The 142,285-nt window shown below is 40.8% G+C and overlaps 17 protein-coding genes and 2 non-coding genes across 26 annotated transcripts in view; 9 read left to right on the forward strand and 10 right to left on the reverse strand.

The window, feature by feature from the left end:
* Positions 1 to 7,399: 7,399 nt before the first annotated feature.
* LOC112202023 (transcription factor RF2b) lies at positions 7,400 to 10,203 on the reverse strand. The gene is made up of 4 exons (XM_024342928.2): positions 9,345 to 10,203; positions 8,657 to 8,789; positions 8,333 to 8,417; positions 7,400 to 8,211 (listed from the first exon to the last, which is right to left on the reverse strand). Exons 1-4 carry the CDS (start codon positions 10,175 to 10,177, stop codon positions 7,835 to 7,837), a joined length of 1,428 nt encoding a protein of 475 aa, XP_024198696.2. The 5' UTR covers positions 10,178 to 10,203; the 3' UTR covers positions 7,400 to 7,834.
* Positions 10,204 to 11,872: 1,669 nt separating this feature from the next.
* On the forward strand, positions 11,873 to 15,117 carry LOC112166499. The gene is made up of 4 exons (XR_005799250.1): positions 11,873 to 12,537; positions 13,046 to 13,622; positions 14,126 to 14,324; positions 14,738 to 15,117. It is a non-coding gene; the product is annotated as an uncharacterized LOC112166499 (transcript).
* A 17,109-nt stretch (positions 15,118 to 32,226) lies between these two features.
* LOC112167387 (Werner Syndrome-like exonuclease) lies at positions 32,227 to 34,401 on the forward strand. 7 transcript variants are annotated; one of them, XM_024304403.2, is made up of 3 exons: positions 32,328 to 32,347; positions 33,137 to 33,230; positions 33,505 to 34,401. In XM_024304403.2, the coding sequence occupies exons 2-3, from the start codon at positions 33,197 to 33,199 to the stop codon at positions 34,185 to 34,187; spliced, it is 717 nt and encodes a 238-aa protein (XP_024160171.1). In that variant the 5' UTR covers positions 32,328 to 32,347; positions 33,137 to 33,196; the 3' UTR covers positions 34,188 to 34,401. The 7 variants fall into 7 exon arrangements, with proteins under 7 accessions (XP_024160173.2, XP_024160172.1, XP_040363331.1 ...); XM_040507398.1 differs by having other exon boundaries at positions 32,333 to 32,347; positions 33,560 to 34,401; XM_040507396.1 differs by lacking the exon at positions 32,328 to 32,347 and adding an exon at positions 32,614 to 33,048.
* Positions 34,402 to 34,843: 442 nt separating this feature from the next.
* LOC112167386 lies at positions 34,844 to 36,949 on the reverse strand. Of its 2 annotated transcripts, XM_024304402.2 has the most exons (4): positions 36,563 to 36,949; positions 36,210 to 36,490; positions 35,897 to 36,000; positions 34,844 to 35,286 (listed from the first exon to the last, which is right to left on the reverse strand). In XM_024304402.2, exons 1-4 carry the CDS (start codon positions 36,840 to 36,842, stop codon positions 35,004 to 35,006), a joined length of 948 nt encoding a protein of 315 aa, XP_024160170.1. In that variant the 5' UTR covers positions 36,843 to 36,949; the 3' UTR covers positions 34,844 to 35,003. The 2 variants fall into 2 exon arrangements, with proteins under 2 accessions (XP_024160170.1, XP_024160169.1); XM_024304401.2 differs by having other exon boundaries at positions 36,210 to 36,949.
* Positions 36,950 to 37,873: 924 nt separating this feature from the next.
* Positions 37,874 to 44,806, reverse strand: LOC112202780 (B3 domain-containing transcription repressor VAL2). Its single transcript, XM_024343785.2, has 13 exons — positions 44,269 to 44,806; positions 43,997 to 44,126; positions 42,851 to 42,932; positions 42,648 to 42,749; positions 41,523 to 42,265; positions 41,310 to 41,406; positions 40,969 to 41,143; positions 40,812 to 40,888; positions 40,294 to 40,701; positions 40,106 to 40,155; positions 39,728 to 39,841; positions 39,573 to 39,649; positions 37,874 to 39,026 (listed from the first exon to the last, which is right to left on the reverse strand). The coding sequence occupies exons 2-13, from the start codon at positions 44,107 to 44,109 to the stop codon at positions 38,167 to 38,169; spliced, it is 2,898 nt and encodes a 965-aa protein (XP_024199553.1). The 5' UTR covers positions 44,110 to 44,126; positions 44,269 to 44,806; the 3' UTR covers positions 37,874 to 38,166.
* A 1,872-nt stretch (positions 44,807 to 46,678) lies between these two features.
* On the reverse strand, positions 46,679 to 49,713 carry LOC112202781. Its single transcript, XM_024343786.2, has 3 exons — positions 49,457 to 49,713; positions 48,834 to 49,322; positions 46,679 to 48,193 (listed from the first exon to the last, which is right to left on the reverse strand). The coding sequence occupies exons 1-3, from the start codon at positions 49,538 to 49,540 to the stop codon at positions 47,489 to 47,491; spliced, it is 1,278 nt and encodes a 425-aa protein (XP_024199554.1). The 5' UTR covers positions 49,541 to 49,713; the 3' UTR covers positions 46,679 to 47,488.
* A 1,767-nt stretch (positions 49,714 to 51,480) lies between these two features.
* LOC112202783 (two-component response regulator ARR17) lies at positions 51,481 to 53,150 on the forward strand. Its single transcript, XM_024343788.2, has 5 exons — positions 51,481 to 51,583; positions 51,933 to 52,009; positions 52,108 to 52,185; positions 52,829 to 52,899; positions 52,988 to 53,150. The coding sequence occupies exons 1-5, from the start codon at positions 51,481 to 51,483 to the stop codon at positions 53,115 to 53,117; spliced, it is 459 nt and encodes a 152-aa protein (XP_024199556.2). The 3' UTR covers positions 53,118 to 53,150.
* LOC112164166 lies at positions 53,136 to 60,116 on the reverse strand. Its single transcript, XM_024300397.2, has 20 exons — positions 59,885 to 60,116; positions 59,675 to 59,769; positions 59,449 to 59,551; positions 59,157 to 59,179; positions 58,677 to 58,864; positions 58,092 to 58,208; positions 57,916 to 57,958; positions 57,746 to 57,834; positions 57,466 to 57,570; positions 56,825 to 56,879; positions 56,425 to 56,521; positions 55,929 to 56,142; positions 55,670 to 55,829; positions 55,549 to 55,586; positions 55,186 to 55,255; positions 55,009 to 55,110; positions 54,881 to 54,906; positions 53,884 to 54,766; positions 53,744 to 53,793; positions 53,136 to 53,659 (listed from the first exon to the last, which is right to left on the reverse strand). The coding sequence occupies exons 3-20, from the start codon at positions 59,488 to 59,490 to the stop codon at positions 53,490 to 53,492; spliced, it is 2,472 nt and encodes an 823-aa protein (XP_024156165.2). The 5' UTR covers positions 59,491 to 59,551; positions 59,675 to 59,769; positions 59,885 to 60,116; the 3' UTR covers positions 53,136 to 53,489.
* A 1,633-nt stretch (positions 60,117 to 61,749) lies between these two features.
* On the forward strand, positions 61,750 to 61,854 carry LOC112168557. The gene has a single exon (XR_002924318.1). It is a non-coding gene; the product is annotated as a small nucleolar RNA snoR100 (small nucleolar RNA).
* Positions 61,855 to 66,727: 4,873 nt separating this feature from the next.
* Positions 66,728 to 67,192, forward strand: LOC112164167. Its single transcript, XM_024300398.1, has one exon. It carries the CDS (start codon positions 66,728 to 66,730, stop codon positions 67,190 to 67,192), a length of 465 nt encoding a protein of 154 aa, XP_024156166.1.
* A 5,877-nt stretch (positions 67,193 to 73,069) lies between these two features.
* Positions 73,070 to 73,534, reverse strand: LOC112164168. Its single transcript, XM_024300399.1, has one exon. It carries the CDS (start codon positions 73,532 to 73,534, stop codon positions 73,070 to 73,072), a length of 465 nt encoding a protein of 154 aa, XP_024156167.1.
* A 10,203-nt stretch (positions 73,535 to 83,737) lies between these two features.
* LOC112164169 lies at positions 83,738 to 84,202 on the forward strand. The gene has a single exon (XM_024300400.1). The coding sequence runs from the start codon at positions 83,738 to 83,740 to the stop codon at positions 84,200 to 84,202; it is 465 nt and encodes a 154-aa protein (XP_024156168.1).
* A 7,358-nt stretch (positions 84,203 to 91,560) lies between these two features.
* On the reverse strand, positions 91,561 to 92,025 carry LOC112164170. Its single transcript, XM_024300401.1, has one exon. It carries the CDS (start codon positions 92,023 to 92,025, stop codon positions 91,561 to 91,563), a length of 465 nt encoding a protein of 154 aa, XP_024156169.1.
* Positions 92,026 to 96,807: 4,782 nt separating this feature from the next.
* Positions 96,808 to 97,272, forward strand: LOC112164171. The gene has a single exon (XM_024300402.1). It carries the CDS (start codon positions 96,808 to 96,810, stop codon positions 97,270 to 97,272), a length of 465 nt encoding a protein of 154 aa, XP_024156170.1.
* A 7,359-nt stretch (positions 97,273 to 104,631) lies between these two features.
* On the reverse strand, positions 104,632 to 105,096 carry LOC112164172. The gene has a single exon (XM_024300403.1). It carries the CDS (start codon positions 105,094 to 105,096, stop codon positions 104,632 to 104,634), a length of 465 nt encoding a protein of 154 aa, XP_024156171.1.
* Positions 105,097 to 109,881: 4,785 nt separating this feature from the next.
* Positions 109,882 to 110,346, forward strand: LOC112164173. Its single transcript, XM_024300404.1, has one exon. The coding sequence runs from the start codon at positions 109,882 to 109,884 to the stop codon at positions 110,344 to 110,346; it is 465 nt and encodes a 154-aa protein (XP_024156172.1).
* Positions 110,347 to 120,535: 10,189 nt separating this feature from the next.
* Positions 120,536 to 121,000, reverse strand: LOC112164174. Its single transcript, XM_024300405.1, has one exon. It carries the CDS (start codon positions 120,998 to 121,000, stop codon positions 120,536 to 120,538), a length of 465 nt encoding a protein of 154 aa, XP_024156173.1.
* Positions 121,001 to 131,196: 10,196 nt separating this feature from the next.
* On the forward strand, positions 131,197 to 131,661 carry LOC112164175. Its single transcript, XM_024300406.1, has one exon. It carries the CDS (start codon positions 131,197 to 131,199, stop codon positions 131,659 to 131,661), a length of 465 nt encoding a protein of 154 aa, XP_024156174.1.
* Positions 131,662 to 140,922: 9,261 nt separating this feature from the next.
* Positions 140,923 to 142,285, reverse strand: part of LOC112164584 (trans-cinnamate 4-monooxygenase) — a 3,254-nt gene continuing 1,891 nt past the window's right edge. Inside the window, exon 3 of the mRNA XM_024300823.2 lies at positions 140,923 to 141,665. Within this exon, the coding sequence (XP_024156591.1) occupies positions 141,070 to 141,665 (596 nt within the window). The 3' untranslated portion in view covers positions 140,923 to 141,069. The remainder of the gene's footprint in view (positions 141,666 to 142,285) is intronic.

Raw genomic sequence — 142,285 nt, forward strand, 5'->3', positions numbered from 1 at the left:
AGAAACTTCTTGCACTACCTATCATGATCATACTAGATCATGTTCTAGATTTTTCTGGCAACTCTTGGACTTCTCTTGATTGCACTAGACTTCTCTAGATTGGTGAAGACCATTTTAGATGTTTCAATGTGCATTAACTTTTAACACTCCTCCTTAATGCACATTGATGATACTCTGAGAAAACTCATAGTAATTCAAGTATCGATCTTGGAAGTGCCTTGGCGAAGGTGTTCTCACTCTTGCTTTCTTTTTCCATAGCCTTTCTGCGACTTTCTTCTTCCATAACTTTTCTCCGGCTTTCTTCTTCATTGCCACTTCACATCTTTTAGACTTCGAATGATTTGAACTTTCTTCTTTATTTGCTTGACGTGGTGGAGTCCTCGACTGCTTTTTCTCTAGACCAATATTTTTCTTCTTGACCTCTGCTTTCATGGCCATTTGTTGCCATTGGATTGGAAAATTTCTATTTTTCATCCTGTACTTACATAGGCATTTGCAAGCATGATTAGCCATAATGAGCCACGCTCATGCTACCACTAGCGGTACCAATTCCCGCCAAATGAGTGACCTACAGGAACAAAGCCAAGCAGTAGCCCCGGCTTGCCCCCAGATCATCGCTGACGCGCCGCCATGCGCCGCGCCAAGACAGCATCAGAAGCTCCAGAAGTTGGGGACTGAAGCATATCAGTCCCACATCAAAAACATGGAGAAGATCAGCTCTCTCCTTACCTTTAAAAGGTCATCTCCTCTCTCCTCATTGATTACGCATTTAATACTTACCTACTGTTACTTTGTCAACACAAATCCATTGACTAATTTGGGCATCAGAGAAGAGAAGACCGCCTAGCGCAGTCTCCCTTTGACGCCCTCTGTATTTCATTTGACAGGTAGCGGGACCTCTAAAGAGTATCATGGATAGCGGTCCGCCCATCGAACCAGCGTTAGTAAAGGTTTAGCTACCGCTGAACTTGAAGCATTAACATTGGCGCCGTCTGTGGGAAACTTGAACAAAAGGCCATCCCACCACATCCACCATGACTAACGACGGGGGGGGAAACGCTGAGGGACAGACGGATCAGGCCGCCAACCCCCATCCCACCAACCCAGTGATCGTCAATCCGGCAGTTAACGTTAACCGTGCACTATTCAACACCCCGGTCGGCGGGGAGCCCCAGGCCAGTTCCCAAGTCCCACCAACCCAAACTACAGCGGAGACTCAGCCGAGTGGCAGCCGCCCTCAAAGGCAGGACCTTGCCGCCATGTATGAACTGGCACTGGCGGACCTTCACAAGGCAAATCCAAAGTGCGAGCAGGAGCGCAGAGAAAAGGTCGAGGCACAAAAACGAGTGGCCACGCTGATGTCAAGATTTGATGAGCTGAAGAAGGAGCTAGAACCAAAAGCCAACCCAGCTCAAAGCCAGCAGTCGCGGAGCACTAGGCGCAGTCAGCCTACACTGGCGAATTGGTACCCTGACCAATCATACAAATGCAGGTACCATTGAACCCACCAGAGCTACGAGGAATGGGACCACCTTCGGAACCCCGGCTAATGTTGGAGCATGAGGCGGAGTCACACCCACACACCAGCCACTCAACAATCAGGGCCAGAACCGAGGGTAATGTACCTATACCCAGGCGAGAGCTGGTTCAACGGAACATCCAGGCAGGACCCGATGGAAACACAACCGCACTAATACTGGAGTGAATGCAACAATTAGAGCAAAGGTTAACTCGGACCGAGACAGGTGCCCCAGCACTAATACCAAATCCATTCTTTGAGTCCAGACTAGGACCACTCACCGCCAGGATCCTGCACGCCATCCACCGGCACACGTAAAGACACCAAAGATGTCACATTACAGCGGCATGACTGACCCCTTTGTCCATATGGACACCTTCAAAAAATTCACCAATAACAAAGGCTTCGATGACGCTACCCTTTGCCATTTGTTCAGCGAGACGTTGGATAGTGAGGCAATGAGTTGGTTTTTTGAGTGTCCGCAAGGGTCCATCGACTCGTTCAATGCACTATCAAATTCTTTCCTCTCTCGGTTCATCTTATTGGCGGCCGGACACCACAATACATCTCAACTATTCAACCTCAAGCAGGGGCGGGAGGAGACATTGAAGGCGTTCTTCACCAGGTGGTGAGCGGCAACATCCCAGTGCCGCGATCTTGATAAAACAATGGCACTTGCAGCTTTCAAGCAGGGACTCCTCAAGGGACCATTTCTCTATCACTTCAATTACAACCATCCAAATGCCGCTTACGACCATGTCATGAGCGAGGCTGTCATGAGTGTCATCCACGCACAGACAGAATTCATTACATATAGAGAAGCCCCCCTACCACCACCAACACCTACAAAGTCCACCCAACCCTCCGCTAGCCATCAGGAAACCGCTAGCAAAACCTCTGCTGCACCGCCAACTGATAAAAAGAGAGAATGGCAACAGAACACCCATATACTCAAAAACCCAGATTCGACCATCCAGCAAACCCCTAAACCCCAACTCTCTACCAAACACCAAAACCCATCCCTAAACCTCGTTTTACACCCCCAGAGCACTCCGGGGAGGAACAGAGTACCCCAAATCAGAAAAAACCCAGAAACCGACAAAAGCAAACACAAATCCAATAAAACAGGGATGGGATTCAGAATACAAACTCAAAGATGAAGACTTTGGCGCGACCAAAGACGCTTCTCTTCACTAATGGAGATCTTCATGCTTCAAGGATCGACAACTTCACGGAATCGCCGCAATCTTCTTCTCGGAACCCAGGGCAAAGTTTGAAGATGACGACACTAGATAAAAGGTACGAAGTGTCAAACCTCCAGGTTTCCCTCTCTTTTATGTCCACATCAAACTAATCCACGCCGTCCGCTGAAAAGCGACATCGCACCACAACCGTACACGTGCCCCACAAACACACTTACTCCCGGATTAACTGAGGCGACGCCTCGGTTATAAAATCAATAATTACTCGCATTAATGAAGAGGTGACAGGCGTGCTGAAGAGACGTTATCGCACACGCTAATCAAATCCAATACATGTAGGCCACGTGTCGGACCCCATCACATGAAGCGTCTCTCCAAGGTAACCATCGAGAAGGAAAATCGCCAATCATCTAAGCACTAAGCGAGATAGTCTCCGCTAAGCGCAACTCCGCTAGCGAAACTTCTCCCTTTCCATCTTGCAAGCGAGATAGTCTCTGCTAAGCGCAACTCCGCTAGCGGAACTTCTCACTTTCCATCTTCCAAGAGAACCAGTCTCCGATAAAGACAACTCCGTTACCAAGAATTCCCCCTCAACACCTGGGAAGATCGACACCCTGACCGCAACGCCATGCACCAGGCTACCGCCAGGCAGATCCTCGCGACATTTCCGGCCACTTATCATCAGCGAAGAGGCCACGCCTCACTTTGACAACGACCACAACACGACATTGCAGTCAAAACACGGTCCTCTGGAACAAGTAGGGGGATGCGTCAACAGTCTTCGACGGCCCTGATCAGGCATGATTGACCCCCGCCACTTGGGTATCAAAGATTGGGTTCGCTACCCAACACCCTCTGCTCAGCGTAGCTCCCCTCAACAAATAATACACCGGCCAAACGGAGGTCTATCTTAGCCGGGGAGTGGGGGACTCCCTAGGGGGCCTAGCTGGAGCCCACCCAGAAGGGTATACAGCGCTTGCTCAGTAAGTCCATGGTTGACAACGCACTGACGCTAATTATGCTTTTGCAAGACTGGCGGAAGCAACGCTTCGAACCGTTAGGCAACTCCCCAACCAAGATTGCCCTCCTTGACTGGGGACTTGGGGGACTTGTACTTCCATAGGCATTTGCAAGCATAATTAGCCATAATGAGCAACGCTCATGCTACCACTAGTGGTACCAACTCCCGCCAAAGGAGCGACCTACAGGAACACAGCCAAGCAGGCTACCGCCTGAGCCCCGGCTTGCCCCCAGATCACCACTGACGCGCCGCCACGCGCAGCGCCAAGACAGCATCAAAAGCTCCAGAAGCTGGGAACTGAAGCATATCAGTCCCACATCGAAAACATGGAGAAGATCAGCTCTCTCCTTACCTATAAAAGGTCATCTCCTCTCTCCGCATTAATTATGCATTTAATACTTACCTACTGTTATTTTGTCAACACAAAAACATTGACTAACTTGGGCATCAGAGAAGAGAAGACCGCCCAGCCCGGTCTCCCTTTGACACCCTTTGTATTTCATTTGACAAGTAGCGGTAGCTCTAAAGAGTATCATGGATAGCGGTCCGCCCATCGGACCAGCGTTAGTAAAGGGTTAGCTACCGCTAAACTTTAAGCATTAACACATCCTTATTTTGAATATTAGCCTTCTTTTCTTATCAAATATTTTGCAAAAGTCACCATGAAATAATATTGCATATCCATTTTCCATCATTTGTCCAACACTTAGGAGATTATGCTCCAAGCTAGGAACTAATAGAACATCATTAATATATTTAGTTCCTAAATTAGTGGGGATGGAAATCGTACATTTTCCTTTTGTCTTCATCATTTCTCCATTTCCCAATTTCACTTGAGACTTTTTCGAAGTATCAAGGTTGGAGAAAATGGATTTGTCTCTTGACACGTGGTTGCTGCCGCCACTATCCACGTACCACTTCTTGTTTTTCTCTTCCATCGTCGAGTGACATGTATAGAAGAGCTGCATGCTCATCTTGCTCATTTTCTTCTGAAAAGTCTGCTAGGTGATTTTTCTTGAGGAAACAGTTTTCCTCAATATGACCAAACTTGTTGCAGTTTCGGCATTTTGGTTTTCCTCGAAACCAACAATCTTTTTCTTGATTATTATTTTTGTGGCAGTTTCCACATGGAGAATAATTTCTTTTCTCCTTTATATCTTTTTTATTTGCCCAATATTTGGGTCTATCTCCTCCTTTAGAAAATTATTCAAACTTTTTTTCTTTTTCTTTTTTCTAAGATCGAATATTGAGTTTAGATCGGAATGCACTTTTTGTAGGACTTTCATTCCGACTACTCAATCTTTTCTCATAAGCTTCTAAAGAGCCTATCAATTCTATCACCGAAATATTCGATATGTCTTTCAAATGTTCGATGGCAGTTACTATTGGATCATATTTTTCAGTGAGCCTAATGAGTATTTTTTTCAGCTACTCTAGTCTTACTAATATTTTCACCATAAGCTCTTAATTGATTGACTATTTCCTTTTCTTTGGAATAGTAATCCTTTACGATCTCAGAATCTTTTATTTTCAAATTTTCTAAATCTCTCCTCATTGTTTGTAGTTTAATGGAACGTACCTTTGCAGTTCCTTGAAACTCCTCCTTTAGTAGATCCCAAGCTTCTTTTGATGTAGTAGCTCCCATAATTCTTGAAAAATTTGTATCATCCACTGCTTGTTGAATGGCGAAAAGAGCACTAGCATCTCTTAGTTTTTCTTTCTTTTCTTGCCTAAATTGCTCCACCGTCGGATTTTCTGGAGTTGAGAATAATTTCTCTACTATGTCCCATAGATCTTGAGACATGAAGAAGGTTCTCATCTTGATACTCCAAGAGTCAATAGTTTTCTCTCTTGAAGATGGGAAGAGGAATTGTTGTTTGGTTGGAGGTGGAGGTAGACATGGTGGAAGAGATAAATCAATGCCCCAAATAGATGATCGAACAAGCTTTGATACACTGTTAGAATTGGTGACTTTGATTCCACTGTTGGAATTTAGTGCGGAAGCTTTGGAAGTAGTGGGCTATGACAATGTGTTTAGGACGATGCATTTAGGAGCTAGAAGTTGGGAGAAGATGTTATTAATTAGGACAAATATGTTAGGAAGATATGAGTGAGGAGAAGTAGAGGAGGAAATGATAGCAATACTTTGAAACTTTCAGTTGTATTGCTTAACTTACTTCTTGTTCTTACTTCTCTTTCCTACATTCCTTAATTACAAGGGTACATCACATATTCATAGACCTTGATGGATCACTCTAGACCTTGCTAGACTTGTTAGATATTCTAGACCTTAATTACTTCCATGATTAATTTAGAACCTAACCATTGTGACATGATAGTTCTAGAGACTTCCTACACTTACAAGGTAAGTCTAGAAACTTCTTGCACTACCTATCATGATCATACTAGATCATGATCTAGATTTCTCTAGCAACTCTTGGACTTCTCTTGATTGCTATAGACTTCTCTAGATTGATGCATGTAGACTATTTTAGATGTTTCAATGTGCATTAACTTTTAACAAATACAATCCATTCAAATTTCCAAGATCCACAAAACTTTCTCGATTTAGACAAAAAATAAGTGGATCCAAACCAGTCTTGTAATGAATGCAGAATTCTTTTAGAGTTGGGGAAGAAGAGGGCGACATAGTTTATCAGTTGTAAGGGATAGGCACACGTATAAAATAACAAATTTTTATATAATAAACACGTGTCAAATGACGATGGTCAGCCCTGGCTAACCATGGCTAGTCAGCCAAGTTTTATCCCATGTGAAATCAATGGATTTTCTGTCAGATTACCATATCAGAAAGGTGCAGGCTCAAAAATCTGTGGTGAAGAAAAAGAAATTTGAAAAAAGAGTGATGGGTGTTATGTTTTGAGAGGCCAAGAAATAAAAAAATCGGCGCTTTCTCTGTGTGTTATCTTCACTGAAATGTCAGGGTCTCTCTCAGTCTCTCTCTGTTCCTTTTTACATTCATTCAAATATTCACCGATTAATTTGGAAAGTTTAAATACGTTAACACGATCAACTTAACAAGTGTAGTGTGCTTTAAAAAGATAAACTTTCCCATTCCACCTTGCAACATCTAGACAGTAGACACCGGAGGGCGGGGGATATGAGAAAGGGACCGCCAGATGGGTCATTTTAAGACACCATCATGTAAATCACCTGATTACACCCATTACAGGCGTGATTAGTGCAGAAACGTCTCAATTTTTTACTTTTCTTTGCCTAACTCTCTTGGCCTATACACACAGAGACAGATGGGGCACTAGTCTCGCTCATATCCCTAAATTTCATTCGACAAAGCACATGCACCCCACGTGACCAATTACAGAAGCCAGAGAAGGTCAACATTATGCCAAAACTGATAGGACCACAATGCCCAATCAATCTTGGAACATATAGAACATGATTCCACCAAGAAGCAGCAGTAAATAAAAGGCCCCCAATCACTCTTGGGACATATAGAGGATGACTCCGCCAAGAAGCAGGACTAAATCAAAGCACTTCACCAGAGTTCATCAATGATATACATCATACACCATCCAGTATTAATACAGAACCATCAAATGGTGTACGGCATTCCAGACTTGAAGAATTCAATCACATATTCATACGTGCTCTGAATAAATTGAATAAGTTTGAGTATGAACAAGGAAAAGTAAGATGATCTGTATTTCTAAGTTAGAGCACAGCTCAATGCAATCAACCCGTGAGATAAAAACGACCACAGTAGTGCACAAAGTTTGTACAAAGGTTTTAAATGAAATGAGATACAAAGGAAGAGAATGCTGTTATTATAGCACTCCCATATCCATGGGAATGACCTTTCGTTCCCAGATATAGCACCTAAATCAAAAACTCAGCATCGAACAAAGGAACGATGAAAAGGGTGCTTCCCCTTTCTGGGGAAGAGCCCTAAGAATAAACAATTGAGAATGAAACCTTAAAACAAAATGGAATAAATAATGAAATATATATAGAGCAGGCTCTCTAAATGATTGGATGTCAATCTATAAACAATCTACCAGATGGCGAATCATGGACGAGTCAGCAGGTCAGAAGCTTTGCGGCAAGTTTGAGTTAAAAAGTGGTACTACTCTCACTTGCAGAAAGCGAGGGGCCTTCAGACTTCACGAGATGTGGCATTTTATTACTGATGTCAAGCCCCTGTAACTGACCAACAGGGCCGTTCTGCATAATATCTGAAAGAGTATGAGAGTTTGGCTGATGAAGATGGTTACTGGGCATACTAGACTGGGAATGATTGAAAGGTGGCAACTGCATGTTCTGGTGACCAGCAGGTCCTGGTTGCTGTTGTGTAATTGGAAAATAAGCGGACAGGTTGTTGTTGTATGGCATTTGGTGCATTCCCAAGTTGAATGATTCTGAATGGCTCATCATCTCCCCTGTGGCAACCTTGAGCCTCTCAACCTCCTTCTTCAGTGCTTCGTTTAGAGCTGCATGATGAAGTCCAAACAAAAATCAGTACCCAATGCATGGACCATTTTCTTTAGAGATAATAAAGAATGAAATATTTCTGAAAAGTTTCATATATGATACAAGTCGTATGTTCCTTACAATCTCGCAACTGAGCTTGTTGTTCCATAGCTTGTAACCGAAGCTTAAGCTCTGTGTTTTCAGTGCTCAGACCTGTTGTGTCCCTCTATACGAGATAACAAATAAAAACATGGTCAACCACCCAACTAAGGTTTTATAATATTTTGAGTGATGTAAACATTTTTTTCTTTGAACACATAACATAGAGTGATTGACAGAATTGGATCACAATCCAACACGAATAGCTTCATTAGAGTTTATCATTTACCATTCTAACGCACCGATGTCAGAATGCACAGATAAAGGCACAGTTAGACAAAGCTTCTAAAATACACCAACACCAACCTGGAATAATGTGAGTTGGGCAGAAAGAGTGGTTGCTTCTGTTTGAAGGGTCTGAACTTTGCGCTCAAGTTCTTGTATATAGCGGGCCTTCCTCTCTTTTGAGCGAGCAGCAGACTGCCGATTTGCTAATATCCTACACAAAATTTAACTGTGAGAAGAAGCTCCAGAAACATACAAACTCACAGTCATTATCTAAATCATTTTCTGGTCACTGTGTGTGCTTGTGAAAGACACAGTATTCCATTCATAAATCCTCATACACAGGATAACGGTTTTTGCTGTAACATAGTATCTAAAAACGAGGGCAGGAATACTATGACGCATTTGCATGATCTCAAACTAGGGAGAACAGTGGGAATTTGATTCCGACAGATCACACCACACTAGCTTAATGTCATTACTATCCTATAATGCAGTCTAAACTCTAGTAAACACACAATCCCATTGCACATTGCATAGAAGCCACTCAATCACCACCTACCAACTATGAAATTCGTAAATTTTGCTCAAGGTTTCGGATGAGTGAATGCATACATTAGGCCAGTACATGTAACTGTTGCAATGGATTTAAGCAAAGACAAAAGCATTTCAAAACCCAGCAATCAAAATTGAAAATGATGACGTCATAAAAATTTCGAAAAGCCAACGTCAGAAATCCCATTTCGACGGCGAAGAAGAAAGTGCAGACCTTTTGGCGCGCTTTGGATCAAGATTCCAAAGCTCGGCGAGCTTATCAGGCGGCATTGCCTTCTTGGCCTCCATGACCTCTCCGAACACACCCGTCGACGTGGACGACGCATCCACCGAGCTACTGTGCCTGTGCCGCGACGGCCGCTTCTCTCCGACGCCGCCGTTGTTCTCATTGGGCCCATTGGGCCCCTTGATATCATCAGGCCCATTGTCGTCAGCGGCGCCGGCCTGGAGCTTGTCGAGGTCGATGTAGGTGGAGAAGAGATCCTCCTCGGATCCCAAGTCGTCGGTGGAGGATCCGGCGCCGTTGAAGGGATCGGGGCCGGAGAGATCCATGAGGTCCTCCGGCAACCGAAAGCTGACCTCCGAGTGGGCCCTCCTGTGGTTTATGCTCGTGCCGCTGCCGCTGCTGTGGTGGTGGTGGGTCCCACCGGTGGCAGCGGCGGTGGACCTAATGAAAGGGTGGTTGTGGTTGTTGTTGTTGTTGTTGGGAACGGGGGAAGTGGTGCTGCCCAGCATTGTTGTAGTGGAGGAGGAGGAAGAGGAGGAGGAGGATGACGTGGCAGCGCTGGTGGTGAATGGAGCGGCGCGATTCTCGGAGGAGGAGATGGCATTCACATTCACATTCGCATCAGGAGAAGAAGAAGCAGAAGCAGCATTGGCAGCGTCGCGGGTGTTGGCATTGGCAATGGTTCTGGGAAGAAGAAGGGAATTAGGGTTAGGGTTGGGATTGGGATTGGGATTGGAATTGGGGAGTGGATGTTGCTGCATTGGGGTTGGGGTTGGGTTTGGGTTTGGTGGTTGTGGTTCTTGTTGTGGAAGTGTGGACATTGTGGTGGTGGTGGTGGGTTTGTGTGTTTCCCTTCCTCCCCCATGTGTTTCGCTTCCTTTGTCACGAGGGATATATTCACGCGCTTCTGTTTTTTTTTTAATATTCTTTCCTTTTTGGAAGAAAAATGGATTTTTAGACAAATTGTTAAAGTAATGTTTTGGGTTCGGTGAATATGATCCCAACTTTGGGGTTCATTGAATGAACAACCTAATCTTTTGACGGACGTGAAGATGCATGGAGTATAGGTTCACGTGAAGATGTTTTTTTTTTGTTTGTTTTTACAAGTAAAAGTGATAATGAGGTAAAATGTCGACTCTCGCGAGCTACAAATTTTCAATTGAATTGATGATCCTTAAGGTACTGAATTAAATGAAATAATAGACGAACTAAATCTATCTAACTTAAACCATATCCATAATGTTAAACGACGATAATGAGTTCTTAACGATTATTTGCAAAAGTGATATATATGTTCATAGATACCTAAAAGCTGAACGGTCGAGATGATGCTGATATGTAATAAAAAAAAAAAAATCCCACAAGCAATTCCTTAAAGATGGGCAAAGAGAAAGTCACATTAGTGGAATGGCATTTATGATTGTTGCACTTAAGTTGAGATTTCGATGCATGTTCAATTAGGAGATATTACCAACTTGATGGCGATCACATCCGGGGTGTCTCTGGTCTCCGAGGACAGAATTAAAGTCGCCATCGTCCCCCCCCCCCCCGAGCCTCTGAAAGCAGCGTCCGCACTTTTGCATCAGTTGCAGACGTCCGCCTGTGATCGGGCATATATATATATATATATATATATATATATATATATATATATATAATCAAGTTTGATACCTTAACGATCATCAATTTGGCAGTATACAGGCTTGCTCTGCTAAGGAGGTCCGTTCCTCAGCTAAGGAACGGATTTCCATAGTTTGACCACTTTTCGACCACATATCCACATCTTCACTGTCTAATTTTTAGGTTCTAATATATAGATCATCTCTGCAAATTTTCAGCCAAATTGATGATCGTTAAGGCATCCAAAATTGCAATTTATAATTATGAACACGAACGGTTCAAGTGTGTGTGTGTACATATATATAGTCAACTTGTACAGAATGATATCTGCTGCATATAAACAACAAACAAGATTTACAATATATAATATCATGATCATGACTGCTTATTGTTGATGATCGATGCTATATTTGGAAGATTTTGGTATTATCGTTTACTTCTGTTATTCCAAAGCATTTATATATATATATATATATATATATATATACAAATCCTATCCAGAGCAAGGTAAGGGTTTAGGGTCACTTTTCGGTTTCATATCCACATCTCGACCGTTCAGCTTTTAGGTACTAATGTATAGATCATCTCTGTAAAATTTCAGTTAAATTGATGGTCTATAAGGTATCTAACTCGTTTAAATCAATGGACGAACTAAATCTGTCCAACCTGAACCGTACTAGCTTTAAGGCAATTATCAATGCATTAACGACCATCAATTTGACTGAAATTTTACAGAGATGATCTATACATTAATACCTAAAACCTGAATGGTCGAGATGTAGATATGAGACCGAAAAGTGACCCTAAACCCTAACCTCACTTTAAATAGGATCTATATATATATATAGTTGTAAGCTTGTATGTTATCGTTTCCTTTTGTTGTTACGGACATTACAATATTTCCTAGCTATCATTTTCAGACTAGTCATCTCCTCAGTACGTTTCTTACCATTTTTAGTTTTGTGCCGGCCATTGTTGAGCACATATTCTCTATTTGAGTTGGATTATAATGTTTGTCACTTTGTAAAGAGTCATCGATCTATGGCTTTCATTGCAGTAATCACTTTCAGTCTATAGCCATCTCCTCAGTTTCTTACCATTTTTAGTTTTGTGCCGGCCATTGTTGAGCATATATTCTCTATTTGTGTGTGATTATATTTGTCACTTTGTAAAGAGTCATCAATCTATGGCTTTCATTGCAGTAATTGCAGTCACTTTGGTTGTAGCTTTCCTCCTTTCGAAGATTCTGTCGAAGGGTCGCCGGGACAGCAAAAATCTCCCGGGAGGTTCTCTGGGGTATCGATTCCCTAATAGGAGAGACATTAAGCTTTCTTCAAGCGCAGAAGCAAGATCGAGGTCCTCAATGGCTGGAAGAAAGAACAGCAAAACATGGGCCAGTGTTCAAAACATGTTTGATGGGTTCCCCAACTGTGATTGTTATAGGTCAAGAAGGGAACAAGTTTATACTTGGTGCTGAAGATGATGTTCTTGCTGCCAAACAACCTCCCACCTTGTTAGCCATTGGAGGAAAACAGAGTATATTTGAACTTACAGGATCATGGTAAGTAGGTAACAAGTCCCCTATATGATTTCTCCGAAAATGTTCTCTTTGCCGGACGGTTTGGCATGTTAATTTATGTTAATTGTTGTTAAACTGCACGTAGTAGATTCTTATTTTCTTGATGGGTTTTTAATTCATATTTTATGACAAAACATGTCAGGCCCTCAAATTGTCATTCTTAACTATTGATCGATACTAATTAGATAAAAGAGTAGCGATTTAGGGGTAAAATTTTCTCCATAGGGGACAAGACTTGCATAGTTGCAGCACTTTTTTGCCGCCTCTTTCAGGCATTTTTATGGAGATCAGATTTACTCCCGTAAGTCCGTAACTACTCATAGGATGAGAAGCTCATTTCATGACTCACTAGAAAATCGATAGGCAATTGTTACCCCTTGAATTTCTCTGAGACGGATTATAGCGTGTCAAAATGACAGTGAGATAACATAACATATATTCCTAGCTAGCTAATAGGACATGATGTTCATTACCCAAATTACTCTTGCAGGTACAGGTTGGTAAAGGGAGCAATGGTGAGCTTCTTGAAGCCTGAAAGTCTTCAAAACTACATCAACCAGATGGACAAATTAATCAAGACCATGTTACTAAAAGAAACAGAAAACAAAGACACCATAAAGGCTGTGGTCACCATGAAGAAGCTTACATTTAACATAGCATCAAGCATCCTTTTTGGTATCAAGGATGAGAACACCGGGGGGGGGGGGGGGGGGGGGTGGTCTTGTTTGAGGACTTTTCATTAGCCTTCAAAGCAACTTGGTCTCTTCCTATTAATTTCCCTGGCACTGTTTATCGGCGAGGCCTAAGAGCTAGGGCAAGAATTGTGGATTCAATTTTGCCAATACTAAAGGAGAGAAGGGAGGAAATTTCAAAGGGGAATTTAAGCCCTACAAGTGATGTGTTTTCTAGCAATCTAGCTTTGAGAGATGAAAACCAAGAACCAGTTTCTGATGATCTGATTATGGATAATTATGTCACCTTGATGATAGCCAGTCATGACACAACAGCCATTCTTCTGATATGGAAGCTGTCCACGGACTCCGAGATCTACAAAAAAGTTTTACAAGGTAGTTGATTAATTGACTTATGCATACACATCTCTTTTGCTAGAGCAGTGTTAGATATGCAAACCATTTATAGATAAACATGCACTTGTTAATAGATGCATCATCTGTCACATAATATGATCATCTTACATGAATATGGTAGAAATATGTAGTCATCATTATTAGTTAATTCCACTAGTGCATGTGCATGTCGGGTAGGGTATACTTGTTACATTGAGTGCGACACAATGAGATCGGAAAAAGGGATGCTCTAGCATTACTATTTCAGAGGACAATTATTGTGTATCATGTTCTTTTGCTTCAAACAATGTTAAGAGGGACAATGTTATTTGATAATAGTATAGAATACACAGTCTACTTTATATCAACTATCACGTAATGTGATTCAAAAAAAAGCATATGCTCTAGCATCACGAATTTAGAAAACATGTTTAGCATATGCGCCAAGGATTTCTCTCCCATTTAAATTTTTTGTGGCTTCATGCATATATAATTGCTTGCAGAACAAATAGACATTATAAGTGAGAGAGAGGGAGAAGAAGATAGGCTAACATGGCAGGAGATACAAAGTTACAAACGATGAAATACACATGGAGAGTTGCACAAGAGTTGATGAGGATGATTCCTCCTGTGTTTGGAAGCTTTAGAAAAATACTCAAAGACACTCAATATGGTGGCTATGACATTCCCAAAGGATGGCAGGTAATTAATATTATAATTACAAATTAGATTCTTTAAACATATATCACCATTATAAGAAACAAAGACATTAATAGAAATCATCGGGTAAATGGTCCTATAAGAACTAGTTAAGGACACCTAGCAAAAAGTCCCAAGATCATTCTTAACAAATAAGCAATAAATAGTAGAAGTCATCACTTAATTGAACCTATATAATTATATATACATAAAATTGGGTGCTGTATAATGCGATATTCTCATAAAACATTATGCGACACCATCAAATTTTTCTCATATTCTTACCTAATTCAAGGAATTTGAGATACTCGTGTATTGATTCTTCGGTTTTGCCCTTATTTCTTGTAGCGAGTCTATGGGTGCATTATCCCATATAGTTTCAAAAGGCAAATTTACATGTATGCATATATGTGCAGGTGTTTTGGGCGGCCTATGGAACTCACATGAACAAAGAAGTATTTGACAAACCCACAGTGTTTGATCCATCGAGATTTGAAAACTCAACAAAGCAAATTCCTCCCTATGCGGCTATATATGTTTATATTCCATTTGGAGCATTCACACTTGCCCTGGAAACGAGTTTGCTAGAGTTGAAGTCCTCACAACCATCCACAATTTGGTGACAATGTTTGAGTGGTCACAGGTGTACCCTGAGGAAAAGATAACCCGTCAACCAATGCATTATCCATCCATGGGTCTCCCAATCAAGATCAAACCAAGAATTCCTAAATTTGTATAAGACTTTCTATGCCACAGTACTTCTTGGTTGTTGATGATTTTTTTTTTTTTTTTTTTTGTACTTGAATACGTGCATGAACCTAAAATTACAACATGGCAAGTGATTTTGTTTGTTTACACAAAGACTTATTGTTCTTGAGTGAAAATCGGCAGTCTCTTACGAAGAGAAGGGAGATACTTATATCATTATATCCAATTATCGGAGGGCCAAAAGCTTAGCAAGTTAATCCACAATTAATTGAATTGTTTGTTTTGAAGAAAGAATTACAAGTCTCTATCTTAACCTCATTAGTCATTACCATTTGATTTACTCTGTTATTCCTACCCTATGAGCAACCATTTTTCACACTTTAATTGCATGCACAAATCATTATAAAGTTGAGCCACTCACTTCTCTTAACCATGCCAAACTGCCTTTAGTGACTAGTAAGATCAATTAACAAGAGGAAGAAAAAGATACCAGAAATTGATTATGAAAATTAAGATTTTGTTGACAAATCCAACTTGAAACCCTAGTTAGTAATTTTTCGAATTATATTCGAATAAAATACATACTTATGTTTTTTTTTTAAAATACTTCCGTACGTCGTATTTTTAAAAAGTATTCGTTAAATTTCCTGTACTTTTGTAGCTAAAAGTATTATATACGTACTATACAAGATTTTTACGTTTTTTCCCGTATTTTACACATTATTGAATAAAAATTAATATTTTTAATTATTTAATTAATTAAAAATATTTTGCCGAACTTTTCAACGAATTATAGGATAAAATGTTCGAATAATACACGTGCGTATTTTTCGCGTACTATATACGTCCTATTTTTTACTAGCTAACTATGCTTGAAACAAAAGAAAACATGTACACAAACCCATTGCATACAATTGGGCCACTTTATTCAATCTTCTCCGCCGGCCGATCCATGCATCGGAGTGATGATCGACTAGTCCTACTAAAGTAGTAAGTAATTAACACTTGTTAGTGCAGAAGCATCTACGTTTAAGAACACGGCAGTCAACACAGGAGTTTCGCAAACAGCTCCACGTACGGTTGCTTTCTCTCAGCAGATCCCTCGAACAGAGACTCACAAGTCCTAGCCTTAGCAACCATTGCATTTGGTCCTATTTCTGCATGTCAAAACATGTATGTACACACATCAGTATTCAAACTAGCTAGCTACAAGTTTATCATGATGCATGTACATACAGAAATGAGGATGAAAAAAAAAAAAAAAATATTCTCAGAAGGATATGTACTGGCCAGTAGCCAACAGAAGGAGGAATGCGACGAAGAGAGTCGAAAACATACGCATGCAAAGCTCCATATCTTCTATGCATGCTTCTTCTTCTCCCGGTCTCACACTCACAAATACTACAAAACACCTGTTTGACGCGTAAATCCGGTAGGGGTGCAAACTGTCTCTTTTGAGCGAGTGATTGCGCAGGCGTGCCAGCACCGTGGGGTGCAGTCGTCGGGGTAGTCCCTTGACCTGACTTCTTCTTCAAGCGCTGTGGACGAGGAGAGCACCAACCTCGCCACAGGGTTCTTCTCTAGCCTTTCAGGAAAGGACTTTTGCCTTACGGATAAGGACTTTGGGTGTGATTTCTTCGGTCACCAAATCGATACTCAACATTGTAGGTCGAGCAGAGCAATCACTGGGAAATCTTGAGAAACCACGGGGTTTGCTAAAGCGTATCTTTAGCTTCGCTAGGTTGCGAGGGCGTTACCCTTGCTTCGCTGGTAGTATCTGTGGCAGTAGTACTAGCAGTCGGCTCGCGAGGAGATTAGGATTGGAAGCACGGTTGCCGGGTTGATCTGGTGATGCTGAAGGTCGGCTCTTGGAGAGACTAGGACTGGCGCGCGATCACCGGGTTTCAACGAGGTTGAAGGTTTACTCTGAGGAGGCTTTGTAATCGCTGGGATTAGTTGATTTGAGAGAGATCCTTGTTATGTCCTCGAATCCTAGTATTTATACCTAGGTCTTCGACTGTTCCTTGCTGCAGAAGGACTATTGATTGAAGTTCCCTATTCAATCTCTGCTACTTGACTCCAATAAGGTTTCGTTTTCCTTATGGACTACGGAATGGGCGAAGGTGTAACCCAAACCCAAGTAGGCTTATTTTTGGGCCGCAGGTATCGGCCCGCTGTGCTAAATCCACTAAAGGATCTTGCCAAAATTACTTTTGGGCTCAAACATTGCCCCCAGGCCCCGAAAGCAGGCCCGCAAAGATGTAACTGCTTGAAGGGGAATAGAACGACGAGCCGGTCGCTTGAGACGATGTCATTAATGAAGGTTGCGTCCTTTCGTGTGCAAAAACGTCTTTCTGTAGTATCGTTTCCCTCACAAAATTTCTTATTTAAATCCACGGCCGCGAGACCTGTCACATCAGAAACCCTTCTAGTCTCTTAAACCCAGAAAAATACATTTCTTCCGCTCCCTCCTTCGCAGAAACCCAGAAATGGCTCCCCCAAAGAAAATTGTTATTGATCAAGAGGAAGAGTTAAATGAAAAAGTTGCCCACACTTGGGGAATCAACATCGGTGTCCGCATTCATCTCCAAACTCCTATCCATCGACCCCTGCTCCTTCGATTCTCCGACCATCAAACCAGACTGGGTCCAGCGCCACAAGATGCTATTCCAGCCCGACGCTATCGCTCTCTACGGTTTACCAGTCCGTCGGCCCATTCCAGTCCTCCAAAGGACCCCTGGAGATTTCGGTAGCTGGGGCGCCCAAAACCATCGAGCCAAAATAGGGCATTGGCCGTCCTCCATTAGTGTAGCAGAGACTTCTTGGTATCGCGCAATGCGGGCGCGGGATCTGGCTCGCTGGAACGCAGCAGGTATCACGCATACTATCGACCTATGTTTCAAACTTCCTCGCGGTGGCAAGTGCTCACCGCTCGCTGCTTTCCTTTGTTTCTGGAATATCGACACCAACACATTTGACTTTAGATTTGGTCAAATGAGTATTACTCTGTTGGATATTCTCGCCATCACTGGCCTGCCCATCGATGGCGAACCCTATGTGCATGGTTAATTCGATTCTGTCAACTTTACTTCGACCATGGCCCAGCACGGTCGAAGGGCCCACAACAGCTCCTACCCGCGATGGTTGGCTTATTACAGCCGGGAACACAATGCGACCGGCGGAATCGCCTTTCTGGAGTATTGGCTCTGTAAGTTCATATTCTGCACTTCTTCCTGCAAGCCCACTGGTACTTGGACTCTCCTGGTGACGACCCTCTACAACGGCCATAACATCGGGCTTGGGCAACCAGTGTTAGGAGCTCTCTACCGCATGCTATACCAGGCCACAATGCACCCATTTGAGACTAGCATGTCTGGCCCTTTTTGGATTTTGGATTTTGGATTTCTGGATCCAAACTTACTTTCCATTCTTCCGCCGCAATGACATCCCACTACTCCCACCGGCCGACCAACTCTTGGGTCGGTGGTTCAGCCGCGAGGGAAGGTATTCATCCCCCCCTTACTCCGAGTGTTTTTCTTACCTGTACCTCTTGAATGAGATGCCATACTGTGACATAATTTTGGGTAGAAGATTCCCCTCTTTACTTGAATATGGCTTTCTTCCCGGCGATCCTCGCTATACTGATCGCGCACGCTTGGCCTTTCGCCGCGCGATCTCCTGCTCAGACATCAGGATCGCTGCCGAGGAACTCAGCTACGAGCTCTACGCTCCTAATCATTTTGCTCGCCAATTCGGCCTTGTCCAATTGGTGCCATTCCCTCTGTACGACTCATGGAACTACAACATTTCCTGGCGCAGATTCGGGCCCCCCCTTGGACTTGTACCGGCGCAAAGTATGCTCGCGCTGGTTGATCTTCCTGATTGGGCTCAGGCCATCGACGCCGTGGATGGGACTGAAGAAGGATACAAGACATGGTGGGAAGAGGTCTCCGTCAATTGCTGGACTCAGCAGGACGACAAACTATTCGCCGCACTCTTTGGAGAACTGAAAAACCCCTACCTTGTCGATGTTGAAATGCTCGCTCGCTTCCCTGAGGATGCGACACGATCCCAGCCTCTTCCAGTGACACAACCGACGTGGGCTCCTCGCCCGGTCCAGGCTGGTATTGTAATCCGCGAGCCCCCTCCAGAGGTAAGTATCTGAGCCTTATCTTCTGTATTTTTCTTTTACTTTTCACTCACCCCTCGCTGTGTCAGGGAACTACGCCACATTCTGGCGCTCGTACAATCCGTGCTTCCCCGGCCGCTGGCCAGTCTAGAAAGCAGAAGGCAGTGCTCGCAGAGCCTGAAGCTGAAGATTCTTCTTCTGACGACGATAATCCACAAACTGTAAGAACCCTCTACTCTTAGGATTATGCCTCTCTGCGAGTTAAGTCTAACTTTGCAATTTTGGCAGATCGCGGCTGCTTTGGCTCGCAAGCGCAACCGCTCGGACCCTCGCACTGACCCATGGGAAGAGGATGAACCACTCGCTGATCGACTGGTAAGAGATAGGAAAATCATACTAGAAACCATTCATCTGTTAGCCCAATTCCTATAACTGTTTCACTCACAGGTCCGTCGCCGGTCCTCCGGACACACTGGGGAAGGCTCTTCCGCTGCTGGTGAAGGAACAACTGCCCCGCGGGCTCAAACACCCACGGATTCTGGTAATCTCCCACCTCCCGCCAACAACGCGAGCGATGTGCATTTAGCTTTGATTCCGGTGCAGGTCATAGATGACAGCTCGCTCGAGCTGGACGAAGGAATAGCCCCTTTAGACTAGCCGCCTGAGGAACCGATCGCTGCATAACCCCTAACGCAGGTAGCGCTTAATCCCATTCCTAATGAAGCAACTCAAGAGCCTGCGCCGATAGCAATCCTACACGAGCCTCTGGCCGCAGAGGTACACTTTCTCTTGAACAAAAGGCCTCAATCCTTATTTTATTTTCTGTGTACTCTAATAAGTCCTCCTTAACCACAGAATCCTGATCCTGTTGGGGAAACAGCTCCCGCTGTGGAGGTACCTGTCACTGATCCAGCGGACCCAATCTGTGGAGATATGATGATCCAGGAGCCTACCCCCCATGTCCCTGCAGTAGGAGAAGGAGCGAATGTCGAACCGGATCAAGAAGCAGTCCCTGTTATAGAGCCTCAAGAAGCCCCTACTGCTGCGGATGTTGATGCTTATGTTCCATCGCCTGAGCCTCCTTCCAGGCTGGAAAGGCTTGTTCGCGTACTCGAAGTGACTCCTCCAGGAGTTATAGATGAAGCGAGAGATGGGTTACAGCGACTTCTGAGTCCTGAGATCCTACTACCGGGTGCGTCCGCCAGAGCTCAGGAATACCTGATGGTTCTCCGCCGCGAGTGAACTATTACTGAGGCTGAGTTCACCGAGATATATGAGCTATTACAAAACCTTCCTGAGCGGATCAATGAACGAACGACCGCGACCGCACAAGTGAGGCAAGCTCAGGCCCACTATCAAGGCCTTGCACAACAGACAGAGACATCTCGCGATTTCTTGGGCGATAGAGCTATCCTTGTTAGAGACTTGCGGATTATGCAGAACCATCTTCCGACTCAAATCCAGGAACTGCAAGCCCAGTTGACTGCGGTGACGGCTCGGCTTGAGCACGAGGTGCCTCTGCTAGAGCAACCCCTAGCGGCCTTCGAAGCAATGTCCCAAAACTTAGCTCTGGCTCGCGAAGCAGCCCGACAAGCGGAGCGAGCTGCTGCCGACGCCAGTTTTCGTCTAGACGAGCACCTACTTCGCTTGACCCATGCGGGCCGAAAACTTTAGGCCTCTATCACTACTAGGCTCAGTTTGTACGAATAATATTATATTTATCTAATATATTTAGCCCACTCTGCTTGGCCCAAATATACGCTTAATTTTCAAATTAATGTTTACCTTTATTGCCATTGAAGTTGGTTTGACAAAATAATCTCGAAACAGAGCGGTTATCTCCTTGAAGACTGCCCCGCTTCCCACACGTTTTCAAGTACCTTCATTTCTGAGATCTTTGCATTTAATTCCACTGATACTCTTATTGATGGCGTTGAAAGTACTTCAACCGTTCATCGCATGGCTGAGGCCACTGAACTTGGCTCTATAAATATCAACACTTTGGGGAATTGATAAGCACCAGCAAGTATGGCTTTCCCAGAGATAGTTTCGCAAACCTTACTTCTCTTTCTTCACTTTCTGAGATCTTCTCCCCATAGCCTCATCTTTAGCCCCAAATTCATAGGCTTCATGGCTTAATCTCAAGACCTGGGTAGGCCTCATGGCCTAATCTCAGGTCCAGTGGCATGTCTTTGGTTTCTGAAAATCTGGATGAACTTGCCAGTCTCAGTTAAACCGAAGAACATGTCACGCTCCTAACGCGGCATAACCCTATTCTGGGGGGTCCCTCTTCTCAGACTGTTCGGGTGGAGCAAAAGGGAGAAGGGAGGAAGGCCACTTTGAGGCCACCTGCTCTTCTTCCGCCGTCTACCTCCGGGGCTCTACTACGAGGCTTCTGTTTTTCCCCTGGAGGTAGATGTGGTTATGAGTCGCGCTCGCTCTGGATACCAACTCCATCTCGGAGGACATTCAACTAGAAGGGTTGGGATGGATTATTTCCTTCCCTCTTCCTCCGGTACAAATGAGAGCAGTGACGACTCAGATCGGAGGAGGATCTGGGTGAAGAGAAGAAGAGTGCCAGCGGTACGGCCCAATCTACTTCTCGCCACCACAAGATCCAGGAACTCTTAGAAGATCTGCAATCCTTATGTTTCTTTAGGCCACTTTTGGCCTTGTAATTGTAAATGTAACTGTTTCAATTTGTACTGCTTTTGGCCGCAAAGCCACTATGAATGAATGTTTTTTAGCACAAGTAAGAAACATTGTTCTAAAAATAAGGCCTCATGTATAGGCCATCCAGTATATTCTTAACACACATTGTCAAGGAAAAATTATAACAAAAATAAGGCCTCAAACAAAGGCCTAAAATTAATCAAAACAAGGCCACAACCAAAGGAATGCCTCATGTTACAAAGTGTATAGAGTGTTGCCCCCCTAGTATTCGTAGGTAAAGCAAACATAGGAGACGAAGGCCACGAAATAAGGCCTGAATGTTGAAATAATGCGAGCCAAGGAAAACTATGATTGCCCCCCAGTCTGGGTCGAAGGTTGATCGGGTGGATCGTCGAACTCCCAAACACTAGGGTAATATTTCTTCAGGAATCGCCCGTTGATGGGATTGCGATGGATGTCGCCGTCTAAATCCTTGAGATGAAAAGCCCCGCGCTCCAAAATGAGATGAATAACAAAGGGTCCTTCCCAGCGAGGAGTCCACTTACCGCGACCGGTCAATTTCTTGCCAAAAGGCAAGACAGCTTTCCAAACAAGGTCTCCTTCTTTATAACTGCGGTCACGTGTCCGCTTATCATAGGCGCCGGCGATGCGCTGTTTTTCCATTACTAAATTATCCAGGGCTGCCAAGCGCTGCTCGCTTAAGTCTTTGTGTTCTTGCCACATTACCTGGACATAATCTTCACCGATCAAATGGTCCTGATCTTGCACATGTAAGGAATGAACGTTGGTCTCCAAGGGTAAAACTGCATCATGACCAAACATTAATGCATAGGGTGTGGTAGCAGTGGGATTCCTCTTGGAGGTGCGATAAGCCCAGAGCGTCTCATACAAAGTGTCGTGCCACTGTCGAGGGTTTTTGATCAGCATCTTCTTTAACAGGGTAATAATAATCTTGTTGCTGGCTTCTGCTTGACCGTTGGACTGGGCATAATACGGAGTGCTGTGGGTAAACTGGATACCGAAATCGTTGACAAGTTGCTCGACAGGACCTCCCATGAAAGCTGCCCCCCGGTCTGAAACGAGCACCTCGGGGATACCGAACCTGCAGATAATGTTATGAAAGATGAACTGGCGAATGGTAGCACCAGAAGCCTCCTTCAACGGTTCAGCTTCAACCCACATGGTAAAGAAGTCAGTGGCCACAATGATGAACTTATGTTGGAGGGAAGAATGTGGGTGAATCATCCCGATCAAGTCCAATGCCAAGCCTCGCGCAGGCCACGGCTTAATGATAGGTTGCATGGGAATGTTAGGAACATACTGGACTGGACCGTGGGCCTGACAGTCTTGACATCCTTTAGCAAAAATGATACAGTCCTTCAAGATTCTAGGCCAATAATACCCATGTCTTCTGATAAGCCACCTCATCTTAGGTCCCGCTTGATGAGTGTCGCAAATCCCTGTATGTGCTTCGCGCATTAGTCGTTTTGCTTCATGGCCATAAACGCAGCGAAAATCTACACCATCCTCTCCGCGGCGACGCAGCTCATCGTCCCTGAGGAAGTAATTTAAGGCAAGAAAACGAGTCCTCTTGTCAGCTGTTTGGTCTGGCTGTTTGAGGTATTGGATCAATGGAATGCGCCAATCAACGTCAATAGGTTCGAGGGCAGCGACGACTGGATCATCCGGGGGGTCAGGCCGTACGAGCCATGAAGGCAGTGTGCGGCGCTCAACTTTCAGAATGCGCTCGCGAACTCCATACTTCAACGTAACGCCTGTAGCCAACTGAGCGAGCTCATTGGCCGCGAAGTTGCGCTCGCAAGGGATGTACTCAAAACCAACGTCGTCAAACTGATCCAGTAACTCAACAGCGCGGTTCAGATAGGGGACGAGTAAGCAGCTCGTACATCTGTATACGTTTTGAAGCTGATTTATCACAAGTAAAGAATCGCCGCGGACCTGAACCTCTCTGACCCCCTAGTTCCAGTAAGACTTCGAGGCCAATAATAAGGGCCTCGTACTCAGCTTGGTTGTTTGTACACTTAAACTCGAGTTGGAACGAATAAGAAAAACGATCGCCCACTGGGTTTTCCAGGACAACACCTGCCCCTGCTAACGTTTCAGTTCTTCAACCATCAAAAAACAATACCCATGGCTGTAAGGAGATTGTAGCTTGATACCATATGGCGTACTCTGGAATGCGCGCCAAATCTGGTCGGGTGATAGTAATGGGCGCTATCTCTAACTCTCTCACCGTCGGGATATCCAAAGTAGGGTGATGTGCCAGAAAGTCTGCGATGGCCTGTCCTTTTACTGCTTTCTGAGGAACTTATTGTAGCGAGAATTCGGACAAGGCCAATACCCATTTGCCAATGCGGCCTCTGAGGATAGGTCGCGATAGCATGTACTTGACCAAGTCGGTCTGAGCGATGATGCAAGTAGTAAAAGATAACATGTAGTGTCGCAACTTGCATGCGGAGAAGTACAATGTAAGGCACAGCTTTTCCATTGGAGTATATCTAGTTTTGCAGTCTGTAAGTGTCCTGCTGAGGTAGAAAATAGCATGCTCGATGCCCTCTTCATCATCCTGGGCGAGCAGGCTGCCAATGGAAGCTTCAGCTGCTGATATATATAACTTTAATGGAAATCCAGCCCTCGAAGGAACCAGCACAAGTGGACTCGCGAGGTAGGTCTTGATTCTGTCGAAAGCCTCTTGATGTTTAGGCTCGCACACGAACTCAGCCTGACCCTGTAGTTTCAGTAACGGGGAGAAGCGCTGGATTTTACCTGCAGAGTTAGAGATGAAACGTCTCAGAAAGTTGATCTTACCCAGCAGGCGCTGTAACTCTTTCTTTGTTCGTGGGGCGGTGGCATTGATGACCGCGCTTGCTTTGTCTTCAAGGACTTCGATGCCCCTCTGATGGACAATGAATCCTAGAAAATCTCCTGCTTGAACCCCAAACATGCATTTGGCTGGATTCATCCTGAGCTTGTGTTGGCGCATGCGCTCAAATACCTTTCTGAGATCGGTGATATGGTCACCATTCTTCTGAGACTTCACCACTACGTCATCGATGTAGACCTCTAAAATTTTTCCTAGTATGTCATGGAAGATCAGGTTCATGGCTCGCTGATGCGTTGCTCCGACATTTTTCAATACAAAAGGCATAACAACATATTCAAAAACGCCCGCGAAGCCGGGACAGCGGAATGCCGTTTTATGTCTGTCTTCTTCTGCGACCGGAATCTGGTGATACCCTGCGGTGCCGTCCATGAAAGATAATAATTCATGTCCTGCTACGGCGTCTACTAACATATCCGCGACCGGCATGGGGTAGACGTCTTTAGGTGTAGCGACATTAAGGTCTCTGTAGTCAACGCAGACCCTCATCTTGCCATTCTTCTTGCGAACTGGCACGATATTGGATAGCCACTTATTGTACTTGGCTACCTTGATAATACCTGATTTATGCATTTTTTCGACTTCCTCTTTAACGAGGACTTGGGTGTCAGAATTCATTCGTCGCGGCTCTTGTTTCACAGGCCTCTTGTCAAGGAGTGTTGGTAGTTGATGGCAAACTAAGTCCGGTGACAGGCCTGGCATATCCTCATACTTCTCCGCGAAGCGGTCTTTGAATTCATGTAATAACTCAATGAGCCTCCGTTTCTCGCTAGGCTCTAAGTTAGCCCTGATGGCCATTTCCATAGGCTCATCTGCTGTTCCGAGATTGACTTTCTCGATAGGATCTCTGACTTTAGGAGGTGTATCATCCAATGCTGCTGGAGCGAGCTGAATATCTACCTCAGCCTCTTGTTCCTGGTCAGAGAGCTCCTCATGGACGACCTCTAAGGTGGCGACCCGATCGTAGGCCTCTTTCTCCACCAAGTACGATGATAGTCTTTCGTACAGCGAGTGGAAGGCCTCTATCCCTCCTTCTAGAAGGTCGTAATCCATTAATCATTTAAGGGTTTAGGCACAGGGTGGCCAGGCCTTTCCAAGCCTTCTTTTGCAAGCGTCAGCCCCCACTGTGCCAATTCAGAGGCCGTCACCCCTGTGGGGCGGCCTTTGTCATCGATGCCACCGACCTGTAATGGAGTGATAGGCTCTAAATAGTACCTAGCATCTACGTAGTTCGCGGAAACGGGAAATGGACGAGGGTCCGCTTGAATCACCTCCGCTTTATCTGTCTTCCGGTTCCACATAACGAGCTCCTGATGAAGAGTCGACGGAACACAATAGCTCCTATGGATCCAGTCTCAGCCCAGAATAGCACTGTAGGCCGCATAACAATCTGTCACAAAGAAAGCATAAACTCCCTCAGCTGGGCCAACCTTGATGCGCAAGAAAAGAAGTCCCAAGGTCTTTGTCACAGTCCCTGCGAAGTTCTTGAGCATAAGGGATGTGGACTGGATCTTCTCCCTCTTGATTCCGAGCAAGTGCATGGTTCTGGTAGTGACCACATTAACAGCAGCGCCGGTATCTACCATGATCTTGCTAACCTTGATGCTACCAACGTCTGCAGTTATATATAGAGGTCTCATGTGCTGGACCATCGCAGGTGTTGGTTTGGTGAAGCTCATGAAGAATTTTTTGCTATGAGCATCCTCCGTATCAGGCAAAGCCGCTTCTTCCACAGGTGTCGTGACCGCTGATGTGATCTGCAAGGGTTGCACACTGTTTTCCCCAGTTTCGACGCATTCTTGAGCGGCGACCGCCAGTGCATACCTCACGGGAAGCACGTAGACCATATTGCAAGACGTATCAACCACGTCGCTCTCCTCCATATCGTCATCTAGATTAAGCTTGGGTTCTTTGGAAGGGGTGTCAGTGTTGAACTGCTTAGCCAACCGATCGACCAACGACTCCTTTGTAAGGCCTTTGACCTCACACTGCTCGCGTTCTTATACTACAAGTGTCTGTTTGGGTGAGCGGGGCTCCGGTTCCCTTTCTGCGCTGACCTTGGGGGAGGCGACCACTACACTCTGGACCCTTTTTGGCCTCCAATGTAAGGTCTCAGTAGTCTGTTCCTTGCCCCTCAGTCTCTTGAAAACCGAAGGTTTAACCTCTGGTTCTTCGCAAAATAACCTACGCCTAACATGAGGTCGCCTTGTCGGCGAAGTTTCCGTTCGAGTTGGCGGAGGTATCCTTTCTTCAGTGATCCTGCAAAAAACACTGGGCTTGTCTGCCCCTGTTGCTTGTTTCTGGAAGCGGTGGGGAGCCACTAATGGCTTGGCAGCAAGTGCCTCCATTTCCTTCTGATACTGTTCCGGCGATTTGACCAATTGCGAAGGCTTGATCAAGCCCTGATCCAGAGCCTCTAGAGCGCGCTTGGCTTCCCCGAACCTACTTTGCAATTTCCTTTTCCTGGAAGAGCTTATTTCCACTGCCTTCCCTTTTTCCCTGGTGTACCACTTTCCTTCTTTGATGGTGGTAGTTGGAGCAGGTGGGATGTAGGGCTTGGTTAGAACATCCTTTCGTTCGTTCGTGGCCTTCTCCGCTTGTTTTTGATCGACCGCGGCTGCTTTCAGTTTCCTGAACAAGTTGGAGTCCTTGGGGGATGGTGGCGATTCCAACCTCTCCTTGTCTCTTGGGCTAGAAGGTTGATAGTTCCGCGATGGTGAGGCCCACTTAATGGGCGGGAGAGAGCCAAAGCGAAACGTCTGCTCGACCTCTTCATGTGACACTTGGATGCCACACTCTTCTTTGCATTGCGAGCATAGGATCACTGGTGAGGCTTTCCCGACTGATTTAGTTGTCTGCTGCGCAGGAACCTCATCCTCAGTAGACTTTCCTTCTCGCCCCTTGGTATTTAAATCCAAGGTTGGTTTCCTCTGTTTCTTCCTGGACCAGTTTACATCGACCATATTGATCCCGGTGTCAGGAAAAGGGTTCAAGTCTACGAGCGCTGTCGCCTGTACTGGAGCTTCCACCTGCAAACTGCCATTATTGAGCCATACCTGGATCTGGTCTTTGAGTTTCACACAGTCTGCGGTATTGTGGTTCCACAAGTTGTGGAATTTGCAGTACTTTTTCCCTTTCAGCTGGTCCGGTCTAGGAAAAGGCCCAAAATCGGTCTTCACCATCTTTGCGGTGATCATCTCATCCAAGATCTCATGTGCCTTATTGGCATTGTAAGTATATGTCGCGAACTCAGGTTTGGTGAAGGCCATGGTTTTGAGTTTGACAGGTTCTTTGGATATTTTTAGCTGCTTCAGGGCTGGATTCTTTTTCCCGGTCAGCTCATAAGCAGCGACATCATTCTCCTCTTCTTCTTCGTCATCCTGAAACACTTCTTCAGTGTGGTGATGGTAGTAAGGGTCATAGGTAGCTGGCTGGTAGCTCAGGGCTGCTACGGTGCGATGCTTTCCTGGCACATATGTCCCTTTGGATGCATTCTTCCTAGTGTCTGTTTCTCTGAGGAGATGTTCAAAGCTGCCTACCTCTGTGATGAGTTCTCCCATTGATTGGATCATGCTGCCATGTTGCTTTTTCCGTTGGCGAGGTTCCAAGCCCTTGACCGCTAGTTTGACTAACTCCTTCTCGGGCAGGATGTGTAGCCGCGTTCTCTGTATCTTCTCCTGAAAAAGTAGAAAATATGATATTTTTATAACCCTTGGGAAAGGGCGCGAGCATCACATGCGGCGGGAAAGGTCCCTCATAGACCCCATCAACCTGATTCCTAGGATTAGCCAGCCTGATCATCTTTTCTACCTCGTCGCGTCTCACATACTCCGGACCCAGAGGTGGAGGAGGAGGTGTTGCCACAGTATGAAAGGCAGCCTGCAAGGGTAGTGCCTGGTTCAAAGCTCCTCCTTCTTCTCCTACATGTACCACGTGGGTTGTAGCTGGTGGCTGAAGAGTTACTGCGGGGATGGGCATTTCTTTTGCCAAGGCTGTTATCTTAACCGGGTTACCCGTCTGGTCAATACCATAATAGCTTCATGGTAGCTCCTGATACACATTTTCTGCGTTGTCGCTATCATATTGGATAAAAGTGGTCGAACCAGATGCGTTTCCAATAACCCTCGACATTGGAATCTTCTGTCTGGTGGTCTGTCCATCTGTCGAGGTGCCCTTTTCTTTGCTGCCACCGATAACCAGAGCTTGCACTTTGCCTTTCTGTGGCATAGCGCCAACTGTTGCGGCCGGTGTAGCGGTGCTGCTGCTAGCTTTCTCTCGCTGATTAGGCGGTACGTACTTGCTAGAGCCAGATGGCTGGCCAAGAGAACCGAGGAGAGCATTAGGGTCCCTTGAAGCCTTGTTCAGCACTTCTCTTGCTTGGTTCAGCTCGGCTCTCTGCATGGCCACCTCGGTTGCGAGGCCAGCGCCGTCCTTGCGAAGATCTGCCATATTTGATGCAGTCTGCTGAGTTTGGTTCCCGATGGACGCCAGGATCTCTTTTTGGTGTTGACTATGCTGACTAGTGACCACCGTGACATGAGCCCTTACTGCATTTTCTGATTGTGCGATCTATTGTTGGGTATCTACTGCATGTTGGGTGATGCGCTGGTCTAACTCGCGCATGCGCTGGTCAGTCTTCGCTTGTTCCCTTTCAAAATCAACGAGTATAAACTGGCGGTGATTTTCAATGTTCTCCAATATGATCGCGAACCTTACCTCCTAGGTCGCTCCTTCTGGAATAGGCTTCGCGACAAAAGCCTCTATTCCTCCACTTTCCACTGTATTAGGAACAGCGGTAGCGACAACATTGACGGCAGCGCCTGCTTGTTGAGTAGTAACATTCTGGCCCTCAGTAGTGGCCGGGTGATTCTCTTCCCGTTCAGTAGACATGTCGGACGATTGAGCAGGATGAGAGAATTGTTGAGTTACTTGTTCTTCAGAAAGACCACGACAGTCTGCGCGAGAGTGCGGTCTGTAACTGGAGGTCTTATGTCTTGAGCAGTTAGCGTAAACCTTTTGGTAAGGGTTTTCGCTCGACTTCCCAATGGCTGCGTTCACGAAGAGACACTATTACAGGTCTCACTGGGCGTGCCAAAATGTTTGACGAGTAAATCCGGTACGGGTGCAAACTGTCTCTTTTGAGCGAGTGATTGCGCAGGCGTGCCAGCACCGTGGGGTGCAGTCGTCGAGGTAGTCCCTTGACCTGACTTCTTCTTCAAGCGCTGTGGACGAGGAGAGCACCAACCTCGCCACAGGGTTCTTCTCTAGCCTTTCGGGAAAGGACTTTTGCCTTACGGATAAGGACTTTGGGTGTGATCTCTTCGGTCACCAAATCGATACTCAACGTTGTAGGTCAAGCAGAGCAATCACTGGGAAATCTTGAGAAAGCACGGGGTTTGCTAAAGCGTATCTTTAGCTTCGCTGGGTTGCGAGGGCGTTACTCTTGCTTCGCTGGTAGTATCTGTGGCAGTAGTACTAGCAGTCGGCTCGCGAGGAGACTAGGACTGGAAGCACGATCGCCGGGTTGATCTGGTGATGCTGACAGTCGGCTCTTGGAGAGACTAGGACTAGCGCACGGTCACCAGGTTTCAACGAGGTTGAAGGTTTGCTCCGAGGAGGCTTTGTAATCGCTGGGATTAGTTGATTTGAGAGAGGTCCTTGTTATGTCCTCGAATCCTAGTATTTATACCTAGGTCTTCGACTGTTCCTTGCTGCAGAAGGACTATTGATTGAAGTTCCCTATTCAATCTCTGCTACTTGACTCCAATAAGGTTTCGTTTTCCTTATGGACTACGGAATGGGCGAAGCTGTAACCCAAACCTAAGTAGGCTTATTTTTGGGCCGCAGGTATCGGCCCGCTGTGCTAAATCCACTAAAAGATCTTACCAAAATTACTTTTGGGCTCAAACAACACCCAAAGCCAAACCCATACCAATGCCCCATTGATCAAAACCTAAACAATAACATGCATGCCCCCGGTTTCACCAACCTTCCACCTATAGTGATTTAAATCACTTTGGAAAACCTCCAAAGCTAAGCCCATCATCATGCATGTAACCAAACAAACACCCAAAATAGGGAAAATACCCACATACATAACCAACCAATCATTTTAATACTATACTTTATCCAAAAAAAAAAAGTCATTTTAATTACACCAGAACAAGTAAAATGAACAACTAGCAAAAATAAATATTATAATAATATGAGCTTAGGAATGAGTTGCTCATCTGTCAAATCTTTGAGAAAGAAAAGTATTACCATTTAAAGAGAATAATGTATAAGGGATGATCATCGGTTTGGTCCATTAAACCGTTTTCATCCTTCATATTGTAGAAAACTAGAAATATCACTGTATTTTTCACCTTCAATTCCGTCTCACACTTTTGTCTCTACAAACTATTCTTAAATCACACTTTAATTGGATGACATTTTTGTTAAATCATTAAAATATGAAATTTTCTCACTCAATATAAATGACACTTTATTCTGATTTTCAACATAAAAATGAAACCTTTTTTTTTTTTTTTTTGAGTTAAAGAAATATATTCATCACAAGCCAGAATAGGCCGTTACATATCCTTCCGCTGTCATTTAAGGAGATAGACAAACAAGAAGTTAGTGGTAGTACCCACAAGTGGTACGTACATATAATCCTACTCATTATACATTTAAATACGTAGAGCCAGCGGATATCCTCCTTCAGTACTACTCCAGAGACGCTAGAGAGACAATGGGTGCACATCAGTGCTTTGGTTCCTAAATATAAGGAATTTATTGTAAAAGACAAGCTAAAACATAGTAAAGGCCTATGGCAAAAACCCTATCCCAAAATAGGCAGCCTAAGAGCATCCAAAGAGTGGTCCACCACCAGAGCCCATCAAGCATCCACCCCAGACGACATGTCGTACACACAAGCCCCGCGGCTCCGCCTGACCTGCTCAGCTCCTCCAGACTCGTGCCGCCTTGATCTACGCTTCTGCGACCACCTGCCACTTCGACCCAAACCCGCCGCAACACACGCCAACCTGAAGCACGCTGGACCACCATCGAAGCAGAACCCTTACCGTCGGCCTTGCACAACACAACCAAGTCATCGGTCGAGATGTGATCGAAAAACCCGAGCCGAGGCTTTCTGCAACTACAGCGAGAGCCACCATCCAAGGAAACCCTCGAACCATATTGGATCGAATACCCGTCTGGCATCAGACCCCAAGACGTTTGCGAGGTCGGAGGCCAGCACCCATCGGGTGCCGCCTGACGAGGTCGAATTCTCACGAACGAAAACTGAGTTTTGTGTTTTTAGGGTTTCTCTCCAGGAAGAGAGAAATCTTTATGTGATGAAAATGAAGCTTTATGTTGATGAAAATTTGTTTAGGTTGATTAATACGAATTAAATATATATTTTCAATAGCCGCATTTTTCTCTATTAAAGAAAAAAGAAATTGATCCTCAAAAAAAATAAAAAATAATAATTGCACAAAGGGCAAAAAAGGCAGCAAAATGACCAGTAAGTATCTAGTAAACCCGTTTCAAAGTCACGATGAGATTTACTTGCTCTCTCCAAAAGCAAGAAACCACGGCACTGTAATCCAACTTCAACCCAATTTTCTGGTATGCTACATTCCTTCTCTGCGATTTCTTAGATTTGGTCTTGTTTTTCTTTTGGGTCCATTTTAACCCCTAAAGGCAACGTTCTTCTGTGCCTATAGGGTCTGATATAGCCTGAATTTGTGTCTCTGGTTGCGATGGTTTCTCGATTTGTAATCTGGGTATTGTGTTCCACTCGTACAGCAATAATATTTATCTTTGATTTGAAAATTTTGGTGAGGTAGTTGTGTAAAAGATACTTACTTGAAGTATGATCAGCTTGCTTTTTATTTTTTATGAATGCTAAAAGTTTCTTTCTCTAGTCATGTAAATTTGTAATATGACTTTGATGAGTTTTGGGTTTGGTAAACAAACTTATATTAATCAAAAGAAGAAGGAAAAATAATTTTTTCCCTTCTTAGGAGGGTTTAAGCAATTTGTGTCTATTAGATGAATATGGCTGGTTCACAGGTATTCTAATGTGTTAAAAAGTAGGAAATCTCTCATATTCTTATGAGAATTGTGATCCTATATTAGTGTTTTTGAAAATTGTGATCCATTTTTGACAGCACTATGATTTTGTGTTAGTTCTTATATTAAAAACGGTAACATATATATTGAAAAGTTGAAACAGTATTCCACTAAAACTGAAGCAATTGGGGTTGATCTTTGAGGGAGGCATATGTTTGGTATTGGTGCCACAGTAACAAGTCTGTGTAATGCTGGTAGGTTTGGATTAAGCCCACTGACAGAGTAGGGATTTCTTTGGCTTCTTATTTTGTCTTATGGCTTGTATTTTGGATTGCGTTGTAGAATAAGTAGAGGGAAAGGGAGAGTGTTTCTTGTCCGCTGCATCTTTGCTATCTCAGTGGCATGTTCTTTAAACCCAGCTTGTGGGGTTATATTGGTGAGGTTCTAGTCCTGCCATCTCCTTCCTCCTTTTATCGAGTTAACAGTTATATGGCTTTTGGAATGTTTTAGTGATGACTGAAAAAATACAAAGCTCTTTTACAAGTTCATGGCACATTTTGGTACTTTTTGGAGATGAAGTATAACTGCCAGCTTTGGTTGACTAAGTAGAACAGCCATTTGTTGTTGCGTGAAGTAATTTTAAGTTTTGTGGAAGTTATGTTAATTTATAAGGATGAAGCATTCTCATATGGTTTTGTTTCTCTTTTCAGTACTAGTTGGTTCAAAACATCAAGTTTCTTATATTTATCTTGTTTTGAAGACCAGAATGGCCATCAGCATAGTAGACCACGAATTGCCATACGACACCCACAATCTCTACGATGTAACATTTTACAATGATCAAATCCACACCCTAGTCACTCACAGCGCACCCATGGTGGAATCCTGGCTCTCTGAAATCATGCCCATAATCAATGAAAACCCAATTGTAGGCCTGGACGTGGAGTGGCGTCCTAATTTTAACAGCAACAGCGACCACCCAATTGCGACCTTGCAGCTTTGTGTGGACCATCGTTGCCTCATCTTCCAACTCATCCACGCCCAGAACATCCCACAATCGCTCTTTGATTTTCTTGCTAATGGCAGTTACAAATTTGTGGGTGCTGGGATCCAGAATGATACAGAGAAGCTCCTTCTGGACTATGACTTGAAGGTGACCAATACTGTTAATCTTGGGGCTTTGGCAGCGACTAAATTGGGTAGGAGTGAGTTGAAGAATGCTGGGTTGAAGGGCCTGTCTAAAGAGGTGCTTAGGAAGGAGCTCCAGAAGTCTAGGAAGGTGACAATGAGTAGGTGGGATAATGAGTGGCTCACTTGTAATCAGGTTCAGTATGCTTGTATTGATGCTTTTATTTCCTCTGAGATTGGGAGGCAGTTAACTGCCATGGCTTGATTGCCAATGAATGGTTTCTGAGATTTGGTCAGCAGGAAGTTTCATCTCTAACCAGATTTAGAATAATTCATCGACTGGCCTTCTATGTTTTCGATTTTAGAGTTGTGGCAGCATAATTTTTTAGGATTATCATGGTGGTGTTATTAAACAAGCTTTGATGTTATGGAACACTTTTCCTGTTTATCACATGTTATTGAGAGTGCTACTGCTATCAGTGTGATTTTATTTCTTGCCGATATTCTTTTCTTTATTTATTTTATTATCTCGGCCATTAAGCATGTTGTATTCTCGTCTAAAGGAGATTTCAATAATGCACCTTTGAACTGGGGCAGAGCCATATCAATCTACCAACAAAAGGAACTCGATCACGTTGTTATGCTTCACTCTCTTGCAATAAACATTCTTCTCACATTGTTTGCTTTCTCTGCTATGGAGAATTTCTAATTTCGTCGAAGGATGCAACACCTATAAGTGAAAACAGAAAATTGTCGAAACATATAACTGGATGAAAAACCCATGGGATCACTGAATTGAATCATGGTCGATCTCTCCCTTGAATTTGAACTTCTGTGCAATTCCCAGATATAGCCCTATAGATGGTTCTAATTTTTTTATTAGGGTAGAATCATGAACAAAGTTACAAAACATCCCATTTTTCATCATCCATGAGTCACATAAGATGCCTTATACAAAACTGAGATATATATAGGATTATGATTAAGCAAAATCCAAAAACAAACCATTTGAAAAACGTTAAAATATATAAGGAATTCTTAAACACCAAGAAAGAAAACAATAATAAATTTCGGTTTAACTCTAGAAAGGGAGGTGGTGGTGACTGGGAGAATAAGGAGAGTATGATGAACTGGTGACAAAGGAATTTGGGCCAGGACTAGGAGGAGCATGGGCCCTGATTGGGGTCCGTGGAGTTCTTGGAGTTACTGGGCTTTTTGATCTGGGTGTTCCCATGGTGCTGTGACCGTAAGGCCCATTTCCACCATACCTTCTGGGCCCTTTCTCGGCCCACTTGAGCTCTGCTTGCTTCACCGCGCTAGGGTACCTTGAACAACATCCAACCTTTCCTGCTTTTTGTATGTACCTATCATGATTAACATTACATAAATGTCCCTGTTCGGTGCTGTCATTTTGAAATGGTAAAACAAAATAAAATAAACATCTGGTTGGGGTGGTTCTTCTTGTACTTTGGATTAGCGCCAGGTATAAGAAATCAAGGACGGCATTCCAAAACCAAATGCATTTGTACAAAAAAAAATTATATTTGGATCAAAGAATTTTTATTTTTAAGTTACTATCATTTTGATTAGACTAGGTTGACGTTTATAACACCCTAATTGCCGGCCTATGGCTATTTTTTAATCTATTAGATTATTGTAGAATCAAGGACAAGGAAACTCTTTAAGTTTTCCAATGTAGCTCTCAATTATCATATCACCTATGCCAAGTTGCTAACAAGTACTGTAGCGTTAATAACAATTGCAACTGATGTGACAAAAAGAGCTTTCGAACAAATTTTTGGAAAAATCTATTGTATGATATGCGATCATATGCATATAATTTTGTTTTGAATATATAATAATGAGATATTTGAATTCGTAGCTTTTCATAACTAGTTAAAATTGTTTCGATAATTAGAAAACGCATTTTCTATACTCGTCGGAGAAGTATGTGTTTCTAACAAAACCACATACCTTTGGCTAAATCGCCTCCCAAGACACTGGACGCATTTTCTACCTTCTGTCATTTCTCCCATCCCTACCATCACACATTGCCTGCAATACACTCTTCCACAAACCTGGCACACAGACAACATTTTTTATCATGATCTCATTTCCACGTACATATCCCACGCTAAAAAGCACGGACGTATACCCTTTGAAGTGATTAGCATAAAAAACGTAACCTTAATTTCATCATTCATAACTATAGGAACTTGAATTAAGCACACCAACTATTTGACAAGATCCAATATGAAACTTAGGTTGTGTTTGTTCGAATATGTACCAGGCAGCGATGGCGGAAAATATAGATGTAGGTACTACAAATGGTGCAGATATTGGAGTGAGGAACCCCAGGCCTTCGCCTTCCACCTCTATCTTGCTGGTGCACGGCAGTCGAAGCCATGCTTACGCCGCTCACATCATGATGATCATAAGTAGTACTAGTAGCCATGCTTATGCTACTCATCTCCACTCCTCCATGACCACTCATCATATGATGATTAAAGTTATGGCCTTGGTCATCACCATGATGATCGCCACCACCGTATCGATGGCCTCCCTGGCCTGCATGGCCGCGGTGACTATTAGCGTCGAGGTGGTAGTGATTGTTCTGGTGATGAAGATTATGGTGATTACCTCTGTAGGGGTCAACAACGTCTTCGTTGATGCGGTGGTTGTTCTTGGATGCTTGCAAGGCTCTGTTGAAATCGAGGCTAGGAAGTCTGGCCATGGGGTTCTGGGACTTGAATTCGGAAATGGATTCCAAAGTGTGAGTGGGTTTTCTCTTGTCTGCAGTAGTGCTTATACTGAGGTCTGCAAAGTCTTGGAAAGTGAGGTTCACTGAGTCATCTGGTATGCCTTCATACATATCTTCAAGCTCCTTTCTTGCCTTTGCTAATGTTGCCTTGTCCCCCATTGTTACTCCTCAGCTGTTTTGATTTCTTACAGAAGAGGAGGGAGAGAGGGAGAGAGAGAGAGAGAGAGAGAGAGAGAGAGAGAGAGGTCTTAAGTCAGTGGTTGAAAGTAGGCAGAACTATGAAGTTCTTTGTTGAAAGAGGGTCTACTATTGTGGGTTTAATAAGGTTGTATCTCGAAGCAAAGACGGTAACAAAAGGACAAGTTCAAAGGCCGGTCATGGCAATTTTTCTTTGAACATCATTCTTTCCTCCTATAGTGAAACAAGAGGAATTTATGGATTGTGATTCATTAAAAAATAAGCAAAATAAATTATGAATAGTTTGGTCCTCAACTTGATAGATGTTAATCACTAATTATAATGAGATTCTAATTCTCTGATGTTTTATGTGTTGGTATTATGATTCTTTTAAGGAAATTACGCAATATTTAAACTTATACTTGTATGTCACTTTTTCGGTCTCGCTTGAATTACATCGTGAACTTTTTTAGAACATAGACACAACATCAAAACAGATTGGAAAACCTAATTGAAGATCTTATGCCACTAATTAGTAGTATTTTAAATTACATGTTGGGCCTTGTATTGTACTATTAGTCTGCTATAAATACCTAGTCTTGAGTTTTCTATTTTAAACTCCATCCTCCATGTCCTATTATTAGGCGAAAAATTAAAAATCCAGAATACCTAGTCTTGAGTTTTCTATTTTAAACTCCATCCTCCATGTCCTATTATTAGGCGAAAAATTAAAAATTATGCCACAGGCTGATGAAGATGCCATGAAAAAAAGATGCAGATAGGATCAACCCGGCCAAGAAACAAACAAATCTTCGGCCGGACAATTTAAGTAGCTGTAATTAGTTGTCTGATGGGGACACGGGGTCAAAGCATTGGATTTGCACTCTTGCCTGGTAATTGGGGATTCTTAATAGCATGTTCCACTTAAACCTGCCAACATAAACCTGTCATATAACGCGTATCTAATGAAACAAGAATAGCCGATTACTACACATGGACAAGATTTACAGATGGAGACGGATTTTCGAAATCCCATCAAATCCCATATACTCGATCGGATTGACTCTTCATAACTAGTTGAACTAATGAACTGTAACCTGGTGGAAATCCAATTTCCGTAATGGTTTCGCTTTGACTTGGAGGCCAAGGCAATGCACAGTACAAAATGGCTGATGAACCGGAAAAGATTTTTTTTAAAAAGAAGAACAAATGAAATTACATTCTGTGGTTGTGTAGAAGTAGAGATGTATGGAACCATCCACTTTGCTATACTTGGACAAGAACAAGGGGGAGAGTTTGGACTGTTTCAGTCTAAATCAGGCTCACGGTAAACCTTATCACCTATACTTGGGCAGTCCCATGCCACAGATGAAATGCGAGCTTCATTAGGCAGTCGTCTCTCATTGTCACCATTGGCTTGTGTAAGTGAACAAGAAGCAAGACCAGCTTGTTCCTCGCACATCATGGTTCTGAGGGAATTTTCGTTTGTGTACTTCTCCAATGGTCGGGCCGCGGAGGCAGCTTTAGCAAGCTTCAAGAGATCTTGAAGTGTGGAGTTCCTAAACAAACCGAAGGGTTCACAATTCAGGTCAATTTGTCTGGCACTGGAACTTTCAGCAGCAGCTGCTTGAGTTCTGCTATGGCTGCTGCTGGCTCCATTCTCCGATGAGTGATTCCTATGCAATCCAGCATCTCCTGATGTGGTGCCATTCATTTCTGATTCATCCTTGTGGTTGTTATTGTTCCTCTGGGAATTCTCTGCTGAGTGATTCATATGCAACGCAGTATCTCCCGATGTGATGCCATTCACTTCTGATTCATCCTTGTGTTTGTCATTCTTCCTCTGGGAATTCTCTGCTTCGCGTTCTAATTGACGCTTCTCATTCTTCCGCTGCATCATGGTTGTAAAGCGCCGTTTCACTGTCAAGCACACATTGCATTTGCATGATGGCTTGTGCTTGCCCTTCCCGCTTGGGGGTTGAATACACACTATGCAAGTACAACCAGGGCGGTGACGGGGATGTTTGGTGGTGGCTCCAACTAATTGCTCGCCTGAGTCACGCACATTATCTCCCAGAATAGCAGCACTAGCCAGGGCATCCAAGCCAGAAGGCTCTTGTTCTTCAGCTTCCTTCTTCTCTATGATTTTTCGTCTCTTCTTCAAACCTGGGCAAAATGTAAGGACACAAAAAAGGATCAGGGAGTAATAGAGTGATGTTAAAGATCATATCAGATGTTGACAGCAAGCAATCTAATCAGATGTGAGGTTTCTTCAAAGGCAATAATCTCCTTAACATTTAGAGAAACATGAACATATGAGAAACTTCATCCACAGAACAGATAATGCATGCACATATGCACAGAATTACTTGAGCACAAAAACATCAAACATCCAAATCATAGATCAATGAACTCCATCTTTTTCCCCAATCCAATCCCCTCAACTGTACCCAAGTATAACCTATATTGCTGATATCCAAGGACCACACGCACGTATTGTGTCTGCTAACTGGATAGTACTAACCCAAAAAATAAAAAAATTTATTATATATATAATATAAAAATATATAAAATAAATAAATAAAAATTAAATTAAACAAAAAAAATTAAAAAAACATGTAAAGGGAAAAAGCTACTTTATATCAAAGGACCACCTTCTGAACAGAATTTAGAACTTGAAATAAGAAACCAACAGAAAGGTTTAAGTTTGACCTTTAAGGGATAGAGATGAACTCAGAAGATTATCCAATTGCTTTGGGCTCATCTCCTCTGGTGCAGCACACGAGCACCTGTGAGGATATAAAGATTCAAAAACAATCCTTTCATCTTATGGACAAAACATTAAAAACTAAAGAATTAAGTTGCACCTGCTTGAATCCCAGGAATTGTCTGAGCATGTCCACTTTGGAGGAAGAAGAATGTCGACAGGCAACTTCCTCCACTTGGAGCAATTATCACACTGAGCCCACTGTTCCTGTCTCCTGGAATTAGTGGGAGATATTCAGCAACACAGTTGTTTTTCATAACATTATGTATAAAAAGTAGTCCTCAATCTACAGTACACTGGACCACCCGATGATACACATCATACATATACCAACAAGGTCTATGGCTACCTGACAAAGGTTAAAAACAAATTCAAAGGGTTTGAAAATACTGTTGCAGATGGCTGGGAAGGAATATAGTTATCTTTTTGCAATACAACAAGGTAACATAACATAACGTTATAATTCACAAATACTTACTTAGATGGCCCAGTAGTGAATATAGATCTCTTTCCAAAAACTGGGGGCTCCTAGAAGAAGCAAACAAACATTTATCAAATAACTCCCTCAGCCCTCGATGAAAGTTGAACTTTAACACATTGAATCCATCAAAGCATCTTAACGTTCATGAATGCATCTAACAAGGACACTGATAATAACATACTTACATCATACTCTTCAAATTCAAAATCTTCAATAGTGACAATGCTTGGTTTGACGCTTGGCGGTGGACGAAGCAAGTCCTGTGCTTCTTCCCATGTCAGCCTCAGCTCCAGAACATCTTCACTATGCATGAGCAATCTCTTACTTTTAGGCCCAATGTTCCGGGTCCTCTTTTTCTCAGAATTCGACACTGGCTGCAGCAAATCCTCACTTGTTCTGTGACCATTCTCACTTTTCTGCATATACGTATCCCACTCAGCCAAATGATGGTCTGATGGAGAATTTAGGTGAGGATCCTTGCTTCCTTTATTCATATGGAAAAGACTAGAGTCACCACTTCCTGCAGCCAGATTCTCACTAGAAAAGGAAGTTTCCCCAGGTGTGCCATTTGGAAGGACAGACGTTTGGGTTCCCTGATTATTTAACAATTGTCCATCAGTGTCAGATCCATAAAAAAGAAAGAACAAAAATACTGAAAGAAACAGGAAACAGAATTTGATCCAATTTGTAACTATGACTTGACCTGCATGTTTACAGATTGTGATGCCTTTCGAAACCCTATGACAAGTTTGTTTCCAGGATCTATCCGACTGAATGTCACTGCACGAAGAAACAAATTACAATCTGCAGTTCTGGGAATATGTGGACTTCTAAATTAGCCATAATACAATGAGGCATACCAGTATCACCAGCTTGCAGTTGCATTGATTGTATGCAAGGTGTCACACCTTCTAAAACATACATCCTGCTATTATTATTTGGCCAAAATCTGAATTGAAACGTCCATTCATTTCCCTTCACATCTTGAATCCTTAGAGGAAGGCCTTCTGATTGAGAAATAGGAGGAAAATATGCCTGCATTCAATTCTAGTTCATACAGGTGTGGCAAGGAAGAAAGATACATAAAACAGAAGGGGACAAGGGAAAGGGAGAAAAGTCCCCACCCAGTCTTTCCAATAAGAATAAGACGTAATTGCTGATGCATACAAACTCTTAAAGGAAGCAATCTAGTTATGTTTACCTCAGCACATGCTTTTGGGAGAACCAAGCGACCAATTCGACCCGCATCACTAGCACTCAGCACTTTCTCAAACAGTGGCACAATAGTAGAATTCAAACTTTAAAACGATGTAAGGCAAACACTAACTCCAAATTGATAGATAAATAAAGCATAATTAGCAAAAACCTTTTTTTAGGTCAAATATCAATTTTAAATAAAAGTTGGCATGGATACGCTCCCGATAACTTCTGCAGCTCTTGATCAGTAATCCGCGGCCAGTATCGGGGAAGTAACTGATTCTTCCCCCGTCCTTCAGCAGGTGGTCTTGCAATGCGCGCACCTTTATTTGTCTCTAAACTTATAGGGAGGGCAGGTTTCAAAGGTCTGGGCAAAATAGGACGAGGTTTTTGCACCTGTTGGAAAGCAGAAGGTGACTTACTCTGGTCTCTTATATCCACGTGCCCCCCAGAAAAGGGTTGTACGAAATTTGGAGTTGCAGATGGGGCTCCCAAAGACATACTCAAAGATGGCTGAGAGGATGGTATACTCATATGGTTGACCTCTAACATTGTTCTGCCGTTGTCTGGTTGGGCAAATGTTAACGATCCAATAGACGACTGGGTGGCACTAAAAAATCCTGTGCTAACTTCTCCTATTTGATGAATGACTTCTTGTCCTTTGGTTTGGCCAAGGGATTCACTTATATCATCTCTCTGAGGTCGAGGCAAAAGATTGGATTCAAGAAACACACTTTCTTCACCTGTCGGAGATTGAGGCAAAAGGGTGGACTCATTAGCCTCCATGATCTTGCATAATTGCAAAAGTTTTCCCTCATCAACAGTACCACACAATTGCAAAAATTTGCCCTCATCAACTGTATCACCAACCGCTCTATATTCAACAGAAGTGGATTTTCGGTCACTAGCATTACTTAATGTCAGTCCACCAAAACCATTCAGGACATCATTCCTCTGGATCTGCACAGAACAAAACAAGAACCCATAAAAATCCTATATCTGTCTCATTTGTAGGTGCAGGTTGTGTGTGTGTGTGTGTGTGTGTGTGAGTGAGAGAGAGAGAGGGAGTGTAACTGACAAACAATTGATTACATATTCATCAAAGAGACATAAGAGCATAACTAATAATTACTATTAGCAGACTAGGAGTTTTTGTTTTGATAAAAAGTACAGTTCCCTTTTACTTCATCGAATAGATGCATCAATTTATGTTCTGATTACTGAAGTTAAATATCAATGATGGAAGCTAAAGTGAGGGTTTAAACAAAATCCATAATTCAGTGGATATCAACATCGTAATCAAAAACTCAGCATACAATAAAAATCCAGAATTTGTTCATACCACACGAGGTTGAGAACTGTTTGCACAGGCAATGCACCCTACACCCCCGTAATCCAGGCACTCATATAATGACCTAGAGGCTACGCATCCACAGTGGAGTGGCTGCAGAAATTTAAAGAAATATATCAATAGAGTGAGTGAGAGAGAGAGAGAGAGAGAGAGAGAGGTAGAATTCTTTAAAAATAATCAAACTGCCAGTTAACCTTGTGGCACGAACTGCAGTCCCTCCAACCCGTTTCCCTTAAATGAAATGTATCGCAGAAAACTGACTTCTCATACGCAGCTCTGCATTACACATAGTCCAATGTCAGAAACAAAATATACATTTGGAAACCAAATCGGGAAACATTCATATATACATAATGTGTTTTATTAACAACTTAACCCTAATGAAATGACATGTCTAAAACACAGTAGAATTACAGTATTCCTTACTTGCAACCTAATGAAGACTAAATGGATTCGTAGAGAGACTGCATAGTAGATAAAATCCAACAAATGAAATTCATTGTTCCAATGCATGAAACACAATCCAAGTAGCTATAGATTTATACTAGCATGGGTATATTGAAAGTTGAAGTATTTGGGGTATGAATGACAATTCAACATAACAGCAAAACTGAGAAGTACAAAATATAGATGGTGAGGAAGTCTTAAGTAACTAGCTATTAGTATGGGCTGAAACAAACAAATCAAATGATGCTAATTATTTTCACTCTATTAACATAAGTAATATAGAATTAGAATACTGTATAGTATGATAAAACAGCAGATGATAGAAAACATAAGCGCCCTACCACACTAAGGTTAATATTGGGTTCTCGAAAGACTATGTGATATAATATGCTACACAACACCCTGCTAATTCCATTACCAAGATTCAGCAATTTGAGTGTTATGAAAATATAAACTGGTCATCAAACAGAACCTTTAACAGTGTTTATTATAATTAAACGTTCTCCCTGATAACCAATATTCTGGCATTTTCTCGGTTCCTACATTTGCCACTTAGATCAATTAAATTAAAAATTGGTAGCATTATAATCATATTCCAAAAGTCGATCATCGGCACAACTAGCAGTACACTCAGAAAATTAAATTCACATCTAGCTCATGAACAAACGCAATTTGTCCAAACCCAAACCCCAAAAAATAAAGATCAAAACTTTAGTCTAAAACCCAGAATACACATAAAACCCAACGTTAAGAACCAAAACCCATATCCCATAATGCCCTCACAACACTGTATCAACCCCAGAACACCTTAAAAATCAAAACTTCACCTGAAAAATTAAAACATTAGCTGAAAAATTATAACTTTGAAATTAAAAAAGGGACCCAATTCTTACCCACACTTGTAGCAGAGATGGGCAAATCCACCAGATCGCAAAGGCCAGCCATTCTTCCATTCATGCGTATTGCTCGTCCCACACGAAACATTCATGCAAATCTTGGTCGCCATTGCCCCAAATTCAACCCCTAAAACCAAACCAAAAACCCACAATCAAAATCCAAATCCCTAAAACCCCTTTTTCACAAATTAAACCCAAGACATTGAAACATACAACAATCAATTATTTAACAAACCCAATTACCCAAAACAAAAAAATCAAACACCAACCTCCTCTTTTCCCAATCTGCAGAACCCAAATCTCGAAAACCACTAGTCATTCAAACACTGAGAACAACTCTCAGTGATGAAGAGGAGCTCAATGGGTCTGAGACCACCACTCAACAGACGAGTCAAACTCAGTGGTTTAAGAACGTAACGGCGAGAGTTGGGTTTTATTTTTTTTTTGGTTGCGGGTAAGACCAAGAAAACGTGTATTTTGTAGAGAGAGAAGGGTTGGGTTTTTTTAGAGAGAAGAAGAAGAGAGAGAGTGCATGCAAAGCAACAGATGCATAAAATGCATGCACGACACTTGAAGACACACCGCTCAACAAGTCGTCTCTCTTCCTTTTTAACTCCCAACTCTCGAAACACAACTACTGCTACACACACACACACTGTAGGAGGTTTATGTAATTCCTGGTTCTTCCTAATTAGGACACTGATAGAATCACCCGGCGGTTTCGTTGTGGGCGTGGGTGACCTCCACTATGACCTGTCAATTGGATTTTGTTGAGGTTGAAGAAGAGGATTGGAGGAAAGTGTGATAAGGTCACCGAGGGTTGGATGGAAGCTTTGCGTGCCGTGATGCGTCCGGGGTTGCTATGATTGATTCCCCTATATTAATTGGTTTGTGTCATGCAACGTGGGCCGTGGGGGCTTGGGAAAGGAACAGGATGTGAAAGTGAGAGCTTCTTCTTGTTTTTTTGTTTTTCTTTTCTTTGGGTATGGAAAGAGTAGGAGAGTTTACATAGGAGTCGGCTAGGTCAATTGTACGTTGTTTACAGGTGTTTTGTGTGTTTTTTTCCGGTTGTTTCGTATGTGAAAACCTAATGGCATGTTCTAGGGGTGACTTTAGGATTTACATGCATGCAAGAGATCCCAAACAAATATATATATATATTGGTTTGTTGTGAAAGGTGTGATTGTTGAAAGAATTCGATGTTTAATGAGGACTCTTATTATACTCGGTAGACTGAAAGTGTACAAGGTAATAACTTGTACAATCTCAAGACTTGTCTATAATAAAAGATTCTCTAATACAATTGCTCCATCGGTTAATAAATTAATGTTTCTCTAATTTCACAGACTTGACGTGTAATTTCGTAAAACAATCATCTTTGTTTTAATTTCTTTTCTTTTGTAGGAAATTACAACAAAAATGTATGAAAGGAAAACATCTACCAAATACAATAACATGATGCGCCTGAATTAGGAAGAAACATCGGAGGACCTTGTCCACCTAAACTGCATCTCATGGAGTCGTGCAATTACCACGCATTGGCATACCTCTCTAGTTTAATGAGCCACTTCAGTGCATTATAAGTTATCTAAACTAAAATTCAATGTATTATGCACATAATCCATGTATAATAGCGCCAAGCTTTTCTACCTGTCCAAAATCAGTGTATTTTTCCTTTCTTTCTTTTTATACCTCTTTCTTCATATATCCTTTGCCACAATGTTATCAAAACTAGCATCATATCCATATCATGCTCGGAGTAAGGAACTTGATGTGTTTTAGTCTCAAATTTTAGCAATTAAAGAGAATAAGTTAGGTTTGGAGGTGTTTTATATACGTGTTTGGTTTTGATGTGCTTTTTTCAATTGCATGTGTTTTTTATGTGAAAACCTAATGACATATTCTAGGGGCAACTTTAGGATTACATGCATAAGAGGCAAAATTACTTTAACATCCCAAAGATTATTGCTTTGTCGCGAAATGTGTGATTGTTGGAGGAATTCGAGGTTTAATGAGGGATATTGTTATCATGCTTTGTTAGACCGAAAGTGTATAAGGTAGTAGATTGCACAATCTCAAAAGCTAGCTATCATGAGTGATTGCCTAATTGAGCTGCCCTATCAGTTGACCGATCATTGTTTTCATAAATCAGTGTTTCTAATTTACTCGTAATTACGTAAAAATATCGTCCTTATTGTAATTTCTTTTCTTTTGTTGGAAACAACTACATAAATGTATGAAAGGAAGACAACCACCAATTACAACAAGATGATTAGACTCAATTAGGAAGCAACCTTTAGGCCATTTTCCACCTAAACTGCATCCCATCGAGTCGTGCTCTGACAACGCATTGGTCTAGTTTAATTAGCCACTTCAGTACATTACAAGTTACCTAAACTAAAATTCAATGTATTATGCATATAATCCATGTATAATAGTGCCAAGCTTTTCTACCTGTCCAAAATCAGTGTATTTTTTTTCTCCTTTCTTTTTATAACTCTTTCTTAATATATCCTTTGCCATATTTATATCAAAACTAGTACTCTACCCATGTCACGCTTGGAGTAACAAACTTAATGTATTTTGTCTCCAATTTTAACAACTAAAGAAAATATGTTAGGAAACTGATTGCAACAATTTTTGGATAGAATAAAGGACTTTCATTGATAACATGGTCAATTACAATCATTGAGGTTAATATGGCCTCGTAAATAATCTTGCTTGATCAGAGCAAGTAAAAAAGAGTACCACCTCCTGTACATCACAAATTTCATTATTTAGGACTTCCTCCAACCAAGGTAGTCCAGCTTCCTTCCAAAACCTCGTTCTAGTTGTCCCTTGTCACTTAGTACCTTGCCAAAGGATGAGCAGCCTGGTTGCAACCACGATGTACTGTCCTCTACTTCAAAGCTTCAAATTCTGGCATCAACATAAGAATCTCATCAAAAAATGGCTCCTTCAACACTTAAATCCAATCCTGTTTTGTTCAAAGCTTGGATGACATTAGACGCATCACTCTCCAACTCCACATTTTTGTAGCCTTCTCTCAAACAAAGCTTTAATCCATGAATAGATGCTAATGCTTCAATTGCTAAAACATAAGGGTTACCTGATAAAAATTGGTGAGCTGCAAACTTGAGATGCCCCCAACTCATCTCCTTTTTTTAATTTTCTTATTTGATTTTGGCATTTTACTATAATCACATTCTAGATGCTTTTTATATGAATTAAGTTTATTTTACAACATTTATGGCAATGCAAATTTTTGGTGAAGCAGTTGAAGCTTTTGACCCAAAAAGAAGAGCCTCCATTTATGGTAGAGCAGATATGTGCTTTGAAGAGGATCCATTAGGATTAATGCCCTGCAGAGAAAAAAAGATAAACATAGAGACCAAGAAAATATAAAAACTAGTTATGGGGCGAACTCGGTACACTAACTTTACTAAAAATGGAGCCCGGCTCAGTGGAACTCTCATCATTTGTTGGCAATCAGAGAGACCAATTAGACCTAAGCATAAGGGCAGTCATTTTGGCATTGCCATCGATTATATGTACAATACCAGGCTTTACACTGAATCTCTCACTTAAGTTAAATTTCAAGTAGGATTCCATCTGAAAATGGTCACAGCTATTGGGACCCCCAACCATCCCATTTAAACTTATTCCCCATCCAACTGAATCTTTAGAGTCATCGGACACAGAAACGGCCCATTCTAAATGCCTGGGATTCAATTTCTTCATCTCAACCCAACTCCCAATCTTTGTGGTCTCGTCAATTTCAGATTCGAACATCACAGCAATGGATCCAGTTGCTGACGTGTTTCCTTGTGAGTTTGTTCTTGGGGGTGGAGCAGATGCTTCAGCCATTGTTGGAGGAGACGTATGGTGTTCTAAACTGCCTGATGGGACGGAAAGAGCTCCGTGATTGACATGTTCACCTGACGATTTAGGCATTTGGTGAAGACCAAGAAGCGAGAGTTTGGTGTTTCCGGGAAGTTGGCAGACAATTTGACCAAAAGTGCTCAAGCAGTGCCCAACTCTACCAGAACGTACTGGCACTCCCAGTCCCGAAACAGACTGAGCCAATGAAGCAACAACCACATTTGCATTTTTCACCATTATGCCAATTGCACTGCCATTATACTCATTTAGAAGAGGTGGTCCGAATGATGATCGATCAGTTAGGCCCTTTCCCTGCCAGAAAAACAATCGGATTTTCTAAAGAGACTAATTGACAAAAGTCGCAATACCAGTAACTTTCAATAAGAAAATACACAATACCAGAATATGTTGATGCGTGCAGGATCATGCTTCGTGCTAAAATAACACAGTTGCCGCAATAGAATGTGCAGCATGCCTAATTATATGGTTGACATTACTCATTTCTTTTCATGCCAGGTTGACATTTCTCATTAAAAAAGTAAAAGCGTACATGATTGCCTCAACAACAAAACTAACAATCTTACTCAATGAGATGTGGTAGCTCTAACCAATTCAAAGGAAACTAAAAGGATTATTTAATTTATTCACCAGACTCTACTTTTAATCGACTATTTCAGCCTTTAATGTCTTCAAAGCAAATAGGCACAATTATTAGGCTGACATCTATCTCATGAATTATGACATTATTGTTATGTTAAATAAGCACCTGAACACCACTCCAATACCATCATTAGGCATTCAGGGTGACATCTTTCTCTGTATGAGATTACCACCTGAGCACCATTCAAAAATCCACGAGTGCAAACAGTTCTCACCAAATCGAAAACTAAACGAAATACACAAAAACAATCCAGAGCACCATTGACATCAATCAATGCAAAGCAGACAATACCTGATGGGAAGGACTCGTAACAACCGCGAAGTCCCTGCACCGAGCTCCCACTGGAATTGCAATGGCGGACAACCAATTGCTCACATTTGCCATATAAGACACTTTAGCTAGAGAAACCTGACATTCTGAAACATCAAAACCATCATTCCTGTACTTCTGACCGGCCACAAACTCAGTCAAAAGAGCATCATGCGGTGAGGGAGATATTTCAATACTCAACCTAGAATCAAACCCAGTTCTAATCCCAGCTCTACTAAGAGCATCAGGGTATTGATGACCCCCATCATCATCATCATCATTATTATTATGCTTCCATAACAAACCCCCCAAGAAATCAGCTTCTACCTTTAAAGGGGTGTTGCCTCCTTGAAATGGGCTTCCTTTAGAAGGCCCAAACAAGGACACCATTCTCTCAACTTGGTCTTGCCTGTCCCTCAGTCTCATCAAATCTGAAAACGTCTCTCTTTGCAATCGCTTCAGTATTTCAATCTGAAAATCGAAATCATACGAAAAGCTTGTAACTTTTGACAAAGCATGCACCTTTTCCAAGTCCCATTACAATTGAAAAGCCCCAATTTGGAGTATTTGCGGTAAAAATCAAGGAGGGGATTTTAGAGGGTTACCGGATTCCGGCAATTTGCACGGCGGTGGATGAGGTTGTCGAAAAACTCTTGGGTCGATTTCGTGAAACCTTGTATGGACTCCATTTGAGAGAGCCAGAGAGAGTGTTTGGATTTCAAAGTTGAGACAGAGAGAGCGGCAAAGATTGATGCTCCGCTCGCTTTCTTCTATGTTCTTTTCTTGTGTTTGAGTTCATTGCAATTTCAATTTTCCGGCCCGGGCCAAATGATGCGTTTTGAGACCCGTCAAGCCCAGCCCAAACTATGGTAATCAAGAGAAGAAAAAATCACCACCTTGTTCTTTTGTGATTAAGGTGAAAAATGTTGTCTCATGTGTTAGATGAACGACAGAAAAGAAAAAAAAAAAACCATTAGGTGTTTTCTAGCCTACAACGATCAAAATGTATGAGACTTTGGAATCGATATTCTTTAATTAGCGTATATAACGATCAAAATGTACGTAATTCTATAATCATGTTTTAAATGAGGGTTGATACATGCATTAGGGTTTAGAGTTTATCATGTTTTAACTTACCTAATTTAGTTTATGAGATACCATAAGACATTACACGTCTTAACTCTTAATTTTGGTGTGAGTATGAACATGCATATTTTTCTTGGCATAATCAGCATGACTCGTTCATTTCATCTGACTGATAATATATGCATGACTTGTATGTTAAAATAATGCATAACTTATGTCATTCAATTCAATTCACAGATACTTGATAATACATCAATGAATTAATAGCTATCAGGTATTGTAGAACGAAGATTTCTTACAAGTTATGTCTTGTAACTTTTACCTATAGATAATATTAGTTGTGAGTGAGATGGTTGGATCGATAGAGAACTATTACAATTCATTTGGGAGATTGGAGAAAGCTAAATCAAATAAAGTTTATAAACATATTTTGGGTTATCACTGTCTTTCAATTTTATCAAATTTGCTCAAAAAAAAAAATGTTACTATGATTACATAGAGGAAGAAGATGCACTTATAAAGAAGAAATGTATGCAAGATTTAAAAAATAAGATGGTGCAAAATTAGAAAAGAATATCGAAATTTTTGGTCTGATAAAAATTGATTGCATCAACGTGAGGTTGAATACACCGCTTTTAATTAGAACACAGAGATCTTTTACATTGTATTTAATGAATCTTCTTTGCTTCAAATAAACTGGATTTGCAGCTATTCCCTGAATCAATTTAAGATTATCTCTAGTTATTAGTACGTAGATGATAATGAGACATCATATCGAGTTTTGACTTGTTCCTCAAGCTAGGCTGGATTATTCTCTACTTAATCAAATCATATTCTTTGTAATAGTAAGACAACAAATATAAGGAGCTCGATCGAGGCAGGGCTTGGAAGCCATCTTAATAGTTAATGCATGCTTGTATATTAATCAAAACAACAATTATTCTTTCTAAATCTATACACTAATAATAAAAACAAAAATCGAATTTGTTTAAATATTATAAGGACTATAAGGTAATGGCCCTCATGGTGATCCTCGTACATATCCCATTATCGAATATTGCATGCATATATTTCAGGATCTACAGTGAATATTATTCCCGGTTTCGCTTTGGTGAAGATAGATGTTGACGCGCGCATTCAACTATATTTAGTAACTAATTATAAGACGAACTAAATCTACGATGAGCTGGACTTGTGGATAATCAAAAATCTCAGAGGATTTTATTTTATTTTTTTTCATAGAAATAAATCTCCCAGGATCGATATCTGAAAGGATTAACACAATGGAAGATCACCACCCTCTTTCCGACGATAATGTATATATGTTCATAATGAAGCAAAGATAATATCATATCACAAACACCTAAAAATAAGACGAAATATCGGTATTACTTTGATTCCTTGCCTAATTTTATATCTCTTGTGTGACTATATATGCTCGGCAATATTTTTGCTCTCTGCAATAGAATTCATCCAACTCCCTTCTTGTGTTCTTGATTCCTGTGTGGTTAAGTTGAGAGATCGAAGAATGTCTGCAGTAAGAATGGGGTTAAATGGGGATGAAAAGCCTCATGTTTTGGCTGTTGATGATAGCGTTTTGGACCGTAAAATCATCGAGAGGTTACTCACCAATTCTTCATGCAAAGGTATATCCTACTATCTTATCGATCATCCACATACCCTTTTTTGCATGAGTGTGTTTTCTTGTGTTCATGTTTGAGTTGCGAATGTGTCTAGCTTGTTGATTCTCGGCTTTAACTATAAGTTATATCCATTGTAATTCTCTGTTTTTTTTTTTTTTAATAACCAAATTCACTTCTAAACTCTCTCTCTCTCTCTCTCTCATTCATATATCTCAAATATACCCTCATTGTTGGTTCTTCTAAATCAATTGCTAGTTCTAATGTGTGGGTGACTGTCTATATATATGACTTTGATATTTGCCATATTAGAAGATTAACTTCAGAATATTTGGCTTCCTCTTATGTATGCCAGTGACTACAGCGGAGGATGCACATGGAGCACTGGAGCTGTTGGGTTTGGCAGATGGGCAACAGAACTTCTCTAACACCGTAAGTGGCGGCTATTTCAACTCTGCAATTTTTTTGTGTCGAAATTGTTTATCAGCCACTGTGGGATTCAATCAATTTATGTACTGATCTGCTTGCAGGTTTCCGACGTTAACATGATAATCACTGATTACTGCATGCCAGGAATGACAGGGTACGAGCTACTAAAAAAAATAAAGGTACCCTAAAATTCATGATTGATGGATGTGTGTGTATGTCTATATAATATATATATATATATATATATATCTATACTATTATTAAGAGGAGGTTTTGTTAGCCAAAATCAAAAATTTTGACAGAAATGACCTTAAGAGATTAAAATACTTTGAGAATTAATTAAATCACAAAGGCTATTACGACAATTACAAATTATATTTTTATTAATAAAAAAAAAATCCCACAACTCACTAACTTCTCTCTGCAATAACCGTTTTCTTCCATTATCTTTTCTTTTTTATTTTCTAAAAAAAAAAAAAAATTACTTGCACATCATGTGTGGAGCAAGGTTAGTTATTAAGAGAAAACTGAAAATTTTGACAAATATAACCCTCTAATATTAAAAAACTTTAGAAACTGAAATAACCAACAGGGACAATAATGTCAATTTAAAAAAATAAAAAGAAATTAAATTCCTTAAAATAAAATAAATAGTAGTTATTGTTATAGAAAACTGTTTTAGTTAAGAAACTGTCAACTTCCTTATCACAAAAAAAAAAAAAAAAAACATCCACACACTGAGTGTGGGCACATGCTAGTATATATATGCCTTTTTAATTAGTGATTGATCATCTAGTCCTAAACTATTCCCCATCTAAACAGGAATCACCAACAGCGAAGGAGATACCAGTAGTTGTTGTATCATCTGAGAACATACAGACACGAATTGAAAAGTAAGTTTACTTGCACTAGTCTTCTTTCTTTGAAAGTTCGAAGATATTTAGCAGTTCATTGATCCCTTACTTTTCTTGACATGAATAGGTGCCTTGAGGAAGGTGCTGAAGAGTTCTTACTGAAGCCTCTCCGACAGTCGGATGTTAAAAGATTGAGATGCCATCTAACAAAGGATGGAAACCCTACTGATGAGGGGATGCTCTGTGTGGGAAGATGATTCTAATTTCATATGAATTCCAAGGTTATACAAGGAAAAAGATAGCAGACAGCTAACAGTCATATTGATACTTCAAACCTTACTTGATTCATTGTAACCCCTTTTTGTTTTGTTTGAACTCCTATTTTCATCAGATGATCCAGTTTCTTTATTTAATTTGTATACAGTAGAAAGAACTCAAGATTACTTTGTGCTCCTTTGTGTTACTCTTGTAACGAATATTAGATAGCATTTTCAGTAGCACCAAGAGTTCCAAATTAGTGCAGATTTCTAGATCTGCCGGCAGTTTCTAATTCACCTATTGATTACACATCATATGACATTAACAAGGAGAATTCTTACATCCATAATCCATTAGACATGCCGAAGATGCTATATTTTCTTCATGCTATTCTGTGCAGCTGCGTCCTTCAATACCTTCTGCACACAAAGAAACTGAAGAACATAGCTCTGAAGCATCAGAACCTGAGAAGATGAGTCAACGAATTCACTTTGCTGTTTACTTTCATTCTTTCTTTCCTGAGGCTCAGAATCTTCCATCTCTGTATTAGCAAATGAATGAATCATAGTGATCAGAAATTTGAAAACTAAACAATCATTTCCCACAGAACCTAACATGTACATACCTTTGTTCCGACTTCGACATGGAAGAGGAATTTCAGAGTGATGGGATTCTCTGGCCACAATACAAACCTCTCAGTCTGAAATACAGATAGTGGAAAGCAGAAAAAGCTTAAACGAACTATTTTATGTTTGTGCAACTTACTCTTTTTCATCCACTGTGTTTTGAATTTTATCTGGACTCTTCAAAAACGATGATGCCTCCTCAGTATGGTCAGGCATATAGGTTGCTTTTATACTTCCCTCATTTTGTCCTGAATCTGCATCCTTTGCTTTCTTGCATTCACTGTACTTGTTCTTTGATCGTAAAGCACTTGCTGCATCTACACTTTCTGTGAGCAAGTTGTTCAGAATAGCATTTTCTTCCTCCAGTCTAGATTTTTCTTTGGGCTGGAATTTCACTTTTCCCTCCTCGGCCTTGCTAAAACTTTCTTGTGCTGACAAATCAGGAGATGGGGTCTGATCATGTGAACATGGATAAAGATTTGGTTTTGTTGGTCCACACCCAATGTTAGAGGTTACAGGAGGAGAGTCATGAAATGAAAATTTCTGAGAGATAAAACTGCCTGAAGGTGAACTTGCAACAGGTTCACAGTGTTCTGAAGGTCTGGCATCCGCATGTAATTCTGGGCAATCGAATGCACTGAAAGGATCTCGAGACAAAGGCTTAGAGCCTGCTGATGGACAGGAATTTTGATGGAAAGAACTGGAACCCGAATTTATATCAACTGACATGTATCTTTCCTCAGACCTCCAATTGCTGTTTGGGGTTGACTTTTCGTGGAAAGGAGTGTTTGAGTGGTGGGAGGGTTTAAACTTTGATGATTTTGACATATTTGTACATCTCCCTGATCCATGTGCAATATTCTTCTGTTGAAAAAAATCCCTGCTTCTGTCTTGTGTCCTTTCCATAGAAGTTATGTCCACATGATATTTATGTTCAGGGTCGGCATATGAATTGCCATGTCTTCTCTTACTGTGTTTTCTGGTTGACTTTGGCAGCGAATCATCAGTTGCATTGACCCTTACTGATATTAAATTATGGCAACAAGAGAAGTTTCGGTTTAATGAAATAAGATATGAAGTTGGCAATACCAGAAACTAATACTAAATTATCTAATATTTTCAAGCAATAGATATACCTGCACTTGATGAGCATGACTCTTCACTGCCAAAAGACACAGAAGGAAAATGATACATATGAGTCAACCATAGAGGTGGGGTAAAAAAAATCAATTTGAAACAAAACAAAGTCATAGCCTCTCAATACCTCAGTAGGCTCGCATTATCCCTGTCATATTCAGTTGCAAAGCAAGACCAATCAGGTCGGCTGGCTACACCTCCAAAATCAAATTTCCTTCGAGTATGCTCACTGTATATCACCAAGACACAACTCTTGAGTGTGTGTAGATTGATGATAGAAAGCAAGCTAAGTCAGTAGGCATACCTTGCCCCGGTGGAAAATATAAAATCAAGGTCATTCTCTAATACTTGGTGCTTCGAGTATGAAGGTGACTCTGATTAGAGAGAAAAGAGAGGAACATCAAAATAAAAACCAGCAAAGCAAAGCCATAGATAAAGCAAAAAATTCCATTCTGTATAGAAGTACGATATCAAAATTTTTAAAATTATCATTAGGGTCACAAATTAATCCTACCATGCAATGCAGATAGACCAGTTAAAAGTCGCTTGAGGTAAGATTTAAAAACTATGCCTTCTAGAACCCTAAAATTATATGCTTATTGGCAAACATATTACAGCTTATAATTCTTCAGGCACAGTTCAAGTGAGAGTTTAAGACAGAGAGCACCTAAGATGTTGAACTTGTCTGTTATGCTTGAACAAAACCTGTACAGATGCCATAAATTAGCAAGAAGAGACAGTATAATATATTTAAACTAGAATAAGAGAGGTAAACATTTAATGAATACCTCGTTGGGGAAAAGGGTTCTTCAAAAGGGAAATCTGACATCCCATACTCTCCATGCATCATATTATCAACAGATCTACGGTTCACTTCACTTGGCCTCCTCAATGATAAATCATGTTCCCATTCATTAAAAGAGTGTTCCTCAAGGTAGTTATACCTACCTGGTATATATATATAAAACAAGTCATATCAGCCTATATTTGACACCTTTTAGAAGGAAATAACCAGAAGTAGAATAAGAGTGGAGACAATTACTTTACCATCCCATCTGTCTTTGTTGCTGTTTTCAATATCGTCAGATATTCTTCTGCCTCCATAATAGGTTTCAAATTTACTATCATGACCATCACATTGTGTGCAATTTCTGAAAGTGGAGAATGTCTTCTTTGGATTACTGAATGAATCCATTAAATCCTCAGAGAACTCTAAATCATTGCTACTAAGGGGCATAGTGACATCTTGCATTACTGTGTCCTGCATTTAGCAATACATTAATAAGCCTCTATGTCACAATCTTAATGAAAACAGCAGCAGAAGATTAAACAAATTGAAGCAGCATTCTGATGCATAATATACAAAAAAAATATTGAAGCAGCATGAACCATTCTATATGAGAAAAAGTTCTAACAAGATAACAACTAGCCCTTTTAACAAGAAAACTTTTTAATGGAACATGTATAGGATAAGATCAATATACAGGAAGATACACATATATCATGTCAAATATGCCACCTAAGAATTAATCATAACTCTAACCATTTCAATTTCAATATCATCCAGATGCTTCAAGTTCTTGAATGAGTTTACTTTCCTTGCACCGTGCAATGGTGTGGAGCAATCATAGGAGAAGGTCCTATAATCATAACAAATTTAAGCCATCATACAGATATAGTTAGAATCTTCTATTCAAACCTAGAGTGCTTACTTCAATACCAAGGTAGCAGCACAGTTTTAGTATTTAAGTCAAACCTGACCTTGAAATTTCACCCATTTCATGGTAAACAAGAAATACTTTAATACTAGAAATGTAGTAATCTGGGTTGCAACAACCTTAGCTTCTCAAAAGTTATTTTATTTCTTTAAAGAGATAAAATAAAAAATAAAATAAAATAAAATAAATGAGAAGAGCTGACAAACAATGTTTAGAAATAGTTACCTTCCAGGTTGTTTTGGTGAATGGACCGGTGTTTCCATTCCCACTTTTCCCAAACCTGATAGGTAAGAATGAGCAGTCAAGAATTTTATCAATGTTAAAGTGAAAAGTTAGTAGATCTCATGGACGCCAAAGCCTAACTAAGAACACGTAGAAGTTACATCATGTCAATAGCTTGACAAACAATCATACAAACATCTTCATTTCTATTCTTTTCTTTGACAAATAAAGCAGAGCAAGCTATGACAGCTCTGAACTAAGAATGATGCATGTAAATACATCACATGTAAAGCTAACATAAGAAGAAAAAATAGCTGCATTGCTACTGATGGGATTAAACCTATTAATCCCAACCCGTTTTCCACCCCGTCATCACTGGGTGTAGCCTGAGATCTTCATTGCTACTTGTGCTCAAAACAAGCAGTACTGATACCTAGACAAATTTAAGACTTCCTCCATTTTTTAGCTTATTGATTGTTCATCTTACTTCCAGAGAATTGGAAATAGACTTAAACCTTCCATTTATATCAAGCTTTCAGTGAAAACCACAAAATTTGACCAAATCGATGGTGAAAAGTAGTTTGTGTTGTATATATGAGTAAGAAATAAAAAAACGCAGCTGAATTGAACTGAGAGAATCATACCTTCAACTGAAAATGCAACGTGAGCTTCATGGACTGGACTTCCTTCTACATAGTCATCCTCCAATCCATCATTGCAGAAAAAATCAAGCACACAAGACTCTGAAACTGAAGGGGAACAAGTTTGCAACTAACTTACTCAGGGATATATATAACGACCTATAATGACAAGGAAGAAAGTGACTTTCAACGCACTATGACCAAAGTTCCATGACAGCTTCACTCTTTTGGTACGACAAAACATAAGAAAGTCCAAGACTACTTTCAATACATTTCTACTTACGCTGCTCAACAGGTGTCCTTGAGTTATGTGGTTTAGAATACATTTCATTGAAAGACTTTCTGTGATTATCAGGAGCAGTAGCGATAGCCCTGGTATGAAAAAAATACATCAGCTCTCCACAGAAGAGGATGAAGTCTAGCAAAGCAATCATGCACAGACACATTACTCACTTTTTTGGAGATGCAACCTCTGAATGGAAGCCTGATTCAACTCCTGTTTCAGCATTTAACAAATAATTCGTTAAAACAGCTTGTTCCACTTAATTAATACAGAAGTATAGGGTCAGATAATAGAAGCTAGGTGAGGGGAGGCATAAAAAGTTAAGAAGATGAAGTAGAAAGCATACTTGCTTTGTTAAATTTAACAGAAGTGGGAGGAGCAACCATCTTTGAAGCAATTCTTAGTGGATCCTCTGAAAGATCATACTTCACTCTTGAAGCATTGACTTCTATATCTTCCCTTCCTTATATGATTGTAAAAGTAGGAAAGGGAGGAAAAGAATAACAATTGTTAAAAAGATAAATTGGAGGAAAGATTAAAGAGAAAAGATAGATTGATAGAATGACAGTGTCAGACAAAATGCAAAAACTTATTGGTTTATTCAAGAAGTAAAGTTGTGCGGAAGTCAGGACTTGTTGGTCACAATATCATAGCTAAGACTGAAGTTCAACCAATTTTAGTTGGAGTGCCATAACACTGCTTATCCTCAAACTTAGGACTTATGAGTTCTGAGTCCCTGACAATCTTTTACATTTCAATAAAAATGTACATCATAGATCCACCGATAATATATCTGATCCCCACTTGAATGACAATAATTATGATTCACATTATCTGATAATTTGAACTCTCATAAGTCATAACTCTCCACATAACAGCAGATAAATGAAAAATGCTCTTAATGACTTGCAGAATTTTGTTAAAATCTTACCATTGGGGCAAGCAGATTTCTGTTCTTGGGAGACTTTCGACAAGTTGAGTAAACTGAGAATATCCAATGACTGATGTTCTTTGTCATGCTTCCCAGCTGTTTGTATATTATATGCATAGCTCTCTATCCCATTTGTTTGCTGCTGATGCTGTTGTTGTCGCCTTCTTTGTTCAAAATATTGTTTTTGCCTTTACACAAAAAGAAGGGTCAGTACATGTACTACTAAATCTCTACGACATATAAGCTTTAACCATCATTCCAATGTTCAACAGCATTATTCTTCAAGGAACGGAAATTTACTTAAAATGCACCAAATATGTATGTCTCTCAGTAGCAAGATTTTGCAACATAACCATTTGGTATTATACCAATATACTAATTAGACCTCTGTGCTGTAAGTTTGCTTTTCACTGCATAATTAAAAAAAACTTCTGCTAATAAAGATGAGTACTGGGATAAAAATAAAGAAGGTTTCTGTACCTGTTCAGTGTAGACTTCCTCGACTGAAGATTCCCAAGTGCAATCAAGATGTATTATGTATAAAACAAATGTTAACATGTCAGAACATAATATCAGTATCATTCTTTCTAAATCAAGCCTACGCTACAACCAAGATACTGGTTAAAACAAAGAATTGGAAGTCTTTCGAGAATTTCAGCGCTATAAACTTGTAACGGAAGATTTAAGTAAAACAACTGCTATAGTTGAACCTCGAAAGCTACAGAAGTCACAACCGGTTCATATGATAACTGTAAGTGGAAATGACACTTACAGTATTCACTTTCCTCCTTGAACCTCCCATCCATTGCAACATTGTTGAAGATACAATCTTAAAGTTCACTCCCAAGGAATTAAAATTGAACACTGATCAATTTCTGAAGCACCATTCGTTCATTTGCAAAAAGTACCAAAAGTGATCAGTTTCAAAAACCGAAATGAATACAGTAATCGTGAAATGGAGCCAATCAAGGACCAAAATGCACACAAAATACAGAAACCTAACAACTTCCGCATGAAATCTGAAAGAGAACGCTTGCTAAATCGAGCTAGGGTTTAATCACTTCAGCTTCCAGAGCTTACCAACCTCAAAAACCTAGAATCGAGAAAGAGGAACAGAATCACAGAGCGAGGAGTTGAAAATTGAACTAGAGCTAAAAATCAAAGAGACTCGCGCATCAATTTTCGTTGTGTAGCAGGACATCAATTACCTGTGAAATTAGAAACTGGTTGAAGAGCACCGACTCAGTGATTCGGTACCACTCGGAGGCTTGGTTTTCTGATCCGGAGAGAGAGTGACGGCGGCGGTGATGATGATGATGAGGACGGCGGCGATGACGACACGTAGATAAGAAGAAGGGCGAAAGCGAAGTAGCGTGGAGTGGTTTTGCGGTTCAGATTGAACATGGAGATATGAAGAAGAAGAAGAGGCAGGGCTTTTGGAATTTTGGTTTTGGCTCCGGTTCATATAGTTTTGCCGCATTTCAGAAATTTAATTTGGCGCGTTATTAGTGAAATAACGGATATCTAAGGGATTTTGAGGCCTAGAAATGGTGCCTGACCCGAGCCCAAACCCATTTATCAGGGCTTGAGCATTACATGTTGGGTATTGTAGAGAGCCCAGGACTTGGGAGATCAAGGGATTCACTTTTTATTTAAAAAATAAAATAAAATATAACAACGCATAGAGCAGTAGAATCATCATTTCAAAAAAAGAAGAAAAAAAGAAGAGAGTAGTAGAATCATAACAGGTCAATTAAGTGGTACTCATTTGTGTAAAACTGTTGTTAGATTCAAATATAATTTTTCACTATTTATTCTAAATCTCGAACGACAGTTGAGCGATCGTCTAAAGGGAACTGCGGAGTAGTACTTTGAGAGTGAGCGATTTACAATAGGACATTTGAACTTATGATCTTAGTAATCGATTAATCGGTGATGGACTAATGGTGTCGGCGATTAGTAAGTGGTGGCTAAGGTTGTCAATCGACTGTTGTTGTCAAGGAGTGTAATCAAGGTTTCAATCAATCAAGCATTTATTGGGGAGGTGATTAGTTTATTTCTTGGGTTATTAGTTAGTTGATATGGTCATTAGTTGACTAGTCAGTCTGCTGGTTTAGTGATCAGATCACTGGTTATGTTTGCTTGTCCATTGGTGGTGTTGTTGATCTGCACTATTGTTCAAAGGTGAAGAAAGGAGAAATTGGTTAGGATTGTTTTGTGAGCAAGTGGTTATGTTTTTTTTGAGAGAATAAATAATCTATTAATAACCAAACAGGTTACAAAGTTCCAGACCTTCAACGAGAGGGACTTACATGAGCTAAAAAAGTTTAACCCCACCCAAATTAACCTATAACCAGACCTATGTATAACGATACAACCCCGCCACCAACATTAAGATGAACTGTTTCCACTCGTTCAGACATTGCGTCCCAAAACAGCCAGACCACGTGTAAGGGTGATTCACCATCAAGTGGTTAAGTTTGTACATAACTGAGGACAAATTAATTGAATATTAAAACATGATTTTTTTTTTTTTAAAGACTAAAACATGACTTTTTTTGTTTGTCATGAATTTTGACAAGAAAAAAAAAAGTAAAAGAAAACCGCCATGTAAATAGTGAGTGCTGGGCCTCTGGCTAAAGTCACAACTCACAATGATTTCGTCATTTCGAACTTCGATAACTACCCAAAGTACCATGCCGGATAAAACGGGGTCAAAACCCGAGCTCAAGGGTATTTCTGTTAAATTATACAAAGGAGGACCCTCCGTTGTAATTTTACCAACCCTTAAACCCTATCAGACCTCTCCAACCGCGCCTATAAATACTAGAGCAGAAGAAACACTTCCTCGCAGCCAAGCAGTGTTTATCATCTTCCTTCTTGCTTACATGGGATCTTGTGTCTGATATTCTCAGTCATTGGACTAATTGAGTCCTCTGTTTTTTTTCTTTGTTTTTTTTTTTTTCGTCTATGATTGTGTTTAATGGTTTAGGGTTTTAGATCTGTGTTGTTTCTGTTCAATGGTTTTAGGGTTTAAGATCTGTGCACAATAAGCCGATGCTCTGGATGATTCAAAGGAAGGAAGCATGGTGATGTGCACAGAAATTGAATTTACGGGTCCGCATGTCTGCCCTCTCTGATCTTCGCTGATTTGAGGGCCTGGTTACGACCCACATCTTCTTTCTCGATTGTTTTTTTTTTTTTTTTCATTTTGTCTTTGTGATTTTTGTGCTTGGTTTCTTACCAATACATGCTGGTGTGCAAGAGTTTCCCTTTAAGCTTTACTTGTATACACAACTAAAGCTGTTACATTCTTCCTGTCGTTCTCTCTGTTTTTCTTGGTCTCTTTTGGGTGTAAAATTTTTGGTGGATAAATGAAATTGCAGAACAAAAATGTAGGGAAATTTCAGGCCTATAAAGCTTTGATTTTGCAAGCTGTTTTTCAGAAAACAAAGTTTCATTCAGAATGAGGGTGCTAAGCTCATCTATGTGACATTTCATGTAAAAGACAATTCCTAAATTGAAGTGTGGTCAGGGAATTTCAAGAAAATCTGGGTTAAGCTTTTGAGGACTTGGGCATTTTATTTGGACAGAAGCCACGGAACCTTAAACATTCGGTTATTGATAGCCAAACTGAACAATAAGAAGGGTTAGAATTCAACCCAAGAAAAGCAGTAAAACCATCGGTACAGTATTTTTCCAACATCAGACAAAGCTACGCATTACTAAAACTACACAATTGGGTTCAATTGTGGCCCGGTTTGAGAACAATGTGTTTGCCATGGAGCGTTTGGTCCTAGCTGGTGTAGCATTGTGAAATACTGAAATTAGCAGGTGCACAAGAATCATCAGGTTGATGAATCCATAACCCACCTTCTTTGAATCCTCGGGAGTACTTGACTATCAGCTACTTATATTCTAGAGCTAAATAACCTGCAATATTTTACGGGCAGTCTCTGTTTTTCTAAAAGAGTTTTGAATGAAACAATTGCAAAAACCATTTGTCTTTTGCAGGATCCTAAGATCGTCTAAGACTATTGCATTTGTTGAGATGATTACTTGATTACTAGACGACCGCGTTAAAACCAGAACAATATATAGGAAAACCAACATAGCAGAAATTTTAAATCTAATTGGTTAAGTTATAGTTTGACCGGCAATTAAACCCAAGAATTAATAAATCAATAAGGAACGTAGATAATTCAATTTAAGCAAAACCGAACAATAAAGTAGATCATTCAATTCAAGCAAAACCGAACAATAAAGAGGAATCGGATTAACTGAACCCATGAAAGCACTATAAAATAAACCACTAAAAACCTTTTGTCCAACATCAAACAAAACAACCTTGCATTAGCACAGTTAATTAAGCACAAATTGCACGTTTGGCTTTAAGAATGGCTAGAGTTGATCAAAATGTGTTTGTCAAGGTAGGTTTGTTGTTAGTAAGTGTAGCACTATTCATGTCATCATTTGCAGCAGCTCAAGAATATGAGGTTATTTATCAAGTTTCTGAGGATGCTGCGGCGAGCCCTATTGGCATCGAGGTTGACTATTTTGTCATTAATGATGAAAACGGTCAATATGCGTTGCCTCCTAACCAATCTTATAAGAAGTTAGATGAATGTGTAAGTAAGATTACATGATATTATGCTGAAGAGATCTTGCCCAAAATTTTTAAAAGCGAACCTGTCACTACGGATAATTGCAAAGCCATTCTGCATTTGGGATATGATTGTCACATTCGGTCAGTGAAAACTCTGCCCTCACCTCTGGAACTAAAAGAAAAAGCTTCTGAGATAATGCCTAGAAGTGAGCAGATTTGGGAAACATGTGCCTTTGTTGCCCCTTCTCCTTTCTAATTGATCTTATTGCACACTAGCTCATGTAATCCATCCATACAAAATAGTTAATTACAATATATTGAACTGGGAGCTTCTTTTTGTCATCATGTTAAATTTAACAATGTCTAAAAATTTTAAGCCCTTTGGAAACTCTTTGTTTTTTTTTTTTTTTGAAAAACTACAAATGAAATATATTATAGTAATAAGATAGAATATAACAGAGTGAGCAAACTCATGATTTGAACCTTGTACTATTTGGGAAATTATAACATGGTCCCGGACCATGGTACACGTGATGGTCCGAATTGATGTCATTGATCCATATGATTTGATTTATTTTTTATTGCTTTTTTTATTTAATTTTTCACCATATGCATGGTTCCCACCAAATTCGAGTTCATAGATAAGAATAATACACAACGACTACTCTGTTTATACCAACAAAAAATATCTCGCCTTGCAAGCAATCTAACTAACTAACTTCACACGCCGAGCAAGCAATTGTGGTACACTAAAGCTAGGCACTTTCAGAAAGCTCGTGGAGATATCCTTTTCAGCATAAACATTTATTGTAAAAAAAAACAACAAGACCATAACTATGGGCTCTTGACAATCTCTTGCCAGGCCCTACAGCCCAAACCTGAGACCTAGCCCATAAGCCCATTCCCAGGCCCAGTCCAGGGCAATCAAAGAAAGTAATAACAGGAGATAGTCTACCTCTGCCATAGACTAATCCATGTCGAAAGGTCATGTCAAAACGCTTCCTCCTCCTAGCCACAAAAGATAAACTAGGATTTAAACTTCAATCAGTGTTAACTGAATTTGAATCAAGGTATGGGGGTTCCACGCTTAGAGACTTTTACCAACTCCACCACTTGTGGTGGTTTACAAGACTAAACTTCTACCTTTTATTTAGCATATGCTCAATAATTTTTTAGGTAAACTCAAGGAAATAAAAAGTGTTTTGTAAATAATAAGAGCATCTTTAGCAAACTTTCTATTCTAGCTCCTTAGCTATTTTGGAGAGTATGTTTAGCTTTTCATCTATTTTAGCAGCTGCACCAGACTTTTAAATGGTTCTCCATTATAACTTTTAGCTATCTCGCCCCTAAATATAGAGAGCGAGATGAGGCTCTCTATAATTTAAAACATTTATTTTAAATTACTTTATGTAATTTATGAATACATTTAAACTAATTAATTTTTATTTAAAAAATAACATAAATTCAAAACTAGTTAAAATAGAGTGCATTGATGCAGACGTATTTCTAAAATGACTTTAGCTAGTTTAGCTAAAATTTAACTAAAAATGGCAAGTATTGCTAAAGATGCTCTAAGTGCAACAAATGTAAGGTAATTTCAACCATAATAAAAAAGTGTAGCTAGTTTTGTATCTAAATTTAAAAGCAGTGATTATTCAGAGATTTAAATAAATAACAGATCTTAAAACCGATGTAAGAATAACATAAAAGAGTGGGATGAGAGTGGAATGTTTAACAGTATCACTTGATCAACGCATGTTTAGCAGTAACATTGCAAGTGACGACATTGCAATTCCAACCTATCATAGTATCATATATATCCATCTAGGATGAATAGATGTAACCAAACATTGTTTCACTTGAGTAAACGTAAATCAATTCAATAAAACAACTTAAACATTAATTGGGTTTGAATGAATTCATGAATGGATGCACAATATAAAAACACGAGAAAAATGGCAAAGATTTAATTCCTCCAAAATTTATCTAAAGTTAGTTGTCTTCAATTTAACATGGCAAGATTTGTCATGGTTGGTTTGGTCTTTGCAAGTGTATCATTCCTCATATCATCTGCAGCAGCTCAAGTTCTTGATTATGACTATCTACCCGATGAGTCCATTATCCCTGCTACCTCTGAAGATCATGAAGCCTACACTCCAGTTACGATCGAGTATGGGTTTTCACCAGAGCTGTTCCGTGGATATTATGACAATTTAGACCAATGTGAAGACAACTTCAACCTAAATTGTGTTAAAGAGATTTAACGCGGTATGTTCAAAACCGAGCCTCTTAATAAGAACTATTGCAAGAATCTTGTGCAGATGGGATATGGTTGTCAAAGTAGGTTAACGAAACTTGCGAACCCGAGAAATAAAGCAAAAGCTTCCATGGCATTGGCTAAGAGTGTGCAGATTTGGCAAAAGTGTGTCTCATTTGTTGAAACTGGTCGATTCCCTGCTGTTCCTGCTCCTTTATAATCTCATCTTGTTGTATATCAGTTGACCCCAGTTTGAAACTAGGATTGCCCGCATTTCCTGCGCGCCAAGAAGATCGCAGCACCAGGTCCCAGAGCCTCAACCTCCACCAGGCCCGGAGGATCCAAACCAGTTCCAGTCGACCTGGGAACCACGAGCGTCGCCATCTCGGACGACGAAGAGTCAACAGTCACCTGCACCGGTCCAACAACCACTGGCGACACCAAACCGTTGTCGCAATCCGCACCAACATGATAAAGAAACCACAGTCCTTACAGATCCCATGGCATCTTTCATACTGAAACTCCAGCTCTACAGACAACTCTGGCGAGAACCGAAACTCCCTCCGAGCCCAAGCCCTTCGCCTCACATAGTGAATCAGACAGATTCGTAGCACAGAGTCCTTCCTCTGCAACGCCACCATATCGGGATATACCATTGTTTCCCTTTCAGCTACTTATATTCTAGAGCAAAATAACTTGCAATTTTTTACGGGTCACTCTCTGTTTTTTTGTGTCTATTCCGTGAAAAGTAAAGAGAGCTTTGAATGAAACAATTGCAAAAACCAATTTCCTTTTTTGCAATGAGGTTCCTAAGATCGTCTAAGACTATTGCATTTGTTGAGATGATTACTTGATTACTAGACGATTGTGTTAAAACCAGAACAATATATAGGAAAACCAACATAGCAGAAATTTTAAATCTAATTGGTTAAGTTATAGTTTGACCGGTAATTAAACCCAAGAATTAAGAAATCAATAAGGAACGTAGATAATTCAATTCAAGCAAAACCGAACAATAAAGTAGATCATTCAATTCAAGCAAAACCGAGCAATAAAGAGGAATCGGATTAACTCAACCCATGAAAGCACTATAAAATAAACCACTGAAAACCTTTTGTCCAACATCAAACAAAACAACCTTGCATTAGCACAGTTAATTAAGCACAAATTGCACGTTTGGCTTTAAGAATGGCTAGAGTTGATCAAAATGTGTTTGTCAAGGTAGGTTTGGTGTTAGTAAGTGTAGCACTATTCATGTCATCATTTGCAGCAGCTCAAGAATATGAGGTTGTTTATCAAATTTCTGAGGATGTTGCGGCGAGCCCTATTGGCATCCAGGTTGACAATTTTGTCATTAATGATGAAAACGGTCAATATGTGTTGCCTCCTAACCAATCTTACAAGAAGTTAGATGAATGTGTACATAAGATTACAGGATATTATGCTGAAGAGATCTTGCCCAAAATTTTTAAAAGCGAACCTGTCACTACGGATAATTGCAAAGCCATTCTGCATTTGGGATATGATTGTCACATTCGGTCAGTGAAAACTCTGCTCTCACGTCCGGAACTAAAAGAAAAAGCTTCTGAGATACTGCCAAGAAGTGAGCAGATTTGGGAAACATGTGCCTTTGTTGCTCCTTCTCCTTTCTAATTGATCTTATTGCACACTAGCTCATGTAATCCATCCATACAAATTAGTTAATTACAATATATTGAACTGGGAGCTTCTTTTTGTCATCATGTTAAATTTAACGATGTCCAAAAATTTTGAAGCCCTTTGGAAACTCTTTGTTTTATTTTTATTTTTTGAAAAACAAAAAATGAAATATATTACAGTAATAAGACATAATATAACATAGTGAACAAACTCATGATTTGAACCTTGTACTATGTGGGAAATTATAACATGGTCCCGGAGCATGATACACGTGATGGTCTGGATTGATGTCATTGATCCATGTGATTTGTATTAATTTTTTTATTGCTCTTTTAATTTAATTTTTGACCATATGTACGGTTCCCATCAAATTCGAATAATATTATTAGCTCGGACCATCACATTTGTTTTTGTTATAAAAGAGACCATACATATTATATGTCTCTTGATTCATAGATAAGATTAATACACAACGACTACTCTGTTTCGACAATCATGACATAGAGTAGTCTATACCAACAAAACATATCTCGCCTTGCAAGCAATCTAACTAACTACCTTCAGAAGCTGAGCACGCAATTGTGGTACGCTAAAGCTAGGCACTTTCAGAAAGCTCGTGGAGATATCCTTATCAGCATAAACATTTATTGTAAAAAAATAACTAGACCACAACTACGGGCTCCTGCCCTTTAAAAGGGTCAGAGCTCTTGCAATCTCTTGCTAGGCCCACAACCCAAACTTGAGACCAAGCCCATAAGCCCATTCCCAGGCCTAGTCCAGGGGCAATCTAAGAAAGTAATAGCAGGAGCTAGTCTACCTCTGCTAGTCGTCACCGCTGCCGCCATGCTTTCTGGCGGACGACCCCTCTAACGCAGCATCAGTACCACCTTCCTTCGGTGACCAAGCACAGATCAGCAACTCGATCAAGGCCGGAATTGAGTGATCAAAAAACCACAATCGGCCAAACTGAGCGACCAATCAGAAACCCAGATTCCTCTCGATCTCGATTCCAACCGCCGCCGCAATCAGTAGAAGCCTCCTCTTCAGCCAATCAAAGTCGCGCCAACTCCTCTTCTACTCCTCAAAACAACAAACTCGAATACCTGCTCCAAGCCGCATACCTGCTTCCCTGCCTCACCCTAATACCTTGCTGGACAACTAGAGATCCCGCCTCTGCTAAATTTGATCTGTCGCCGTCAATCTCTATGCTCAAACCCTAGGTTTGCTCGACAGTGAATAGTAGATGGAATATGAAATTAATAGTTTATTTCACTACATGTTCGGACCATCACATGGTAATGCCACATGATAGTCCGGAACCACAAAATAATTTCCCTTGTTTTTCTTGTTTATTGCCCATTGTGTTGTGTTTTTTTTTCTTTGTTTTTCTTTTTTTAATACAACAAGGTCCAAATTAGGCAGGACCAAAAGCAAAATACCCAAGCAACAACCTTAGAGAGAAAGAGTCGCCAAAGTAATGGCACCGCCATGAACCAAAACAAACCAGCATGAACGATGACGATTCGACCAAAGTCAGAGAGCTTGGATGATGCAACCGCAAGAAATTGAAGAACGCCTAAGAAACCTAAATCCAAATACACCAACAAGGTGCAACAATCTCCATAGCTTATCACCTGGAGAGGAGCTTTAGCCACCAACATAAACCAAAAAACCAAAGCAAGAAAAAGATTAGGCAGATCCACCATGGATCAGAAGGCCAGTCACCCAAAGGATGAGCAGACCAACGTTGCACTAGCGGGTAGAGACCCAAGTGGATTATATCGCCAATCCTGCTTAAGACGACACTCCAAGGAGCGAAGACACAATTAGGGACTGAAGGAAAACGATCACAGGCTACGAGAACAACTGTGCTAACAAGGCTGAACCTGAGCATTTAGAGGCCTAGTGAGAAAATGTGAATGAAAATCAGCCCCGAAAAAGTATAAATAACACATCAAATCTGCCATCAGAACTATACCACTATTCTAATCCATTGTAACATTTCCAAGATATATAACAATTTAACTGAGGTGTCACAAAATTGGAAGACTTCGATTTTTGAAGGCCTTGTGCTGCAGCACCCACCCCACACCCTTAGAGCTGCCCCGAAGTGCTAAAGAGAAACAAATCAAGAGAACTAAATACAACATATATAGAAAAAGGCAGTTTGGGCTTGAGGAGAGAAACAACAATGCACAACGACACAACAAAAGGAAAAGCAAGCGAGTGAGAAAAAGAAGAGAACACCTCCAATTAAGTATGAAACCCAGGCACAAGCGCCCCATAGAGGCAGAGACAGTTGCCATCGACTCTCAACGTGAAGAAGGAGAAACTAAGAGCAAGAGGTTAAGCCATCTCTATACAATGTTTGGTGATCTCTTCCATATATATATATATATTTTGAATTTATTATAGTAGAAGTTATTTGCCTCTCAAAAACAAAGAGGTGTGCTTTGAATTGTGAGACATACAAATCCCCCAACACCTATGAAGAAATAATGTGGAGAGTGCATTTTAAATTTCTCAGTTCGCAGTTAATTTGTAGAAAAAGTGATGGTGAATTTAGTTAAATATCTGACATTGTAATTAACAGTATCTTTCTTAAAAAATGAAAAGACTAATATTTTTTTTCTTTGATCGAGATGACACGGCATCTTCAACGGCTTTATAGGCCAAAGACTAATCCGTGTCGGGAGGTCATGTCAAAACGCTTCCTCCCCCTAGCCACAAAAGATAAACTAGGAATTAAACTTCAATCAGTGTTAACTGAATTTGAATCAAGGTGTGAGAGTTCCACGCTTAGAGACTTTTACCAACTCCACCACCTGTGGTGGTTTACAAGACTAAACTTCTACCTTTTATTTGGCATATGCTCAATAATTTTCTAAGGAAACTCAGGGAAATAAAAAGTGTTTTGTAAATAATAAGAGCATCTTTAGGAGATTTTCTATTCTAACTCCTTAGCTATTTTGGAAAGTATGTTTAGTTTTTCATCTATTTTAGCAGCTGCACCAGACTTCTAAATAGCTCTCAATTACAACTTTTAGGTATCTCGCTCCTAAATATAGAGAGCGAGATGAGACTCTCTATAATTTAAAACATTCATTTTAAATTATTTTATGTAATTTATAAATACATTTAAACTAATTAATCTTTATTTAAAAAATAACATAAATTCAAAAGTAGCTAAAATATAGTGCATTGATGCAGACGTATTTGTAAAATGACTTTTTAGCTACTTTAGCTAAAATTTGACTCAAAAATGGCTAGCATTGCTAAAAATGCTCTATGTGCAACAAGTGTAAGGTAATTTCAATCATAATAAAAAAGTGTAGCTAGTTTTGTATCTAAATTTAAAAGAGATGATTATCTAGAGATTTAAATAAATATCAGATCTTCAAACCGATGTAAGAATAACATAAAAGAATGGGACGCGACACAGCGGAATGAAAAACTATAAGTTCAGTAAGATGTTTAGCACTAACATCACTTGATCAATGCATGTTTAGCAGTAACATTACAAGTAACATTGCAATTCCAACCTATCATAGTATCATATATATCCATCTAGGATGAATAGATGTAACCAAACATTGTTTCACTTGAGTAAACGTAAATCAATTCAATAAAACAACTTAAACATTAATTGGGTTTGAATGAATTCATGAATGGAAGCACAATATAAAAACACGAGAAAAATGGCAAAGATTTAATTTCCTCCGACATTTATCTAAAATGTTTGGCACTAAAAACTGTGGGCCAATGGATTGTGAATTTCATTCATCACACGGCAGAATGACCATTACATTCCCCGCTGTCATATATAGACAAACAGTAAGATGTGGTAGCTAGTACCGACAGTGGTACGTAGGAATATGCATAGTGTCATATACATCTATAGACATCTATTGCTCTATGATTACAAATATCTTGAATCATTTTTTAGTTCTAATCTAGAAGATTTGCTAGGATGCCTCAAACAAGATAAATAGGGTGCACAAAACAAAAGTGCATAGGTCTCTAAAAAGGAAATTATTGGAAATAAATAAGCTAAAAAACTATCTAAAACCATAACAACCCTGTGAAGCCCTAAGAGTCCAAGCCCAAAGCCTAGAGAGGATCAGCTCAACCTCAGCCCAGTCACCACTTCGTCCCCACACCGATTGCATTGAACAACACAGCTAAAAAAATCCTTACCGCTAGATCCCCCTTCGACGGAAACGCCACTTCAACAACCTAAAAGTTTCAAACATTAAATATTCCCAGTAGATCCGAACCCGACTAGATTCAAACAACCTGAAAGACATTCAAAACATCCCAGCATCACCAGAGGCCGATGTCTCACATGGAATGGATGAGGAGCAAGAACCAAATCCATCCCATTATGTCAAAGACCGCCCCTGTAAGCACAACCACCGCGCCTTAGAAGTGATAACTAGAAAAACCAATGCCAAAAACAATCCTGCCAAAACTTTGCGCGTAGCACTCCCAAAGATCCATCGCTAAGCACTAGTATCCAAACACCCATTCGCCAGCAGAACCACCCCATTGGCCTGCCTAAACGTCATGGTCGCTGCCGGACAAGTAGGAATCCGCAGAAGTGGACCCTCTTTTCCTAAGGTTTTTTAGAGCATCGATATGAATCACAAGAATACTATGTCATTTATTCACTTTCTCCCAATACTTACGAATAAAGGTGGCAAACGGGCCGCTAGGGCAGCGCACGACACGAGCCCTGCACATTTAAAAGCGGCCTGGCACGACATGAGCCCGTTAGCGACCTGGTATGACCCAAACACGTTATTCTAACTGGTCGGGCTAGGCCGAGAAACATTGGCCTAATGATCCGGCTTGGCCAAAGCCCGTTATGGATCCGACACGGCCCGAGCACGACGTATTGCAGGTCGCCGCCTAGCCCGTTTCTATAATGTAATTCTTTTTAATAATATAAAGATAATATATAATTTGTAAACAATAAACTTATAACATTAAATTTTAAAGAATAGTTTTCATGGTACATGTTGCAACTATTTAATGAATATTTTTCGTTTCTATAGTACAATATTTGTTATATTTTTTATAATGTAAAGATAATATATAATATATAATTTATAGACAATAAATTTATTACATTAAATTTTAATGAATAGTTTCTAGTAGCACATGAGTTACAACTCGTATTTATAATACTGCGCTCGACTAATTTTAATTTTAGGCACGATACAAAAGGTACAACCCTTTTTTTGGCCCGACACGAGCACGGCTTGGCACGTTGTGAACTTAGGCCGTAGGCCGGATTGGGCTTAATGTTTTAGTATATAGGCCGGCCCGAAGCCCCATTAAGTGAGTTGGGCTGGCATGTTTGCCACCTCTAGTCACAAAACATAAGAGATATTGATCAATCGAGAATTAAATGTACTTTAATAAATGGATAGTTATGACAACATTTTGTCTTAAGTGATCCATCAACCATGCCATTTAATACTCATGAAAAACTGAAAGAATTAAAATCTCAAATGTACAATCTCTTTACATTATGTTTTAAACATGAACTATTCAAATAATGTAATTGTAAAATAAGAATACGTTAATGGCCTCCCAATTCAATGCGTTGTTATTCTGCAAGCTCCATAGAATTTAGATTCTATTTCGTTCCTGGTGGTCGGTACCTATAGCCTAATATGGTTGGGCTTAAAGCTAGGAAAGAAGCAAACACATATTGACAACTTGGAGCAAGCTAGCAACAATAATGCATGTTTGTGAAAAGCTTCTTGAGGATCGATGACACATATACTGTTCCGATCGAACTACCTAGCCAGAAGATTCTACCAATTCAAATTCTGTGATATACTGATATACAACAAGATGAGATTAGAAAGGAGCAGGAACAGCAGGGAATCGACCAGTTTCAACAACTGAGACACACTTTTGCCAAATCTGCACACTCTTAGCCAATGCCATGGAAGCTTTTGCTTTATTTCTCGGGTTCACAAGTTTCGCTAACCTACTGTGACAGCCATATCCCATCTGCACAAGGTTCTTGCAACAGTTCTTATTAAGAGGCTCGGTTTTGAACATACTGCGGTAAATCTCTTTAACACAATTTAGGTTGACGTTGTCTTCACATTGGTCTAAATTGTCATAATATCCACGGAACGGCTCTGGTGGAAACCCATACTCGATCGTAACTGGAGCGTAGGCTTCATCATCTTCAAAGCTAGTACGGGTAATGGACTCATCGGGTAGATAGTCATAATCAGGAACTCGAGCTGCTACAGATGACAGGAGCAATGATACACTTGCAAAGACCAAACCAACCATGACTAATCTTGCCATGTTAAATTGAAGACAACTAACTTTAGATAAATGTCGGAGGAAATTAAATCTTTGCCATTTTTCTCGTGTTTTTATATTGTGCTTCCATTCATGAATTCATTCAAACCCAATTAATGTTTAAGTTGTTTTATTGAATTGATTTACGTTTACTCAAGTGAAACAATGTTTGGTTACAACTATTCATCCTAGATGGATATATATATATATGATACTATGATAGGTTGGAATTGCAATGTTACTTGCAATGTTATTGCTAAACATGCGTTGATCAAGTGATACTGTTAAACATCCCACTCTTTTATGTTATTAAAAGAGTGGGATGTTTAACAGTATCACTTAATCAAGTGATGTTAGTGCTACAGTTGACCCTAGTTTGAAACTAGGATCGCCCGCGCACCAAGAAGATCGCAGCACCAGCTCCCAGAGCCTCAACCTCCACCAGGCCCCACAGTTGACCCTAGTTTCATTCATAACATGGCATAATGACCATTACATCTGTACATACCTCCAACAATATGGAGTATTTACTACATCACCAAGCATAAGCAACACCCTCTTTGGGACACCCACAAGCCATGGTGAGGCCCAACCGAGACATCCATCTTGTAGCCCTATGTTCAAGCTACGCTACAGTATTCGGAAGTCGCAAATCCGTCGCCGGGAAGCCACCTTCCCGGCCTTGCCAAGTTGCCTCCACAATATGCTTTTCTAGACTAGAATAGTAACTTTGAGTCCCACATCTAAGAAAATGTAAATGAGGGAGCCTCCTTCCCCTATAAAAGGAGACTCCTTCCCACTTACTCACAAGACCATTACATCTCTTGTAATCTTGTTGGGCCGCAAGGCTCGACACACTAGTACACATTCAAGTGGACGTAGTTTCCCGCTAAGGCGGGAGACGAACCACTATACATCTTGTGTCAATCTCTCTCTCTCTCTCTCTCTCTCTCTCTCTTACTTATCGTTAATTAGATCCCCAACGGATCCAAACGTTAACATTGGCGCCGTCTGTGGGAAGCCGACACACAAAGGCTTCGTCACCTACCACGAACTTTGACCCATTTGGGCCGGTCAATGCTTGGTCAACGCTGGAAGGGTATGGTCAACGCTGGCAACAAAAAAAAAAAAAAAAATTTTGCTGCCAATTCTCTCTGGACACCCAGAGATCTCCTTTGGCCACCCTCCTTCTTCTTCGTTCCATCCTCCGCCAGCAAGGCTTTTCCGCTAAGCAATCCCTCCGCTGAGCTCACGGTCATGTCCAAGTCTCCACCACACTGGGCCTCCGCCAGGCTTTACGGCAAGGCAAAGTTTGAACGGCACTTACCACCAAAGTATCGACCACTATACAGCAACACCTCCAAAGTCTTTGACGCACTGCCAACAGCTAAGCAAACCTCCTCCAGGCAAGGTCCCTTTGCGACCCGTCAAGCGTCGATCAATAATCGAAATCTTAGCGGCCTGCCAACTTCGAGCCTTGTCCACTGATCAACCCCCGCTGGACGACCTCCTCTGGACAACATCTCCGCCGGTCAAAACTACCGCTGACAAAATTTTCTTCAGCAGACCACCAGTTGGCTCGGACCACCGCTAGCAAAAAATTCTTCCGCTGATCAAGCTCCTCCGCTGTCCAAGAGAGCCACTAACCAAATGCTCCGCTCCGCTGGACGAAAAACTCCGCTACACATCTTGCACCAACCGCCCTAACATTCAGCGGCAAAATCCTCCGCTGATATCCATCAGCGGCACCAGCGAACTCTCTTTCGTCGTTCAGCGTCAGCATCATCAATATGCAATCGTTGCGTTAAGGTCGCTAGTCATCTTCAGTAAGCAGCAAGAGCAGCGCCAACGCACCAGCAACAGGCGCTACGGGCCTCCAAGCTGCCTCCGCTGGGCACCACCGCCGAGCTGCCTCCACTGGCAACGCCTCCCCGGGCACCGAAACCGCTAACCTCCGCCAGACACAAAACGCTGGCCAAAGCTTTTCTCCAGCTGACTAGGGCATCACCGCCCAACTTCCTCCGCTCCGCTAGGCACCGCCAGCAAGCTCTACTGCTACCACCAGTAGGTAATCCTCCGCCTGAAACGGATCGCTAGCCAACCTCGGACGGAAAATCTTCCGCCCCACTGTACACCGCCAATCTTTGGTGCACCACCATGTGCAGCGCAGTCCACCGACCATCTCCTGCTAGCAAATCCCAGCGGCAAAACTTCAACGAGCACACCTCCACCGCTAGCCATGGCCCGAACAGCCTCCGCTAGCTGGCTACCTCCTTCTTCGCTAGCCTCCGCTACACACAGTTCCGCCAGCCACAACCGCCAGCAAGGCTCCGCTCCGCCGGCCGCCGCTGAGCAGCTTCACCGTTGGGCATCCCCGAGCTTCACCCTTCACCGTTGGGACATCACCGCTGCAAATCACTAAACCCAGCAACCACTTATATGCTCTGGACACCCATGGATGGCTATGTTCTTCTCTGGGCACCCAGAGTTCTTGTCCGACCAAGCATCTCATGCTCCTTTCTGTGAAATCGCATTCTCCCTGCACATTTCAGAGCAATACTTGAACCAGATAAGTCTGCTGTTATATATCTCCGAGCTATATATACTTTGATGTCTACTTATGCTATCTACACATGCTTACGAGTCCATGATAGCATGTTTACATATATGCACATATGTGTTTTCTGGTCAACTGAAGCATAAATATGTATCAACTAAGCAATATGATATTTTCAAAATGGCTTTGTGTCTTGGCATCATGCATGATGATCAGTTCATTCCCAAACGAATGTGTCATTAAAAACAGGTCTCAATGCCATGCATATTTCCAGCACATTCTGTTTGATTTGCTAGCCTACCTAATTATATGATACCACGTATCAGTACCATAGTACACTTGCCCGGTACACAATCCATCCCAGTACCGCTTAACACATAAGCTCTTATAGCTTAAGGGCTACATGCATGTGATTCGTAATGGTGTCAAAGATGACAAAACTGTAGGCTATATACAAATATATACTTAATTGCATGGAACACGTAACTTAAAGCATCACTAGCTTATCTTTGTATGTTTAATTACAATGCTTGACTGCTAAAGCATGTTCCATCACATTACACACATGGCCCCACTAAGCTATCAAAATATGCTATGTATAAGATTGATATGGCACTTACTTTGCGCTCAGTTCCTATATATTTATCATATAGGCACGAGCACTACAATTTGGGCATCTACTACCTACCCATGTGTGTCACTAGGCTTGAGCATATACATTTAATTGATGCTTCACTTTTAATGGCCTTACTCAAGTGCTCCACCATTCTTCTCCGATCAATGCACTTAACAATCATTTAACACTTCAAAAATGATTACATGAAGCATGCATTTAGTCCATCTAACATGGCCAAATTGCAATTCATCTTAGATTGCTTATACACTTTGCTTCACATCTTATCAAAATACATGCAAATTATTTATGTTGATTTTACAAATCTACATATTAACCATCTATTTTGTTTGAAGGAAATTCAACTATTTCTATTGAGCATTCAACCGCAACTACGAGTTGACGTACATTATCGAAGTATTTTATCCGCCACAAGCAAATGAACCTCAAATCGGCATAAGATAAGTGCCTTCCTCTTATCTTTACGCTCTTACAATTTGAGCTACCGCCGATGCCATGACTATACATGCTTCCATAAACTTTTAAGCATGCCTACAACATTTCGTAGATTTGGCAACACTTTCTAGATCTCACACACTAGATATGCCATGCTTCACATACCGATCTCAACGATCTCTAAGCATTCCTACAAAAATACAAAATGTTATTAGCATCCACACTACAAGTACTGCCTGCACATGACATGCTTCTATTTAATTGCAAAATTAAATAAATGTGGGACACTCAAACAAAATTTTATTACTTGCTCTATTTTGTTTGCCATGTTTCATACAAATACACACTGTATGAGTCTATGGTCACCGCCAAGCGGTAAGGCAACGCCTCATAATGACAATGACCGCTACGCGGCATTGCAGTCAAGCTTTTCTCCTTCGAGAAAACAGCAAGGGACTAGTTAACACAGCCCACGGCAGCCATTGATCCGGCAGTTAACCCTGACGCTTGGGTATCTAAGATTGGGCTCGCTACCCAACACCCTCTGCTCCGCGCAGCTCCCCTCATCAAACAATTTTTCGACCATCCGGAGGTCTATAGCCAGGAGTGGGGGACTCCTCGCAGGGCCTAGCAGGGGCCCACCCGAAAGGGCAAAAGCGTTCGCTCCAACCAATTCTAGACGGACGACGCACTAGCACTAATTATGCTTGATATACGGCACAAAGCTACGCTTTGGTATCAACCCGCGAGCACACCCTCCTTGACTGGGGACTTCGGGGACTTGTACATACAGCCCAGCATAATTAGCAACGGTCACGCTCATGCCTCAGGGCATCACCTTCGAGCTACCCGTTAAAGCCTCAGCGGCCTTCCCGGCACCTCGAGCTTCCGCTCATGCCTTCCCGGCACCCACGAGCTTCCCGCTCATGCCTTCCCGGCACCCCGAGCTTCCGCTCATGCCTTCCTGGTACCCCGAGCTTCCGCTCATGCCTTCCCGGCACCCCGAGCTTCCGCTCATGCCTTCCCGGCACCCACGAGCTTCCCGCTCATGCCTTCCCGGCACCCCGAGCTTCCCGCTCATGCCTTCCCGGCACCCCGAGCTTCCCGCTCATGCCTTCCCGGCAACCCCGAGTTTCCCGCTCATGCCTTCCCGGCAATCCTCGAGCTTTACGCTCATGTCTACTCGACACACCACACGTTAATGGAACATTGAATTCTTCTACCATTTGTCACTTACGACAAATTGAATTCTTTTCTCGTTCCATTAATACGAGCGACAACCAAGCAAACACAAGCGTTCACGTATTCATCATTCACGAATTACAAATGCTTACCTTCGCAGTGCTCATACAACTTACATTTATCATATGCAATCCACGACCATACGCACTCTCGAGTTTGTACGCCATAATTGATCGTACTCGGCGCCATTCGCATGTATACATCAACATGTATCACGCACCCCATACGTGCATATATGCCAACGCATATCATTGCAACTCACATTTGTTACCCAATGCAACGAGCATTCTACATATGCCTGTTTTTTGTCTTTGTTGTGCAGGTTAACGAGTCCCTTCTTGCTTACGCAGTTCGGGGACTTGTAGGGGCTCCGTGCCGCCCGGTTACTTATGCTTGATGACTTCGTGGTTATAACTCCCCAACCAAGAAGCTCCTCTTACTTGGGGACTTCGGGGACTTGTACATACCTCCAACAATATGGAGTATTTACTACATCACCAAGCATAAGCAACACCCTCTTTGGGACACCCACAAGCCATGGTGAGGCCCAACCGAGACATGCATCTTGTAGCCCTATGTTCAAGCTACGCTACGGTATTCGGAAGTCGCAAATCCGTCGCCGGGAAGCCACCTTCCCGGCCTTGCCAAGTTGCCTCCACAATATGCTTTTCTAGACTAGAATAGTAACTTTGAGTCCCACATCTAAGCAAATGTAAATGAGGGAGCCTCCTTCCCCTATAAAAGGAGACTCCTTCCCACTTACTCACAAGACCATTACATCTCTTGTAATCTTGTTGGGCCGCAAGGCTCGACACACTAGTACACATTCAAGTGGACGTAGTTTCCCGCTAAGGCGGGAGACGAACCACTATACATCTTGTGTCAATCTCTCTCTCTCTCTCTCTCTCTCTCTCTCTCTCTCTCTCTCTCTCTCTCTCTCTCTTACTTATCGTTAATTAGATCCCCAACGGATCCAAACGTTAACAACATCAAACTAGTTTCATTCAGTATATCACAGAATTTGAATTGGTAAAATCTTCTGGCTAGGTAGTTTGATCCGAACAGTATATGTGTCATCGATCCTCAAGAAGCTTTTCACAAACATGCATTATTGTTGCTAGCTAGCTCCAAGTTGTCAATATGTGTTTGCTTCTTTCCTAGCTTTAAGCCCAACCATATTAGGCTATAGGTACTGACCACCAGGAACGAAATAGAATCTAAATTCTATGGAGCTAGCAGAATAAGAACGCATTGAATTTGGGGGGGCATTAACGTATTCTTATTTTACAGTTTCATTATTTGAATAGTTCATGTTTAAAACATAATGTAAAGAGATTGTCCATTTGAGATCTTCTTTCAGTTTTTCATGAGTATTAAATAGTTGATGGATCACTTAAGACAAAATGTTGTCATAACTATCCATTTATTGAAGTACATTTAATTCTCGATTGATCAATATCTCTTATGTTTCGTCAGTGGAGGTGGCAAACATGCCATCCCAACCCACTTAATGGGGCTTCGGGCCGGCCTATATACTAAGACATTAAGCCCAATCCGGCCTACGACCTATGCCCACAACGTGCCAAGCCGTGCTCGTGTCGGGCCAATAAAAGGGTTGTACCTTTTGTATCGTGCCGAAAATTAAAATTAGTCGAGCCCGGTATTATAAATACGAGTTGTAACTCATGTACTACCAGAAACTATTCATTAAAATTTAATGTAATAAGTTTATTGCCTATAAATTATATATTATATATTATCTTTATATTATAAAAAATATAACAAATATTATACTATAGAAACGAAAAATATTCATTAAATAGTTGCTACATGTACCATGAAAACTATTCTTTAAAATTTAATGTTATAAGTTTATTGTTTACAAATTATATATTATCTTTATATTATTAAAAAGTATTACATTATAGAAACGGGCTAGGCGGCGACCTGCAATACGTCGTGCTCGGGCCGTGTCGGGTCCATAACAGGCTTTGGACAAGCCAGGTCATTAGGCCAATGTTTCTCGGCGTAGCCCGACCAGTTAGAATAACGTGTTTGGGTCATACCAGGTCACTAACGGGCTCATGTCATGCCAGGCCGCTTTTAAATGTGCAGGGCTTGTGCCGTGCTCTGCCCTAGCGGCCCGTTTGCCACCTTATTCGTAAGTATTGGGAGAAAGTGAATAAATGACATAGTATTCTTGTGATTCATATCGATGCTCTAAAAAACCTTAGGAAAAGAGGGTCAACTTCTGCGGATTACTACTCGTCCGGCAGCGGCCGTGACGTTTAGGCAGGCCAATGGTGTGGGTCTGCTGCCGAATGGGTGTTTGGATACTAGTGCTTAGCGATGGATCTTTGGGAGTGCTACGCTCAAAGTTTTGGCTGGATTGTTTTTGGCATTGGTTTTTCTAGTTATCACTTCTAAGGCGCGGTGGTTGTGCTTACAGGGGCGGTCTTTGACATAATGGGATGGATTTGGTTCTTGCTCCTCATCAATTCCATGTGAGACATCGGCCTCTGGTGATGCTGGGACATTTTGAATGTCTTTCAGGTTGTTTGAATCTAGTCGGGTTCCGATCTACTTTGAATATTTAACGTTTGAAACTTTTAGGTTGTCGAAGTGGCGTTTCCGTCGAAGGGGGATCTAGCGGTGAGGATGGTTTTTAGCTGTGTTGTTCAATGCAATTGGTGTGGGGACGAAGTGATGACTGGGCTGGGGTTGAGCTGATCCTCTCTGGGCTTTGGGCTTGGACTCTTAGGGCTTCACAGGTTTGTTATGGTTTTAGATAGTTTTTAGCTTATTTATTTCCAATAATTTCCTTTTTAGGGACCTATGCACTTTTGTTTTGTGCACCATATTTATCTTGTTTCAGGCGTCCTAGCAAATCTTCTAGATTAGAACTAAAAAATGATTCAAGATATTTGTAATCATAGAGCAATAGATGTCTATAGATGTATATGACACTATGCCTATTCCTACATACCACTATCGGTATTAGCTACCACATCTAACTGTTTGTCTATATATGACAGCGGGGAATGTAATGGTCATTCTGCCGTGTGATGAATGAAATTCACAATCCAGCTTAGAATTGATTCAGGAAAAAAAAATTATCGATTTCATGGTTTCTTTGCGGAAATAATAGATGCAGATTCATTAATTCTAAATGATAGTGGCCAGACAAATAAAATTTTTGGTGGATAAATGAAATTGCAGAACAAAAATGTAGGGAAAGATTGTAGGCCTATAAAGCTTTGCATTTGCAAGCTGTTTTTCCGAAAACCAAGTTTCATTCAGAATGAGGGTGTTAAGCTCATCTATATGAGATTTCAAGTAAAAGACAATTCCTAAATTGAAGTGTGGTCAGGGAATTTCAAGAAAATCTTGGTTAAGCTTTTAAGGACTAGGGCATTTTATTTGGGGATCCTTTATTTGGACAGAAGCCACGGAGCCATAAACATTTGGTTATTGACAGCCAAACTGAACAATAAAAAGGGTAAGAATTCAACCCAAGAAAGCAGTAAAACCATCGAAAACCTTTTTCAAACATCAAACAAAACTACGCATTACTAAAACTACAATTGTGTTCAATTGTGGCCCGGTTTGACAACAATGTGTTTGCCATGGTGGGTTTGGTCCTAGCAAGTGTAGCATTGTTAAATTAGCAAGAGCAAAAGAATTATCAGGTTGATGAATCCATAACCTGTCATCTTTGAGTCCTAGGGAGTACTTGACTATCCGTTCCCATCATCGGGATATACCATTTTTTTTTTTTTGAGGGAAACGGAATCTGGTTCCATTAATAACAACGACCTCACTCGGTCAAGCTAGAAGGATCCGAAAATCCTTCATAGTACAACTCAAAGAGCAATACAGAATCTAAATAAAGCAAAAACCGAACTAAAAGTCCAAAAGCAAAATCCAAACTGAGAAAACAAATTAGGGAAAGCAAGGAAAAAGCATAGACCTACACAACACCATGCAAGCAACCATCATGCCGCTTTGACGCCTAAGACCATTATGGTGTACACCGCAGCAAGTATCACAACAAAAGCTTCCACAAGGCCAATATAGGTCAACAAACCTAACCCTCTAGGAGAGGGGTATCTTCCTCCACGACAGCCATCTCCAGAGATGGTACAGGCTTGGGCTTGTTCCGATGACCATGAGGACGACCCTTCTTCTTCGGCACCTTTCCCACAGCAACAGAAACCTCCACCAATCCGTCACCAAAATCCATTGGCCCAACTGCCAACTTCAACCGCTTCCCAGCCTCAGCCCAATCATCCTCACGTGATTTGTGCAAGCCCAAAATCTTTTTTTCGAACCCCATAATTTCATTGAGCCCAGCAGCCTGTCCCACAGGCCCACACGGCCCATTGCCTCTTAGCCCCACAGTTGACCCTAGTTTGAAACTAGGATTGCCTGCGTTTCCCGCACGCCAAGAAGATCGCAGCACCAGCTCCGAGAGCCTCAACCTCCACCAGGCCCTAAGGATCCAAACCAGTTCCAGTTGGCCTGGGAACCACGAGCGTCGCCATCTCGGACGACAGTCACCTGCACCGGCCCAGCAACCACCGGCGACACCAAACCCTTGTCGCAATCCGCACCAACATGATAAAAGAAACCACAGTCCTTACAGATCCCATGGCATCTTTCATACTGAAACTCCAGCTCTACAGACAACTCTGGCGAGAACCGAAACTCCCTCCGAGCCCAAGCCCTTCGCCTCACATAGTGAATTAGACAGATTCGTAGCACAGAGTCCTTCCTCTGCAACGCCACCAGATCGGGATATACCATTGTTTCCCTTTCAGCTACTTATATTCTAGAGCAAAATAACTTGCAATTTTTTTCGGGTCACTCTCTGTTTTTTTGTGTCTATTCCGTGAAAAGTAAAGAGAGCTTTGAATGAAACAATTGCAAAAACCAATTTCCTTTTTTGCAATGAGGTTCCTAAGATCGTCTAAGACTATTGCATTTGTTGAGATGATTACTTGATTACTAGACGATTGTGTTAAAACCATAACAATATATAGGAAAACCAACATAGCAGAAAGTTTAAATCTAATTGGTTGAGTTATAGTTTGACCGGTAATTAAACCCAAGAGTTAAGAAATCAATAAGGAACGTAGATAATTCAATTCAAGCAAAACCGAACAATAAAGTAGATCATTCAATTCAAGCAAAACCGAACAATAAAGAGGAATCGGATTAACTCAACCCATGAAAGCACTATAAAATAAACCACTGAAAACCTTTTGTCCAACATCAAACAAAACAACCTTGCATTAGCACAGTTAATTAAGCACAAATTGCACGTTTGGCTTTAAGAATGGCTAGAGTTGATCAAAATGTGTTTGTCAAGGTAGGTTTGGTGTTAGTAAGTGTAGCACTATTCATGTCATCATTTGCAGAAGCTCAAGAATATGAGGTTGTTTATCAAATTTCTGAGGATGTTGCGGCGAGCCCTATTGGCATCCAGGTTGACAATTTTGTCATTAATGATGAAAACGGTCAATATGTGTTGCCTCCTAACCAATCTTATAAGAAGTTAGATGAATGTGTACGTAAGATTACAGGATATTATGCTGAAGAGATCTTGCCCAAAATTTTTAAAAGCGAACCTGTCACTACGGATAATTGCAAAGCCATTCTGCATTTGGGATATGATTGTCACATTCGGTCAGTGAAAACTCTGCTCTCACGTCCGGAACTAAAAGAAAAAGCTTCTGAGATACTGCCAAGAAGTGAGCAGATTTGGGAAACATGTGCCTTTGTTGCTCCTTCTCCTTTCTAATTGATCTTATTGCACACTAGCTCATGTAATCCATCCATACAAATTAGTTAATTACAATATATTGAACTGGGAGCTTCTTTTTGTCATCATGTTAAATTTAACGATGTCCAAAAATTTTGAAGCCCTTTGGAAACTCTTTGTTTTATTTTTATTTTTTGAAAAACAAAAAATGAAATATATTACAGTAATAAGACATAATATAACATAGTGAACAAACTCATGATTTGAACCTTGTACTATGTGGGAAATTATAACATGGTCCCGGAGCATGATACACGTGATGGTCTGGATTGATGTCATTGATCCATGTGATTTGTATTTATTTTTTTATTGCTCTTTTAATTTAATTTTTGACCATATGTACGGTTCCCATCAAATTCGAATAATATTATTAGCTCGAACCATCACATTTGTTTTTGTTATAAAAGAGACCATACATATTATATGTCTCTTGATTCATAGATAAGATTAATACACAACGACTACTCTGTTTCGACAATCATGACATAGAGTAGTCTATACCAACAAAACATATCTCGCCTTGCAAGCAATCTAACTAACTACCTTCAGAAGCTGAGCACGCAATTGTGGTACGCTAAAGCTAGGCACTTTCAGAAAGCTCGTGGAGATATCCTTATCAGCATAAACATTTATTGTAAAAAAATAACTAGACCACAACTACGGGCTCCTGCCCTTTAAAAGGGTCAGAGCTCTTGCAATCTCTTGCTAGGCCCCACAACCCAAACTTGAGACCAAGCCCATAAGCCCATTCCCAGGCCTAGTCCAGGGGCAATCTAAGAAAGTAGGGGCCGTGACCACTTACCCAATTTTAACCTAAAAAATGCCCACTTGCTCCACCAAGAGTTTTTTGACCCCATTTACCCAATTTAATCACAAATGACATTTTCACCCCCAATCAAATTATTAAAGTACAAAATTCTCTCTCTCCTCCTAACGGACTCTATCTCAGACTCTCTCTCTCTCTCTCTCTCTCTCTCTCTCTCTCTCTCTCTCTCTCTCTCTCTCTCTCTCTCTCTCTCTCTCTCTCTCACACACCTCCTCCTCCTCGTTGGAGCGTCGGAGCCCAAGAATCCGATCCAGGGCGGTGAAGACTTCACTGCAGAAGTCGTCGCCCGGCAAGCCGATGACGATGATGAAACCTTTCTGGCGGATTTGGGACAACTCATATCTGTTTCTCGATCCGAATCTTGGCCGGGTCTTCCATGGGTAACCCGACGGCGACGAAGACTCAAGGTGGTTGAGGTTGAGGTCGGCGGTGGTGCGGTGGAGGAAGAAGCCGCAGGAGACGAGCTCGTCGGCCCAAAGCTTGAAGACCTGCCTGTCCGATATCGAGTTCAAGATCTGCCGGTCCGATTCGTCCCCACTCCCCAGTCATTCTGATCTGGTGCCCAGAGCAATTCTAGGTGCCCAGATCTTTTTTTTTTTTTTTTTTTTACAGTGTGAACTCCGAGAATGGTGAAGGAAAAAAAAGTTAACGTGTAAAATTGAACATATAAATGGATCAATTGTGTTTTTAGTGTATTCATTTTGGTTCACTTGAGGGCAATAATATGATTACTATGAGGCAATACTATGCGTATTGGGGGGCAATAATATGATTACTAGGGGGCAATAATATGATCAATTGTGTCTGTAGTGTATTCATTTTGGTTTTGGGAGTTTATACAATTCACTGGACGGAAATAATATGACTATTGGAGGCAATAATCAGATTATTAGGAGGCAATACTATGCGTATTGGGGGGCAGTAATATGATTACTGGGGGGCAATAATATGATCAATTGTGTCTGTAGTGTATTCATTTTGGTTTTGGGAGTTTACAATTCACTGGACGGAAATAATATGATTCTTGGAGGCAATAATATGATTTTTGGGAGGCAGTAATATGATTTTTGGGGGGTAATAATATGATTACTGGGGGGCAATAATATGGTTACTGGATATTATTATGGACTGGTTGCCGGATTCAGGTCACCGGTCGTCGGATTCCGGTCACGGTCATAGGATTCCGGTCACCGGTCGCCGGATTCCGGTCACCGGTCGTCGGAGGCCGGCAAGGTGGAGGATGACTTCTCCCTCTAAGTGAAAAAGAAGGAGAGGGCAAAAAAGTCTCAAAAGAAAATTAAAAAGAATTAATTGGGTAAAGGGGAAATAATCCCTTAGAGTGTTTTGGGTAAATGGGTTTAAAAAACAGTTGGTGGAGCAAGTGGGCAATTTTTAGCCTAAAATCGGGTAAATGATCATTTCCCCAAGAAAGTAATAGCAGGAGCTAGTCTACCTCTGCTAGTCGTCACCGCCGCCGCCATGCTTTCTGGCGGACGACCCCTCTAACGCAGCATCAGTACCACCTTCCTTCGGTGACCAAGCACAGATCAGCAACTCGATCAAGGCCGGAATTGAGTGATCAAAAAACCACAATCGGCCAAACTGAGCGACCAATTAGAAACCCAGATTCCTCTTGATCTCGATTCCAACCGCCGCCGCAATCAGTAGAAGCCTCCTCTTCAGCCAATCAAAGTCGCGCCAACTCCTCTTCTACTCCTCAAAACAACAAACTCGAATACCTGCTCCAAGCCGCATACCTGCTTCCCTGCCTCACCCTAATACCTTGCTGGACAACTAGAGATCCCGCCTCTGCTAAATCTGATCTGTCGCCGTCAATCTCTATGCTCAAACCCTAGGTTTGCTCGACAGTGAATAGTAGATGGAATATGAAATTAATAGTTTATTTCACTACATGTTCGGACCATCACATGGTAATGCCACATGATAGTCCGGAACCACAAAATAATTTCCCTTGTTTTTCTTGTTTATTGCCCATTGTGTTGTGTTTTTTTTTCTTTGTTTTTCTTTTTTTAATACAACAAGGTCCAAATTAGGCAGGACCAAAAGCAAAATACCCAAGCAACAACCTTAGAGAGAAAGAGACGCCAAAGTAATGGCACCGCCATGAACCAAAACAAACCAGCATGAACGATGACGATTCGACCAAAGTCAGAGAGCTTGGATGATGCAACCGCAAGAAATTGAAGAACGCCTAAGAAACCTAAATCCAAATACACCAACAAGGTGCAACAATCTCCATAGCTTATCACCTGGAGAGGAGCTTTAGCCACCAACATAAACCAAAAAACCAAAGCAAGAAAAAGATTAGGCAGATCCACCATGGATCAGAAGGCCAGTCACCCAAAGGATGAGCAGACCAACGTTGCACTAGCGGGTAGAGACCCAAGTGGATTATATGGCCAATCCTGCTTAAGACTACACTCCAAGGAGCGAAGACACAATTGGGGACTGAAGGAAAACGATCACAGGCTACGAGAACAACTGTGCTAACAAGGCTGAACCTGAGCATTTAGAGGCCTAGTGAGAAAATGTGAATGAAAATCAGCCCCGAAAAAGTATAAATAACACATCAAATCTGCCATCAGAACTATACCACTATTCTAATCCATTGTAACATTTCCAAGATATATAACAATTTAACTGAGGTGTCACAAAATTGGAAGACTTCGATTTTCGAAGGCCTTGTGCTGCAGCACCCACCCCACACCCTTAGAGCTGCGCCGAAGTGCTAAAGAGAAACAAATCAAGAGAACTAAATACAACATATATAGAAAAAGGCAGTTTGGGCTTGAGGAGAGAAACAACAATGCACAACGACACAACAAAAGGAAAAGCAAGCGAGTGAGAAAAAGAAGAGAACACCTCCAATTAAGTATGAAACCCAGGCAAAAGCGCCCCATAGAGGCAGAGACAGTTGCCATCGACTCTCAACGTGAAGAAGGAGAAACTAAGAGCAAGAGGTTAAGCCATCTCTATACAATGTTTGGTGATCTCTTCCATATATATATATATATATATATTTTGAATTTATTATAGTAGAAGTTATTTGCCTCTCAAAAACAAAGAGGTGTGCTTTGAATTGTGAGACATACAAATCCCCAACACCTCTGAAGAAATAATGTGGAGAGTGCATTTTAAATTTCTCAGTTCGCAGTTAATTTGTAGAAAAAGTGATGGTGAATTTAGTTAAATATCTGACATTGTAATTAACAGTATCTTTCTTAAAAAATGAAAAGACTAATATTTTTTTTCTTTGATCGAGATCACACGGCATCTTCAACGGCTTTATAGGCCAAAGACTAATCCGTGTCGGGAGGTCATGTCAAAACGCTTCCTCCCCCTAGCCACAAAAGATAAACTAGGAATTAAACTTCAATCAGTGTTAACTGAATTTGAATCAAGGCGTGAGAGTTCCACGCTTAGAGACTTTTACCAACTCCACCACCTGTGGTGGTTTACAAGACTAAACTTCTACCTTTTATTTGGCATATGCTCAATAATTTTCTAAGGAAACTCAGGGAAATAAAAAGTGTTTTGTAAATAATAAGAGCATCTTTAGGAGATTTTCTATTCTAACTCCTTAGCTATTTTGGAAAGTATGTTTAGCTTTTCATCTATTTTAGCAGATGCACCAGACTTCTAAATAGCTCTCAATTACAACTTTTAGGTATCTCGCTCCTAAATATAGAGAGCGAGATGAGACTCTCTATAATTTAAAACATTCATTTTAAATTATTTTATGTAATTTATAAATACATTTAAACTATTTAATCTTTATTTAAAAAATAACATAAATTCAAAAGTAGCTAAAATATAGTGCATTGATGCAGACGTATTTGTAAAATGACTTTTTAGCTACTTTAGCTAAAATTTGACTCAAAAATGGCTAGCATTGCTAAAGATGCTCTATGTGCAACAAGTGTAAGGTAATTTCAATCATAATAAAAAAGTGTAGCTAGTTTTGTATCTAAATTTAAAAGAGATGATTATCTAGAGATTTAAATAAATATCAGATCTTCAAACCGATGTAAGAATAACATAAAAGAATGGGACGCGACACAGCGGAATGAAAAACTATAAGTTCAGTAAGATGTTTAGCACTAACATCACTTGATCAACGCATGTTTAGCAGTAACATTACAAGTAACATTGCAATTCCAACCTATCATAGTATCATATATATCCATCTAGGATGAATAGATGTAACCAAACATTGTTTCACTTGAGTAAACGTAAATCAATTCAATAAAACAACTTAAACATTAATTGGGTTTGAATGAATTCATGAATGGAAGCACAATATAAAAACACGAGAAAAATGGCAAAGATTTAATTTCCTCTGACATTTATCTAAAATGTTTGGCACTAAAAACTGTGGGCCAATGGATTGTGAATTTCATTCATCACACGGCAGAATGACCATTACATTCCCCGCTGTCATATATAGACAAACAGTAAGATGTGGTAGCTAGTACCGACAGTGGTACGTAGGAATATGCATAGTGTCATATACATCTATAGACATCTATTGCTCTATGATTACAAATATCTTGAATCACTTTTTAGTTCTAATCTAGAAGATTTGCTAGGATGCCTCAAACAAGATAAATAGGGTGCACAAAACAAAAGTGCATAGGTCTCTAAAAAGGAAATTATTGGAAATAAATAAGCTAAAAAACTATCTAAAACCATAACAACCCTGTGAAGCCCTAAGAGTCCAAGCCCAAAGCCCAGAGAGGATCAGCTCAACCTCAGCCCAGTCACCACTTCGTCCCCACACCGATTGCATTGAACAACACAGCTAAAAAAATCCTTACCGCTAGATCCCCCTTCGACGGAAACGCCACTTCAACAACCTAAAAGTTTCAAACATTAAATATTCCCAGTAGATTCGAACCCGACTAGATTCAAACAACCTGAAAGACATTCAAAACGTCCCAGCATCACCAGAGGCCGATGTCTCACATGGAATGGATGAGGAGCAAGAACCAAATCCATCCCATTATGTCAAAGACCGCCCCTGTAAGCACAACCACCGCGCCTTAGAAGTGATAACTAGAAAAATCAATGCCAAAAACAATCCTGCCAAAACTTTGCGCGTAGCACTCCCAAAGATCCATCGCTAAGCACTAGTATCCAAACACCCATTCGCCAGCAGAACCACCCCATTGGCCTGCCTAAACGTCACGGTCGCTGCCGGACGAGTAGGAAGCCTCAGAAGTTGACCCTCTTTTCCTAAGGTTTTTAGAGCATCGATATGAATCACAAGAATACTATGTCATTTATTCACTTTCTCCCAATACTTACGAATAAAGGTGGCAAACGGGCCGCTAGGGCAGCGCACGACACGAGCCCTGCACATTTAAAAGCGGCCTGGCACGACATGAGCCCGTTAGCGACCTGGTATGACCCAAACACGTTATTCTAACTGGTCGGGCTAGGCCGAGAAACATTGGCCTAATGATCCGGCTTGGCCAAAGCCCGTTATGGATCCGACACGGCCAGAGCACGACGTATTGCAAGTCGCCGCCTAGCCCGTTTCTATAATGTAATTCCTTTTAATAATATAAAGATAATATATAATTTGTAAACAATAAACTTATAACATTAAATTTTAAAGAATAGTTTTCATGGTACATGTTGCAACTATTTAATGAATATTTTTCGTTTCTATAGTACAATATTTGTTATATTTTTTATAATGTAAAGATAATATATAATATATAATTTATAGACAATAAACTTATTACATTAAATTTTAATGAATAGTTTCTGGTAGCACATGAGTTACAACTCGTATTTATAATACTGGGCTCGACTAATTTTAATTTTAGGCACGATACAAAAGGTACAACCCTTTTATTGGCCCGACACGAGCACGGCTTGGCACGTTGTGAACTTAGGCCGTAGGCCGGATTGGGCTTAATGTTTTAGTATATAGGCCGGCCCGAAGCCCCATTAAGTGAGTTGGGCTGGCATGTTTGCCACCTCTAGTCACAAAACATAAGAGATATTGATCAATCGAGAATTAAATGTACTTTAATAAATGGATAGTTATGACAACATTTTGTCTTAAGTGATCCATCAACCATGCCATTTAATACTCATGAAAAACTGAAAGAATTAAAATCTCAAATGTACAATCTCTTTACATTATGTTTTAAACATGAACTATTCAAATAATGAAACTGTAAAATAAGAATACGTTAATGGCCCCCCAATTCAATGCGTTGTTATTCTGCAAGCTCCATAGAATTTAGATTCTATTTCGTTCCTGGTGGTCGGTACCTATAGCCTAATATGGTTGGGCTTAAAGCTAGGAAAGAAGCAAACACATATTGACAACTTGGAGCTAGCTAGCAACAATAATGCATGTTTGTGAAAAGCTTCTTGAGGATCGATGACACATATACTGTTCCGATCGAACTACCTAGCCAGAAGATTCTACCAATTCAAATTCTGTGATATACTGATATACAACAAGATGAGATTAGAAAGGAGCAGGAACAGCAGGGAATCGACCAGTTTCAACAACTGAGACACACTTTTGCCAAATCTGCACACTCGTAACCAATGCCATGGAAGCTTTTGCTTTATTTCTCGGGTTCACAAGTTTCGCTAACCTACTGTGACAGCCATATCCCATCTGCACAAGGTTCTTGCAACAGTTCTTATTAAGAGGCTCGGTTTTGAACATACCGCGGTAAATCTCTTTAACACAATTCAGGTTGACGTTGTCTTCACATTGGTCTAAATTGTCATAATATCCACGGAACGGCTCTGGTGGAAACCCATACTCGATCGTAACTGGAGCGTAGGCTTCATCATCTTCAAAGCTAGTACGGGTAATGGACTCATCGGGTAGATAGTCATAATCAGGAACTTGAGCTGCTGCAGATGACATGAGCAATGATACACTTGCAAAGACCAAACCAACCATGACTAATCTTGCCATGTTAAATTGAAGACAACTAACTTTAGATAAATGTCGGAGGAAATTAAATCTTTGCCATTTTTCTCGTGTTTTTATATTGTGCTTCCATTCATGAATTCATTCAAACCCAATTAATGTTTAAGTTGTTTTATTGAATTGATTTACGTTTACTCAAGTGAAACAATGTTTGGTTACAACTATTCATCCTAGATGGATATATATATATATATATATATGATACTATGGTAGGTTGGAATTGCAATGTTATTGCTAAACATGTGGGATGTTTAACAGTATCACTTGATCAAGTGATGTTAGTGCTACAGTTGACCCTAGTTTGAAACTAGGATCGCCCGCGCACCAAGAAGATCGCAGCACCAGCTCCCAGAGCCTCAACCTCTACCAGGCCCCACAGTTGACCCTAGTTTCATTCATCACACGGCATAATGACCATTACATCAAACTAGTTTCATTCAGTATATCACAGAATTTGAATTGGTAAAATCTTCTGGCTAGGTAGTTCGATCCGAACAGTATATGTGTCATCGATCCTCAAGAAGCTTTTCACAAACATGCATTATTGTTGCTAGCTAGCTCCAAGTTGTCAATCTGTGTTTGCTACTTTCCTAGCTTTAAGCCCAACCATATTAGGCTATAGGTACCGACCACCAGGAACGAAATAGAATCTAAATTCTATGGAGCTAGCAGAATAAGAACGCATTGAATTTGGGGGGCATTAACGTATTCTTATTTTACAGTTTCATTATTTGAATAGTTCATGTTTAAAACATAATGTAAAGAGATTGTTCATTTGAGATCTTCTTTCAGTTTTTCATGAGTATTAAATAGTTGATGGATCACTTAAGACAAAATGTTGTCATAACTATCCATTTATTGAAGTACATTTAATTCTCGATTGATCAATATCTCTTATGTTTCGTCAGTGGAGGTGGCAAACATGCCATCCCAACCCACTTAATGGGGCTTCGGGCCGGCCTATATACTAAGACATTAAGCCCAATCCGGCCTACGACCTATGCCCACAACGTGCCAAGCCGTGCTCGTGTCGGGCCAATAAAAGGGTTGTACCTTTTGTATCGTGCCGAAAATTAAAATTAGTCGAGCCCGGTATTATAAATACGAGTTGTAACTCATGTACTACCAGAAACTATTCATTAAAATTTAATGTAATAAGTTTATTGCCTATAAATTATATATTATATATTATCTTTATATTATAAAAATATAACAAATATTATACTATAGAAACGAAAAATATTCATTAAATAGTTGCTACATGTACCATGAAAACTATTCTTTAAAATTTAATGTTATAAGTTTATTGTTTACAAATTATATATTATCTTTATATTATTAAAAAGAATTACATTATAGAAACGGGCTAGGCGGCGACCTGCAATACGTCGTGCTCGGGCCGTGTCGGGTCCATAACAGGCTTTGGACAAGCCAGGTCATTAGGCCAATGTTTCTCGGCGTAGCCCGACCAGTTAGAATAACGTGTTTGGGTCATACCAGGTCACTAACGGGCTCATGTCATGCCAGGCCGCTTTTAAATGTGCAGGGCTTGTGCCGTGCTCTGCCCTAGCGGCCCGTTTGCCACCTTATTCGTAAGTATTGGGAGAAAGTGAATAAATGACATAGTATTCTTGTGATTCATATCGATGCTCTAAAAAACCTTAGGAAAAGAGGGTCAACTTCTGCGGATTACTACTCGTCCGGCAGCGGCCGTGACGTTTAGGCAGGCCAATGGTGTGGGTCTGCTGCCGAATGGGTGTTTGGATACTAGTGCTTAGCGATGGATCTTTGGGAGTGCTACGCTCAAAGTTTTGGCTGGATTGTTTTTGGCATTGGTTTTTCTAGTTATCACTTCTAAGGCGCGGTGGTTGTGCTTACAGGGGCGGTCTTTGACATAATGGGATGGATTTGGTTCTTGCTCCTCATCAATTCCATGTGAGACATCGGCCTCTGGTGATGCTGGGACATTTTGAATGTCTTTCAGGTTGTTTGAATCTAGTCGGGTTCCGATCTACTTTGAATATTTAACGTTTGAAACTTTTAGGTTGTCGAAGTGGCGTTTCCGTCGAAGGGGGATCTAGCGGTGAGGATGGTTTTTAGCTGTGTTGTTCAATGCAATTGGTGTGGGGACGAAGTGATGACTGGGCTGGGGTTGAGCTGATCCTCTCTGGGCTTTGGGCTTGGACTCTTAGGGCTTCACAGGTTTGTTATGGTTTTAGATAGTTTTTAGCTTATTTATTTCCAATAATTTCCTTTTTAGGGACCTATGCACTTTTGTTTTGTGCACCATATTTATCTTGTTTCAGGCGTCCTAGCAAATCTTCTAGATTAGAACTAAAAAATGATTCAAGATATTTGTAATCATAGAGCAATAGATGTCTATAGATGTATATGACACTATGCCTATTCCTACATACCACTATCGGTATTAGCTACCACATCTAACTGTTTGTCTATATATGACAGCGGGGAATGTAATGGTCATTCTGCCGTGTGATGAATGAAATTCACAATCCAGCTTAGAATTGATTCAGGAAAAAAAATTATCGATTTCATGGTTTCTTTGCGGAAATAATAGATGCAGATTCATTAATTCTAAATGATAGTGGCCAGACAAATAAAATTTTTGGTGGATAAATGAAATTGCAGAACAAAAATGTAGGGAAAGATTGTAGGCCTATAAAGCTTTGCATTTGCAAGCTGTTTTTCCGAAAACCAAGTTTCATTCAGAATGAGGGTGTTAAGCTCATCTATATGAGATTTCAAGTAAAAGACAATTCCTAAATTGAAGTGTGGTCAGGGAATTTCAAGAAAATCTTGGTTAAGCTTTTAAGGACTAGGGCATTTTATTTGGGGATCCTTTATTTGGACAGAAGCCACGGAGCCATAAACATTTGGTTATTGACAGCCAAACTGAACAATAAAAAGGGTAAGAATTCAACCCAAGAAAGCAGTAAAACCATCGAAAACCTTTTTCAAACATCAAACAAAACTACGCATTACTAAAACTACAATTGTGTTCAATTGTGGCCCGGTTTGACAACAATGTGTTTGCCATGGTGGGTTTGGTCCTAGCAAGTGTAGCATTGTTAAATTAGCAAGAGCAAAAGAATTATCAGGTTGATGAATCCATAACCTGTCATCTTTGAGTCCTAGGGAGTACTTGACTATCCGTTCCCATCATCGGGATATACCATTTTTTTTTTTTGAGGGAAACGGAATCTGGTTCCATTAATAACAACGACCTCACTCGGTCAAGCTAGAAGGATCCGAAAATCCTTCATAGTACAACTCAAAGAGCAATACAGAATCTAAATAAAGCAAAAACCGAACTAAAAGTCCAAAAGCAAAATCCAAACTGAGAAAACAAATTAGGGAAAGCAAGGAAAAAGCATAGACCTACACAACACCATGCAAGCAACCATCATGCCGCTTTGACGCCTAAGACCATTATGGTGTACACCGCAGCAAGTATCACAACAAAAGCTTCCACAAGGCCAATATAGGTCAACAAACCTAACCCTCTAGGAGAGGGGTATCTTCCTCCACGACAGCCATCTCCAGAGATGGTACAGGCTTGGGCTTGTTCCGATGACCATGAGGACGACCCTTCTTCTTCGGCACCTTTCCCACAGCAACAGAAACCTCCACCAATCCGTCACCAAAATCCATTGGCCCAACTGCCAACTTCAACCGCTTCCCAGCCTCAGCCCAATCATCCTCACGTGATTTGTGCAAGCCCAAAATCTTTTTTTCGAACCCCATAATTTCATTGAGCCCAGCAGCCTGTCCCACAGGCCCACACGGCCCATTGCCTCTTAGCCCCACAGTTGACCCTAGTTTGAAACTAGGATTGCCTGCGTTTCCCGCACGCCAAGAAGATCGCAGCACCAGCTCCGAGAGCCTCAACCTCCACCAGGCCCTAAGGATCCAAACCAGTTCCAGTTGGCCTGGGAACCACGAGCGTCACCATCTCGGACGACAGTCACCTGCACCGGCCCAGCAACCACCGGCGACACCAAACCCTTGTCGCAATCCGCACCAACATGATAAAAGAAACCACAGTCCTTACAGATCCCATGGCATCTTTCATACTGAAACTCCAGCTCTACAGACAACTCTGGCGAGAACCGAAACTCCCTCCGAGCCCAAGCCCTTCGCCTCACATAGTGAATTAGACAGATTCGTAGCACAGAGTCCTTCCTCTGCAACGCCACCAGATCGGGATATACCATTGTTTCCCTTTCAGCTACTTATATTCTAGAGCAAAATAACTTGCAATTTTTTTCGGGTCACTCTCTGTTTTTTTGTGTCTATTCCGTGAAAAGTAAAGAGAGCTTTGAATGAAACAATTGCAAAAACCAATTTCCTTTTTTGCAATGAGGTTCCTAAGATCGTCTAAGACTATTGCATTTGTTGAGATGATTACTTGATTACTAGACGATTGTGTTAAAACCATAACAATATATAGGAAAACCAACATAGCAGAAAGTTTAAATCTAATTGGTTGAGTTATAGTTTGACCGGTAATTAAACCCAAGAGTTAAGAAATCAATAAGGAACGTAGATAATTCAATTCAAGCAAAACCGAACAATAAAGTAGATCATTCAATTCAAGCAAAACCGAACAATAAAGAGGAATCGGATTAACTCAACCCATGAAAGCACTATAAAATAAACCACTGAAAACCTTTTGTCCAACATCAAACAAAACAACCTTGCATTAGCACAGTTAATTAAGCACAAATTGCACGTTTGGCTTTAAGAATGGCTAGAGTTGATCAAAATGTGTTTGTCAAGGTAGGTTTGGTGTTAGTAAGTGTAGCACTATTCATGTCATCATTTGCAGAAGCTCAAGAATATGAGGTTGTTTATCAAATTTCTGAGGATGTTGCGGCGAGCCCTATTGGCATCCAGGTTGACAATTTTGTCATTAATGATGAAAACGGTCAATATGTGTTGCCTCCTAACCAATCTTATAAGAAGTTAGATGAATGTGTACGTAAGATTACAGGATATTATGCTGAAGAGATCTTGCCCAAAATTTTTAAAAGCGAACCTGTCACTACGGATAATTGCAAAGCCATTCTGCATTTGGGATATGATTGTCACATTCGGTCAGTGAAAACTCTGCTCTCACGTCCGGAACTAAAAGAAAAAGCTTCTGAGATACTGCCAAGAAGTGAGCAGATTTGGGAAACATGTGCCTTTGTTGCTCCTTCTCCTTTCTAATTGATCTTATTGCACACTAGCTCATGTAATCCATCCATACAAATTAGTTAATTACAATATATTGAACTGGGAGCTTCTTTTTGTCATCATGTTAAATTTAACGATGTCCAAAAATTTTGAAGCCCTTTGGAAACTCTTTGTTTTATTTTTATTTTTTGAAAAACAAAAAATGAAATATATTACAGTAATAAGACATAATATAACATAGTGAACAAACTCATGATTTGAACCTTGTACTATGTGGGAAATTATAACATGGTCCCGGAGCATGATACACGTGATGGTCTGGATTGATGTCATTGATCCATGTGATTTGTATTAATTTTTTATTGCTCTTTTAATTTAATTTTTGACCATATGTACGGTTCCCATCAAATTCGAATAATATTATTAGCTCGGACCATCACATTTGTTTTTGTTATAAAAGAGACCATACATATTATATGTCTCTTGATTCATAGATAAGATTAATACACAACGACTACTCTGTTTCGACAATCATGACATAGAGTAGTCTATACCAACAAAACATATCTCGCCTTGCAAGCAATCTAACTAACTACCTTCAGAAGCTGAGCACGCAATTGTGGTACGCTAAAGCTAGGCACTTTCAGAAAGCTCGTGGAGATATCCTTATCAGCATAAACATTTATTGTAAAAAAATAACTAGACCACAACTACGGGCTCCTGCCCTTTAAAAGGGTCAGAGCTCTTGCAATCTCTTGCTAGGCCCCACAACCCAAACTTGAGACCAAGCCCATAAGCCCATTCCCAGGCCTAGTCCAGGGGCAATCTAAGAAAGTAGGGGCCGTGACCACTTACCCAATTTTAACCTAAAAAATGCCCACTTGCTCCACCAAGAGTTTTTTGACCCCATTTACCCAATTTAATCACAAATGACATTTTCACCCCCAATCAAATTATTAAAGTACAAAATTCTCTCTCTCCTCCTAACGGACTCTATCTCAGACTCTCTCTCTCTCTCTCTCTCTCTCTCTCTCTCTCTCTCTCTCTCTCTCTCTCTCTCTCTCTCTCTCTCTCTCTCTCACACACCTCCTCCTCCTCGTTGGAGCGTCGGAGCCCAAGAATCCGATCCAGGGCGGTGAAGACTTCACTGCAGAAGTCGTCGCCCGGCAAGCCGATGACGATGATGAAACCTTTCTGGCGGATTTGGGACAACTCATATCTGTTTCTCGATCCGAATCTTGGCCGGGTCTTCCATGGGTAACCCGACGGCGACGAAGACTCAAGGTGGTTGAGGTTGAGGTCGGCGGTGGTGCGGTGGAGGAAGAAGCCGCAGGAGACGAGCTCGTCGGCCCAAAGCTTGAAGACCTGCCTGTCCGATATCGAGTTCAAGATCTGCCGGTCCGATTCGTCCCCACTCCCCAGTCATTCTGATCTGGTGCCCAGAGCAATTCTAGGTGCCTAGATCTTTTTTTTTTTTTTTTTTTTTACAGTGTGAACTCCGAGAATGGTGAAGGAAAAAAAAGTTAACGTGTAAAATTGAACATATAAATGGATCAATTGTGTTTTTAGTGTATTCATTTTGGTTCACTTGAGGGCAATAATATGATTACTATGAGGCAATACTATGCGTATTGGGGGGCAATAATATGATTACTAGGGGGCAATAATATGATCAATTGTGTCTGTAGTGTATTCATTTTGGTTTTGGGAGTTTATACAATTCACTGGACGGAAATAATATGACTATTGGAGGCAATAATCAGATTATTAGGAGGCAATACTATGTGTATTGGGGGGCAGTAATATGATTACTGGGGGGCAATAATATGATCAATTGTGTCTGTAGTGTATTCATTTTGGTTTTGGGAGTTTACAATTCACTGGACGGAAATAATATGATTCTTGGAGGCAATAATATGATTTTTGGGAGGCAGTAATATGATTTTTGGGGGGTAATAATATGATTACTGGGGGCAATAATATGGTTACTGGATATTATTATGGACTGGTTGCCGGATTCAGGTCACCGGTCGTCGGATTCCGGTCACGGTCATAGGATTCCGGTCACCGGTCGCCGGATTCCGGTCACCGGTCGTCGGAGGCCGGCAAGGTGGAGGATGACTTCTCCCTCTAAGTGAAAAAGAAGGAGAGGGCAAAAAAGTCTCAAAAGAAAATTAAAAAGAATTAATTGGGTAAAGGGGAAATAATCCCTTAGAGTGTTTTGGGTAAATGGGTTTAAAAAACAGTTGGTGGAGCAAGTGGGCAATTTTTAGCCTAAAATCGGGTAAATGATCATTTCCCCAAGAAAGTAATAGCAGGAGCTAGTCTACCTCTGCTAGTCGTCACCGCCGCCGCCATGCTTTCTGGCGGACGACCCCTCTAACGCAGCATCAGTACCACCTTCCTTCGGTGACCAAGCACAGATCAGCAACTCGATCAAGGCCGGAATTGAGTGATCAAAAAACCACAATCGGCCAAACTGAGCGACCAATCAGAAACCCAGATTCCTCTCGATCTCGATTCCAACCGCCGCCGCAATCAGTAGAAGCCTCCTCTTCAGCCAATCAAAGTCGCGCCAACTCCTCTTCTACTCCTCAAAACAACAAACTCGAATACCTGCTCCAAGCCGCATACCTGCTTCCCTGCCTCACCCTAATACCTTGCTGGACAACTAGAGATCCCGCCTCTGCTAAATCTGATCTGTCGCCGTCAATCTCTATGCTCAAACCCTAGGTTTGCTCGACAGTGAATAGTAGATGGAATATGAAATTAATAGTTTATTTCACTACATGTTCGGACCATCACATGGTAATGCCACATGATAGTCCGGAACCACAAAATAATTTCCCTTGTTTTTCTTGTTTATTGCCCATTGTGTTGTGTTTTTTTTTCTTTGTTTTTCTTTTTTTAATACAACAAGGTCCAAATTAGGCAGGACCAAAAGCAAAATACCCAAGCAACAACCTTAGAGAGAAAGAGACGCCAAAGTAATGGCACCGCCATGAACCAAAACAAACCAGCATGAACGATGACGATTCGACCAAAGTCAGAGAGCTTGGATGATGCAACCGCAAGAAATTGAAGAACGCCTAAGAAACCTAAATCCAAATACACCAACAAGGTGCAACAATCTCCATAGCTTATCACCTGGAGAGGAGCTTTAGCCACCAACATAAACCAAAAAACCAAAGCAAGAAAAAGATTAGGCAGATCCACCATGGATCAGAAGGCCAGTCACCCAAAGGATGAGCAGACCAACGTTGCACTAGCGGGTAGAGACCCAAGTGGATTATATGGCCAATCCTGCTTAAGACTACACTCCAAGGAGCGAAGACACAATTGGGGACTGAAGGAAAACGATCACAGGCTACGAGAACAACTGTGCTAACAAGGCTGAACCTGAGCATTTAGAGGCCTAGTGAGAAAATGTGAATGAAAATCAGCCCCGAAAAAGTATAAATAACACATCAAATCTGCCATCAGAACTATACCACTATTCTAATCCATTGTAACATTTCCAAGATATATAACAATTTAACTGAGGTGTCACAAAATTGGAAGACTTCGATTTTCGAAGGCCTTGTGCTGCAGCACCCACCCCACACCCTTAGAGCTGCGCCGAAGTGCTAAAGAGAAACAAATCAAGAGAACTAAATACAACATATATAGAAAAAGGCAGTTTGGGCTTGAGGAGAGAAACAACAATGCACAACGACACAACAAAAGGAAAAGCAAGCGAGTGAGAAAAAGAAGAGAACACCTCCAATTAAGTATGAAACCCAGGCAAAAGCGCCCCATAGAGGCAGAGACAGTTGCCATCGACTCTCAACGTGAAGAAGGAGAAACTAAGAGCAAGAGGTTAAGCCATCTCTATACAATGTTTGGTGATCTCTTCCATATATATATATATATATATATTTTGAATTTATTATAGTAGAAGTTATTTGCCTCTCAAAAACAAAGAGGTGTGCTTTGAATTGTGAGACATACAAATCCCCCAACACCTCTGAAGAAATAATGTGGAGAGTGCATTTTAAATTTCTCAGTTCGCAGTTAATTTGTAGAAAAAGTGATGGTGAATTTAGTTAAATATCTGACATTGTAATTAACAGTATCTTTCTTAAAAAATGAAAAGACTAATATTTTTTTTCTTTGATCGAGATCACACGGCATCTTCAACGGCTTTATAGGCCAAAGACTAATCCGTGTCGGGAGGTCATGTCAAAACGCTTCCTCCCCCTAGCCACAAAAGATAAACTAGGAATTAAACTTCAATCAGTGTTAACTGAATTTGAATCAAGGCGTGAGAGTTCCACGCTTAGAGACTTTTACCAACTCCACCACCTGTGGTGGTTTACAAGACTAAACTTCTACCTTTTATTTGGCATATGCTCAATAATTTTCTAAGGAAACTCAGGGAAATAAAAAGTGTTTTGTAAATAATAAGAGCATCTTTAGGAGATTTTCTATTCTAACTCCTTAGCTATTTTGGAAAGTATGTTTAGCTTTTCATCTATTTTAGCAGATGCACCAGACTTCTAAATAGCTCTCAATTACAACTTTTAGGTATCTCGCTCCTAAATATAGAGAGCGAGATGAGACTCTCTATAATTTAAAACATTCATTTTAAATTATTTTATGTAATTTATAAATACATTTAAACTATTTAATCTTTATTTAAAAAATAACATAAATTCAAAAGTAGCTAAAATATAGTGCATTGATGCAGACGTATTTGTAAAATGACTTTTTAGCTACTTTAGCTAAAATTTGACTCAAAAATGGCTAGCATTGCTAAAGATGCTCTATGTGCAACAAGTGTAAGGTAATTTCAATCATAATAAAAAAGTGTAGCTAGTTTTGTATCTAAATTTAAAAGAGATGATTATCTAGAGATTTAAATAAATATCAGATCTTCAAACCGATGTAAGAATAACATAAAAGAATGGGACGCGACACAGCGGAATGAAAAACTATAAGTTCAGTAAGATGTTTAGCACTAACATCACTTGATCAACGCATGTTTAGCAGTAACATTACAAGTAACATTGCAATTCCAACCTATCATAGTATCATATATATCCATCTAGGATGAATAGATGTAACCAAACATTGTTTCACTTGAGTAAACGTAAATCAATTCAATAAAACAACTTAAACATTAATTGGGTTTGAATGAATTCATGAATGGAAGCACAATATAAAAACACGAGAAAAATGGCAAAGATTTAATTTCCTCTGACATTTATCTAAAATGTTTGGCACTAAAAACTGTGGGCCAATGGATTGTGAATTTCATTCATCACACGGCAGAATGACCATTACATTCCCCGCTGTCATATATAGACAAACAGTAAGATGTGGTAGCTAGTACCGACAGTGGTACGTAGGAATATGCATAGTGTCATATACATCTATAGACATCTATTGCTCTATGATTACAAATATCTTGAATCACTTTTTAGTTCTAATCTAGAAGATTTGCTAGGATGCCTCAAACAAGATAAATAGGGTGCACAAAACAAAAGTGCATAGGTCTCTAAAAAGGAAATTATTGGAAATAAATAAGCTAAAAAACTATCTAAAACCATAACAACCCTGTGAAGCCCTAAGAGTCCAAGCCCAAAGCCCAGAGAGGATCAGCTCAACCTCAGCCCAGTCACCACTTCGTCCCCACACCGATTGCATTGAACAACACAGCTAAAAAATCCTTACCGCTAGATCCCCTTCGACGGAAACGCCACTTCAACAACCTAAAAGTTTCAAACATTAAATATTCCCAGTAGATTCGAACCCGACTAGATTCAAACAACCTGAAAGACATTCAAAACGTCCCAGCATCACCAGAGGCCGATGTCTCACATGGAATGGATGAGGAGCAAGAACCAAATCCATCCCATTATGTCAAAGACCGCCCCTGTAAGCACAACCACCGCGCCTTAGAAGTGATAACTAGAAAAATCAATGCCAAAAACAATCCTGCCAAAACTTTGCGCGTAGCACTCCCAAAGATCCATCGCTAAGCACTAGTATCCAAACACCCATTCGCCAGCAGAACCACCCCATTGGCCTGCCTAAACGTCACGGTCGCTGCCGGACGAGTAGGAAGCCTCAGAAGTTGACCCTCTTTTCCTAAGGTTTTTTAGAGCATCGATATGAATCACAAGAATACTATGTCATTTATTCACTTTCTCCCAATACTTACGAATAAAGGTGGCAAACGGGCCGCTAGGGCAGCGCACGACACGAGCCCTGCACATTTAAAAGCGGCCTGGCACGACATGAGCCCGTTAGCGACCTGGTATGACCCAAACACGTTATTCTAACTGGTCGGGCTAGGCCGAGAAACATTGGCCTAATGATCCGGCTTGGCCAAAGCCCGTTATGGATCCGACACGGCCCGAGCACGACGTATTGCAGGTCGCCGCCTAGCCCGTTTCTATAATGTAATTCCTTTTAATAATATAAAGATAATATATAATTTGTAAACAATAAACTTATAACATTAAATTTTAAAGAATAGTTTTCATGGTACATGTTGCAACTATTTAATGAATATTTTTCGTTTCTATAGTACAATATTTGTTATATTTTTTATAATGTAAAGATAATATATAATATATAATTTATAGACAATAAACTTATTACATTAAATTTTAATGAATAGTTTCTGGTAGCACATGAGTTACAACTCGTATTTATAATACTGGGCTCGACTAATTTTAATTTTAGGCACGATACAAAAGGTACAACCCTTTTATTGGCCCGACACGAGCACGGCTTGGCACGTTGTGAACTTAGGCCGTAGGCCGGATTGGGCTTAATGTTTTAGTATATATATAGGCCGGCCCGAAGCCCCATTAAGTGAGTTGGGCTGGCATGTTTGCCACCTCTAGTCACAAAACATAAGAGATATTGATCAATCGAGAATTAAATGTACTTTAATAAATGGATAGTTATGACAACATTTTGTCTTAAGTGATCCATCAACCATGCCATTTAATACTCATGAAAAACTGAAAGAATTAAAATCTCAAATGTACAATCTCTTTACATTATGTTTTAAACATGAACTATTCAAATAATGAAACTGTAAAATAAGAATACGTTAATGGCCCCCCAATTCAATGCGTTGTTATTCTGCAAGCTCCATAGAATTTAGATTCTATTTCGTTCCTGGTGGTCGGTACCTATAGCCTAATATGGTTGGGCTTAAAGCTAGGAAAGAAGCAAACACATATTGACAACTTGGAGCTAGCTAGCAACAATAATGCATGTTTGTGAAAAGCTTCTTGAGGATCGATGACACATATACTGTTCCGATCGAACTACCTAGCCAGAAGATTCTACCAATTCAAATTCTGTGATATACTGATATACAACAAGATGAGATTAGAAAGGAGCAGGAACAGCAGGGAATCGACCAGTTTCAACAACTGAGACACACTTTTGCCAAATCTGCACACTCGTAACCAATGCCATGGAAGCTTTTGCTTTATTTCTCGGGTTCACAAGTTTCGCTAACCTACTGTGACAGCCATATCCCATCTGCACAAGGTTCTTGCAACAGTTCTTATTAAGAGGCTCGGTTTTGAACATACCGCGGTAAATCTCTTTAACACAATTCAGGTTGACGTTGTCTTCACATTGGTCTAAATTGTCATAATATCCACGGAACGGCTCTGGTGGAAACCCATACTCGATCGTAACTGGAGCGTAGGCTTCATCATCTTCAAAGCTAGTACGGGTAATGGACTCATCGGGTAGATAGTCATAATCAGGAACTTGAGCTGCTGCAGATGACATGAGCAATGATACACTTGCAAAGACCAAACCAACCATGACTAATCTTGCCATGTTAAATTGAAGACAACTAACTTTAGATAAATGTCGGAGGAAATTAAATCTTTGCCATTTTTCTCGTGTTTTTATATTGTGCTTCCATTCATGAATTCATTCAAACCCAATTAATGTTTAAGTTGTTTTATTGAATTGATTTACGTTTACTCAAGTGAAACAATGTTTGGTTACAACTATTCATCCTAGATGGATATATATATATATATATATATATGATACTATGGTAGGTTGGAATTGCAATGTTATTGCTAAACATGTGGGATGTTTAACAGTATCACTTGATCAAGTGATGTTAGTGCTACAGTTGACCCTAGTTTGAAACTAGGATCGCCCGCGCACCAAGAAGATCGCAGCACCAGCTCCCAGAGCCTCAACCTCTACCAGGCCCCACAGTTGACCCTAGTTTCATTCATCACACGGCATAATGACCATTACATCAAACTAGTTTCATTCAGTATATCACAGAATTTGAATTGGTAAAATCTTCTGGCTAGGTAGTTCGATCCGAACAGTATATGTGTCATCGATCCTCAAGAAGCTTTTCACAAACATGCATTATTGTTGCTAGCTAGCTCCAAGTTGTCAATCTGTGTTTGCTACTTTCCTAGCTTTAAGCCCAACCATATTAGGCTATAGGTACCGACCACCAGGAACGAAATAGAATCTAAATTCTATGGAGCTAGCAGAATAAGAACGCATTGAATTTGGGGGGGCATTAACGTATTCTTATTTTACAGTTTCATTATTTGAATAGTTCATGTTTAAAACATAATGTAAAGAGATTGTTCATTTGAGATCTTCTTTCAGTTTTTCATGAGTATTAAATAGTTGATGGATCACTTAAGACAAAATGTTGTCATAACTATCCATTTATTGAAGTACATTTAATTCTCGATTGATCAATATCTCTTATGTTTCGTCAGTGGAGGTGGCAAACATGCCATCCCAACCCACTTAATGGGGCTTCGGGCCGGCCTATATACTAAGACATTAAGCCCAATCCGGCCTACGACCTATGCCCACAACGTGCCAAGCCGTGCTCGTGTCGGGCCAATAAAAGGGTTGTACCTTTTGTATCGTGCCGAAAATTAAAATTAGTCGAGCCCGGTATTATAAATACGAGTTGTAACTCATGTACTACCAGAAACTATTCATTAAAATTTAATGTAATAAGTTTATTGCCTATAAATTATATATTATATATTATCTTTATATTATAAAAAATATAACAAATATTATACTATAGAAACGAAAAATATTCATTAAATAGTTGCTACATGTACCATGAAAACTATTCTTTAAAATTTAATGTTATAAGTTTATTGTTTACAAATTATATATTATCTTTATATTATTAAAAAGAATTACATTATAGAAACGGGCTAGGCGGCGACCTGCAATACGTCGTGCTCGGGCCGTGTCGGGTCCATAACAGGCTTTGGACAAGCCAGGTCATTAGGCCAATGTTTCTCGGCGTAGCCCGACCAGTTAGAATAACGTGTTTGGGTCATACCAGGTCACTAACGGGCTCATGTCATGCCAGGCCGCTTTTAAATGTGCAGGGCTTGTGCCGTGCTCTGCCCTAGCGGCCCGTTTGCCACCTTATTCGTAAGTATTGGGAGAAAGTGAATAAATGACATAGTATTCTTGTGATTCATATCGATGCTCTAAAAAACCTTAGGAAAAGAGGGTCAACTTCTGCGGATTACTACTCGTCCGGCAGCGGCCGTGACGTTTAGGCAGGCCAATGGTGTGGGTCTGCTGCCGAATGGGTGTTTGGATACTAGTGCTTAGCGATGGATCTTTGGGAGTGCTACGCTCAAAGTTTTGGCTGGATTGTTTTTGGCATTGGTTTTTCTAGTTATCACTTCTAAGGCGCGGTGGTTGTGCTTACAGGGGCGGTCTTTGACATAATGGGATGGATTTGGTTCTTGCTCCTCATCAATTCCATGTGAGACATCGGCCTCTGGTGATGCTGGGACATTTTGAATGTCTTTCAGGTTGTTTGAATCTAGTCGGGTTCCGATCTACTTTGAATATTTAACGTTTGAAACTTTTAGGTTGTCGAAGTGGCGTTTCCGTCGAAGGGGGATCTAGCGGTGAGGATGGTTTTTAGCTGTGTTGTTCAATGCAATTGGTGTGGGGACGAAGTGATGACTGGGCTGGGGTTGAGCTGATCCTCTCTGGGCTTTGGGCTTGGACTCTTAGGGCTTCACAGGTTTGTTATGGTTTTAGATAGTTTTTAGCTTATTTATTTCCAATAATTTCCTTTTTAGGGACCTATGCACTTTTGTTTTGTGCACCATATTTATCTTGTTTCAGGCGTCCTAGCAAATCTTCTAGATTAGAACTAAAAAATGATTCAAGATATTTGTAATCATAGAGCAATAGATGTCTATAGATGTATATGACACTATGCCTATTCCTACATACCACTATCGGTATTAGCTACCACATCTAACTGTTTGTCTATATATGACAGCGGGGAATGTAATGGTCATTCTGCCGTGTGATGAATGAAATTCACAATCCAGCTTAGAATTGATTCAGGAAAAAAAAATTATCGATTTCATGGTTTCTTTGCGGAAATAATAGATGCAGATTCATTAATTCTAAATGATAGTGGCCAGACAAATAAAATTTTTGGTGGATAAATGAAATTGCAGAACAAAAATGTAGGGAAAGATTGTAGGCCTATAAAGCTTTGCATTTGCAAGCTGTTTTTCCGAAAACCAAGTTTCATTCAGAATGAGGGTGTTAAGCTCATCTATATGAGATTTCAAGTAAAAGACAATTCCTAAATTGAAGTGTGGTCAGGGAATTTCAAGAAAATCTTGGTTAAGCTTTTAAGGACTAGGGCATTTTATTTGGGGATCCTTTATTTGGACAGAAGCCACGGAGCCATAAACATTTGGTTATTGACAGCCAAACTGAACAATAAAAAGGGTAAGAATTCAACCCAAGAAAGCAGTAAAACCATCGAAAACCTTTTTCAAACATCAAACAAAACTACGCATTACTAAAACTACAATTGTGTTCAATTGTGGCCCGGTTTGACAACAATGTGTTTGCCATGGTGGGTTTGGTCCTAGCAAGTGTAGCATTGTTAAATTAGCAAGAGCAAAAGAATTATCAGGTTGATGAATCCATAACCTGTCATCTTTGAGTCCTAGGGAGTACTTGACTATCCGTTCCCATCATCGGGATATACCATTTTTTTTTTTGAGGGAAACGGAATCTGGTTCCATTAATAACAACGACCTCACTCGGTCAAGCTAGAAGGATCCGAAAATCCTTCATAGTACAACTCAAAGAGCAATACAGAATCTAAATAAAGCAAAAACCGAACTAAAAGTCCAAAAGCAAAATCCAAACTGAGAAAACAAATTAGGGAAAGCAAGGAAAAAGCATAGACCTACACAACACCATGCAAGCAACCATCATGCCGCTTTGACGCCTAAGACCATTATGGTGTACACCGCAGCAAGTATCACAACAAAAGCTTCCACAAGGCCAATATAGGTCAACAAACCTAACCCTCTAGGAGAGGGGTATCTTCCTCCACGACAGCCATCTCCAGAGATGGTACAGGCTTGGGCTTGTTCCGATGACCATGAGGACGACCCTTCTTCTTCGGCACCTTTCCCACAGCAACAGAAACCTCCACCAATCCGTCACCAAAATCCATTGGCCCAACTGCCAACTTCAACCGCTTCCCAGCCTCAGCCCAATCATCCTCACGTGATTTGTGCAAGCCCAAAATCTTTTTTTCGAACCCCATAATTTCATTGAGCCCAGCAGCCTGTCCCACAGGCCCACACGGCCCATTGCCTCTTAGCCCCACAGTTGACCCTAGTTTGAAACTAGGATTGCCTGCGTTTCCCGCACGCCAAGAAGATCGCAGCACCAGCTCCGAGAGCCTCAACCTCCACCAGGCCCTAAGGATCCAAACCAGTTCCAGTTGGCCTGGGAACCACGAGCGTCGCCATCTCGGACGACAGTCACCTGCACCGGCCCAGCAACCACCGGCGACACCAAACCCTTGTCGCAATCCGCACCAACATGATAAAAGAAACCACAGTCCTTACAGATCCCATGGCATCTTTCATACTGAAACTCCAGCTCTACAGACAACTCTGGCGAGAACCGAAACTCCCTCCGAGCCCAAGCCCTTCGCCTCACATAGTGAATTAGACAGATTCGTAGCACAGAGTCCTTCCTCTGCAACGCCACCAGATCGGGATATACCATTGTTTCCCTTTCAGCTACTTATATTCTAGAGCAAAATAACTTGCAATTTTTTTCGGGTCACTCTCTGTTTTTTGTGTCTATTCCGTGAAAAGTAAAGAGAGCTTTGAATGAAACAATTGCAAAAACCAATTTCCTTTTTTGCAATGAGGTTCCTAAGATCGTCTAAGACTATTGCATTTGTTGAGATGATTACTTGATTACTAGACGATTGTGTTAAAACCATAACAATATATAGGAAAACCAACATAGCAGAAAGTTTAAATCTAATTGGTTGAGTTATAGTTTGACCGGTAATTAAACCCAAGAGTTAAGAAATCAATAAGGAACATAGATAATTCAATTCAAGCAAAACCGAACAATAAAGTAGATCATTCAATTCAAGCAAAACCGAACAATAAAGAGGAATCGGATTAACTCAACCCATGAAAGCACTATAAAATAAACCACTGAAAACCTTTTGTCCAACATCAAACAAAACAACCTTGCATTAGCACAGTTAATTAAGCACAAATTGCACGTTTGGCTTTAAGAATGGCTAGAGTTGATCAAAATGTGTTTGTCAAGGTAGGTTTGGTGTTAGTAAGTGTAGCACTATTCATGTCATCATTTGCAGAAGCTCAAGAATATGAGGTTGTTTATCAAATTTCTGAGGATGTTGCGGCGAGCCCTATTGGCATCCAGGTTGACAATTTTGTCATTAATGATGAAAACGGTCAATATGTGTTGCCTCCTAACCAATCTTATAAGAAGTTAGATGAATGTGTACGTAAGATTACAGGATATTATGCTGAAGAGATCTTGCCCAAAATTTTTAAAAGCGAACCTGTCACTACGGATAATTGCAAAGCCATTCTGCATTTGGGATATGATTGTCACATTCGGTCAGTGAAAACTCTGCTCTCACGTCCGGAACTAAAAGAAAAAGCTTCTGAGATACTGCCAAGAAGTGAGCAGATTTGGGAAACATGTGCCTTTGTTGCTCCTTCTCCTTTCTAATTGATCTTATTGCACACTAGCTCATGTAATCCATCCATACAAATTAGTTAATTACAATATATTGAACTGGGAGCTTCTTTTTGTCATCATGTTAAATTTAACGATGTCCAAAAATTTTGAAGCCCTTTGGAAACTCTTTGTTTTATTTTTATTTTTTGAAAAACAAAAATGAAATATATTACAGTAATAAGACATAATATAACATAGTGAACAAACTCATGATTTGAACCTTGTACTATGTGGGAAATTATAACATGGTCCCGGAGCATGATACACGTGATGGTCTGGATTGATGTCATTGATCCATGTGATTTGTATTTATTTTTTATTGCTCTTTTAATTTAATTTTTGACCATATGTACGGTTCCCATCAAATTCGAATAATATTATTAGCTCGAACCATCACATTTGTTTTTGTTATAAAAGAGACCATACATATTATATGTCTCTTGATTCATAGATAAGATTAATACACAACGACTACTCTGTTTCGACAATCATGACATAGAGTAGTCTATACCAACAAAACATATCTCGCCTTGCAAGCAATCTAACTAACTACCTTCAGAAGCTGAGCACGCAATTGTGGTACGCTAAAGCTAGGCACTTTCAGAAAGCTCGTGGAGATATCCTTATCAGCATAAACATTTATTGTAAAAAAATAACTAGACCACAACTACGGGCTCCTGCCCTTTAAAAGGGTCAGAGCTCTTGCAATCTCTTGCTAGGCCCCACAACCCAAACTTGAGACCAAGCCCATAAGCCCATTCCCAGGCCTAGTCCAGGGGCAATCTAAGAAAGTAGGGGCCGTGACCACTTACCCAATTTTAACCTAAAAAATGCCCACTTGCTCCACCAAGAGTTTTTTGACCCCATTTACCCAATTTAATCACAAATGACATTTTCACCCCCAATCAAATTATTAAAGTACAAAATTCTCTCTCTCCTCCTAACGGACTCTATCTCAGACTCTCTCTCTCTCTCTCTCTCTCTCTCTCTCTCTCTCTCTCTCTCTCTCTCTCTCTCTCTCTCTCTCTCTCTCTCTCTCTCTCTCTCTCTCTCACACACCTCCTCCTCCTCGTTGGAGCGTCGGAGCCCAAGAATCCGATCCAGGGCGGTGAAGACTTCACTGCAGAAGTCGTCGCCCGGCAAGCCGATGACGATGATGAAACCTTTCTGGCGGATTTGGGACAACTCATATCTGTTTCTCGATCCGAATCTTGGCCGGGTCTTCCATGGGTAACCCGACGGCGACGAAGACTCAAGGTGGTTGAGGTTGAGGTCGGCGGTGGTGCGGTGGAGGAAGAAGCCGCAGGAGACGAGCTCGTCGGCCCAAAGCTTGAAGACCTGCCTGTCCGATATCGAGTTCAAGATCTGCCGGTCCGATTCGTCCCCACTCCCCAGTCATTCTGATCTGGTGCCCAGAGCAATTCTAGGTGCCCAGATCTTTTTTTTTTTTTTTTTTTTACAGTGTGAACTCCGAGAATGGTGAAGGAAAAAAAAGTTAACGTGTAAATTGAACATATAAATGGATCAATTGTGTTTTTAGTGTATTCATTTTGGTTCACTTGAGGGCAATAATATGATTACTATGAGGCAATACTATGCGTATTGGGGGGCAATAATATGATTACTAGGGGGCAATAATATGATCAATTGTGTCTGTAGTGTATTCATTTTGGTTTTGGGAGTTTATACAATTCACTGGACGGAAATAATATGACTATTGGAGGCAATAATCAGATTATTAGGAGGCAATACTATGCGTATTGGGGGGCAGTAATATGATTACTGGGGGGCAATAATATGATCAATTGTGTCTGTAGTGTATTCATTTTGGTTTTGGGAGTTTACAATTCACTGGACGGAAATAATATGATTCTTGGAGGCAATAATATGATTTTTGGGAGGCAGTAATATGATTTTGGGGGGTAATAATATGATTACTGGGGGGCAATAATATGGTTACTGGATATTATTATGGACTGGTTGCCGGATTCAGGTCACCGGTCGTCGGATTCCGGTCACGGTCATAGGATTCCGGTCACCGGTCGCCGGATTCCGGTCACCGGTCGTCGGAGGCCGGCAAGGTGGAGGATGACTTCTCCCTCTAAGTGAAAAAGAAGGAGAGGGCAAAAAAGTCTCAAAAGAAAATTAAAAAGAATTAATTGGGTAAAGGGGAAATAATCCCTTAGAGTGTTTTGGGTAAATGGGTTTAAAAAACAGTTGGTGGAGCAAGTGGGCAATTTTTAGCCTAAAATCGGGTAAATGATCATTTCCCCAAGAAAGTAATAGCAGGAGCTAGTCTACCTCTGCTAGTCGTCACCGCCGCCGCCATGCTTTCTGGCGGACGACCCCTCTAACGCAGCATCAGTACCACCTTCCTTCGGTGACCAAGCACAGATCAGCAACTCGATCAAGGCCGGAATTGAGTGATCAAAAAACCACAATCGGCCAAACTGAGCGACCAATCAGAAACCCAGATTCCTCTCGATCTCGATTCCAACCGCCGCCGCAATCAGTAGAAGCCTCCTCTTCAGCCAATCAAAGTCGCGCCAACTCCTCTTCTACTCCTCAAAACAACAAACTCGAATACCTGCTCCAAGCCGCATACCTGCTTCCCTGCCTCACCCTAATACCTTGCTGGACAACTAGAGATCCCGCCTCTGCTAAATCTGATCTGTCGCCGTCAATCTCTATGCTCAAACCCTAGGTTTGCTCGACAGTGAATAGTAGATGGAATATGAAATTAATAGTTTATTTCACTACATGTTCGGACCATCACATGGTAATGCCACATGATAGTCCGGAACCACAAAATAATTTCCCTTGTTTTTCTTGTTTATTGCCCATTGTGTTGTGTTTTTTTTTCTTTGTTTTTCTTTTTTTAATACAACAAGGTCCAAATTAGGCAGGACCAAAAGCAAAATACCCAAGCAACAACCTTAGAGAGAAAGAGACGCCAAAGTAATGGCACCGCCATGAACCAAAACAAACCAGCATGAACGATGACGATTCGACCAAAGTCAGAGAGCTTGGATGATGCAACCGCAAGAAATTGAAGAACGCCTAAGAAACCTAAATCCAAATACACCAACAAGGTGCAACAATCTCCATAGCTTATCACCTGGAGAGGAGCTTTAGCCACCAACATAAACCAAAAAACCAAAGCAAGAAAAAGATTAGGCAGATCCACCATGGATCAGAAGGCCAGTCACCCAAAGGATGAGCAGACCAACGTTGCACTAGCGGGTAGAGACCCAAGTGGATTATATGGCCAATCCTGCTTAAGACTACACTCCAAGGAGCGAAGACACAATTGGGGACTGAAGGAAAACGATCACAGGCTACGAGAACAACTGTGCTAACAAGGCTGAACCTGAGCATTTAGAGGCCTAGTGAGAAAATGTGAATGAAAATCAGCCCCGAAAAAGTATAAATAACACATCAAATCTGCCATCAGAACTATACCACTATTCTAATCCATTGTAACATTTCCAAGATATATAACAATTTAACTGAGGTGTCACAAAATTGGAAGACTTCGATTTTCGAAGGCCTTGTGCTGCAGCACCCACCCCACACCCTTAGAGCTGCGCCGAAGTGCTAAAGAGAAACAAATCAAGAGAACTAAATACAACATATATAGAAAAAGGCAGTTTGGGCTTGAGGAGAGAAACAACAATGCACAACGACACAACAAAAGGAAAAGCAAGCGAGTGAGAAAAAGAAGAGAACACCTCCAATTAAGTATGAAACCCAGGCAAAAGCGCCCCATAGAGGCAGAGACAGTTGCCATCGACTCTCAACGTGAAGAAGGAGAAACTAAGAGCAAGAGGTTAAGCCATCTCTATACAATGTTTGGTGATCTCTTCCATATATATATATATATATATATTTTGAATTTATTATAGTAGAAGTTATTTGCCTCTCAAAAACAAAGAGGTGTGCTTTGAATTGTGAGACATACAAATCCCCCAACACCTCTGAAGAAATAATGTGGAGAGTGCATTTTAAATTTCTCAGTTCGCAGTTAATTTGTAGAAAAAGTGATGGTGAATTTAGTTAAATATCTGACATTGTAATTAACAGTATCTTTCTTAAAAAATGAAAAGACTGATATTTTTTTTTCTTTGATCGAGATCACACGGCATCTTCAACGGCTTTATAGGCCAAAGACTAATCCGTGTCGGGAGGTCATGTCAAAACGCTTCCTCCCCCTAGCCACAAAAGATAAACTAGGAATTAAACTTCAATCAGTGTTAACTGAATTTGAATCAAGGCGTGAGAGTTCCACGCTTAGAGACTTTTACCAACTCCACCACCTGTGGTGGTTTACAAGACTAAACTTCTACCTTTTATTTGGCATATGCTCAATAATTTTCTAAGGAAACTCAGGGAAATAAAAAGTGTTTTGTAAATAATAAGAGCATCTTTAGGAGATTTTCTGGAACGCCCCAAGCTGCACCTCACCAGCTTAAGCACGTCACAGTGCCGCGAGCCTCTAAAACATAAACCGAACGCTTGATTTAATTCTAGAGAACCGCTAGGCATTTTGTTTAAAAACTTTTCGTAGAAACACAGCGGAAGCTACACATATTTTGGAGGTGAAAATAATGGAGTTGCTAAAATTTATTTCATTTATCTAGAACTTGAAATGAGTTCTCACACAAGAGGTACGAACTCCAGGGAAATGAGAACTCAACCAACATTGACACAAGTCTAACTATTAACAAGTCTCGGAATACGAAGTTCGAGAAATAGAATTTAGAATAAGGTTCAAACGACGATTTACCGAACTTGTTTCCGCACACCCAGCTCCTTCCGCTATTGTCCCGTTACCAGTGCACAATACCTGCATCCACACTGTTGTAGGGGTGAGCTTTCGTCCTCGCTGCTCAACAGGAACTCTATCTCGACTAGATTTGAAAATCGATAAATAAATTATTGAGGCCTCAGTATCAAAACATGCTTAAATCAAGTGTTTAAAAGAAACGACAAACTTTATTGTTTTTCAACTTGAAAACTGATGCATGATGCTTAAACAACTACGGCGCCAAATTCAAGTTTTACCTGATGGCCGGTCCCATAGACCCACTACACGACCTTACCTCAATTTAATTTATCACCAGGTAAGCGTAGCGAGAGCGTCCGCTACCTAGCTACACACACGGATCGGGTCGTCATTGCGATCGCTCACCGTCCAACCGGTATAACTAACCCTCCGGAGGTTTTGGGGATCGAACCCAAGAAAGTCAGAGCCACCCTTCGCTCTCAAGCCATCACATTTCTCACATGGTTTGGTTAGTATGTATTGCATTTGAACATAACCAAACCATACCAACTAACATGCATCATTTAATAACAATATAAGAAAATCACTAACCGAGGAGAGTCCTGAATCCCTACCTGGATTCCGATGCTTTCTCTTACGTACTCCGAGAGTCGCAAACCTTCGGTTCCTCAGGTAACTGGAGTCCTGAGTCCCAACATTTTCAACAGTTAATAACTTTTGAACAGTTAAACGAAATCTCGACGATTAATATATCGTCCAAACCAATTTTTCCTGGTTTGACCAGGAGTTGACCACTTTGACCATTGTTTGACTAACACCGACCCGTTTGGCAACGTTTGACCAATCTCGACAAGTTCGATAATTAACCCAAATTACCGACCATTTAAATGGCAATGTCGACCAAATACACATGTTTATACATTGAGTGTACCCAAATTACTAAGGCCGCCCAATATATTACTTTTCGTCTCTTTACTTATTACCCTTTTCGATAATACTCAAGAAATCGAATGTTACAACAAATTCTCAATTTCGCCAACGAATAAGTTCACTTTACTTAACGATTGTGTCGCATAGTAATTCCGTCGAATTACTATGGACACCCAATATTTTCCAACATGTTTCTGACTCAATATGGGTGTACCTAATTTACTCTGGACACCCATATACTACTTTAGGCCACTTTCACCATATAATTTCACTTCAACACTAATCCCAAATACCAGTCTTGAATAAAAATGCATCAACAATATTGTTCAACCAACAGCCAAGGCAATGCTAACAAAACATAAACTTGATCATCCGAGTCCATTCAAATAAATACACGACAACCCATTCTGCCTATGCATTCAAACTTATAACCAGGATATCTCAATCTCAACCACAGCACAACAATTCATTCAATCTGTCCTCCCAGTTCAAACATATTGTCAAACCACCAAAACTACACAATTCAACCAAAACCAACCGGCAACAGTAACCAAAATACCAAGACGGAAATAATTCAAGAACCCTTCAGCCCACAAGTTCGAATTCGTCACAAGAACAGCCTTTCAATTCAAGGTTTGAAATTATACCTTCAACACTCTACGCTGATCAAGCTCAGGTTTACAGAACCTCTTGCCGGAACTGGAACGTTGCTGAGCTGAAGATTTTGATGCCAACAACCCAGCAAGCCTCTTAATTCCTCGTCTACAGGTGAACTCGAGATGGAAACTAAGCCCAGAAGTGCCCGAAATGTCTCCGGTGTCGAAGAACACGGCGGAGCCGTGGCTACCCAGAAACGAAATCGTCAAACTCGATTAAATCGAAAAACTAATTTTACTAGGGTGTTGAGCATGACGAGGAGGTGAGTTTCCATACCAAATGCAGCTTAATCAGTCGCTGGAAGTTGCAGAGGTGGCCGGAGAAAGCTCGGGCTTCCCGTCGTTGCTGCTCCGTTCATCGTCGGTGCATGGACGATCTGAGGATGTAGGGAGGTAGGCGATGCGGAGATGAAGCAGATGGTGGTCGTCCGTCAGCGATCGGTGGCCGGGGGAGCAGTTTCCGGTCGGACCCAGTCGCGGGTCGCGTTCCGGGTCGGAGAACTCTGGTTCTCTCCCTCTGTCTCTCGATCCTTCTGGATCCCCCAACAGAGCAGCACTTGATATATAAACTGATCCAAATTAAGGATGGACGGCTAGGATCAAGCGGTGGGTGAATCAATGGCTGGGATTTCACCACCTATTTTCTATTTTCTTAAATGATTTCCAAAATCTCAAAACTTCGGAAAATCGTTATAAATAGCTCGGGTAACCGGAAAATTCCCCGAAAATTTCCACGAACTCGTCGTGTCGTGCACTTTATCATTCAATCCTTAAATCGAGGATTTCATTTTATGAAAATTTCTGAAAATTTTCTCGAGCATCTTCACCTTTATCGAGATCGTTGAATAATTTCTCGTACGATCTCCGCTAGGCTCGATATATTTTTCCGGGGCTCACATTTTCTATTCTAACTCCTTAGCTATTTTGGAAAGTATGTTTAGCTTTTCATCTATTTTAGCAGCTGCACCAGACTTCTAAATAGCTCTCAATTACAACTTTTAGGTATCTCGATGAGACTCTCTATAATTTAAAATATTCATTTTAAATTATTTTATGTAATTTATAAATACATTTAAACTATTTAATCTTTATTTAAAAAATAACATAAATTCAAAAGTAGCTAAAATATAGTGCATTGATGCAGACGTATTTGTAAAATGACTTTTTAGCTACTTTAGCTAAAATTTGACTCAAAAATGGCTAGCATTGCTAAAGATGCTCTATGTGCAACAAGTGTAAGGTAATTTCAATCATAATAAAAAAGTGTAGCTAGTTTTGTATCTAAATTTAAAAGAGATGATTATCTAGAGATTTAAATAAATATCAGATTTTCAAACCGATGTAAGAATAACATAAAAGAATGGGACGCGACACAGCGGAATGAAAAACTATAAGTTCAGTAAGATGTTTAGCACTAACATCACTTGATCAACGCATGTTTAGCAGTAACATTACAAGTAACATTGCAATTCCAACCTATCATAGTATCATATATATCCATCTAGGATGAATAGATGTAACCAAACATTGTTTCACTTGAGTAAACGTAAATCAATTCAATAAAACAACTTAAACATTAATTGGGTTTGAATGAATTCATGAATGGAAGCACAATATAAAAACACGAGAAAAATGGCAAAGATTTAATTTCCTCCGACATTTATCTAAAATGTTTGGCACTAAAAACTGTGGGCCAATGGATTGTGAATTTCATTCATCACACGGCAGAATGACCATTACATTCCCCGCTGTCATATATAAACAAACAGTAAGATGTGGTAGCTAGTACCGACAGTGGTACGTAGGAATATGCATAGTGTCATATACATCTATAGACATCTATTGCTCTATGATTACAAATATCTTGAATCATTTTTTAGTTCTAATCTAGAAGATTTGCTAGGATGCCTCAAACAAGATAAATAGGGTGCACAAAACAAAAGTTCATAGGTCTCTAAAAAGGAAATTATTGGAAATAAATAAGCTAAAAAACTATCTAAAACCATAACAACCCTGTGAAGCCCTAAGAGTCCAAGCCCAAAGCCCAGAGAGGATCAGCTCAACCTCAGCCCAATCACCACTTCGTCCCCACACTGATTGCATTGAACAACACAGCTAAAAAAATTCATACCGCTAGATCCCCCTTCGACGGAAACGCCACTTCGACAACCTAAAAGTTTCAAACATTAAATATTCCCAGTAGATCTGAACCTGACTAGATTCAAACAACCTGAAAGACATTCAAAACGTCCCAGCATCACCAAAGGCCGATGTTTCACATGGAATGGATGAGGAGCAAGAACCAAATCCATCCCATTATGTCAAAGACCGCCCCTGTAAGCACAACCACCGCGCCTTAGAAGTGATAACTAGAAAAACCAATGCCAAAAACAATCCTGCCAAAACTTTGCGCGTAGCACTCCCAAAGATCCATCGCTAAGCACTAGTATCCAAACACCCATTCGGCAGCAGAACCACCCCATTGGCCTGCCTAAACGTCACGGTCGCTGCCGGACGAGTAGGAAGCCTCAGAAGTTGACCCTCTTTTCCTAAGGTTTTTTAGAGCATCGATATGAATCACAAGAATACTATGTCATTTATTCACTTTCTCCCAATACTTACGAATAAAGGTGGCAAACGGGCCGCTAGGGCAGAGCACGACAAGAGCCCTGCACATTTAAAAGCGGCCTGGCACGACATGAGCCCGTTAGCGACCTGGTATGACCCAAACACGTTATTCTAACTGGTCGGGCTAGGCCGAGAAACATTGGCCTAATGATCCGGCGTGGCCAAAGCCCGTTATGGATCCGACACGGCCCGAGCACGACGTATTGCAGGTCGCCGCCTAGCCCGTTTCTATAATGTAATTCTTTTTAATAATATAAAGATAATATATAATTTGTAAACAATAAACTTATAACATTAAATTTTAAAGAATAGTTTTCATGGTACATGTTGCAACTATTTAATGAATATTTTTCGTTTCTATAGTACAATATTTGTTATATTTTTATAATGTAAAGATAATATATAATATATAATTTATAGACAATAAACTTATTACATTAAATTTTAATGAATAGTTTCTGGTAGCACATGAGTTACAACTCGTATTTATAATACTGGGCTCGACTAATTTTAATTTTAGGCACGATACAAAAGGTACAACCCTTTTATTGGCCCGACACGAGCACGGCTTGGCACGTTGTGAACTTAGGCCGTAGGCCGGATTGGGCTTAATGTTTTAGTATATATATAGGCCGGCCCGAAGCCCCATTAAGTGAGTTGGGCTGGCATGTTTGCCACCTCTAGTCACAAAACATAAGAGATATTGATCAATCGAGAATTAAATGTACTTTAATAAATGGATAGTTATGACAACATTTTGTCTTAAGTGATCCATCAACCATGCCATTTAATACTCATGAAAAACTGAAAGAATTAAAATCTCAAATGTACAATCTCTTTACATTATGTTTTAAACATGAACTATTCAAATAATGAAACTGTAAAATAAGAATACGTTAATGGCCCCCCAATTCAATGCGTTGTTATTCTGCAAGCTCCATAGAATTTAGATTCTATTTCGTTCCTGGTGGTCGGTACCTATAGCCTAATATGGTTGGGCTTAAAGCTAGGAAAGAAGCAAACACATATTGACAACTTGGAGCTAGCTAGCAACAATAATGCATGTTTGTGAAAAGCTTCTTGAGGATCGATGACACATATACTGTTCCGATCGAACCACCTAGCCAGAAGATTCTACCAATTCAAATTCTGTGATATACTGATATACAATAAGATGAGATTAGAAAGGAGCAGGAACAGCAGGGAATCGACCAGTTTCAACAACTGAGACACACTTTTGCCAAATCTGCACACTCTTAGCCAATGCCATGGAAGCTTTTGCTTTATTTCTCGGGTTCACAAGTTTCGCTAACCTACTGTGACAGCCATATCCCATCTGCACAAGGTTCTTGCAACAGTTCTTATTAAGAGGCTCGGTTTTGAACATACCGCGGTAAATCTCTTTAACACAATTTAGGTTGACGTTGTCTTCACATTGGTCTAAATTGTCATAATATCCACGGAACGGCTCTGGTGGAAACCCATACTCGATCGTAACTGGAGCGTAGGCTTCATCATCTTCAAAGCTAGTACGGGTAATGGACTCATCGGGTAGATAGTCATAATCAGGAACTTGAGCTGCTGCAGATGACAGGAGCAATGATACACTTGCAAAGACCAAACCAACCATGACTAATCTTGCCATGTTAAATTGAAGACAACTAACTTTAGATAAATGTCGGAGGAAATTAAATCTTTGCCATTTTTCTCGTGTTTTTATATTGTGCTTCCATTCATGAATTCATTCAAACCCAATTAATGTTTAAGTTGTTTTATTGAATTGATTTACGTTTACTCAAGTGAAACAATGTTTGGTTACAACTATTCATCCTAGATGGATATATATATATATATATATATATATATGATACTATGATAGGTTGGAATTGCAATGTTACTTTAACAGTATCACTTGATCAAGTGATGTTAGTGCTACAGTTGACCCTAGTTTGAAACTAGGATCGCCCGCGCACCAAGAAGATCGCAGCACCAGCTCCCAGAGCCTCAACCTCCACCAGGCCCCACAGTTGACCCTAGTTTCATTCATAACATGGCATAATGACCATTACATCTGTGCATACCTCCAACAATATGGAGTATTTACTACATCACCAAGCATAAGCAACACCCTCTTTGGGACACCCACAAGCCATGGTGAGGCCCAACCGAGACATACATCTTGTAGCCCTATGTTCAAGCTACGCTACGGTATTCGGAAGTCACAAATCCGTCGCCGGGAAGCCACCTTTCCGGCCTTGCCAAGTTGCCTCCACAATATGCTTTTCTAGACTAGAATAGTAACTTTGAGTCCCACATCTAAGAAAATGTAAATGAGGGAGCCTCCTTCCCCTATAAAAGGAGACTCCTTCCCACTTACTCACAAGACCATTACATCTCTTGTAATCTTGTTGGGCCGCAGGGCTCAACACACTAGTACACATTCAAGTGGACGTAGTTTCCCGCTAAGGCGGGAGACGAACCACTATACATCTTGTGTCAATCTCTCTCTCTCTCTCTCTCTCTCTCTCTCTCTCTCTCTCTTACTTATCGTTAATTAGATCCCCAACGGATTCAAACGTTAACAATGGCGCCGTCTGTGGGAAGCCGACACACAAAGGCTTCGTCACCTACCACGAACTTTGACCCATTTGGGCCGGTCAATGCTTGGTCAACGCTGGAAGGGTATGGTCAACGCTGGCAACAAAAAAAAAAAAAAATTTGCTGCCAATTCTCTCTGGACACCCAGAGATCTCCTTTGGCCACCCTCCTTCTTCTTCGTTCCATCCTCCGCCAGCAAGGCTTTTCCGCTAAGCAATCCCTCCGCTGAGCTCACGGTCATGTCCAAGTCTCCACCACACTGGGCCTCCGCCAGGCTTTACGGCAAGGCAAAGTTTGAACGGCACTTACCACCAAAGTATCGACCACTATACAGCAACACCGCCAAAGTCTTTGACGCACTGCCAACAGCTAAGCAAACCTCCTCCAGGCAAGGTCCCTTTGCGACCCGTCAAGCGTCGATCAATAATCGAAATCTTAGCGGCCTGCCAACTTCGAGCCTTGTCCACTGATCAACCCCCGCTGGACGACCTCCTCTGGACAACATCTCCGCCGGTCAAAACTACCGCTGACAAAATTTTCTTCAGCAGACCACCAGTTGGCTCGGACCACCGCTAGCAAAAAATTCTTCCGCTGATCAAGCTCCTCCGCTGTCCAAGAGAGCCACTAACCAAATGCTCCGCTCCGCTGGACGAAAAACTCCGCTACACATCTTGCACCAACCGCCCTAACATTCAGCGGCAAAATCCTCCGCTGATATCCGTCAGCGGCACCAGCGAACTCTCTTTCGTCGTTCAGCGTCAGCATCATCAATATGCAATCGTTGCGTTAAGGTCGCTAGTCATCTTCAGTAAGCAGCAAGAGCAGCGCCAACGCACCAGCAACAGGCGCTACGGGCCTCCAAGCTGCCTCCGCTGGGCACCACTGCCGAGCTGCCTCCGCTGGCAACGCCTCCCCGGGCACCGAAACCGCTAACCTCCGCCAGACACAAAACGCTGGCCAAAGCTTTTCTCCAGCTGACTAGGGCATCACCGCCCAACTTCCTCCGCTCCGCTAGGCACCGCCAGCAAGCTCTACTGCTACCGCCAGTAGGCAATCCTCCGCCTGAAACGGATCGCTAGCCAACCTCGGACGGAAAATCTTCCGCCACACTGTACACCGCCAATCTTTGGTGCACCACCATGTGCAGCGCAGTCCACCGACCATCTCCTGCTAGCAAATCCCAGCGGCAAAACTTCAACGAGCACACCTCCACCGCTAGCCATGGCCCGAACAGCCTCCGCTAGCTGGCTACCTCCTTCTTCGCTAGCCTCCGCTACACACAGTTCCGCCAGCCACAACCGCCAGCAAGGCTCCGCTCCGCCGGCCGCCGCTGAGCAGCTTCACCGTTGGGCATCCCCGAGCTTCACCCTTCACCGTTGGGACATCACCGCTGCAAATCACTAAACCCAGCAACCACTTATATGCTCTGGACACCCATGGATGGCTATGTTCTTCTCTGGGCACCCAGAGTTCTTGTCCGACCAAGCATCTCATGCTCATTTCTGTGAAATCGCATTCTCCCTGCACATTTCAGAGCAATACTTGAACCAGATAAGTCTGCTGTTATATATCTCCGAGCTATATATACTTTGATGTCTACTTATGCTATCTACACATGCTTACGAGTCCATGATAGCATGTTTACATATATGCACATATGTGTTTTCTGGTCAACTGAAGCATAAATATGTATCAACTAAGCAATATGATATTTTCAAAATGGCTTTGTGTCTTGGCATCATGCATGATGATCAGTTCATTCCCAAACGAATGTGTCATTAAAAACAGGTCTCAATGCCATGCATATTTCCAGCACATTCTGTTTGATTTGCTAGCCTACCTAATTATATGATACCACGTATCAGTACCATAGTACACTTGCCCGGTACACAATCCATCCCAGTACCGCTTAACACATAAGCTCTTATAGCTTAAGGGCTACATGCATGTGATTCGTAATGGTGTCAAAGATGACAAAACTGTAGGCTATATACAAATATATACTTAATTGCATGGAACACGTAACTTAAAGCATCACTAGCTTATCTTTGTATGTTTAATTACAATGCTTGACTGCTAAAGCATGTTCCATCACATTACACACATGGCCCCACTAAGCTATCAAAATATGCTATGTATAAGATTGATATGGCACTTACTTTGCGCTCAGTTCCTATATATTTATCATATAGGCACGAGCACTACAATTTGGGCATCTACTACCTACCCATGTGTGTCACTAGGCTTGAGCATATACATTTAATTGATGCTTCACTTTTAATGGCCTTACTCAAGTGCTCCACCATTCTTCTCCGATCAATGCACTTAACAATCATTTAACACTTCAAAAATGATTACATGAAGCATGCATTTAGTCCATCTAACATGGCTAAATTGCAATTCATCTTAGATTGCTTATACACTTTGCTTCACATCTTATCAAAATACATGCAAATTATTTATGTTGATTTTACAAATCTACATATTAACCATCTATTTTGTTTGAAGGAAATTCAACTATTTCTATTGAGCATTCAACCGCAACTACGAGTTGACGTACATTATCGAAGTACTTTATCCGCCAGAAGCAAATGAACCTCAAATCGGCATAAGATAAGTGCCTTCCTCTTATCTTTACGCTCTTACAATTTGAGCTACCGCCGATGCCATGACTATACATGCTTCCATAAACTTTTAAGCATGCCTACAACATTTCGTAGATTTGGCAACACTTTCTAGATCTCACACACTAGATATGCCATGCTTCACATACCGATCTCAACGATCTCTAAGCATTCCTACAAAAATACAAAATGTTATTAGCATCCACACTACAAGTACTGCCTGCACATGACATGCTTCTATTTAATTGCAAAATTAAATAAATGTGGGACACTCAAACAAAATTTTATTACTTGCTCTATTTTGTTTGCCATGTTTCATACAAATACACACTGTATGAGTCTATGGTCACCGCCAAGCGGTAAGGCAACGCCTCATAATGACAATGACCGCTACGCGGCATTGCAGTCAAGCTTTTCTCCTTCGAGAAAACAGCAAGGGACGAGTTAACACAGCCCACGGCAGCCATTGATCCGGCAGTTAACCCCGACGCTTGGGTATCTAAGATTGGGCTCGCTACCCAACACCCTCTGCTCCGCGCAGCTCCCCTCATCAAACAATTTTTCGACCATCCGGAGGTCTATAGCCAGGAGTGGGGACTCCTCGCAGGGCCTAGCAGGGGCCCACCCGAAAGGGCAAAAGCGTTCGCTCCAACCAATTCTAGACGGACGACGCACTCGCACTAATTATGCTTGATATACGGCACAAAGCTACGCTTTGGTATCAACCCGCGAGCACACCCTCCTTGACTGGGGACTTCGGGGACTTGTACATACAGCCCAGCATAATTAGCAACGGTCACGCTCATGCCTCAGGGCATCACCTTCGAGCTACCCGTTAAAGCCTCAGCGGCATCCTCGAGCCTCCGCTCATGCCTTCCCGGCACCCCGAGCTTCCGCTCATGCCTTCCCGGCACCCACAAGCTTCAACTCACGAGCTTTCCGCTCATGCCTTCCCGGCACCCACGAGCTTCCGCTCACGAGCTTCCCGCTCATGCCTTCCCGGCACCCCGAGCTTCCGCTCATGCCTTCCCGGCACCCCGAGCTTCCGCTCATGCCTTCCCGGCACCCACGAGCTTCCTGCTCATGCCTTCCCGGCACCCCGAGCTTCCCGCTCATGCCTTCCCGGCAACCCCGAGTTTCCCGCTCACAAGCTTTCCGCTCATGCCTTCCCGGAAATCCTCGAGCTTTATGCTCATGTCTACTCGACACACCACACGTTAATGGAACATTGAATTCTTCTACCATTTGTCACTTACAACAAATTGAATTCTTTTTGCGTTCCATTAATATGAGCGACAACCAAGCAAACACAAGCGTTCACGTATTCATCATTCACGAATTACAAACGCTTACTTTCGCAGTGCTCATACAACTTACATTTATCATATGCAATCCACGACCATACGCACTCTCGAGTTTGTACGCCATAATTGATCGTACTCGGCGCCATTCGCATGTATACATCAACATGTATCACGCACCCCATACGTGCATATATGCCAACGCATATCATTGCAACTCATATTTGTTACCCAACGCAACGAGCATTCTACATATGCCTGTTTTTTGTCTTTGTTGTGCAGGTTAACGAGTCCCTTCTTGCTTACGGAGTTCGGGGACTTGTAGGGGCTCCGTGCCACCCGGTTACTTATGCTTGATGACTTCGTGGTTATAACTCCCCAACTAAGAAGCTCCTCTTACTTGGGGACTTCGGGGACTTGTACATACCTCCAACAATATGGAGTATTTACTACATCACCAAGCATAAGCAACACCCTCTTTGGGACACCCACAAGCCTTGGTGAGGCCCAACCGAGACATGCATCTTGTAGCCCTATGTTCAAGCTACGCTACGGTATTCGGAAGTCGCAAATCCGTCGCCGGGAAGCCACCTTCCCGGCCTTGCCAAGTTGCCTCCACAATATGTTTTTCTAGACTAGAATAGTAACTTTGAGTCCCACATCTAAGAAAATGTAAATGAGGGAGCCTCCTTCCCCTATAAAAGGAGACTCCTTCCCACTTACTCACAAGACCATTACATCTCTTGTAATCTTGTTGGGCCGCAAGGCTCGACACACTAGTACACATTCAAGTGGACGTAGTTTCCCGCTAAGGCGGGAAACGAACGACTATACATCTTGTGTCAATCTCTCTCTCTCTCTCTCTCTCTCTCTCTCTCTCTCTCTCTCTCTCTCTCTCTCTCTCTCTCTCTCTCTCTCTCTCTTACTTATCGTTAATTAGATCCCCAACGGATCCAAACGTTAACAACATCAAACTAGTTTCATTCAGTATATCACAGAATTTGAATTGGTAAAATCTTCTGGCTAGGTAGTTCGATCCGAACAGTATATGTGTCATCGATCCTCAAGAAGCTTTTCACAAACATGCATTATTGTTGCTAGCTAGCTCCAAGTTGTCAATATGTGTTTGCTTCTTTCCTAGCTTTAAGCCCAACCATATTAGGCTATAGGTACCGACCACCAGGAACGAAATAGAATCTAAATTCTATGGAGCTAGCAGAATAAGAACGCATTGAATTTGGGGGGGCATTAACGTATTCTTATTTTACAGTTTCATTATTTGAATAGTTCATGTTTAAAACATAATGTAAAGAGATTGTTCATTTGAGATCTTCTTTCAGTTTTTCATGAGTATTAAATAGTTGATGGATCACTTAAGACAAAATGTTGTCATAACTATCCATTTATTGAAGTACATTTAATTCTCGATTGATCAATATCTCTTATGTTTCGTCAGTGGAGGTGGCAAACATGCCATCCCAACCCACTTAATGGGGCTTCGGGCCGGCCTATATACTAAGACATTAAGCCCAATCCGGCCTACGACCTATGCCCACAACGTGCCAAGCCGTGCTCGTGTCGGGCCAATAAAAGGGTTGTACCTTTTGTATCGTGCCTAAAATTAAAATTAGTCGAGCCCGGTATTATAAATACGAGTTGTAACTCATGTACTACCAGAAACTATTCATTAAAATTTAATGTAATAAGTTTATTGCCTATAAATTATATATTATATATTATCTTTATATTATAAAAATATAACAAATATTATACTATAGAAACGAAAAATATTCATTAAATAGTTGCTACATGTACCATGAAAACTATTCTTTAAAATTTAATGTTATAAGTTTATTGTTTACAAATTATATATTATCTTTATATTATTAAAAAGTATTACATTATAGAAACGGGCTAGGCGGCGACCTGCAATACGTCGTGCTCGGGCCGTGTCGGGTCCATAACAGGCTTTGGACAAGCCAGGTCATTAGGCCAATGTTTCTCGGCGTAGCCCGACCAGTTAGAATAACGTGTTTGGGTCATACCAGGTCACTAACGGGCTCATGTCATGCCAGGCCGCTTTTAAATGTGCAGGGCTTGTGCCGTGCTCTGCCCTAGCGGCCCGTTTGCCACCTTATTCGTAAGTATTGGGAGAAAGTGAATAAATGACATAGTATTCTTGTGATTCATATCGATGCTCTAAAAAACCTTAGGAAAAGAGGGTCAACTTCTGCGGATTACTACTCGTCCGGCAGCGGCCGTGACGTTTAGGCAGGCCAATGGTGTGGGTCTGTTGCCGAATGGGTGTTTGGATACTAGTGCTTAGCGATGGATCTTTGGGAGTGCTACGCTCAAAGTTTTGGCTGGATTGTTTTTGGCATTGGTTTTTCTAGTTATCACTTCTAAGGCGCGGTGGTTGTGCTTACAGGGGCGGTCTTTGACATAATGGGATGGATTTGGTTCTTGCTCCTCATCAATTCCATGTGAGACATCGGCCTCTGGTGATGCTGGGACATTTTGAATGTCTTTCAGGTTGTTTGAATCTAGTTGGGTTCCGATCTACTTTGAATATTTAACGTTTGAAACTTTTAGGTTGTCGAAGTGGCGTTTCCGTCGAAGGGGGATCTAGCGGTGAGGATGGTTTTTAGCTGTGTTGTTCAATGCAATTGGTGTGGGGACGAAGTGATGACTGGGCTGGGGTTGAGCTGATCCTCTCTGGGCTTTGAGCTTGGACTCTTAGGGCTTCACAGGTTTGTTATGGTTTTAGATAGTTTTTAGCTTATTTATTTCCAATAATTTCCTTTTTAGGGACCTATGCACTTTTGTTTTGTGCACCATATTTATCTTGTTTCAGGCGTCCTAGCAAATCTTCTAGGTTAGAACTAAAAAATGATTCAAGATATTTGTAATCATAGAGCAATAGATGTCTATAGATGTATATGACACTATGCCTATTCCTACATACCACTATCGGTATTAGCTACCACATCTAACTGTTTGTCTATATATGACAGCGGGGAATGTAATGGTCATTCTGCCGTGTGATGAATGAAATTCACAATCCAGCTTAGAATTGATTCAGGAAAAAAAAATTATCGATTTCATGGTTTCTTTGCGGAAATAATAGATGCAGATTCATTAATTCTAAATGATAGTGGCCAGACAAATAAAATTTTTGGTGGATAAATGAAATTGCAGAACAAAAATGTAGGGAAAGATTGTAGGCCTATAAAGCTTTGCATTTGCAAGCTGTTTTTCCGAAAACCAAGTTTCATTCAGAATGAGGGTGTTAAGCTCATCTATATGAGATTTCAAGTAAAAGACAATTCCTAAATTGAAGTGTGGTCGGGGAATTTCAAGAAAATCTTGGTTAAGCTTTTAAGGACTAGGGCATTTTATTTGGGGATCCTTTATTTGGACAGAAGCCACGGAGCCATAAACATTTGGTTATTGACAGCCAAACTGAACAATAAAAAGGGTAAGAATTCAACCCAAGAAAGCAGTAAAACCATCGAAAACCTTTTTCAAACATCAAACAAAACTACGCATTACTAAAACTACAATTGTGTTCAATTGTGGCCCGGTTTGACAACAATGTGTTTGCCATGGTGGGTTTGGTCCTAGCAAGTGTAGCATTGTTAAATTAGCAAGAGCAAAAGAATTATCAGGTTGATGAATCCATAACCCGTCATCTTTGAGTCCTAGGGAGTACTTGACTATCCGTTCCCATCATCGGGATATACCAATTTTTTTTTTTTTGAGGGAAACGGAATCTGGTTCCATTAATAACAACGACCTCACTCGGTCAAGCTAGAAGGATCCGAAAATCCTTCATAGTACAACTCAAAGAGCAATACAGAATCTAAATAAAGCAAAAACCGAACTAAAAGTCCAAAAGCAAAATCCAAACTGAGAAAACAAATTAGGGAAAGCAAGGAAAAAGCATAGACCTACACAACACCATGCAAGCAACCATCATGCCGCTTTGACGCCTAAGACCATTATGGTGTACACCGCAGCAAGTATCACAACAAAAGCTTCCACAAGGCCAATATAGGTCAACAAACCTAACCCTCCAGGAGAGGGGTATCTTCCTCCACGACAGCCATCTCCAGAGATGGTACAGGCTTGGGCTTGTTCCGATGACCATGAGGGCGACCCTTCTTCTTCGGCACCTTTCCCACAGCAACAGAAACCTCCACCAATCCGTCACCAAAATCCATTGGCCCAACTGCCAACTTCAACCGCTTCCCAGCCTCAGCCCAATCATCCTCACGTGATTTGCGCAAGCCCAAAATCTTTTTTTCGAACCCCATAATTTCATTGAGCCCAGCAGCCTGTCCCACAGGCCCACACGGCCCATTGCCTCTTAGCCCCACAGTTGACCCTAGTTTGAAACTAGGATTGCCTGCGTTTCCCGCACGCCAAGAAGATCGCAGCACCAGCTCCGAGAGCCTCAACCTCCACCAGGCCCTAAGGATCCAAACCAGTTCCAGTTGGCCTGGGAACCACGAGCGTCGCCATCTCGGACGACAGTCACCTGCACCGGCCCAGCAACCACCGGCGACACCAAACCCTTGTCGCAATCCGCACCAACATGATAAAAGAAACCACAGTCCTTACAGATCCCATGGCATCTTTCATACTGAAACTCCAGCTCTACAGACAACTCTGGCGAGAACCGAAACTCCCTCCGAGCCCGAGCCCTTCGCCTCACGTAGTGAATTAGACAGATTCGTAGCACAGAGTCCTTCCTCTGCAACGCCACCAGATCGGGATATACCATTGTTTCCCTTTCAGCTACTTATATTCTAGAGCAAAATAACTTGCAATTTTTTTCGGGTCACTCTCTGTTTTTTTGTGTCTATTCCGTGAAAAGTAAAGAGAGCTTTGAATGAAACAATTGCAAAAACCAATTTCCTTTTTTGCAATGAGGTTCCTAAGATCGTCTAAGACTATTGCATTTGTTGAGATGATTACTTGATTACTAGACGATTGTGTTAAAACCATAACAATATATAGGAAAACCAACATAGCAGAAAGTTTAAATCTAATTGGTTGAGTTATAGTTTGACCGGTAATTAAACCCAAGAGTTAAGAAATCAATAAGGAACGTAGATAATTCAATTCAAGCAAAACCGAACAATAAAGTAGATCATTCAATTCAAGCAAAACCGAACAATAAAGAGGAATCGGATTAACTCAACCCATGAAAGCACTATAAAATAAACCACTGAAAACCTTTTGTCCAACATCAAACAAAACAACCTTGCATTAGCACAGTTAATTAAGCACAAATTGCACGTTTGGCTTTAAGAATGGCTAGAGTTGATCAAAATGTGTTTGTCAAGGTAGGTTTGGTGTTAGTAAGTGTAGCACTATTCATGTCATCATTTGCAGAAGCTCAAGAATATGAGGTTGTTTATCAAATTTCTGAGGATGTTGCGGCGAGCCCTATTGGCATCCAGGTTGACAATTTTGTCATTAATGATGAAAACGGTCAATATGTGTTGCCTCCTAACCAATCTTATAAGAAGTTAGATGAATGTGTACGTAAGATTACAGGATATTATGCTGAAGAGATCTTGCCCAAAATTTTTAAAAGCGAACCTGTCACTACGGATAATTGCAAAGCCATTCTGCATTTGGGATATGATTGTCACATTCGGTCAGTGAAAACTCTGCTCTCACGTCCGGAACTAAAAGAAAAAGCTTCTGAGATACTGCCAAGAAGTGAGCAGATTTGGGAAACATGTGCCTTTGTTGCTCCTTCTCCTTTCTAATTGATCTTATTGCACACTAGCTCATGTAATCCATCCATACAAATTAGTTAATTACAATATATTGAACTGGGAGCTTCTTTTTGTCATCATGTTAAATTTAACGATGTCCAAAAATTTTGAAGCCCTTTGGAAACTCTTTGTTTTATTTTTATTTTTTGAAAAACAAAAAATGAAATATATTACAGTAATAAGACATAATATAACATAGTGAACAAACTCATGATTTGAACCTTGTACTATGTGGGAAATTATAACATGGTCCCGGAGCATGATACACGTGATGGTCTGGATTGATGTCATTGATCCATGTGATTTGTATTTATTTTTTTATTGCTCTTTTAATTTAATTTTTGACCATATGTACGGTTCCCATCAAATTCGAATAATATTATTAGCTCGGACCATCACATTTGTTTTTGTTATAAAAGAGACCATACATATTATATGTCTCTTGATTCATAGATAAGATTAATACACAACGACTACTCTGTTTCGACAATCATGACATAGAGTAGTCTATACCAACAAAACATATCTCGCCTTGCAAGCAATCTAACTAACTACCTTCAGAAGCTGAGCACGCAATTGTGGTACGCTAAAGCTAGGCACTTTCAGAAAGCTCGTGGAGATATCCTTATCAGCATAAACATTTATTGTAAAAAAATAACTAGACCACAACTACGGGCTCCTGCCCTTTAAAAGGGTCAGAGCTCTTGCAATCTCTTGCTAGGCCCCACAACCCAAACTTGAGACCAAGCCCATAAGCCCATTCCCAGGCCTAGTCCAGGGGCAATCTAAGAAAGTAATAGCAGGAGCTAGTCTACCTCTGCTAGTCGTCACCGCCGCCGCCATGCTTTCTGGCGGACGACCCCTCTAACGCAGCATCAGTACCACCTTCCTTCGGTGACCAAGCACAGATCAGCAACTCGATCAAGGCCGGAATTGAGTGATCAAAAAACCACAATCGGCCAAACTGAGCGACCAATCAGAAACCCAGATTCCTCTCGATCTCGATTCCAACCGCCACCGCAATCAGTAGAAGCCTCCTCTTCAGCCAATCAAAGTCGCACCAACTCCTCTTCTACTCCTCAAAACAACAAACTCGAATACCTGCTCCAAGCCGCATACCTGCTTCCCTGCCTCACCCTAATACCTTGCTGGACAACTAGAGATCCCGCCTCTGCTAAATCTGATCTGTCGCCGTCAATCTCTATGCTCAAACCCTATGTTTGCTCGACAGTGAATAGTAGATGGAATATGAAATTAATAGTTTATTTCACTACATGTTCGGACCATCACATGGTAATGCCACATGATAGTCCGGAACCACAAAATAATTTCCCTTGTTTTTCTTGTTTATTGCCCATTGTGTTGTGTTTAGTCCGAAACCACAAAATAATTTCCCTTGTTTTTCTTGTTTATTGCCCATTGTGTTGTGTTTTTTTTTCTTTGTTTTTCTTTTTTTAATACAACAAGGTCCAAATTAGGCAGGACCAAAAGCAAAATACCCAAGCAACAACCTTAGAGAGAAAGAGTCATCAAAGTAATGGCACCGCCATGAACCAAAACAAACCAGCATGAACGATGACGATTCGACCAAAGTCAGAGAGCTTGGATGATGCAACCGCAAGAAATTGAAGAACGCCTAAGAAACCTAAATCCAAATACACCAACAAGGTGCAACAATCTCCATAGCTTATCACCTGGAGAGGAGCTTTAGCCACCAACATAAACCAAAAAACCAAAGCAAGAAAAAGATTAGGCAGATCCACCATGGATCAGAAGGCCAGTCACCCAAAGGATGAGCAGACCAACGTTGCACTAGCGGGTAGAGACCCAAGTGGATTATATGGCCAATCCTGCTTAAGACGACACTCCAAGGAGCGAAGAAACAATTGGGGACTGAAGGAAAACGATCACAGGCTACGAGAACAACTGTGCTAACAAGGCTGAACCTGAGCATTTAGAGGCCTAGTGAAAAAATGTGAATGAAAATCAGCCCCGAAAAAGTATAAATAACACATCAAATCTGCCATCAGAACTATACCACTATTCTAATCCATTGTAACATTTCCAAGATATATAACAATTTAACTGAGGTGTCACAAAATTGGAAGACTTCGATTTTCGAAGGCCTTGTGCTGCAGCACCCACCCCACACCCTTAGAGCTGCCCCGAAGTGCTAAAGAGAAACAAATCAAGAGAACTAAATACAACATATATAGAAAAAGGCAGTTTGGGCTTGAGGAGAGAAACAACAATGCACAACGACACAACAAAAGGAAAAGCAAGCGAGTGAGAAAAAGAAGAGAACACCTCCAATTAAGTATGAAACCCAGGCAAAAGCGCCCCATAGAGGCAGAGACAGTTGCCATCGACTCTCAACGTGAAGAAGGAGAAACTAAGAGCAAGAGGTTAAGCCATCTCTATACAATGTTTGGTGATCTCTTCCATATATATATATATATATATATATATATATATATATATATATATATATATTTTTTGAATTTATTATAGTAGAAGTTATTTGCCTCTCAAAAACAAAGAGGTGTGCTTTGAATTGTGAGACATACAAATCCCCCAACACCTCTGAAGAAATAATGTGGAGAGTGCATTTTAAATTTCTCAGTTCGCAGTTAATTTGTAGAAAAAGTGATGGTGAATTTAGTTAAATATCTGACATTGTAATTAACAGTATCTTTCTTAAAAAATGAAAAGACTAATTTTTTTTTTCTTTGATCGAGATCACACGGCATCTTCAACGGCTTTATAGGCCAAAGACTAATCCGTGTCGGGAGGTCATGTCAAAACGCTTCCTCCCCCTAGCCACAAAAGATAAACTAGGAATTAAACTTCAATCAGTGTTAACTGAATTTGAATCAAGGCGTGAGAGTTCCACGCTTAGAGACTTTTACCAACTCCACCACCTGTGGTGGTTTACAAGCCTAAACTTCTACCTTTTATTTGGCATATGCTCAATAATTTTCTAAGGAAACTCAGGGAAATAAAAAGTGTTTTGTAAATAATAAGAGCATCTTTAGGAGATTTTCTATTCTAACTCCTTAGCTATTTTGGAAAGTATGTTTAGCTTTTCATCTATTTTAGCAGCTGCACCAGACTTCTAAATAGCTCTCAATTACAACTTTTAGGTATCTCGCTCCTAAATATAGAGAGCGAGATGAGACTCTCTATAATTTAAAACATTCATTTTAAATTATTTTATGTAATTTATAAATACATTTAAACTATTTAATCTTTATTTAAAAAATAACATAAATTCAAAAGTAGCTAAAATATAGTGCATTGATGCAGACGTATTTGTAAAATGACTTTTTAGCTACTTTAGCTAAAATTTGACTCAAAAATGGCTAGCATTGCTAAAGATGCTCTATGTGCAACAAGTGTAAGGTAATTTCAATCATAATAAAAAAGTGTAGCTAGTTTTGTATCTAAATTTAAAAGAGATGATTATCTAGAGATTTAAATAAATATCAGATCTTCAAACCGATGTAAGAATAACATAAAAGAATGGGACGCGACACAGCGGAATGAAAAACTATAAGTTCAGTAAGATGTTTAGCACTAACATCACTTGATCAAGTGATACTGTTAAACATCCCACGATCTTTTAATAACATAAAAGAGTGGGATGTTTAACAGTATCACTTGATCAACACATGTTTAGCAGTAACATTACAAGTAACATTGCAATTCCAACCTATCATAGTATCATATATATCCATCTAGGATGAATAGATGTAACCAAACATTGTTTCACTTGAGTAAACGTAAATCAATTCAATAAAACAACTTAAACATTAATTGGGTTTGAATGAATTCATGAATGGAAGCACAATATAAAAACACGAGAAAAATGGCAAAGATTTAATTTCCTCCGACATTTATCTAAAATGTTTGGCACTAAAAACTGTGGGCCAATGGATTGTGAATTTCATTCATCACACGGCAGAATGACCATTACATTCCCCGCTGTCATATATAGACAAACAGTAAGATGTGGTAGCTAGTACCGACAGTGGTACGTAGGAATATGCATAGTGTCATATACATCTATAGACATCTATTGCTCTATGATTACAAATATCTTGAATCATTTTTTAGTTCTAATCTAGAAGACTTGCTAGGATGCCTCAAACAAGATAAATAGGGTGCACAAAACAAAAGTGCATAGGTCTCTAAAAAGGAAATTATTGGAAATAAATAAGCTAAAAAACTATCTAAAACCATAACAACCCTGTGAAGCCCTAAGAGTCCAAGCCCAAAGCCCAGAGAGGATCAGCTCAACCTCAGCCCAGTCACCACTTCGTCCCCACACCGATTGCATTGAACAACACAGCTAAAAAAATCCTTACCGCTAGATCCCCCTTCGACGGAAACGCCACTTCGACAACCTAAAAGTTTCAAACATTAAATATTCCCAGTAGATCCGAACCCGACTAGATTCAAACAACCTGAAAGACATTCAAAACGTCCCAGCATCACCAGAGGCCGATGTCTCACATGGAATGGATGAGGAGCAAGAACCAAATCCATCCCATTATGTCAAAGACCGCCCCTGTAAGCACAACCACCGTGCCTTAGAAGTGATAACTAGAAAAACCAATGCCAAAAACAATCCTGCCAAAACTTTGCGCGTAGCACTCCCAAAGATCCATCGCTAAGCACTAGTATCCAAACACCCATTCGGCAGCAGAACCACCCCATTGGCCTGCCTAAACGTCACGGTCGCTGCCGGACAAGTAGGAATCCGCATAAGTTGACCCTCTTTTCCTAAGGTTTTTTAGAGCATTGATATGAATCACAAGAATACTATGTCATTTATTCACTTTCTCCCAATACTTACGAATAAAGGTGGCAAACGGGCCGCTAGGGCAGAGCACGACACGAGCCCTGCACATTTAAAAGCGGCCTGGCACGACATGAGCCCGTTAGCAACCTGGTATGACCCAAACACGTTATTCTAACTGGTCGGGCTAGGCCGAGAAACATTGGCCTAATGATCCGGCTTGGCCAAAGCCCGTTATGGATCCGACACGGCCCGAGCACGACGTATTGCAGGTCGCTGCCTAACCCGTTTCTATAATGTAATTCTTTTTAATAATATAAAGATAATATATAATTTGTAAACAATAAACTTATAACATTAAATTTTAAAGAATAGTTTTCATGGTATATGTTGCAACTATTTAATGAATATTTTTCGTTTCTATAGTACAATATTTGTTATATTTTTTATAATGTAAAGATAATATATAATATATAATTTATAGACAATAAACTTATTACTGTTAAAGGAAAAACATATTGTGTGCCTTCGTCAAAGCAACTGACGGAGAGGGAATCAAGGAATCAGTGATTACCATCAATCAGCACAATTATAGATCAATCAGTATTCAATGTATTTAATGTAATTAATGTTTCCGTTGTAACTCTATCCCTATATAAAGGGACTACGAAATGAAATGAGTAGACCATTCCAATTATCATTTTACTTTTACACGTTATCGGCACGCTTAGAGCCAATAGCCAAAGAAATCTAATTTTCTAGTTTCATTCTTCTTCCCGTCGAAAAACAAATCAAAACCCTAGCAGAAAAAAATTCTTCTTTTTCTGCCGCCACAAACAACAACAATTCTCAACAAAAAAAAAAAAAAAAAATTCCGTCCAGCCGGCCAGACCGGCCTCACCCCGCCTCCTCCCCTGCACGGCCTTACCTAGCCAAGAGCAATTTGCTCTCCGCACCCAACCAATTGATCTGTCCACCTAAAAGCCTTCACCGCTTGAAAGCAGCCTCCCACCCTCGGCCCTCCCTCCGCGCGAACAGCCCACACCTCTGTGCAGACCCCGCCTCCTTCACACATCGCCTGCACAGTCGGATCGATCACCTGCAGCACCTAGCTCCTCCAACTCGACTTGCAGCAGCCTGCGCAGATCCTGGCATCAGCGGATCCCTGCACCCCCGACCCAGCGCACTGCTGCTCACCACCGTCCAGATCGGCCGCCAGATCATCCTTCCGGACAGCAGCCCCGCTCCTGCCATCCAGCGCGCGTCTTTACAGCTTCCCCGCACCTGCCATCCAGACCGGCCTGCAGCCCTGCACCACCGAGCCGACTCCACCCCTGCCACCGGCTACGACACAGCCGCCTCCGCAAGAAAAAAAAAGAACCAGAAACCAGAAGAAGACGCAAAGAGGAGAGAGAAAGAAAAAAAAAAAAAAAAAAAGTGACGAGGGCCAAAGTAGAGACCCAACCCAGAAAAAAAAAGAGGCCCACAGAACAGAAGGCCAAGAAAGAAAAAAAAAAAGCAAAGAAAAAAAGAAACAGGCCCTGCGGCCCAGAAAAGAAAGAAAAAAAAGGCAGGCTAATAAAAAGAAAAAAAAAAAACAAAGCCCACTGCTGAAAAGGGAGAGGAAGCGGCCTAGTTTCATAAGCCCAAAAACATCGCTACGCACGCCTGCATCAACACGCGCGTGCGTTAGGATTGTTTTATTTTTCGAAACCAAGTATGTTCCCTTTAATTTATTTAATTTCATACTATGGTAAATTCTCATTATTTATTTTCTTGAGCATGCTATATATTTTATTGTTTATGCTTTTATTATAAATTTTTCGAGCATGCTTAGTTAGATTATATCAATTATTTTACGCATGCTTTGTCATTTATGTTTTATATAATTATCTTTAAGCCATGATTATATATTTGATTTTTGAGCATGCCATATATATCTATTATATTGTTATATATTATTTATGAAATTTTGAGCATGTTTTATTTTATTTACGCTTATATAAATTATGTCTACGCATGCTTTGTATTTTACTATTGTTTACATTTTATTTTACGCATGATATATTATTGCTCTTATTATGTGTAGTATATAATTTGTTGTATATTTGTGAAATTTGAACATGCCATGTAGTTTATTTTTATATGCTATATTTAAATGTGCTATGATTATTTTTAATGCAACATATCAATACCGTTTGGCCATGATAATGAAAATTCATGCGCATTATACACACACTTACTGTGATAAAGTATTTTCATATAGCATCGAAAAAAAAAAAATGTGTGACCATTACAAATCTTGGTCTTGAAATCTAATTCATACGTTTGGAAAATAATTTACGTGGATGTCTTTATGACTGCGTAATTTATATCTTCTCTCTTGTTTTATGTAGATGGCTGATCCAACTTGACCTGAGTTTGACATCTTGGACTCAGAAGGACTTGAGTACCATCGTTGGGTTTCCGATATGGAAACTGCCTTTGTGGCAAAAGACTACACTGCCACCATTACTGATCCCAAAGATGATGAACTATCTAATAAGGTGAAAGCAGATGCCTTAATTTTTCTGAGGCGACATATTGATCCTAGCCTACGCTGGGAGAAAGTGAATAAACGACATAGTATTCTTGTGATTCATATCGCTGCTCTAAAAAACCTTAGGAAAAGCGGGTCAACTTCTGCAGATTCCTACACGTCCGACAGTGGCCGTGACGTTTAGGCAGGCCAACGGTGTGGGTCTGCTGCCGAATGGGTGTTTGGATACTAGTGCTTAGCGATGGATCTTTGGGAGTGCTACGCTCAAAGTTTTGACTAGATTGTTTTTGGCATTGGTTTTTCTAGTTATCACTTCTAAGGCGCGATGGTTATGCTTACAGGGGCGGTCTTTGACATAATGGGATGGATTTGGTTCTTGCTCCTTATCGATTCCATGTGAGACATCGGCCTTTGGTGATGCTGGGACGTTTTGAATGTCTTTCAGGTTATTTCAATCTAGTCGGGTTCGGATCTACTAGGAATATTTAACATTTGAAACTTTTAGGTTGTCGAAGTGGCGTTTCCGTCGAAGGGGGATCTAGCGGTGAGGATTGTTTTTAGCTGTGTTGCTCAATGCAATCGGTGTGCGAACGAAGTGGTGGCTAGGCTGGGGTTGAACTGATCATGTTTGGGCTTTAGGCTTGGACTCTTAGGGCTTCATTGGGCTGTTATGGTTTTAGATAGTTTTTAGCTTATTTATTTCCAATAATTTCCTTTTTAGGGACCTATGCACTTTTGTTTTGTGCACCTTATTTATCTTGTTTTAGGCGTCCTAGCAAATCTTCTAGATTAGTACTAAAAAATGATTCAAGCTATTTGTAATCATGGAGCAATAGATGTCTATAGATGTATATGACACTATGCCTATTCCTACGTACCACTGTCGGTACTAGCTACCACATCTTATGGTTTGTCTATATATGACAGCGGGGAATGTAATGGTCATTTTGACTTGTGATGAATAAAATTCACAATCCAGCTTAGAATTGATCCAGAAAAAAAAAATAAAAATAATAAAAAAAAATTATCGATTTCATTGTTTCTTTGCAGAAATAATATTGACTTTATGTTGTAAAACAAGAACTGTTACAATCATCATATGTGATCAAGATTGCTAGGTAGAGCATTAAAATGCTTAGCGTATAAGTGAGCTTTAACTCAACAAGCTATGACATATTGATTATTTTTTTTTTTTTCTTAAGAGTTATTAATTTGTTTTCTTCCGTAAAATCGCATTGATTGAAAGGGTCCCTGATAGCGGTAGCAAATAATTGTACATACCATTCAATCTTTAGGCCGCCATGGAAAGAATAATGAATAAGGAACCTCAATCAGTTGTCAAGTCCAGCAATGGTTGAGGATAACTCCAATTGGCATGTACAAGACATCTTTTGGTGAAAGCATTCAGCACAAACCCTTTCTGAAGTGAAAAAGATGTGCACGACAGCACGAGAAGCCCTTCTACACCATACCTTACTGTCGGACACAATTCATTATTCATTATAAACGTAAAACTTGTATGGATGATTCTAAACCTAGCTTATCAACACTTGGGGTTGGTAACTTGGTATAGTTTAGACTTTAGAATGAATTAAGTAGCTATGGTAGGTGAGCAAAGAAAATGTGACATACCACATGGTTATCTACGGCTCAAATTTTTCCACATAGAGGGAGTTAGTACTCTACTCTCGAATCGGAGTCTCGTGTTTGTCAATCTCTCTCCTACATTATTTTACTGAAAGTTCAGAAAATTTTTTCTTAATTTTAACTCTAATAAATTGCCTAATTTTCTTTTTTTCATTTCAAGGAAGTCTTTAATTTCAATTTTCAGTACCTATTCTAGTACCGGAAAGAGAGAATAGAAATAACGCAAAAACCTACATTTTTCTTCGGTTACTTCAAGCCATGAAAGTAAGAGAATGAAGTCTTATTGCAAAGTTTCAAAAGCCAGTCATTAATTAAAAGTTCATAGATTTACACAAGCCACAACATAACCATATTCATCCACTTTTGTCTCTGGAATTCCACAAATTCAAAATCACCCCACACATTACATCTGTTATGTCCTTGGCTTCATAACTATGGTGGAATGTTTCAAGATGTGCAGACTAAACTGTCCTCCTTTCTCTGTTGTGTCAAGCTGATTCTGTCCTGGAGGAGGCAAGAGCTCAAAGTTCTGGACCAAACGTCCTAAAGTAATCCCAAGGATCGGCAGTGCCAAAATAATGCCGGGACAACTCCTCCTGCCGACACCAAACGGAAGGTACCTGAAGTCATTGCCATTGGCCTCAACTTTGGACTCCTCTTCCAAAAACCTCTCGGGCCTAAACTCCTCTGGCTTCTTCCAGTGTGCAGGGTTGTTTGCTAGCCACCAAGCATTCACCAAGATCTTGCTCTCCGCAGGAATGTCAAAGCCTCCGAGCTTAGCATCATGGAGATTCATGTGTGGGACGAGGAGGGGGATTGCCATGCGAAGCCTTAGGGTTTCCTTGACCACGGCTTGAAGGTACGGCAGCTTATGAATTTCTGGTTCTGTGACTTGAACACCACGGCCGAGCACAGTGTCGAGCTCATCCCTCAGCTTCTTCTGGATTTCGGGGTGGTTCACAAGCTCGGCGATTCCCCACTCGATTGACCATAGTGTAGTCTCAATGGCTGTTTACAAAATTTGTAGAACGTTAGTTGTCGACAAACTTACCTCATATGTTAATAGATTCAAATAATATATTCTCGATGATAATGATTTATATTAATAGTACTACAACACAGCATTTTCATAATCATCATGTTGTTGTTGGTATGTCTATGTATGTGGCGGGGGTTGGTAAGAACAAAGCGTGTTGTATAAAAATATGAAGTTCATATTCTAGTGGATAAGTGGTTACCATGATCACACGGAACCGCAATAGAAAAGTTAGACGGAATCTATTGGAAGGTTAACCTAATCTTGAAAATGAAACATATCACTATATCAGACTCAGAGTGTTAAACTAATTAAAAAGCTACCTGGTGTTTCACCTATGTACCTAATCTGCAAAACGAAGAGCCTTAAGCAGCACAACTACTCAAACCAACAAGGGTTCGCTCATGATCGTTGATGTGCACTTTAAGCTTTGGCCTTTTCCTACTCAGATTCCGTGATTGTAAAATCAAAAATAAGAAACAAACGATGTTTTTATAGAAACCGAAAAGCTTATCCTGAAACTGTTACATGACTTGCCTTGGGACAAACTGCACATGCAATTAATATTTTGGTCCACACGATAATACCTCTG

Source organism: Rosa chinensis, chromosome 5, assembly GCF_002994745.2.
Source record: "Rosa chinensis cultivar Old Blush chromosome 5, RchiOBHm-V2, whole genome shotgun sequence".
Lineage (NCBI taxonomy): Eukaryota > Viridiplantae > Streptophyta > Magnoliopsida > Rosales > Rosaceae > Rosa > Rosa chinensis.

Coding starts and splice junctions, on each gene's coding strand:
- LOC112167386 (XM_024304401.2), bottom strand. CDS start 36,842: ATGGGGGACAAGGCAACATTAGCAAAGGCAAGAAAGGAGCTTGAAGAT. Junction 36,001..36,209: donor TTTTCCGCCATCGCTGCCTG/GTACATATTCGA, acceptor TCTGTGTGCCAG/GTTTGTGGAAGAGTGTATTG. Junction 35,287..35,896: donor GGGAGGCGATTTAGCCAAAG/GTATGTGGTTTT, acceptor TAATCATGATAG/GTACATACAAAAAGCAGGAA.
- LOC112167387 (XM_024304405.2), top strand. CDS start 32,237: ATGACCAGTAAGTATCTAGTAAACCCGTTTCAAAGTCACGATGAGATT. Junction 32,348..33,554: donor AACTTCAACCCAATTTTCTG/GTATGCTACATT, acceptor CTTGTTTTGAAG/ACCAGAATGGCCATCAGCAT.
- LOC112164173 (XM_024300404.1), top strand. CDS start 109,882: ATGGCTAGAGTTGATCAAAATGTGTTTGTCAAGGTAGGTTTGGTGTTA.
- LOC112164166 (XM_024300397.2), bottom strand. CDS start 59,490: ATGTTGCAATGGATGGGAGGTTCAAGGAGGAAAGTGAATACT. Junction 59,180..59,448: donor CAAGGAGGAAAGTGAATACT/GTAAGTGTCATT, acceptor GGGAATCTTCAG/TCGAGGAAGTCTACACTGAA. Junction 55,830..55,928: donor CAACAAAGACAGATGGGATG/GTAAAGTAATTG, acceptor TATATATACCAG/GTAGGTATAACTACCTTGAG.
- LOC112164168 (XM_024300399.1), bottom strand. CDS start 73,534: ATGGCAAGATTAGTCATGGTTGGTTTGGTCTTTGCAAGTGTATCATTG.
- LOC112164170 (XM_024300401.1), bottom strand. CDS start 92,025: ATGGCAAGATTAGTCATGGTTGGTTTGGTCTTTGCAAGTGTATCATTG.
- LOC112202781 (XM_024343786.2), bottom strand. CDS start 49,540: ATGGAGTCCATACAAGGTTTCACGAAATCGACCCAAGAGTTTTTCGAC. Junction 49,323..49,456: donor GTGCAAATTGCCGGAATCCG/GTAACCCTCTAA, acceptor TTCGATTTTCAG/ATTGAAATACTGAAGCGATT. Junction 48,194..48,833: donor TTACGAGTCCTTCCCATCAG/GTATTGTCTGCT, acceptor TTTTTCTGGCAG/GGAAAGGGCCTAACTGATCG.
- LOC112164172 (XM_024300403.1), bottom strand. CDS start 105,096: ATGGCAAGATTAGTCATGGTTGGTTTGGTCTTTGCAAGTGTATCATTG.
- LOC112164174 (XM_024300405.1), bottom strand. CDS start 121,000: ATGGCAAGATTAGTCATGGTTGGTTTGGTCTTTGCAAGTGTATCATTG.
- LOC112164175 (XM_024300406.1), top strand. CDS start 131,197: ATGGCTAGAGTTGATCAAAATGTGTTTGTCAAGGTAGGTTTGGTGTTA.
- LOC112164167 (XM_024300398.1), top strand. CDS start 66,728: ATGGCTAGAGTTGATCAAAATGTGTTTGTCAAGGTAGGTTTGGTGTTA.
- LOC112202783 (XM_024343788.2), top strand. CDS start 51,481: ATGGGGTTAAATGGGGATGAAAAGCCTCATGTTTTGGCTGTTGATGAT. Junction 52,010..52,107: donor AACAGAACTTCTCTAACACC/GTAAGTGGCGGC, acceptor ATCTGCTTGCAG/GTTTCCGACGTTAACATGAT. Junction 52,900..52,987: donor ATACAGACACGAATTGAAAA/GTAAGTTTACTT, acceptor TGACATGAATAG/GTGCCTTGAGGAAGGTGCTG.
- LOC112202023 (XM_024342928.2), bottom strand. CDS start 10,177: ATGTCCACACTTCCACAACAAGAACCACAACCACCAAACCCAAACCCA. Junction 8,790..9,344: donor GATCCAAAGCGCGCCAAAAG/GTCTGCACTTTC, acceptor AATTTTGTGTAG/GATATTAGCAAATCGGCAGT. Junction 8,212..8,332: donor ACAAGCTCAGTTGCGAGATT/GTAAGGAACATA, acceptor TTCATCATGCAG/CTCTAAACGAAGCACTGAAG.
- LOC112202780 (XM_024343785.2), bottom strand. CDS start 44,109: ATGGCGACCAAGATTTGCATGAATGTTTCGTGTGGGACGAGCAATACG. Junction 41,407..41,522: donor CTGCAGAAGTTATCGGGAGC/GTATCCATGCCA, acceptor ATCGTTTTAAAG/TTTGAATTCTACTATTGTGC. Junction 40,156..40,293: donor TTGAATTTGAAGAGTATGAT/GTAAGTATGTTA, acceptor TGCTTCTTCTAG/GAGCCCCCAGTTTTTGGAAA.
- LOC112164169 (XM_024300400.1), top strand. CDS start 83,738: ATGGCTAGAGTTGATCAAAATGTGTTTGTCAAGGTAGGTTTGGTGTTA.
- LOC112164171 (XM_024300402.1), top strand. CDS start 96,808: ATGGCTAGAGTTGATCAAAATGTGTTTGTCAAGGTAGGTTTGGTGTTA.